Here is a 143,836-nt window from a genome sequence, read left to right on the forward strand (position 1 = left end):
ACATTTTCAGTGTCTTGATCAAAGAAACAGAAAGGTTTTGCTAAAAAACAGTCCAGAGACATTTTTTCTGCACAGCAGTAGGGGGCAATATGGGCTTTTTCCAATTTTAGGAAGTGGAGGTGGAGAAGTGTGAAAAGGCTACAATTACATTTTTCCAGGGCCTTTTTACCATTGTACATAAGGTGTGCGCACTCCTACCAGACCACAATCTTCAGAGCACTTTGTCACAGCTCATTGTACACACATTTCAATGCACGCATGACAGAAAGGTGGTACAAGCTTTTGAAGATACCCCTGACCCTTACTTAGATACCTAACACATGAAATTCCAGACCTTGAGGCAGGTTCTACCATAAATATGACTATTACAGTGCATAAGGGTGTATTTTGTGATTTGAGATGTAGATGAAGTATTGAGCGGAAGGGAACTTCCACGTGGATTCCTTTGAACATGAACTAAACTTTACTGCAGAGTTACTGTCCTTGGAGGTCTCTTGCAAACTTCTGTTGTGATAAGTACCAGAAGTGAGACCTTTCTCTGCCCTTCATGGCAACCACAGACCTTGAATCTTTATCTGTTCTTCTCAAATATTTGATCTAAAAAAGCATGACTATAAACAGAGCAGTATTTCTATTGTTTCTCTAAAAATTCCTTCTAAATCATTTAGACTTCTCTTTCTTTACCTTTTTGCAAAAAAAAAAAAAAAAAAAATCTAACTAGCTTTGCAGTTCTCTGCAAGAAGAGTCCAGGATAACTCTTGAACCCTTAACAAAACTACTCATGGGTCCACAAGAAAAACACACATACAATTCATACAAGTTTCTCATGCTAAGGCAAATAAAGGCGCTCAAATTTTATCATCAGGTTCAAGTACTTTAAGTTCTCTAAAGAAGAAAAAAGCTCTCAAATCTCATTAAAAAGTAGAGGGGTTTAGAGTATAAATGTTATTATTAGATTAAGGAAATAATGAAAAGTTTGTTGGGTTTCATAAAGGATTTCAGAAGCTATTCCTACTATCACCTCTAGTATTCACTAGGAAATGGATGCCACCTGGTTTTCTCCTAATTTCAAAGTCCCTTATGGAAATTCACAGCTGATCAACGGGTAGTTGTAACAAAAGTGAAAGCTTATACTTTATCTGTCAAGTAGGTTTTTTAAGCTTTCCCAGCAAAGGTGTGAGTTCTGAGAATAAACATACACCTTGTACTGAAAGGGTGCAAATTAACACATTTCAAGTTAATGGTTTGCAAAGTGGTTGAGAACTTGGAGGGAGGCATCCCAGTAATGCAGAGTATTTTGGTTTGTTTTTACTAAGTGACAGCGCTCTTCTTGTCTGGTTTAGCTATTTGTAGTGTATTCTTTAAAATTGCAAATGACACTGTAAGGCAATGCAGGAATCCTTTACGGGTCCAAAGGTCTGTGTTTTTTTCCTGCACTACTGACACTCCTGTATGCATCAACACATGTATTATGTATACCAATCCTTATTGAAAACAAAGGCACAAATATGGTTAAATCAACGCTAAAGGAAAATTTCATTTGACTACAGCTAGTTAAGTGTCCTTCTAGTAAAGCTATACATATATTTCTCCAACAGTTCTCCTGTTTTAATGAAGGAATTTCTGTTCTGAAGTGTAAATGTAAGGTTCTTGGAGGGGATTTTTTCAAACCTTTACTGTTCTTGCTCTTAGAAATGAACAACTTTTAATCTAATGTTGTAGGGGGAAAAAAGTTAGAATGTATTCCAACTTGATCATGTAAATAAAATTCTGTAAGGCCCCTCATATAATGAGAGTTAATTAACTGGTATGTCAATAGCCTCAGTCAATTTCTAGAGGGAAGTCTATTTCCAATCCCAGATTCATTGTTACTGAGTTCTAACTGCTTCCACCTAAAGTAATAAGGAATCTAATTAATAATGATAAGAACTTGAGGCTATTCCTGTGGAAGCTAAGGTAGTCTAATTGCTTTGGATTTTTTTTCCATTGTCTTGTTCTTTTTTTGTCTGATGTTAGCAGTAAGGAGCAGCCTCAGATAGGAGCAGCAGCAGACAGTTTAGTCAAGTGAATTGTCACAATTATAATTTGTCAAAACTGAGTATGGAAAAGGGCAACTCACTGCTCTCTTCCCAATGGGAGAGCTATACGAAGGAGTAAAAATTACAAGTTCTGCCTTCTCCTCGCGTGGAGTAGCAGAGCTTTGCTGCTCAAGCTGTCACCTAACACATCCCCTACCTGAACAAGTCTCACTTACCTTTGACACTGCAATGGGTGGTTGCCATCTACTGGTCCCGAGCAATAATGCAACACGGCTCAGTCCGCATTCGGGTTTGGTATTTTGCATTCCTGGCTGAAAAGAAAGTCCACTGTACGTATTACTTCTTCAACATTAAGACAGCACAAATAGACTATATTCGAGCTGGGAATGAACAATCTCCTTAATGTCTTTATGGATTTTTTTTTTATCTCAGGAGTAACTATGAGGACTAATTTAAAGTAAAGGTCAATGTCAGTGGTAAAAACTAGGAAAAACATGTGGGCAAATATTTTGCAATATTTAATTTTAGGTCCCAGGAGTGATATTTGGAACACAGTTATGGGCTTGGTTTCCCTGTCCCACGCTTGGAAAAGAGTCAGAAATCTCTAGATGGGATTAAAAATAACCTGTAATCTGAGAGTGGAGTGGCCAAAACCATTGCCCATAACTTTCTTTGGAGGCAGACACCAATAGTATACTTCTAAATTTGTGCAGGGATCAAGATTTTTTCTTTTTTAATTAAAAAAAAAACCACCAAACAACAAACATCAAGTTGGATGAGAGGTACTAAAGGTTAGAGAATTCATTCAGGACATAAGATGTGGGTTTGATGGCCTTCTCTACTTAAGAACGTGGAAACCCACAAATTCAGCTTGGATACTCTCACCTCCAAAATGCAAGATTTGAACTGCAGTTGCGGGCAGATCTTGATGCCTGTGCTTGCCATATAAGTAGAGATGCCTGACTGAAAACAGAGAGGAAACAAAGGCCAGGAAAGTGGAGTTCTGAAATACATCTCAAGCCCACAAGAAAAATTGGGGCAGACACACAACATACCCCAGATATCCTGTGTGAAAACAGACAAAGGAAAGAGGACTCATTGAGAGGTATCTGCCTGGGGAACAGGTGCCCCGTGGGTTTGACTCTAATGCTCTACATCCCCAGTGCATCCTAGCTCTTCTCACATCTGAGCCTTGAAAGAGTGCAGCTTTGGGCCTCCATCCCAGTGGAGTTGGCCTGGACCCACCAGCTTCTTTCATGATGTGCTCAGGGGCCAGCAGTGTGTGGTTGCCCCCAAGACAACAGTGCCTCTGGCATAACAACAGGGCTCCTTGTGCAGCAGAGCTCTGGCTGGGATTTTAAAAATGCCAATGTGAGCTGCAGCTAGCAAAACGAAAACACAGCTTGGGCTACTGGGAGTAGGATGGTGGGGTAGAAATGACATTTCTGAGGATGCAGGACAGCCCTAGGGTTCACAACAAGAATCATCACTAAAACTGAGCTTGTTATATTTAGAGTAACTGCCTCTCCCTGTCATGTCACAATAGCGGACCTGAAGTTGGGGGGTTAAGAGTGAATCTTAGACCCAATAATTTACCATGAGCTGAGTTAGTGCTCCCTGTCTGGGTCTGCAGACAGCCTGCAGCTGAGCTTGAGCCTCCCTGCTCCTGCTGATCAAGGGCTCAGCATATTCTGGTTCTGCAGCTATTAAACATTGAAAGACTTGCTTTTGTTATATAGATATGCTTTATTAAAATGTATTTGGTATCCCATGTTTCCAATTAGGCACTGAATATTATATGTTCAAGAGGAAGCTGCTAGTGCCATACTGAACTCCTTAGAAACAATGGGATCCAGGTAGAAGGAAATCTCAAAGGCTCAGGAGCAGGCTGTCCCTATGTGCCAAAAGATGAGTCAGTGGGAAAGAAAATCAGCCTGACTGAATAGGGAGGTTTTGCTGAAACTCAGGTAAAAAAAAAAAAAAAAAAAAAAAGAGAGTTTATGACCTTTGGAAGAAGGGGCAGGCAACTCAGGAAGAATACAAGGATGTCATTGCGTCATGTAGAGAGACTTTCAGAAGAGAGAGACTTTGTATGTATAGAGAGACTTTCAGAAAGGTGAAGGCTCAGCTAGAACTCAATCTAGCCACCACTGTGAAAGATAATAAAGAGTGTTGAGGATTAGAGGAAATGGCCACAAGCTGCATCAAAGAAAGTCCACATTGTTTGTCATGAAGTATTTTTTCAACCTTTTTTTGAAAACGTGGTTAAGCATTGGAATGGGCTGCAGAGGGAAGTGGTGGAGTCACCACTGCTGGTGGTGACTAAGAAACCACTGGTTTTGGCACTTAGTGCTAGGGTTTAGGTGGCACGGTGGTGTTTGGTCAAAGGTTGGACTTGATGGTCTTGGAGGTCCAACCTTAATGATTCTATGATAATAGCTGCTCTAGAAGTTACTGATGGAGTAAGATGAAACACTGATGAAATGAGAACCACAACTGAAAAGAAATAATTACAACTAGGGAAAAGTACTGATCCCACCGCTGCTTGCACAGGTCGAGTTAATCTGTCAAGGGCTATTGGTACTTTTTCTTTCAGCAACTGAAGGAAAGTATACAAATTTCTTCCTTCATTCTGTATTTCCTGGGATTATAGCTATATATATATACAATATGTGTGTGTTTGTGCGTGTGTTTGTGTATACAAACACACACAATCTGTCCTGTTTTCTTTTCCTAGCAATTTAACCTTAATAATTTATTTGCATTAGTTTGTACTCTTAAGAATGCCTTTTAAATGTTGGAATTAAGTTTCATTTATTTATTAAGTTTAATTCAAGATTAGATTTTCTTGTCCTATACAAAGTCTTTATCAAATAAATGCTATCATTACCAGAATACAAATAAACATTTTCATGAAAACTTTCTAGTAAACAAGATTAAAAATAGAACTTAAACATGCCAAAATTCTATTTAATCACTGAAATGCATTCCTACATTTCTGAGTAGATGCACAATAATACATTCACTAACACAAGATAGTTTTATTATTTTTAATATAAACTTTTACAACTGCATGCTTAGAGCTTAACCTGTAAATCTATAGTCATTCTGTTAGGTAGCATTCTATAATAAAATAGTTTTCTCTGTATAATTCATGTCAGAGACATCATAATAACATTGACCCAAATAATTCCAGTTTTCCTCAGGTGAAAAGGGGACATAGTAACTGCAGGTACTAAACTGAATTCCTTAAAAACTTCATGAAAACTGATCCCTATTTTTGAATGAAACTCTGGACCAGAAGTGACATTTAGGGCACACAGAAGGCAGCTTCCTTCCCTAGCCTGCCCCACTGCTGGCACATCTTCCTAACAACCCCAAGGACTGAAGGGCTGTTTGCCCACCTGCCTCTTTTCTTCTTCTTAATCACAAAAGTGAGGGAAGCACCAGCTTTGGTAGTGTGGCACAGCAGAGGACCTGCCCTACTACTAGGGGACTAGGAAAAGCACATGGAGAACAACAGCCAGGAAGGAAAATAGGGTAAGGCTGCTTGCAGCAGCTGGTGAAAGTTTTATGAGTTGCCTCCACCTGTTTGCTTTTCCTGGGCCAGAGTTGGGAGTGCAGGGTGGGGCTGGGTGGCTTATCCCTGCCTGGCACGGCAGCTGTAAACATGTGTGAGGCAGATCACCCTTGCACTGCTCTCCCCCTACGCAGTGGTGGGATGTGCTTCAGCTCGCAGTCAGGGCCAGCATGAGGGCAGGGTTTGCCCCTACATGCCCAAAACACTTTCTTTGTGGAGTGGCTATAAGCTGTATGATGGGCTCTGGGCCATCCATGCTTCCAGCCCTGTGAAGTTATCTCCTGGGATAAGCTTAGCCAGGGTCAAGGGGGCTCGGCCAGTGTCCAGTAACTGCCTAGCTTCTCAAAGAGCTAGGACAAGGGGGTAATTTTAATGCTGTTTAACTATAACATCACTTTGACTCTGTCAAACATAAAGGAAAAACCAATGTTTGCCTGGAAAAGTCAAGTAAGTTGTGACACTCTTTAACATCTCTGGCTGCTGATTTACGAAGCTGCAACAAACGTATTTTCCAACTAATGCTTCATTTTGTGCATTTTTACCAACAGACAAACTAATGATCTTGGGAAGATAGTGATGTGTTGAGACTAATTCCTCCCATCTGTATGCTTTGGTTAAAGCTAAAAATAGATACAAATAAAAGGAAGGATGAAATGGATTAAGCATCTTTTCTTGGCCTTATGGAGAAGTATGTGTGGGAGATGGGAACAGGTTTTCATTCCACTTGGTAAATTTTCACTTGAGATCTTGTGAAGGAAAGAACTGTGCTAAAAGGTTTGGAGGACTCTTGCTGGTCTAGAGATCATAGCTCCTTAATCACCCTTGTCAGTGATGCAGTCAGCATGATGTAACATGGATGTACAGGAATCACTCTTAAGTAGCATTGTTCTCTTGAATGAAAATTGGATGCATCTACAGATGATGTCCTCTAATTCTTAGTCCTTAGCCAAAATGAGTGGAAAGGCACCTCTTATTTACACATAAAAACTTCCTGATTTGCAATCCACTAACAGGATGCATTACAAGGGAAGAAGTTTTCCAGACAAACTGGATTTCTGTCTGGAGCCAGCTCAAGCCAGTAGGCAAAGCAAGCTGCAGGGTGTGGTCTTGTGCCTACTTTTCCTGTGCCTTTCCTGTGCCAGGGAAATGGGAATTGATTAGTCCCATTTGAAGAGCTAATCTCTGCTTCCCACTTGCAAAGCTCTTCATTCCAGGTGTCACAGAGACAGCAAAGGTATAGCTGGCTGGGTGGTGGGGTCCTTCCCCAGCAGCTCCCACAGGGAAACAAAGCAATTATCTTCCCTCTTGCCCTGCCTTTTCCATTTTCTGCTCCAGATGCTGGCTCACCCTTGGGTCCCCACCCCAGCACTGGGGGTGCAGATGCACAAACAGCTGTTGAGCCCTGATAATAGATTAGCTGAAGACAAGGGTCCTGTACTACAAGAGAGGGAGAGCTGACTCACAAAAAGAACTTGAATTTTGCAATATTTAAAAGCACATTGTTTCAGCTCAATGGATTTCTTATTTTGTTCTGTATTTGACTAACTGCCTAGGAAGAAGGGTGCATCAGAAACAAGAGAAGTACTTTAGAAGTCTGTAAAACCTGCAGATATAATTAAAGGTAAGCTCACAGAGGTATGAAAACACTGTTATTATTTATGTAATATGTGCATAACATTGGCACCTACTTTTCAGTATTACAGTGCTCAACCATTTGTTTATGTTCAGGAAGCAAGATGGAATTTCCCTTCCTCAGTCTGTGTCTGGCATTCTATACTCACTGTGCTGTGCCTTGCTGCTCTGGAGGCATGTTTGGCACAGAAGGAGGTTTGGGTTCTCTATGTGGAAATGGGGGCCAGTGGGTATGTCTTCATGCTATAATGATGAGTCAGAACAGAGGTCTGAACTAGCTCTGAGCTGATACATCTGTGCTCCAGTTTGGTATTTAAATGATGTGTCCAGTCATCTTGTTGCTTGCTGTTGGGCCCCCTCGACACTGTATAAGAACAGGAAATTCTTGTGAGTTTCAGGTGCAATTAAGATAGAAGAAAAAATTATAGCCTAGTGATTACACCAGAAGAGCAGAGATGACTGCAGATGTCCAAATGTTACCCTAAGCAAAGTCCACTTGGTGTCAAGGCTGCTGGTTCAGAGCCCTGTCAGAAGAACCTTTGGCAATTGGGAGGATCAGTATTTGATATGGCAAGAGGTAGAAGGGTGTTAATGAACCTAAGACATGAAATTATGTAAGTCAAAGTACTGTTGCAGATATTTCTTCCAGTTTATTCTTTGCACTACAGCTTTGCATTTTTGAAGATACAGAGAAGTTCTAGTTCATGCAGGTTAAGTTGGTGAAACTTTATGCAAAAAAAAATCAAAACTTCTGGATATGCTCTTAGGGGTTCTTATAATATATTTCCCTAGGAGAGAAAAAAAAAATGCATTCTTCCCACTCTTCCTTGTTCTGATATGGCTGAATTATGTCATCCTAAGTGTGCAAAAAAAACCCCTCCCTATTACTCAGAGTTCTTGTGCTTGCTTCCATTGACTAGGATATTTCTATGAACCTTTCTCCCCCTTTTAGAAATTAGAATGTTTACTCATTACTGCTTAATATATTAAATAAGTGACAATTAATTTGATGCCCAATTCTGAGGTTTCATTTTTTGTCCTGAGTATCATATTCAATCTTCAGCTCTAAGAGCCACAGACTGCCTCTATCATGGAGAGTTCCTGTAACTAAATTCTCCACTGGAAAGAAAAGTATAGTTTTATTGAGACACACAAGCTCTTTTTTTAAAGATAAGCATTGATGCCACTCTGTTGTGAATGAAGTGAATGTGAATATAAAAAACAGCTAGCACTATTTCTGGCTTTGCTCTCCACACCTATTGACATTCATTCATGTACATAAGATGATGCCATTAATGACTCTTGTTGTGTTACAGTGACAGTCTCTGGTGGCTGTGACTCTGAGGTATGTTTATGAAGTTTGTTCAGACCTCAGCCAATTATGAAGGGATGAATGACTTGGGGACCAAAGCCATCCTGCAAGAGAAACAAGTCTCCTCCACCATTATAGCATAGACTTACTTAGCAAAGCATTTCCAGGAGAGACATTTCATTCTTGGGACAAGTTCATGATGATCTGTGCTGCAGGGCTGTGCACGCTACTCACTGACACCTCCTCTAATGCATTTCTTTTAAATACCTTGCTCATGTTCTTGCAGAATTATCTTGCTAATAATGTCTACAGGAGTAAATGGCCATGTGTGCAACTGAATGGCAAGCCAGCATTTTAGAACAGTAGTATAGTCATTAAAAAATGGGATTTGTGACAAAATTTACTATAATACAATTGTGAATTTTCTGTAGGTGCTAAACTAATATGCACTAGCTCAGTATGTTATGCCAGTTGCTATCTAGTCCATAAAAAAAACAGACTATGTGGCCTTCCTTGAAGAAATTTACAGGTGCACATACAGGTAGGGGGAAACAAATGGAAATAATACCACAATTTTGAGGAATAGAGCAGACTGGCTTTTCGGCATACTTAGAGGCTGGCTGTTGTTAAATGAGTTTATGGGAATAATACTAGAGGAAGGCCTTTTTTACCAGTTTTTGTGTTAAATGGGAAATTTGAAGGATAAATAACTCAGAAGAGTTCTTCCCACATATGGGATTAAAAGCTTAAAATGTAGTTTTAAACATTAAAACTAGACAATGGATGCAATTGCATAATGTGGGTCAAATGTATCCATATCAGAAGAGAGGGTTGATACAGGCTGTGAAGATTGAGGGAATTCAGACAACAGTATCAGTACAAGGAGAAGCTGCGGAGGCTGAGCAGGTTAGTGGTCAACAGCAATAGAACAGAAGCTCAGCCCTGACTTAGCACATAAATGGCTGTGGTAGGGAAAGGCTGAGCTTGTGAAGCAATGGTGGGACAAAACTATGCAGGAATGGGAAAGTCCCACTGTGAAAAGAGTCTGCAGCTCCTAAGCCTGTTTCTCTGAGGCTCTGGCTACAGATTAGCCAAGGGGGAGCCTTGGCTCATTGGGACAGAGTTCTTACTGCAGTAAATCTGCCTATGTATTATGGTCACTGCCAGACTAAAACATGAAATACAAACAAATTCCTATAGCAATGCATCTAGCAACATGTCTAGTGACTGCAGCATTTTAGACTCATTGATTTTATTAATTAAGTCTCTTGACAAAATGGAATGCAGAACCCAGTGCATTGGGTGCCTAGATTTGGTATGCAGTGATGATGTGGGAAAGTTAACTTCAGGATGGGATCTGCTCCTGCAAATGCATGAAACATACATCCAGACCATCATACTTTACCAAGATGTAGCTCACAAGGGACATGCTAAGGATATAAAGCACCATTCCAAGGCACTGCCCTGGACACACAGCTCCAATGGCTCCTGGGCTGCAGGGCTGTCCCTCAGTGAAGGTGTAGGTAGTTAACTGCAGCTGTTGTTTCACAGAACTCAGAGGTTCACACATCCATGACTGTTCCTCCTAAGATGTAGGATTACAGCCAGACTGGGGATTAGACAGGGAATAGTTAGACTTGGGGTTTGGACTAGCAGGTCATTAAATCCCTTCCAACCCAAACAACTCAATGTTTCTCTGACTGCAAAGGCCAGCAAGCAGAAGATCTGAGATGAAGATATGGACTTCTTCCCTGCAGAACAGACCAGCTGCAGCAGAGGGCAGCCAAAGTAGGCTGCTGATCTGGGGACTCTTTCCAAGGAAGTAATGCCTGTAAACCTTGAGCAAAGGAATCAAATCTGGGTGCTCCCCCCATCCTGGGAGTGAAGGATGTCACACACTCTGTTTTAGAAGAGTGCAAGCTGCATTTTTTTTGGAGATAGTCTGCCATATCTAGTTGTTTCATTTTCATGGCAGAATACCTTCGTTTTAATTAATACAGGTTAAATATTTGCTACCCTGATAGATCCAACAGCGCAGTTTGTCAAAACTGCTAGGGGACATAAATGTCATGGCACAGCAGGATAAATTCTGTTTATGTACAGAGTTTTAGGTCCTGAAGTTAGAGAATGTAGACCTCTTCATGATTAGGCACTAGCTAAGCAGGGGTGGTTCAGGCTGCAGCTTTCAGTTTCTGTGACTGCTCCTCAGTTAAGTGCCTTACTCAAGATGTCAGAGGAAGACTCTGGAGGAAGGCAAAGGCATCCAGGCTTTCCATATCCTTGGCTACTGTTTTAAACTGTAGACTGTGTATCTTTTTAGTATTTTTCATTGAGGATACTTATTCACAGAAACCAAAGCATTACTATGTTGGAGGAGTTTATCTGAAATGTCTGGAGTGTAAGCAGAGCCCAGACAGCTGTTAATACATCCTTAGCAAGAGGAATAGCTACGAAAAACATTTTGTAATGGATTGATATCAAGTAAAACTATCTAAAGCATTAAGTAATTTTAAAGTTTCCACTCAGAACAAAGAGAGAGTGGAATTTATTGAACTATTTTAGCATGAGTCGAAAACTTGAGTGCCACTATCAAATTGTGAGATGTGTCATGGTGGAATTGTTTTATTGTTTTTTTTAAAAAAGATACTTTAGAAAATAATCAAATAATTGTATTTATCAGATCAAATCCCAAACTGATTGCACTTAAACATTTTTCTGTTTCATGATCAGGTTGGGTTTTTCTGAGAAAAAGCACACTGAGAAGCCCACTGATGTGGAAATCATTCAAGCTTATGCTTTTCAAATGCATGTTGAGTTCTTTGTGAAGATTTGATGCTTTATATAAACACTGATTGTAATTATTGTGGACAAACAGGGTCCTCAGAAGGGTAAGAGCTGGAGAGCTGGTATAATGTAGACTAGCTGCTGTAAGTGTTCAAGATGCCAAGAGCATAACAGGGTTTCCTTCAGTCCCAGCTGGTCTGCATGAAGGGAAGGGCTGGCTTGGAGGCTGTGACTTAGAGGCCTTTCCTCCTCAGTAAGCACAGGAACTGGCTTTTCAGCCCTGCAGCCTCCCTGGAGACAGCCCCAGGTGGCAGTGGGATGGGACACTGGGGATCACAGAGATTAGCCACGTGAGTGGCAGCAGGCTGCAGACATCTAAGTATTTAGCTGACTAGTATTAGACTCAAGAAATCATTTTCATTTCTTGCAGAAATGTTTCTATCTTTATCAGGAGCTGGGAACTTTTATGTTCTTAACCATGTCTATAAATACTGAAAACAGTGAGGATTTTCTCCTTTGAGACATCTCTATTTTTAAGAACACAGTTGGTAGTCACAGACATCTCATCCACACAACTGCTGTGCCAGCAGTAGCAGCAGTTCAGGTGCTATTCCTGCAGCCCTGCTCGGGGCCTGGAGTCCCTGCGACAGGCAGGGCCTGGTTCCTCCCTGCCTGCACAGCCAGGGGTGGGTCAGCAGCAGCCACTGTGCAGTGCCCACAGGACCCAGAGCCACGTTTTGTCTGAAGGTTTGGTCCGTGCATGGTATCAGTCACTGTTTGCTGCAATGGAGCATTCTCTAACCAGGCTCTTGAAGAATGGCTAAAAAGGCAAAATAAGGGATTTTCTTGTGAAATGCAGGCTTTAAAATGTCACTGACATGCAGAGATCCCTCTAATTTCTAGGGGCTGCTGAATATGCAGAATTTATGCTCATATTGATTGAGGTTATCGAGATGCAGTGCTGGTAATGCCTACCAGCACCAGAATTGTATTTACCAACAGCATCTCCCTGCTGTACCAGTGATGCCATCTTTAACTCTCTCATGAGAAGGGTATAATTGGCTCTTTGCCCCAAATCACCACACAATAACTATTAGCACAGCAGTTAATAAATTAGTAACTGCTAAGATGCATTTTTGTTTGGTGTAACACACACATGCAAACACACATCCCATGGGTGATGTGGGAACCTCAGGAGTCACCAGGGGCCACTGGGGACCCCTCAAACAGGGCTCACCTCCCTTTTGTCTCCCAGGCCCTCAGGTGGGCACCACCTCCCACTGCCACACTTCCTGAAAGGCCTAAAATCACAGGATCACAGAACTGTTAGGGTTGGAAGGGACCTCTGGAGATCACCTAGTGCAGCCCCTGCCAAGGCAGGGTCACAGGAATGTCTCCGGAGATGAAGATTTCAAGGCCTCCCTGGGGAGCCTTTTCCAGTGCTCTGCCACCCTCAATGTAAAGTTCTTCCTCATGTTGAGGTGAACTTCGAGTGTTTTAGTTCATTGCCACTGCTCCTGTCACTGGGCACCCCTTAAAGTCTGGCACCAGCCAGGCACTTAAGGCTGGAGGAGACTGAGGGAAGACTTCATTTCAGTCTTCAACATCCTCACGAGGGGAAGTGGAGGGGCAAGCAGCAATGTCTCCTCTCTGGTGACCAGGGACAGGATCCAAGGGAGTGGCTTGAAGCTGAGTCAGGGGATGTTTAGGTTACATATCAGGAAAAGGTTTTTCACCCAGAGGTTGGCTGGACACTGGAACAGGCTCCCCAGGACAGTGGACACAACACCAAGAGAGTTCAAGAAGCACTTGGACATTTTAAGGCACATAGTGTGACTCTTGGAATGTCATCCTATGCAGGGCCAGGAGTTGGACTTCTTGATTCTGATGGGTGCGTTCAAACTCAGCAAATTCTATGATTCTTATTCTGAGCACCTGCCTTTGACATATTTCTATGCATTAATGAGATTGCCCTCTGTTTTCTCTTGACTGAACAGGCCCAGTTCCCAGTGTCTTCTCATACGGGAGATGCTCCCAACCCCACATCATCTTTGTGGCCTCCGCTGGACCCTCTCCATTAGTTCCTTGTCTTTCTTGCACTGAGGAGCCCAGAGGTGGAGACAGTAAGTGAGAGTGAGCACAAATACACAGAGCCCGACACTAACGCTGTCTGGCGGCGGGAAGGGCAGGGATAGGGACGTTCCCCTGCCGCGGTGCCCGCGCTGAGGGGCGGCGGGCGGCGCATGCGCGGCGGAAGGGGCCGGGGGCCGCCGCCTCCTCCCTCCGCCTCCCCGCGGGCCGGGCCGGGGCGCGCAGGCGCGGCGGGGCCGGGGCGGGCGGGCCGAGCGGCGGCGGCGGCCGGGGGGAGCGGCCGGGGAGGTTCAGCCGCGCTCTCGCTGTCCCTGTCCCTCCGCGCCATGTTGTTGTGAGCCCCGGGCGGGCGGGAGGGGAGGCAGGAAGGAGCGGCGCCCAGCGGGAGCGGCAGGAGGAGGAGGAAGGGGCCGGCGGGCGGGCAGGCGTGTCCCAGCGGCCGCTCCGGCTCCATCGCCGCCAGCCAGCCCGTGAGTACCCCCGGGGGGTCGGCGCCGCGCTGGGAAGGCCGCAGGCAGGCGGAGTGGGCGGGTGGGCCCCCCTTCCTCCAGCCCCCTTTTGTCTGCGGGCTCGGCTGCGCGCCGAGGGAGGGGAGAGGGAGGAGGAGGAGGAGGGAGGAGAGAGGAGAGAGGAGAGAGGGAGAGGGAGGGGGCCATGTTGTGGCAGGTCACCGGGCGGCGCGGGGCCTGCGCGGCGGCCTCGCCGCCTTTGTGTCCGCCCGGGAGCGGCGCCGAGGTGGGGACAGAGGGAGCGCCGTGAGGGGCGGTGGCGCCGGGGGAGCTGGCGAGGGAGGGGCGGTATTGTGCACTCGGAGAGGCTCGGGGGGAGCCGACCCCGGCCCGGCGGGGTGTGCGGGGCCGCGTTGGTGCTCGGGGGAGCCTCGGGGGCCCGGGGCAGACGGGGGCGGACGTAGCACCGGGGCTACAATGGGCTCCGGCTCGGGGGGAGCGGAGACGGGGGCGGCGCTCGGACCCCACGGGCCATTGCGTGGTTGGGATCACACGGGCTTTGTTCGAACGTACGAAAAACTTGTGTTATTTTTTTAGTGCTCTTAAAGATAATAACCGCTTCCTGAGAGTGCAGCGAGAAGGCCGAATGCCTTTAGTAGCTGGTGGCACACAATGAAGCGCTAGGGTTTGATTCTGCTTCAAACCTGCCCGTGCAGACCACAAAAACAAAAAGTTGAGGAAAATGCCTCCTGTCCTGAGTGGATCGTGCGTACAGCGAACAGTTTGGGGTTAATCTCCGTGGCAGTTATTGTGCAAAGATTTTCGGGTTTTGTTTTGGCATTGTTTTCTTTTGTGTATTTCCTAAGGTCAGATCCTTATTTCTTTGAGAGAAAATATTTTGGGACGGTTTATATTCTTCTCGTTTACAGTTTGTAGCAAGATGGCTTAATACCAAAATGTGCAGCGTGTTTGAGATGTGATAAAGAGGTTCTTATCACCTGATTTCGGGATGCTTTTTTCTGAGCAATTAGATGTGTATGAGCAATGTGAATCAGTAAAACTTTTAATTCGCCTAATATTCCCTATATATGCTGCATGTTAACGAAATAGTTTGAGGTTTATTTTACTTTCTCTTTGTTGCATCTCCACCGAGAGATCAGGCCTTCATAGTTTCAGTGAGCTGATGGTGTAGCTCTTCAGGTATGTGGGATATGAATGCATTTGAAATATAATAACTATGCCATGTTACCGTTTTTACACATAAAGCATAGTTTTGTGTTATATTTAGTCACGTCTAGGTTTAGAACCAGATGTTAACAACAGTCGCAGTTTTGTTGAGAAGCTGAGGGAAATGTTGCCTGATTTGCTCAAAACTCTGTGTCAACACGAGTATAAATATGCTAGGGAAGTGGGAGAAGGAAACTCACATTAAAAGGGAAATGCTAATTTAGTGGTGGTGTAGTTTGGGTTAGATGGGTGGAAATGACACCAAATCACCTGACAGTTTTCTGAAGTGTTCAGGGTTGAAAATTTGGAATTTGGCCCAGCAGAATGGTTAGTAGGCAAATGCATGTGAGAAACTGCTTGATAATGCACATTCTGCAGTTTATAATGTGGATGGTGTGCATAGGAAAGTCCATGTTATTTGAATACTCTTTTTTCTGCGTTAATAACAATGGTTTGTTTTATTTTTTCCTGGAGTGTCACTTTGTAGTAAAAAATCTTCTGTGTTAGGGATGTTGGCACAGCGCTGAGGCAATTGTAGTTGTATCTGGTATCGTGATTGAGCTAATAGTGCAAGCAGCTGGCTGAAAGAGCTGGACTCGCCTGCCTTTTTATGAGAAGATGCCTCTTGTTATGACAGTTTATATTAAATCTTACAGTGGCTCGTGGAGTACACTGAAGGCTTTATGTAGCTGTTTTCCTTGGGTGTTCCTCTGCAATGCTCTCAGTGGGCCAGATGTTGCACATGTTTGGGGCAAGGGTGTTAACAGAACATCAGCTTACTGAAACTGTGAACTAGATCTGATTTTTAAACAGCACTTTCTAGTTCTTGCCCTTCTAGATATTGCCCCCTCTCCTTCATTTAGTGATATTTGAGTGTGCTCTGAATAATTAGCGTGTGTAGAAGCATTCTTCTTGATAATTTCATCTTTTTCTTTGTACACTGGTTTCCAAAATCCCCAAATTATTAGACCAAGTTTTTATACACAGAGGCAAGTAAGCCAGTAGAAGGTTTGAATTCCTGCTTGTATGTCTTCCTGCTTTTTTTTTTGAATGTGGAATGATATGAAAATCAGCTGTCTATTGCACTAAGAAGAAACATAAATTCTCTTTAATGTTAAATTCTTTGTTGAGAATCTCCTGTAAAATGAGCATTAGTACATTGTATTTTCTTTTTACAAAGTTTGATAGAAACTCTACAGAGGAAACAACATAAGACAGTAGACATGGTGTGTGAGTGCTTCTCATTGTGTGTATCAAAAGTGTAGGCATGGAAGAGAGTTATCAATCTGCTTTCTTTTCGAGTAATTCAGGTGAAAATGTTTGCCTCATTTAATTGGGATTTCCCCACCCATAACATAACTGTTGTCTTGCTTATTGCACATAAGCCAGTGCCCAGGCCTTTGTCTTGGCAATGAGGAAAGAAATCTTTCCTTTAAAAGCTCCTGAAACAAATAATACCAATTGTGTAGTGTTGCTAAGTAATGAAGTTGGAGGCACTTCACAGTCATATAGTGAAAAAGCATTTTAAATTGCATCAAAACATGTAAAGAATTCAGTTCTAGCTGCTTCAGTGTCATTTCAAACAAGTTATATAGAGTTTATACAATGGCTTGCATGCTGAAACTTTACAGCAAGATTTAGTTTGGATCTCACTCAGAGTAGCTGCTGTGGCTTTTAGAATAGTAGTCAAGAGCTGATATGTGAAATGTTTAGCTTACAAATAAAGATCTTTTCTCTAAAGATTATATTTCATTATTGCTTAACAGATACTTTTTCTAAACATGGTTATTTAAGAGCAGTTGTAGGTATGTAGAAGAAATACATCTGAGGAGGTTATGACAACCATCTTAGGAGTTAAGAAGAAAATGCCTAACTCCATAGCAAAACCATCTTAGTAAGGAGCCACACTAGATTTTTTTGTCAGTTCACTTTATATGCATCTCTTTGTGCTAAATTTGAGTGGTGATATGATCTGCTGTCCTCTGCAGGCTATGCTAAAAACACATCTGCAGCCTTTCTAGGCAGGCTTATTTTTTGACACCAAATATTTGTGTACTTTGGACTAAATAATCTGGTTTACATTTTGTAGTTGTGATTATTTTAAATTTAGTTTTTCATACAACTCCAGGATAGGTTGCCTCTTGCTTCACTGAGGTGTTGGCAAAAGTCTCAGGTACAGGTAATAGATCTGGTTGTCTGTCTTTCCATATAATGCTTTCAGTATGTAAATCCTAGTGGAAGTAAGTGGAGTCATGTCAGATCTATGTGTTCATAACTTTGCTCTTAGATTTCATCCATGTTTTTTTAGGAAGAATTTTGGGTGATGGATTGAACTAGTCATATGGTCATTTTGCATGGCTGATAGGAAAGTTTCATGTAGAATTAGATCATAAATCTCTTCAAAAAGGAAGTGAGTTTTTAAAAGCTGCATTAATTCTGTAACTCTTCACATGTGTGTATTGATTAAATACAAAGCTAGACTTGCTGGAAATGACTTTGTGTAGTTGATCTAAAAATAAGTCTAGCTTGACTCCTATATTTCAAGTATCTTCTGCTTGTCTCCTCTATGATATATATTGCTTAAATTTTAGTTCTGGCATGGTACAATGATGAGTTAATCACACAGTCTGAAGAAGTTGCAGAGTTTATGTTACTACAGTATTTTGACAATAAGCAAATACGTACTGTAACAGTGCTGATAAGACAAAGTAGGTTTAGATCTTGCATTACTCACAAAACCAAGATTGTTCAAGATTAGAAAAATACTCCTACCATATAACTGTCTATATATTATATTTTTCCTTAAAGATGTGACATTTGGTAGTCTGTAAGACTCCGTGAATATGGTAGAACTGTGTAGAGGGATTAAAGGACTGGTTTATTTTGTCTATATTTAGGATCTAAGTGTTGTAGTCTGATTAAATATCTATCCACATATGTTAGATTTTAATTGGACTTGCCATTTTCCTTTAGCGTGAAAAATAAGACATTTCTAAGAGTTGAATTTTTTTTCTCCCTTAAGAAGTACTTATCTGAGATTGTAGGTGGTATTTTGGGCTTTATTTATGTCCATTCAGATACCAAGAGGCTGATAATAGATCAGTTATGGAAGATTAGGAATGTGTGGAGATCATTAAGTGTGGGTGTTCAGGCAGAGACAGGTGTTTTTTCCTGACAAGATTTTGTCGATACCAGAGTGTTTTGCTGCTGTCATTTTTAATTGTTTTAAGCCAAGTCTTAAATGTTTCACAAGTGAGCTGTTGAATTTAATTTTAATCTGAGTCTGAAATCTTTGTTTTGTGAAGACCCCCACATGTACTGCTGTGCGGCTTAGAGACCTTTAATGTCAATTACTATGTTAGAATGTTGTGTGGCTTAACACATTTGAAAGAACAATTGAGACTGGGGTTTAAGAGTGAGATGTAGTTCCCATAGAAAAGTTAGTTTTCTCTGCTGCTTTGATACATAGTCTCCTAATTATAGAATCAGACATAGCAGTATAACAGAATTAGTGGTTTTACACATCATGAGTAATAATGTAAAAGAAACTGCTGCCTTTGTGATTGAAAATTGTATTTTGATTTTTTTAGCAAGGAAATACGTGGGCAAGCATTTATAATGTATGGAGCTCTACCATTTTAATATACTATTTTGTAAAAACCTCTGTGGTGCTTTTTTTTTGCTTGTAGAGTCGTAGTTTGGCAGTGGCATTTAAGATTTAAAGTTTAAATCAGTAAACATATTTCCCAGTAAGTATTGTTCTTGCATTGCTTGGACTTCTTTTGTTTTTTTCCAGTCCTAATTTATTAGAGCTATATATTTAAAGATATGTAGGAGAGCCTTTTTTGTTATTAAAAGTTTTTCTTTTTAGCTTTCTATGTGGAGTGAGCCTTTTTTGTGTCCTAGGCATGGATGAAGTGTCCTGGCTGGAGATCAGGGGAATGATGCATTGGTGTGGAAGCCAGTGGGGTTGGAGTAGGGGTTGCCCCACCTGAAGCAGTAGCTGCAGTAACATCAGGGCCCAGTTCAGGTGGAAACACCCCTCACACCATCCCTGTAACTCTGGTGTCAGCTGCTTCCAGTGCCCAGCTACCCCTCAGTGAAGGTTCTCCATGCCACAGTTGGAATTTCTTCCAGCAGCAGGCTGGAGGGCAGCTGTGTCTGGCAAGCCCTGCTGGCCCACAGGAGATGGGGTTCATATAAGTCATCCAGTAGGTTGTAGATTGGTTTTTCATTGAAACAGTTGCTGTGTGTTGTGTTAAATCCACATCTTTAAGAACAATATGTGTGAATTAAGGTGATTTTTCAATGCTGTAATAATACAACCTAAAACTTACCATTCATTTTGTTAAAGCAGTTATACATTTAACTGCATAAAATAATTTTGAAATGTTCAGTTGGAACGATTTTTTAACTTGCATAAGCATATCATATTTCTCTGAGTGCCTGTTTTTTATCAGAACATGATAAAATAATTAGTTTTGAATTTATGCAAAGCAATTGGTTCAGTTTGAAAAAGCATTCTCTCCTGGTAGGCTTTATGAGAAGTAATATGCATTTAGTACTGAGTCTTAGTTGTTACACTTAGAGATAAGAATGTTTTATTCAGGTGAAATAGAAATTGAATTAAGTGTAGTTTAAAATGTAACTCTCCTTTTGCATATGGTAACCAAGAAGAAAAACAAAACCCAGTTTTAAGTCTTTTGCCCTCAAATGTTTGACACAGCTTCCCAAGTTTCTTTTAAAAACTTTTGTTTGGATTTGAAGGTAGGAATTGCTTTCTCCCCCAGGATTCTGGTAGTGTGGCACAGTTTAGGTCCGCAAGGAACTTCTTGCACCTTCCCAAGTATGTAGGGACTGTACATAAAAATGTAGTAAGTATTGGAGCAAATGTAAATAAGCAAAATTTGCTGACCTTATAAGCAGGAATGCCTGTTGTGTCTTCATCTTCTTCTTCACCTGTTCTTTCTCATTCTTTGATTTCTTCTGGCATTTTGTTTCTGGCTTTCCCTTTTACTATTTTCTTCCTCTTATATTGACCTACATAGCAAAATAGAAAACCTTTTATCTGACGTCCTGCTTCATGCTGTATCACACTCTTTATTACTTGTGCAGAAGCTATAAAGAAGTTTCGTAAATCTAAAGTTTGACAATATTTTATTTGTCCATTTGGATACACTTCCTGAGAATGAAAATGATGAGTTTTTCCTCACTAGTGGAAGTTGCAGAAGTAATGGTTCTGATTTTCACTAGCATTTCTCAAGGCTGATAGGTTGTGTAGGTGAAATTATTCCCAGATAAGTAAGTGCTGAATAACAGTTGCATCTCCCTTCTGCCATCTGCTTTCCATCCCTAGTGATCAGAGCCATGCCTTTATCAGAAGCTTTGTTTAGTTCAGTTAGGTCCATCCAAACATCCAAATACTTCTGGATTCCTCTTGCCAGGTGACTGTCATGAACCTCATATGTGTTTTCTGGTAACTTGAATGGGGGATGCAGAGGAGCTACTCTTAATTTTTGAAGTGCTTCACTGGTTCTGTGCATTATGAAGATTTGGTGAAGGGGAAGCTGCTCTTTGCTGTGCATTATCCATGTGGGAATAGCAGTTTTCACCTTACTGTCATCATCATCTTACTGTTGTGCCATTTTTTTACTCATTTGCTCTCCTTCTTCAGTAGCAATATAAACCAGCAGAAATCAAGGACAGATCAGGGGACTTCTCCATTTCAATTTTTTGAGTTCTGTGTACCAGCGTTCTTTGGGATTTAGTTAAGATGAAGGTTACTGTTTTGCTCGAGGTGCTTCTGGTTTTTCTGGGTTTGGTTTTTTTTTTGGGGGGGGGTGTTTGTTTGTTGTTTTTGTTGCTGTTTTGGGGGGGTTTGTTTTTGAAAACTATAGAATTAGATGTACCAAAGAAATGGGTTTTCTAAAATCTGTATTTATGCAAACAGTGGATGGAGTTTAGCTAGGATTATGTTCTGTGTCTACTACACAGACTGCATAGGTTAAAATACTAAAAATAGAAATTTTTTGTGCATTCAAAGAAAAAATGGAAAGAAAACTAATGGAAGCAAATATAGTAGATAAATATCTTGTAATGTCTGATGTTCAAAGAATCACTGAATGGTTTGGGTTGGAAGGGACCTTAAAGATCATCCAGTTCCAACCCCCCCACCCTGCCATGGGCAGGAACACATTCCCCTAGATCAGGTTGCTCAAAGCCCCATCCAGCCTGGCCTTGAACACTTCCAAGGATAAGGCATCCACAGCTTCCCTGGGCAGCTGATGCCAGCAGTGCCTCCCCATCCTCATGATAAAAAATTTCTTCCAAATACCTGCTGTAAACCTGCCCTCTGCCAGTTTAAAGCCATTTACCCTTGCCCTATCCCTCCATGCCTTGGTCCAGCTTTCCTGTAACCCCTCTGGGTACTGGAAGGTGCACTAAAGTCTCCTCAGAGCCTTCTCTTGTCCAGGCTGAACAACCCCAGCTCTCCACCAAAACCCCAAGAACTTCTCCTTAGCATTGTGCTCCATGCAGCTTTTCAGGGGTATGTTGCAGGGTGGTAGAAGTGCTGCAGCCTTCTTTGAAGTGTCTCCTTCAGAAGCTGCTCAGAGTAAGGCCACAAGAGCAGCCATTTCAAGTCCTTGCACACACACGGGCCCAGATAGCTCAGCAGAGGAGAGACAGGAAGGATCCTTGTATGATGTACTCCAGCGAGGGTTTATTGCATCTACAGCGCCAGAGGGAGCACGGACAAAGACAACAAGGTTAAGTAGGGGGGACAGAGGGGCAGTGCAAAGGGCAGTGGCTTACAGGGGAGACTGGGCTGGCCACCAGGGGTACCACAACCAGTGAGGAAACAGGGAAAAGAGAAACCAGGGGAAGTTTGGGGAAAGGAACTGGGATGGATCAGTGTTAAGCAAGAGTCCATGGGGGAGTCCTTTCTGTCCACCCAGGTTGGGAAAACTATGTTAAGTCTCTCCAAGGCAATGCTCTGGGGATTTTCCTGAGGGGGAGGGATTCAGAGGATTCCACAGTGATTGTCTTCTGTCAAGTAAGTCCCATGAGCCTGAGGCCTTAATTGCTAATTTCAAGTTAATAGAGAATGTGGGAAAACCTTATATCCACTTTCATACTAGAAGATACCTGATACTTTCTGAATGACGCTAAGTGATACTTAGAAGTGAGTTGAAAGAGTTGCTGTTGCAAGCCGTAAGACAAACAGACCAACTTGGTTGGAGTCACTAATGGATTGTGAAGAATCCTCAAATTAGTTAAAATGCTAAAGAATCTCTGTAGGAAAATAAGAAGTTGATAAATATACTTCATTAACTGCAAGAAATTAATTCCTGGGAAGACTACCGAAACATTATGTTGGTCTTCTGAAAGCGATCTGAAATAACTTCAGAAGAACTGAACATAAGGCAGACAATGTCTTTAGTAAAGATAATTACTTGTCTACTAGGATATATAATTTTTACTGTGGTTAAAGACTGAGGAGTTACTTGTCAGTGTCCCTGATAAGGAGTTATTGAGGGATGAACTGTGGGAATTATCACTGAAGTGTCAATAGTTGGAAGGCAGTTCATGCCATTAATAAGATGCTTTAACTTTTGGTCAGCTCTGAAGTGATCAAGTAGTTGGATTAGATTATTCCTTCCAGCTGAAATATTCTAAGTTAATTCACAGTAGCATTGGAGGCCTTTGATTGCTCAGAGAAAGATCAAGTGAGTTATCCTGGAGATCCATGGTAGTATTGAGGCTTAGTGTACCTAAATTGGGAATTACCAAGACTAATGAAAGAACTCCAGGTGGCACAAACATTTAAAAGAAGAAGAGGAAATTCAAACACACCACAAGTGGATTCAACACTTGGTTGAAATGGAAAATTCTTTTGCTAAGTGTCCACTTGACACATTGGTGTCCAAATTAACCAACCACTGGCTCAGAACTAACATCATTGTCTTACAGAACATTTCAGCATAAGAGGCACAGAAACATGCCAGTTGTTATTATTCTCAGTCTGATGTGTTCATCTATATCTGCTTCAGCTGCACAATAAAAATTGAAGTGGTAGACAACGGTTACTAATGGTCAACACTTCAGAGACTTGAACTATTTTGCAGGCAGAGGGGAAGTCTCTAAACAATAATTTGCAGCATAGAAGAGAGCAGAGGCTAGAGGAGCATGCTTTGCATGAGAGGTAATAGCCAAAAACCTTTGGACACTCAGTTGAATAGTCATGCATGCAGAACTCCTCAGTACAAGATGTCAAAGCCAGCACAGTTAATTTGAGTTGGGACACCATTGGCATCTTCCATATTAAAACAGTAGTGACCATCCAGTCACTGACAAGGTTAAGTATAAACTCCTTAACCTAGAGATAATCATCCCTGATTGTCATTAATCTTTCTTTAAAATATTGAATAGTGAAAAGAGATATAAAGGATAACAAACTAAGTATGAAAGCTATTTCACTTGAGGCTTTGACATTTTTTTTCTTTCCCTCAACATCAAAAAAGCATTTCAGTCTCTGGTAGCAGAGCATTTGAGGAAGACTGCTGTGTGCTGTGGCATCGTCCTTTTGTTCACATCCCCGTGGGGCTGCAAATAGGTTAGTGATCTGTTTGTCATAAATTCACATAATTTCAGGAATGAAGAATTATCTAGGATAGAAAGGTTTAGTGATCATCAATCAGTATGTAATATTTGGATTTACAGAGAAGTTTTTTGTAAAGTCAGGATATATTTTCTAGGATGTCAGACTACTTGCAGATGTTCTTCCACATGCTGAAGCAAGCAGCTACAGCAGTGTGATACTGCCCAGGCTACTTGTCCTGTCTTTTCCTATTCAACTCCATCTACTTCCCTCCCTCATGGCAAAGGTAGTTAAACACTTCATTAGTTTAATCTGAATACTTTAGGTTGTGAATTTTAACATGACCTGGGTGTTTTTGTGTCTTGCTTTTGAAGAAGCAAGAGGTGATAGGCAAGACTGACAGAGAAAAGCTTTGGCTATTGCAGCCTTTTCCAAAAGTCCAAAGGGTAGTGGTGCTATAAACAAAAGAACATAAATTGTGTCTTTACCCAAAGTTTCAATTGAACTGCAGTTGCTGCAACTCATTTGTGTTAGAATTGACAAACATCTCAAAGTTTTGTGAGTAGCTGCTGTAACAAAGAAAAACCCTTTCTTGGAGGGGAAGAGGAGAGAACAAAGGAAAGAGTCTTACTGAGTTCAAGAGCTTTTTGGTAATTCTGTGGTCTGGAGGAGAAGCTGTATATTTGTAAGTATCCATCCTGACTTCCGTGGGGGTCTATTAGAACTAATATAGCCATGAGAAAATGTATAGATGCTATTAAACCAGCAAAATGTGCAAATACTTAACAGGATGAAATGGACAATTCCTAGCAAAATTCTGCCTTGTTTTTTTTAATAAGATTATTTTGTTTGTTGTTCAAATAAGATAAACTAATATGTTTGTGCAATACAAATTGGGAAATCATTTTTCCGTATGAGACCTCACAGTCATGTAGCCATTCCTTGAAACAATGAACATAATCTCTTCATTCAAATTGAAAACAACATAATCTGTTTCCTGACCTTACAGTGGGAATTGCATTTCCTCAATCATTAGTTCTTCCTTTTATAAATTTTACTTAAAACTGTCCCTAGAAATCTAAATATGCTTGCAGTTCAATTTTATTTCCAATCTTTTTTTGCAACTTTTACTTCAGCTTAAAAGTGTAGTTGTGAAATATAACAATTTTTAAGTGATTTCAAACAAATTTTCATCAACAGATTTTTAAGACTTTTTCAAGTGTTAATCACGTATACAACACACAAATACTTTGTTAGTTTTTCATTGTAATAGCTCAAGTTTTATCTTAGCTGATTGATGGGGGTGTTCTCCCTGTAAAGGTAAAATCCCTCTGAAGCTGTTTGGAAGATCATTTATTTCTGTTTCTGCAAGGAACAAGTTCTCTAACAACTTTTTTTAAGTATTATCTTTCCATGCTTGGGTTTGCTCTGGTTTAATTTTGAGTTTGCCATTGTCATCAATTAGTTCCAGTAGCATTTAGCTCCACCAAACTAGAAACCCAGATTATGGTTGTTGAATGTATGATTTAAGCAGCTTCTTAAACTTGCAAATAGCTAAAACTTTCCAAGCCTCACAAACTAGGAGAAGAAATCTTAGACTGGCAGGATTTTCCGTTGTGCCTAGAGGAGAGCTGAGGGGGAGGGAATTTGATTCCTGTTTTGGAAAATCTGTTCCCTGTTAAAAAATCTTGTTCAATAAGTTCCTGGAGAAATTTTTCTGTCACAGTAGTGTTGCATGAGATGGGACAAATACTGTGAGTTTTTTGAGTGAATTGTAAGGTTGGGCCTTTTTTTCTGTTAAAAAAATTAAATGTCTTGCAACTTGATTAGTGAGCTATCACCTTATTGCCTGCCTGCTTGTGACTGTCAGTCTGGATAGCAGACATGGCTGGAAAGGGGAAATATGTCTGTCTTTCCCCTTTTTGATTTGAAGTAGCTGAAAAAGAGTATTTTGTGATGCATTGCATGTGGTTTCATGTACTTGGACCAAAAGAAAAGCACTGAGAAATTTTTGGTGATATGCTTTAAAGCACTTCCCTAGATAGAGAGAGGAAAATTACAGCGCTGAATTTTGCAGATACTTGGGTTGTATTGTTAGTATTTTCCAGCATGTAGTGCATGGAATAGGCAGCTTAATGTGGACCGTCATCAGGGCAGGGAAAAGGAGAGTTATTGCAGTCACCTGACTGTGCAAGCACGTTTGTTCTGTGTGACTTCTGTTCTTTAGAGACTTTTTCTTAATCACTCCTTCCAGTCACATGTGCTGTTTCTGTATGTCTGCACAGTTTCTGACCTTTTCAGCAGCATTTCAAACTGCAGGTGATGGTTTCAGCCAGTGAGGAACTTGACCAGTTTCCCCCCACTGCATATTGTCTCATGTGATGTCAGGTGGTGAGCTGCTACCTCCTGCACATGGACTTTGTGTTAGTTGTGTCTTTATTAAATATCTTCACCAATGTCCTTGTGCTGTCCAACATACTCCTTTATAGTTCCACCTGCCTTGATGTCTCCAAATACCTGGCAAGCATTGTAGAATGTCTTCATGTGAATGACTGCCTTATCTCACTTTACCAATTTGGTTTCTTGTTGTATCAGTCTTTGTACTATGTCTTAAAGTTCTTTGAAGCAGAGTCCTTCTTACTTTAGTGCTTATTCAGTAATTAGCATAGGGAGAGCCTGGTTTGATATTACAGGAAACAAATGGCATGTGGTCAACTGTGCATTATCTTATTTACATATATATAGATAAACTTCAGTGTGTGCTTGTGCAGCAGTGGCTCTGCACAGAGTCCATTCAGGTCTGTGAGGAGTTACTGGCAGCAGCATAAACCTGAACAGTACTGCTGCTTCCAGAGGGGGTGTGGGCTGGAAGTGGCCTTGGAGCACTGCAGTGGGAGCCACAGACCTGAGCTGGTGGTGTATGGAGCCAGCTAGAGGTTTTTTGCATTCATTCCCATGTGGTCCAGGTTCTAGATGAGATTGTGAGTGAGGCCTTGTTCTAAACACGGTTATTGTGTAGTTGTGGAATTTTGTCCTAAAGTTAAAACTTGTTTTAGGCATTCTAGGAGAGTTTGTGTGACATCCAGGTGGTGGGAGCCAGAAAACCTAGCTAAAAAAGGCTGCATATAGGCCTTCAAGCCAAACTTGGCTAAAAAAGGCTGTGTATAGGCTTTCAAGCCTTTTGCATTTGCAGCAAATTTCTTGATAAGTTCTTATTAATTTCTTTGCATTATTCATGATGTCAAGAAAATAAAAATGTGAGTTAGTGTTAGTTCTTTTGCTTAATATAAGTTCTTATCTGTGGGTTTAGGATGCTGTTTGCCTTTTTTTAAATGTGATTTAAAATTGGTGGTTTTGAAAATATGAAACTGCTGTATTGCACAGAGGAGCTGCATTTAGCTTTCTGAGCTACCTTGACTTGGTACCATGACATTAAAGTCAGGGTGAAGAAGGCCCTTGTGTGTCTTTGTGAAGAGTTATGTGAAAGCTTTTTTCTCTTCAGTGTAAAGATGAGGAGAAAAGCAAAGTGGATAAATAGTGAAGGGAAGCCTGCAGCTGGGTAAATGATTTCAGGGAATACTTTTTGTGTGAAGATGAATAACCTGGAATTTAGACATCTCACCAGAGATTTTGCTCATAAAATCACTGTCTGATATTTTTTTAGATGATAATTCAAATGTGGGTTGTTTCTATTCACAATTTCTGCTTTTGCCTGCCGTACATACTGTGTCTGTTCATGTACTGATAGCAGCTTTTACATGTAACTGCTCTGAAATTTTTGGCTTCTTAAATGAAAAAGTTGAAGTATTTGGCTTTAAATCCATTGAAGCACAGATGTATCAATAGCAATCTTTGAACTAATTTTTGTTAAAAACCTTTTGTTGCTTCAATTTCAATTCTAAATAGCCTGCTTAATTTTATTGTTTACTTTTGTTTACTGTCATTGGTATAAAGTCTTTGATGTTATTTTAGACTGTTTTTTACTTCCTTTGGAGGACTATGCTAGCCAGCACTTAATGAGATATTAATGTCCAAAGCTAGGCTGCAACTCTTAGTGAATTAGAAGTGATGCTTACTGAGTTAAAAGTAGTCTCTAGTTGTGTTTTTTTAGAGTTAGCTGGTTTTTCCAGCTTTTAGGCAATTGTAGAAATCTACAGGTAGTTTAAATGCATGTTGTCCAAAGACAACATCCTTAGAAAACAGCTGAAATCATTGATAACAGCAATTTCTTTAAAGGTCCATTCACCTGCTGTAGACAGGTAAGTAAAAGACGCATGTGCTTCCCTGTAGCAAGGGAGGAACTAAAAAAATACACTGAAGGAAGTTAGTTTTACTATTCCCTGGCTCTCCTTGAAGTTATGCAGAGTTTAAAAGCGCAAAAAAATTCAAGGTGGATTTTGAAGCGGACTGACATATACTTGAAACCTTGGGCTTTTTCACTGTTGTTTTATGCTGGGGATACAGAGAAGTTGTGTGTCATGTCAGCACCTTTCTTTGCAAAAGCTAGTTAGTTGTAGTTGAATGAGGAGTCTAAAAATTCCAGGCTCTATGTTCTTTTGGGTTTTTTTTTGTAGTATCAGCTGTTCAATTAATTGTAAAAGAACTAAGTAGTTTCATCTCTGGTTGTAGCACCCACTTTGAGAAGATCAGACTGTGTTGGTATCACCTAGTTTCTTCTTGCCTGCTCAGGAGGGGGGGGGGGGGGAAGCAAAACCGAAAGGCCAACATTTAGTTCAAATGGTACTGGATCGTGAGGGAGAAGAATTCATAATGCTGGAAACTTCTGAGCAGAATTACTGGGAGAACTTCAGTTTTTCCATGTAGTGTTACTGAAAACGAAATCCTTGAGAAATTAATATTTTCTATGGCAAATGAATCTTCCATATTCTGGAGGAAACAAAATGAAAGTAAATGCTCTGATGAAGGGGATTGTTACTTATCAGTTGCTGGGGGTGGGAGGAATGTTTATGATATCAGCTCTACAATAACACAAAATCAAACTGTTTCCTGAAAATTCTGTTAGAGTGACTTCTGGAATTTCCTCAGCCCCACTTTTAATAGGTGCAGTGTCCATGTGTATGTACATACATATGAAATAATTTTCTTCATATAAATGATATTATGTATAAATGAGTTATGTTCCATGGAATTCCTTAGGATCACATTAAGATGGTGTTAAAACCCCATAATTTGTCAAACAGAAATTTAGTCTAGGTTTTTGGTTTTTGTTGGTTTGTTTTTTTGTTTGGTTTTTTTTTTCCCACTTTTCAGACATTTGTGTAGGAGAGATGCTCTGTTTCAGATTTCTTGGTAATAAACAGAAAAGTGAAGATAATTGAGATTTCTAAAGAAAACACATCTGCAGAAAGAATATTGATTCAAATGTAGAAAATTCATTTATGGAAATTTTACTTGATTCGAGGCCTGTGGTTTCCAGTGTTCCAGTTCTTGTTAACACATTTAAGACAAGCTTGTTGACTCTATTAGAATGGAAAGCTATGTTTCATTAATCATTACAAAATACAGCGAGATGAATTGTCCCTAGTTCCTGCTTGTGTGTAGATATCTCTAGAGATTATACAGTTTTCATCTTCAGAAAAGGCAAAGTTTTAAGCCTTTTTTTATAGTATATTGCCTAGAAAATACTTAAATTTTATTTAAAGTTTTTTAGTTTACTAAATAAAGCTTTTGAATGAGAGCAAATGATGAAGCAATGAAAGCTGACGTCTCAAAACAGCAGCACATCAAATTAATGTCACGCTTCTGTATAGAAGTAGCTGGATTGTTATTACTCACTGACAGAGCCTTTCTGTGTAGAACAGGATAATAATGGTTAGAAATTTGGCTCTTAAATTCCTCTAAACTTCTGTTACACCACTTGCAGCACTTGCTACTGCTACCAGAAAGGGGATGCTGACTAACCAGCTTAACAAGAAGTGTAGATATTTAAAATTAGGAAAAAAAGAGTTTAGTCATATGCATTTAAGTAATCAGAACCAATTAAATTAAGCATGTTTAGACAGAAACTGCAACTCATATTTCATTTCACAGCTTTGTTTTCAAATTTCTGAATATATTTAGTGTCTTCCTTTTTTGTTTCTGGTATATTTATGAGGGATCATAAGAGTGAGAGTTGCAGAATAATGTGTGTGGCAAAGGAAAGTGAAGAGTCTCACCAAACTACATGGGATTTGTACCTAAACTATTTCATATTGATAATTAAACCTGTGTGGAAAAAAATTCTTGTATGAAAATTAGTTCTTCAGTTTGATTTCTGAGCAGTAAAGGACCAGTCAGCCACTTTTTTTAAGAATTACATTTTCATGTATCTCATTTAAATTATCTAAAAGGTGTATGGGAAATATTATTTTAATCACTTGTTCTAATTAAATTTTTAAAATAATTTTCTGTTTACAGAAGCTCTCACTGGACAAGTTTTTATGGGCTTTTTCTTCCATTTTGTAAAATTATGTTACATTTTAATCACATTTCATTTTGCAAACTTCTATTACCCTCCCTGCTGTGCTGTACGTTTCTTAGAAACTCTTTTGAATGGATAACTACTTACACAATTAAAAAAGTGAGAAACCTGCTAAGGTTATGTAGTCTAAACTATATGCCCTGTTTATGTAGGAATATATCACTTCAGCTTTTTAAATGGTGCAAACAGTGTGACTGTTACCAATGGTTATGAAATCTGGTTTTAGTATAAACACATTAATTTATGTGAGCCTGGTAGCTCTGCCAGTATTTGGCTGTACAGATTAAAATCCTGAACTTGAGGACATTTGACAGTAGTTTAGGAAAACTTGTACAAACAGTTCTGCCAGTCTTAGGGCAAAGCTTGAACTGGTTGGGTGGGAAGGAGAATCATGACAGCCCGTGCAAAGAAGAGGCAAATTTCTTATGTGATGGAGGAGTTCATTTTTAGGGGGAGCAAGTGCAGTTATTTAGAATCCTTAGCTGGCTTTGAATGAACCATCCTGTAGTTCTGAAACAGGGGGCAAGATGTCCATCATTTTCCTCTGCTTTTCTTTGTGGACAGTGATGATATAATAATAATTTCTCTGTATCATCTGTTGGCAGAAGACTGTGCTAAGTAAAGACTATTTACTAAGTAAATCAGTATTTTCCAAGCTTGATGGTGACTTGTGACAAGGTATACTATCCAGCATACTTTGACATATCTATAATAACATATATGAATTTTTATACATGCTGCTGATAAAAACCTACAGAATTCATTTCTCCTCTGTGCAGGCTTTGAGGTTATTGATATTCCTGTTGAAAACAAGCAAGAAAAGAATATGAGTTGGCTTTTTCAGCAGGCTGGACTCTGCTTTGGCTGAGGTTATTTCCCTGCCCCTTCAATGTGCTGCAGAAACTCCACCTCAAAATCTGCTCTTTTCTGTCATTGACAGCATTCTCAGTGCTGCTAGGATTGCTTCTCAAACTACAATACAAAGCTCAAAGGAAATAAAGCACAAGAGCCTTAAGATCCAGAGTGATTGCTGAACCAAGCCAACTAAACTGAGAAATTTGATCTTGTTAGACTATTTGGATGTACTAGGAGTCATAGAGTGCAGTAGTACAGTACTGCTCAGTCTGAGAATGAGTTAAGAAGCCAAAATACTGCAGTTGAAGAATTATTCACTTCCCTGCAAAAGTTTTGGTTGGTTTTAAAGCACTCTATTTTAACACAGTGAAAATTGTTAAGTGCTCACTGGAGGAAGATGCACTTTTGAGATTGTAGCCATATAAATATATGTTAGAACTTAAAATTGGTTGCCTAAGTGCCTTATACCTTCTTTATTTGGACAGCTTAAGGAGCCTGGATGTTTTGGAGTATTTTGTGAAATTTTCAGTTGTGCTACTCTTCCGTGTGGCCCTCAGAAAACCTTGCCTCTTATCAAAACACAGCACCTGTTGACTTTGAATTACTTGGGAGCAGCAACTTTCATTAACCACTTTGGTAGTGAGTGAACCTCTGGTTCTCTGATGCTTCCAGGAGGTATGAGAAGATGCATCTACTCAAAAGCAGCTTTAATCAAACAAATGTCTTGTTTTCTTTTAGTGTTACAGAAAATTGTTGGTGCTTAGGGTACAAAACAGTTCTGTTGTGCTTCTCGTAGTTTCCTGTTCAGCTACTCAACAGCTTTTGTTGTCTGTGTGCATTGTGGGTTGGCCTCTTAATCAGTAAGGATGTTTTACGTAATTTTGGCAAAAATATGATAGAGTAGAAGTCTCATACTAGGTTTGGTGATGTGCACTTTAGGCTGCTAGTATAGTTATTCTTTCTTGTCCTTTGTTATGAATCTGTTCTAGATTTCCGTCTAATATTTGTATCAAAAATACTATTTTTATTTCGTAATTTCAAGTTGGCCACCTATTTGAAAGGTTTTTGTTGAGCTGTCTGTTTGGGAGCTTTTTAAATGTCACGTGTCTGACATGGCTTTACAATAGAGTGTTCAGCTTCATGGAGGATTGGCAGAATTGCTATGTACTGGGTGTTCAAAGTAGTTTAAGTTGATCTTAATGTTAAGTCTCTGCCATAAGCATATATATTGCATAAGATAAATGCTATGGAAGAACCACCCCTGTAGAAAGCTGGAAAGGTATTTTGCATTGAAGACATTCAGTAAAACTAAGAAAAAAGCGGAAGCATTTGCAGTGTAAACAGCAGCTTCCCTTCTTCCAGTCCCAGTGCTGTAATAGCAAGTGTTCTGTGTTGAATTTCTGGCCTAGGACACAACTTCAACTGCAAAATATGTCTTCTTTGTCACAGTGGTAAGGGTATTCACCTGAGAGGGGAGGGATGGCATTTGGCATTTCTTAATGCAGAAAAAGTGGGTTTCCTACTTTCTGGTCATCTAGTTTAACCACTTTTGATGTATAAAATAAAGTCATATTTTTCTCTTTGATACTGTATTTTTTGTTACTATTTTCCACACGCTTTTTTTCAAAGAAGAGGCTGTTCTTTGCTTTTGCAAGAAAATGGTTACAAGCTTATTTCTGGCAAGATTCAGGGTTATTTGAGAGAGTGGTTGTCTGGATGCCTGGATTTCAAAAATGGATATTACTGTAAGCAGTGTTTCGTGTGGTAGTCCTAGATGATTTCCAGTCAAGAGTCTGCCTCCTTAAGTCTGCCCTGAGTTATGGAGGGCAGAGTTTCACGTTTCTGGTTGAGTTACCATGAAGGCAGCACTGAGTGGATGCTCCTGTCCCACCTCACTCCACACCAGCTTCTCCTTGTTGCTCTTGTCAAATCTAGTGTCCTCTTCTCTGTGGTGTTTTAGTGTAGTGGCCTCTTCTCTGGGTGATCTGGTGAAATTCTCATGCATGGAAAAGGAGTGAAAAAACCTTCTGATAAAACAGTTACCTTGATGGTTACCAAGTTAATTTAGGGGGAGTGCTAAAAACTGTTGGGTGAAGGGTGGCAGGACTGTCCTCTACAGAGTCTTAACAGAGTAAAGGAACGGGTTTTGTGTCGGCCTCTAGATTTATAAAAAAATAGTTTAAATTTCAAGGAGAGAGAGGAAGTGTAAACTTTAGAAAGAGTCTACTACGACATAATTTTGTTTTTAAACAGAAATTTTGTGTTAAAATCTCCTTGCTAATGCTGCAATGAAAAATGGACTGAAATGTGCTGGTATGTTGTATCTAGAGCCTGTAGAAGAAGATGAGAATTTTCTGTTGATGTGTTAAGGGGGAAGAAATCATAAATGCTTCTGCCATTCTACCTACTTAGCAGCGGCATGTGAGGAACTCTTTTACCTAAAGACAGCTCGGTGTGTAATATCTGTTTGTGCGTAATTTGGGGGCCCTGTGGAATGATCTGCTGTGTGCTGGCAGTTTGAAGCCATTATCCAACCCTCTGCCGTGGGCAGGGACACCTTCTGTTAGACCAGGTTACTGAAAATCCCTGTTCATCCTGGCCTTGAGCATTTCCAGGGATGAGGCATTGATGTAATCAAACAAAACCAGAAAAAAAACCTTGTAAATGTTGAGCAGTATGTTCCACAGGCCTCTTTTGGACTTAGGAATTATTCTGTATAACAGGGTATGAATAAAAATAGAAAAAGGGAGTGGGTTAGTGTTGTGAATTCGTGTTTTAAAAAGTATTAAAATGTTTATTTCTGGAACCTATGAGTTAAGTTAATGCTGGTATTGAGTTAGAGAAAATAAAACTCCTTGGTAATACAGGTGATCCCAACCAAAGTTTCTCCCTTGGGGAAAGGGCATGTCTTTATACATAGAAGATCCAGCTGGGTGTCATTCTGGATGTTTTCTTCTGGTGTTGTAATGATAGGGCTGGGTTAGTGTTGAAGAAAGGCATGGAGATACTGGTGCTGCCTGTGCTTTCTCCAGTTTGTAAACGATCTGTGACACAGAAATTTGTGATATGGGACAGGCTCTTGTGGGCTGTTGTTTTTGGTGGAAAAAAAGGACTGTATTTTTTTTCTTGCTGCTCATAAGCAATAGATAACGCTAACTTAAATTTTAATTTTTTAAGAAAGAGGCCGGTGAGCAAAATTATTGCTCGTTGTGCTAAAATGTATTTACAGTTTCATAAAACTTCAGTTTCTTATAGTGGTCTTGGGACAGCTTAGAGGAAAAAAGGAGTTAGCTGTGCTCTTACCCCAATTCTTGGATTGTCTTTTCTCAGAGACAGGGAAGGAGGGGTGGTCGTGGTTTTGGACTTCACTGAATTGTGAAAAATAAGCATTTATTATTAGGTCTTGTAACACCAGAAAAACACAAACAAATAAAACCACCACCACTGAAAGTTAAAACCAACAAAAAAACCCGAACAACAAACCCCAAACAATCCACCCAAAAACCACCACAACCAAAAAAATGATGCCTCTTTCAAGCTTGGTTGTTTGTTATCTAGCAGTGATTTGGGTAGTGTTCATGGTAAATAGAATTTGGGAAGCTTTACCTGCATATTTGTTTAAAGATCATTAGATCAAAACTACATATTGAGACAGAAGTACCTAAATTAATATTGGTTTATAATTGAAACTAAAGTGCATGACCTCAGCACGAACAGTGGCCTAGCTAGGTAAGATAATCAGCTCTCTCAGCAATCTAGAAGAAATTATGTTTTCAGAAACTGTAATATTCAAATTCAGAAGGTATGAGTTTCTGATTTTTCTTTTTAAGTAATTGCTCTTCTACTGTTTATTTTCTGTGTGCATGCACAAATATTCGATTATCCCTTGGAGTGAATAAAAGTTTTGCATAAAATATGAATCTGTTTTTTAAAATTTGAAGAAAAATTTTAGCTTTTTTAAGGCTATGTTAAAGTCTGCTTTTAGTTTTTAAAAAACTAAAATCAACCTAATTAAATGTCAGCATTACTGGAATAAAGCCAGTGTGCTGATGTGCCTACCCCATAATTCAGTCTGAAACTAAATTTGCTCTTCAGTATCTCAATGAAATTGTTGGAAAGTGATTTCAGACTCCATCTTAACTAAAATATTGTTCTTCTTGAGGGAATAGTTGAGCTGTGAAATTTCTTTGTTAAAAGCACAGAGACAGTCTCAGAAGTTAATGGCTTAGAATGATTGAGGCAATAACAATAGTTTGGGAGTAAATTTTTGAGAATGGAGTATCTATTGGCCACTTTTCCACTCCTAAGAAAGAGTTGTTTGTGCCAGAATGTTGAACGCACCAGATTGTTTCTTTGTCTAGTATTTGAGCATCTATTGAAAAGTGTTAGTTATGTGTTATCAGCTGTGTGGAATAACATCAGTTTGGTTTATTGGCTGGTGTAAACAGATGGATTTACTGGTGAAAGTAACTCCTCAAGAGAGTGGTGTAGGGAGGGAAATTAATTTTACTTTGAACTTGAATAACTTTGCCTGCTGGATGTCACTACTGGGGGAGAAGAGAAGGGAAAGAAACAACTCTGAATTTCCTTATTTTATTTGTTTTTCTAAACTTATCCTGGCTTTGAAAATTCCTTATGAAAACCATTTTCTCAGAAAAGAATGAGCCCAGTGCACTGTGTCTGTGCCATGGAAAAGGAGGTGGTTTGTTGCAGCAGCAACTCTTACTTTAGCAAATATCCTTTCATATTTACAACAATTAAGAAAAAAAAAAAAAACAAACCAAACACCAAGCTGTGGAGAAGGAAAAATGTGATTTCCTGGAAGAAGACATGAGGAATTGTGATAATGCACTCAGTTATTAGATTTTAAAGCCACGCATTGCTAGTAGGTTTTGTGACCTGCCTGGTGAGCTTTTCTTTGTTTGCTGCCAGGTGTACTCAGTAACAGTGTGCAACAGTTCCTCTCCTTTCTAAAGGATTTTATATGGCCAAATCTTTAATTTCACCTCTTTCTTTGACATTCATTGCAAAGGTGCTATTGGCTACCGTTCCTATAGTGAGCATTATCTGTACAGATATGTGGAGATGAAATTGTTTAAGTCCCTTGGAATTTCTTGCATGTTATTATATTAGCAGGGTGCATTAAATTGGTCACTAACTGTATCTGGTAATGAAATCCAGACTCATGTTCAGACTGAATGGGGAATCACATTTTTTGTGTGCTATCCATATTCTGAAATCTTCAGGAGTGCTGAAAACTCTAATTTTTGTAAAGATATTTGACTAATGGATTTTTCTTTTGGTTTTCCCTCTGCAGGTTCGATCTGTGGATGAGATGAATCATGAGTTTCAAGCTCTTGCCCTAGAATCTCGGGGAATGGGAGAGGTAATTACTGAGGGCTGAAAATCCAGTTGGTGGTTTGGAAACATTGGTACAGTTTAAGAAGTCTAAATAATACAACATGAAGCAAAGGAGCTTCTCTTAAGAACAAGTTAATTGTTTCTGTCTTAGGTGAAGGGAAACTAATTACGTTAAAGAATGTTGGGATTGTTATTCACTAGTTCTGCTGTTCTCTGTCGTTCTTGTTAGATGGGTGATAGTTCTAGGGAACTGAAAGGGTAAGTTTTTGTAAGAGTGTACAATTCTGTGAAAGAGGGCATGTTTTCAGTCTCACTGTATCTAAGCTAGTGGAACTTGCTACTCCTGAGAAGCCAGGGAAACTGGGATTTGGAAAAAAGGTTTGGCTCCAGAAAAATGAACTGGCATACCCAGCAAAAATGTGTGGTAATTTACTATTTTTTCACTGGTAATTACTTCTTAAAAGATTTTAACTAGGCTGAAGAGTGCTGTTATGTAATTTAGCTGGAGGGAAGAAGGACTATTTCTTTTGACTGATTTGATTTGTTTGGGTTCTTTTAAGTCAGTGTACTTTAAGGTTGGGGGAAGGAATTTAAGAACATGCAGGATGACTTGGCTCCTTCAAAAGCAGTTCCCTGAACTGTTTAGAAGGTAATTGACTAGTATTAGAGTTATTTGCCCTGACAGGAATCTGGTAAAGAAATTCATGTTGAACTAAGATTTCAAATGTGGATCCTTTTGTCTTGCTGGGTATTTACCTAATTCAATTAATGGTTGAATCAGTGACAATATTGCAGCCTAACTTTCTTAAAATGATGGTAGGAGTCTTTATGGAAACCATAACTACTGATAAAAAATAAGTGCTGTGCTCTAGTTGCTAAGTGTTTCTGAGCTGAGACATGGCCATTCCTACTTGATTTTTTTTATTTTAATGAAGCATTCAAGCAATCACTTGGCTTTTCAGCAATTTTTGCTTCATCCAGGGTTGTCTTTGCACCATCTCCCATTTGAAAGAAATAATAGATGGAGCCCTGTTCTTAAGAAACCTGAGTAGCCACGCTGCTCCCCTCCCAGTTCTTAAGACTCCTTTTGAAAAGTAAAAGTGTTAGTGAAGTATCTGTGATAGTACCAGCAGTGTGATAGAGTGGATGGGTAAAATTCATGGTGGTATTTGGTCTTTTGACACCCACAAAGTACTGTAAAAAGATTGAAAGCTGTAAAAAGTGAAAGTGAAGGATGGCACAAATGCCTGGGAATTAAATTACAGTATATATGACTGTTCATACCAATCTTTATTTTAGGTTATCTCAGATGGAGGGATGTATTTCTGCATGATTAGGATTCTGTTGGTTTGTTCTCATGGCATTCAGTGGATCTATAAAGATGTTTTAAAAAGCCGCACACAAAGAGTCAGAGTTTTGGTACAGTACTGCAGCATCAGAAATTGATATTAAATTGTGACCCTGCACTCACCAGGTTATTTTGTCTTTTGTTTCAATGGTGTCTTACAGGTATTTTGAGGTAATACAGGTTAACATAGCTAGGTTGACATACTCAGTAACTTTCTTGATGCATTGCACAACAGTAAAGTAGCTCTGGGATACATTCCATGGCTGTTTTAATCTTCCTTTTGATTATAGCCTTCTAGAATATTAAAGGAAACGTCCTTATAAAGTAAGCTAGAATTGGTGGAGGCTCCTACATGCTATCCTCCATATGCTTTGAAAGGTGTGAAAGAGAGGTCATGTCAAGTGAACTGTTTCTAGCTATTGGGAAATTATGTTCCTAGTTTTCTCTGTCTGCCAGGATTTTTCTCTGAACTGAAATTTTTTTTTTTCTAATCCTTACTGATATTTTTCTTCACAACTAGGTATCAATACCTGGCTGTTAAATCTGTTGCAGACATCTTTCTCTAAATGTGTTTTACAATTTTAGCTTGGTTAAATTGTTACATTGGTTATTCACAGATGATGCTTCTGGCTCCAGCTCCCAAAATCTATGGTGACCTGTAAGGTCACTTTAGTATTCTGAAGAAATAAGAGCACATGGCACTGTTTCTCTCTAGGCATCTGTTTGCTATATCAGGGCAAGCCAGAATGGTCTGCAGGACTTTAGTGTGACCCACTACAGCCACACAAAACTTAGTGCCAAACAGCACAGAAAACTACATCTTCTTTTGATAATGTCTGTTGGTTTAACTTACAGGGTCAAAGCACACAGAGTTCATTTTAGGAACAAAGTATTCATTTCCAGTGTCAAAACTTCTTTCAGAGAAATTCAGCTGAGATGTTCTTTGAGCTCTATAGGAATGACTTCTGATCTTAAAGATAAATTTAAAAAATAATTTTAAAATCCTTCATTCGAGAGTCAGTAATGGAGACTGTGCAGTTTCATATCGGAGAGCTGGTTAAGAGACAGCATTAGCATAACTGCTTGTTGTTATTTGTGTGTAGTAAAGGGCTTTGTTTGTCTTTGTCTGGCAGACACCTAACAGGGATCAGCGCTGGTACTTTAAAGGACACATTTAGTGTACTTTTGGGAGAGTAGTAGTAGTAAGAAATACTACAACCTTCTCCATTATTTTTACTTATAATTGGATGTATCTTTGTAAAGTTTGTGTTTTGTTACACTAAATGCAGAAAATGTTGAGGAAAACACATGCTATCAGAGTAAAGCACAATGCTTTTAACTATCTGTATTGATATGAGATGACTTCTAGATGACGTCTTTTTCGGTAGAACTAATCAAACACATTGTTTTTCCTGTCTGTTTCGTTTTTCTGAAAAGTACCTATTTTATTTGAATTCCACAATTAAAAGAATTGACAACTGATAGGGTTGTTTATTTGACAATCCAAGAGCTAATACCTTCATTTTAAAAGAGCATAGTGTATGTCATACCCATCTGTCAAAATAAATAATAAATCTAAATCAGTGCCTCTCAGGGAGTTGCAGCATTGTTAACTTTGTAAAATTGCATTTATTTAAATATTTGAGGGACTTTGTTGTGTACAAAGTTTGTGAAAATCATTTCAGTAAATCTGTTTAATCTTGAGTAGTTTAAATTTAGCCTCTCAGTATGGATCATGCATTATGTTTTGTGTTAAAGATACTTTATATTCTTTGTCTACCAAAGTACAACTGAAAGCAGTTGAATTTATCTGTTTGAAATTTGAGAGTAAGTAGTTTAAAAAAAAAAGGCAAACCTCAAAAAACCCAAATCAAACCTTAAAAAGCCCACACAAACAAGAACAGCAGCAAAATCCCCCCCCCCCCCCGAAACAACTTGTACTTTTGCAGTGAGTATTATTGTGTCTTTCTCCCAGGGGATAGTTTTCCCTCTCATACAAATCATATGAATGAGTTTTTATATCAAAACCAGTATTGCAGTGTGTTCTGCTTTAAATTTGCTTATTTCTTAACACTGAGTTGTCTGAACATACCTGTCTGATAGTAGAATTTACTAATTTCTGGGTAAGCATACTTCAGGTAATTCTCATTTTATGGCACTTGAGATATTACTAGATCTGTTTTATTCTGACAGGGTTTTGTGAGGTGGTGACACCTTCACTTAGGTATTTCAAAGCTCTCAGCTGGACACATACTTGAAATTAGCTTAGACAGCATTTAAAATATGATTCCCAAAAGCAAGATTTTGTAGATAACATTAAATGCTTGCTTTCTGTTCTACCACTCTCTTACAAAATGAAAATTAAGTAGTATTGCAAGCCTGATACAAATAGAAAGCTAAAAAATATGTGTGTATTCCATAGGCAGATCTGGATTTTGTAATCTTCTGCTTTTAGTTGAAAAGCAGTTGTAAGATTCCATTAATCTATTTCTCTGCCTTCAGATGGCTAACTTCAGCCCTTAAATTTGACGTAAACATATATCCTGCTGCTCACAAATTATGTTTGGTTGACACTTGGTGGTGATTCTCCAATGCATTTGGAAGTGGGCATCTCTGTCAGGGCAGATCACAACAGTACAGCAGTTCTTGCAAGCATAACATTCTCCTGTCATTTTGTTGAGCTTTGGCTGTTTATCATCCTCCCACCTGAATCCTTCTCTGTTAATGAATTTCTGTAAGGAACCCAGGGATTTGAGGTTAACCAGTCAGACACCTTCATTTCTGGTAAGAGCTCTGGGCAGCACAGAAAAACAGCAATCCTTAATTTGTCCAGAGGAGCTCTTGTCACCTCTTCTTGCACTGTTAGTGCTGGGGCCTGCAAGTGGCAGTCTTATCCACCTCCTCTTGAGGCTGTTTTCACAAGTGCTTTCAGTGTCATACTAAGAAATATCTATATTATATACTGACTCCTGTTACTAGTTTCATCAAGGCTCATTACTAACCAGCTGTGAAGTTCAGAAGAGTTTTTTAGTCACTTAAGTTACAGAAGAAGCAAATTTCCAGAATGTACTCATTTATTGCAGACAGCTTCATCAGATTACGTTTGGTTTTTTTCTAATTTCACAAAATTTAAAATTCTAAATACAGCATTACATTATGCAGAATCTGATGGAATGTGCAGCTTTCTTCTTCCCTACATATTGCAAGTTGTTTTCACTTTCCTTTCTGTTGATGTACCTTGTAAAGTACCTATTCTGTCTAAGAATATCGTTTTTTAGTTACATATAGGGAAAATATGACATGCAGAGTTTGGCAGTTGTACTGTAACTGATGGGAAAAGGTACAGGAATAAACTAGTAAAATCAGAGCAAAAAGAATGCTAGTATTTGAGGAATTCTTGTTTGTGTGGTGCTTCCGTCATGTCACACTAAGTCTTTCTGCTGTTGAAGACAGTACAAGAAGTGATCCTGATCTAACATGACACCTTCTGTTTTACAAGTAGGAATGAAAAAAAACCATACATCTAAATAACAGTGTTGGTATGTGGAACTTCTCATATGAATGTCACAGATTTTTAACAGCCCTATGGTCTAAAGGAGCTGACTTGCTACCATATGTATTAGTCACTTTCTAAAATTTGGAACATGATGCATTTCCAAGTGAAGAGAACTTCACAATGAACTGCAGCTCTTTCTGGTTATCACAGTATTAGTTAACAGCCAAACTTCTGAGTCTTTGGCAGGAAGGCACTGTTAGTTAAAGCTTCTGAGAAGACTATCTTGACTTAACACAGGGATTAATTTGATTTGCTTTTTTCACAGCTGCTTCTATATTCTATATTTCCTCCTCATAACTTCAGAATTTCAATGCTGTTGGAGTTATTTTAGCAATTCCTTTTTTACAAAAAAAGAGGCAGAGCAAATTTTTACAAGGGCAGATAGGGGTAGAATGAGGGAAAGTGGTTTTAAATTAAAAGAGGAGAGATTTTTGATTAGATGTAAGGAAGTAATTCTTTACTGTGTGGGTGGTGAGGCCCTGGAACAGGCTGCGCAGAGAAGCTGTGGCTGCCCTATCCATGGAAGTGTTCGAGACCAGGTCAGATGAGGCCCTGATAACCTGCTCCAGTAAGTGGCAATCCTGCCCATGGCAGGTAAGATGGAATTAGATGATCTTTAAGATCCCTCCCAACCCAAACCATTCTGTGATTCCATGATGTAAAACTAATTACTTGCATATCCTCTTAATATCCTCCTGCTATTTTTGCCCATCTATAAGCATATTTAAGTAAAACCATCATCTTCTTTTTTAACAGCTTTTACCTGCCAAAAAGTTTTGGGAACCTGATGATTCAGCAAAAGATGGACAAAAAGGGATATTCCTTGGTGACGAGTGGAGAGAGACTGCATGGGGAACTCCTCGTAAGTGATTGTTGTATATGTACTGAAAAATCGGTCATGATTACTGAATGTTACTCAAAGCAAATTTTGTAACTGAATCTTAAATTTTATTTTCCTTTCATTTTAGTTGTGAAAATGTAAACTGCATGGTGTTTGTATTTCAATAGCACTTTTTGGAAGTTTGATTTGGAATTTTTTGTTTAATTTTTTGTCTTAATATTTCTGTTGTGATGAAATGCGAAAACATTACAAGCTGTATTTTAAAAAATACTATAGTTTTATTTATTTGTTTGTTTTTAACAGACCATTCTATGTCCCAGCCTATTATGGTACAGAGAAAGCCTGGACAGGGTTTTCATGGAAACAGTGAAGTAAATGCTGTATTGTCTCCACGATCAGAAAGTGGTGGCCTTGGAGTGAGCATGGTAGAATATGTGTTAAGTTCCTCTCCAGCTGATAAATTGGATTCCCGGTTTAGGAAAGGAGCTTTTGTAAGTAATACAGTGTGTTAAGCTTGCCTGGTTACCTGCTATGGTCTTTGTTACGTGGTTATATTTTCAGTTCTCTTTGTCTGTTTTTAATTTTTTAACTCTTTAGAAGGAAGTAGTTGCTATCTGTCTGTCTTCCTTGGTTGGAGGGGGCAGAAGAGGGAAGTGGTTTGGGAATTTTAAGTAAATAGCTGTCTTAAAGTGCTTTCCTAAAAACCTTATTTAAAGGTAGGGAAAAGACTGCAAATTGCTTAATTTATAATGTGTGATGAGCTTTATTCTAGATCTTCTATGTTTTCATGCGGGTTTGTTTTGTAACTGGATGTTTTAATTGTATAATATAAACTTTTCTCTAATTCAAAGTGTTACTGCTTTAACAGCACCGCTATAGTTAAGGTTGAGTTAGCTCTTCCATTATAAATCTTGGCATTCCTTTTCACATTTTGGCAGTTATTAATTGCATGTGGTTGAAACTTGATGATCAAGTGACCCACCAAATGCAATTTCATTGACAACAAACTGTTTGTGTTGTTTACGTGCACTGTAGTGTAGAATTAGGTCACCTTGTGGTGCTCCTATTGTGTTCTGTTCAATATTCAGAATCAAACAGATTCTTTTTCCTCAGGGCACTAGAGATGCTGAAACAGATGGACCTGAGAAAGGAGATCAGAAAGGCAAGGCTTCTCCATTTGAGGAGGACAAAAACAGAGATCTTAAACAAGGAGATGATGAGGATGTTACTAAAATAAATGGCAGAGGTTTGCCAAATGGAATGGATGCCGATTGCAAAGATTTTAAGTAAGCTTTTAACTGTTTCTCAAGAAGACAAGCATGTCTCTTAAGGGCATTATTACAGTTCTGGTTTGTGTGTCAGCTTTAAACATTACCCAGCTGCAGACTGATTCTTCCCCCCTCGAGTCCTCCCTTTCCCACCGTGCCACATGTTTCTTAGGATGTCATTAATGTGTGTGTCACTTCTCATGAGACAAATTCATCTTAACATAGTAACTATTAAAAGTAAATGGGTACCTTCTGGATGTGGTGCATTAAAGAGGGATGAAAATTTTAACCCTTTTAATATCAAACTAAATTTCTTTCTCTCTCTGCTTCTTTTTAATGCTCTTTTGCATCTGAGTGTTGTAGAGAGTAAGTCCTACAGAATTTTAACTTTCCTTCTGATTTTGCTAGTGGATACCACAGCCTAACACAACTAATCATTTCCCCATAAGTCTTTATAGAAGCCATATCTTTGACTAGTGGAGCAATGTATTTTCCTATTCATATAATTAAATGTCACCCATGGAACGGTGTTGCGGTTTGGTTGTTTTTGTAGGGAAAAATAGATTCGACCAAGCTCAAGCTTTTGAACAGTGAACTCTTATGTGACAGCACAGCCAGTCTGGTTTTTTTTCTAACACTAAACTGCATTTTAAATTGAGTATTTTTTAAGGGCTGATTCTTCTTTCTTGAATGACTGTGATGCATTTGTAAGTGTCATACAGAAGAATTAAAAAGATAGAGAACTAGAGTGCTGCTCATAAATTTATATTAATGTGATAAACATGACCAGATAGTTGTGGTTTCATTAGTTCATTACTGAACAAGTATAATAAAATGCATGTTTGAATCCCATATGTAAGTATTTCCTACCCTTTAAAAAAATGTATTTACCTGAGGCTAAAGAGAGATTCTTGAGGTCTATTTTTCAAGACATATCATTGAAAATAATACAATTCCAAGCGTACCAGAGAGCTCATGTTGGCTCCTTTCAGTTGTGTGCTGCAATATACACAATAAACAAAGTTACCTTCATTGTTACCCATAGCAAATGCAGAAGAAATTCTATCCTGCTTTTCTTTACCAGTATCTATTTCAATTTTGAAATAGGTGTTTGTGAAGTACCTTCTGTATTATTTAAAGAGAGAAGTTATTGTAAAATGCACAAATGCAAAAAAGCATCCAAAGCCAGTAAACCTCTCAGAAAAATAAAAAAATAAGGCCATCTAAATGAAATGGGCCATATAAAGTGATGGTATAGAGCCCTCCAAACTGAGGTTTATAATTGAAGTATTGACACAACTTTAACTATAGCAACAGAACAGCACCAATGTAAGGAGCAACCTGTATTAGCTAACCATAAGTATTAACAAAGAAACTTCATCCTGTCCTCCTCATTCTATTTTTATTGTACTTGTAGCATTTTTAAACTAAGTATGTACTGAAATAACTGCCTTTTTTCCTTTTGTTTTTCACTTTGTTTATGCTGTATTTCACTTGGGAAAAATAGGGAGTATTAAATGGCTTAAACTCAAGTTTTCAGCAAGACATGGTTGCTTGCTAGGATACTTAGATGGTAAGCCAGCATGTTATATGCAATCCTCATGAGGTTGCTTTTTACATTAAAAAAGCCTCTTGTCAAAAACCTCTTCCTTTCTGTGACATATTTTGTCCAGAGTAATAAATCATACTATGTTGCTGCAATAAACTCCCTAAAAGGCTGATTTCTAGCTGTACAGACTTAAGTGGTATTATCAGCCATTACATAAGTGCTAGTAGATTTCTTTGCATTAGTCATGGGCTTCAGTGAGGAACAGATACTTTGGCTCTGGAGCCCCGAAGAGGAAGCAGAACAGGTAGTACTGAGGCTGTGTCTCTGACCTAGAATTAGCAGTACAGCAGACTGGTCTGGCACTGTACTGCTGGAATAAACATAGGTTCTTCCTGCAAGATGGCATTTGGTATTTGAGCCCAGTTTTCACAAGTAAAGCCAGCTAAACTTGAAGTTCTGCAATTCCTGAGAAACAATATATAATCATAAAGTTCTGCCAACACAATAATGTTAGTGGATCATAGATTTTCTCACACTACTCTTTCCTAGAAGTTAACTTAGATTTTTGCCAGCAAAAATTGATAGTCTAAACAACCTGGGCTCCCACAGAAGGTGGGATACCACTCAAAGTTTCCTAAGTCTAACCAAATAGTGTTGGGAATCTCTTTAGGATGTTACTCTGTTGACATCTCACCTCATCAGTTTGCCTGTAGATGTTTATAGGTGTACAAAAAGTCCCCTGTAGACTGCCAGTCAGATGAGAAAGCAATTCAGCTTTTATATATAATACTGTATCTTTGATGTTGTATATTCTTTTCAGGGTTATATTAGGAACCCTTTTTCCCCACCAGTCATCACTGTAGTATAGTCTATTAAATGAGTTGTGTAGGAAATGAAATGTTTTAGTCACATGCTAAATGAAGTGATTATTAGTTCATTTTACTCAAGGTAAAAATATATTGCTTGCTTTTCAGATGTGAAAAATGGTTACTGTATTGTATGTTTGTCTTTTCCAGTTGAAATTTTGCTGTGTCTTTCTGTTCTTTGGCATGAAATGCCCTTAGCCATTTCTTTTTCTTAAATTTCTCTGCAGTACCTTTCACGTCAGTACAAAAATACAATAAAGAGACATCCCAAAATTCGCAGGTGACCACAGTTCACTCCATTTGACTCAAAACAGCCTCACAAATCAGTTTATTTTTCTCACAAATGATTTGAAGAGCTCTGTAGTCAGTCTTAAACTTACCAAAAAACCAAATAAAATTATGCTTTAGAGTTAAATGCATCCTTTATCTTGAGCCATCAGTGCATGCTGATTGAAAATGATAAAATTAGTCTGTCACTTCCCTTTGTAAAGTCTCTTGAGTTAGAGCTGCTTTGAAAGTAGAAATACTGTACTCTGTCCATGGACAGCTTTATTTAAGACTGAAGAGTCTGTCTCAAATTCCTTCTGAACAGTCGTACCCCTGGAAGTCGACAAGCCTCCCCAACAGAAGTAGCTGAACGCTTGGGCCCCAATCCCAGCACCACAGAAGGATTAGGTCCACTTCCCAATCCTACAGCCCACAAGCCTCTGGTAGAAGAATTTTCAAATCCAGAAAATCAGAATCTAGATGCCATGGAACAAGTTGGTCTGGATTCTCTACAGTTTGACTATCCTGGCAATCAGGTACAAATGGACTCTTCAGGAGCTACTGTAGGACTTTTTGACTACAATTCTCAGCAGCAGGTTAGTAATGGACTCTGGAAAATTGATCCTCTAAGTTGTTGATTGTCCTCTTGATAATCAGCCATTTCAACATTCAGTGCACTGAATATTCTTTTGTCTGTGACTTAGTCAAGGGCAAATAACTGTATAATTAATCTAGAAGAATATTGTTGCATAATTTTCTAGTTTAGTAACTTGCTATTACGGAAGCTTGGTTTGATATATTTTTTTTCCATAAGCAAATCCAAGTATATTATAGCCCTGACTTTGGAAAACTGAAATGCATCCTTTTTTCTTTTTTTTTTTTCTTCCCTATAGCTTTTCCAGAGGACTAATGCTCTGACTGTTCAGCAGTTGACAGCAGCCCAGCAGCAGCAATATGCACTGGCTGCAGCTCAGCAGCCGCACATAGGTGAGGTTTCTGCACAATACAGCAAGTGTCCCTGGCAAAAGTGGGTGTGTTGTTTTGATAGACTCCTTTCAATTTACCCAGTCTTCTCATTCAGATAGATACTGATCACTTGGCCCATTGCAATGGTTCTCATGAAAACTGCTCAGAATGACTGCCTATGACTGTACAGTCCTTAGTGGATGTTTTCTGTTGTAAATATCCCCCTTTGGACAATTGTATACAAGGAAATAAAACTTGTATTTGCTTCTGTAGCAGTTGAATGTTGGTGAGAGTAAAAGTTAAAAATGCTTACTGCTATAAGTAGTAATAGAAACACGAGCTTTATATACTAAAAACCAGTATGCAATTCTAAGATTCTATTGCAGTTTAATATTTCTAGTAATCCAGTTAAAAACCATTGCACAGTAGAATTTTGAAATCATGCTGTTGTGTTGATTAAGTTTTAATTTTTCCTTGTCAATGGCACCATTTAAACAGCTCTTTCTTCTTGCAGGTACCCTAATGAGCTAATTCTTTAGCAGGCATTTTTTCAGTGCCTTTAGTTCAGTGAGTTAGTTAAATACACCAAGTTCTTCAAGTGCTGCAACTCGACAAGGAGCCTTCATTTCAGTGACAACAATTTTATATTTCACTGTGGAGAAGCTGTTGGTGTTTAGGGGGGAGGGAGGTTGGAACACACATGGAGGCAATTCCTTGTTTAAGGAAGGGAGGTAGTTGAGGTTTACAGATTTCTACCCTCTCCACTGGGCTGTTGAGGTGTGTGCACAAACATCTTTCCTCTGTGAGAAAAAAAGGATTCTCAGGATCAGACGGGCAGGCAAAAGTAGGAAGTATCTCCAGTGACTTGTGTCCATGCTCTCCTGTAAATAAGTTTTCCCACCAGCTTGTTGTTTAGGTAGGTTGTGAGGTCTGTTTAGACCAGGATCAGTAGCCTATAGCTGGGATTGAAAAGTGACAGCTCTTCACAAATACAGGCTGAGAGCTGGAAGCATGGCAGATTGAGATGTTTGTATGAGTCCACAGGTCATGTCTTCGGCTTCTAAACTTTGGAGAAGCCTCTACTTTGTATGAAGTGTTGACTAAGTAGGCAGCTGAAATTTTTCTCTTTAAAATGCAGCCTCTTCTCATGTGCATATTAATAAAAATTTATCAAGAAATATTTGGAAGAAGGAACATAGTTTGATGTGCCTTGCTTGCTGCAACAGTTGCTGACTCAGTGTTGGATAAAGTACATGAACCCGACCGACTGGGGAAACTCTGGGTAGCGATGCTTTGTTTGCTGAGTTTCTGCAGTTGTCTCTGCAACCGTCAGTTCTGCAGTTGGAATTCCATTGCAATTCCTATATCAAATTAGGATTCTTGGGAAGTAAGATTAGCATCTCATATCTGGCTGTTTAAAGCTAGGTATCTAACTTAAACTATGTGGTTAAATTCTTTCCTAATTGTCAGTGAAGAGAGATTTTTGTCTCTAGCAGGTGGTTTACTTCATCTGGCTGATTCGCTTCACACACTACATGACTTGTCTGCTACAGATTTCCTTGCAAGATTAGTTGAACTTTCAGATAGTTAAAGTTGGGCAAGATAAATTCCACTTTGAATAATCCCTTCTGTGTAAGGATGGATGGATGCATATGAGATGAAGCTCCTTGGAGTCTTACAAAACAAAACAAAGCTGTTAGGCTTTGGCATTAGTAAGAAAGGACTGATGAGAAGACGTAGAAGTGTTGATTTCTGCACTTACATACCTAGTCTTAAGAGCTTCCAAAGTACAAATAGTTCTGATTTTAACAGATAGGCTGTGTGATTTGGGTGGTGTGAATATGATGATGCTTGCTAAGAATGTTGGCTGTAATGAAGCTCTGTTTGTTACTGCAGCAGGCGTGTTCTCCGCAGGCTTGGCCCCAGCTGCTTTTGTGCCAAACCCTTACATTATCAGCGCCGCTCCTCCAGGGACTGACCCGTACACCGCAGCTGGATTAGCTGCAGCAGCTACCCTGGCAGGTAACTGAACACTGGAAGTGTCTGTCTTGATAATGCAACCGAACAAAAAGAGAAAAAAAGTGAAATCTGTCCTGTTTATTCTCTGCAAATATAGTTCTAGGAAGGAGAGAGTTGTAAAAAATGAGTACTGCCATTTTGAAAATTCTTACTACAATAGAAAGAATTTCAGTTTGTTATATATGGATTCCAAGTTTCTCTTGCCACTGGACTTTCATATGCAAATCCTAGCTAGTGCTCAGACTTGTGCATAACATTAAAAAAAACCCCAAAAAACTCCTTTGTTTCCACATGGTGTTTCACAGGGAAGGCAGTAGAAAAAACTAAAAGACATGTATACACAATGGTGTATATGTACAATCCCGTGATACAGAGAGCTTATTCTTCTACAGGTTCTTCATCAATAGACTAGAAGAGTTAAGTGTGCCCCTTTGAAGAGCATCATGTATGTGCAGGGGAGGCACAGGCAATAGTGTTTATAAGCAAGGGCATCATACAGAAAGGAGGAATCAAAGATTATCAAAGTCTTCAGTACATCACTATCAGGAGGATAAATTTTGTTCATACTGTGATGTTCTGAAATGATCTTTTCTTCCAACCATGAAAACCGATTTTGAATGTTCTTTGGTACACAGACTCTGAATGCTTTAAGGTTTTACTTTGTCATCTGAGTCTCACAAGGGTATTCATTTTTTTATAAAGCTATGGCTTGGTGTGAATTTTTAAAATTAACTCATTTGTATTCGTGTGTCATTTTAGCTAATGTGGGATTTTTTTCTTTTTAATACTGATTTCTCTTTTGAAACTGAGAAGATGGATCAATAAGGGATGCTACAAACAGTATTTTAAACAGCTGCACTAGATGGAATAATCATGCTTTCTGGTTTTAGGTCCTGCTGTGGTTCCACCTCAGTATTATGGCGTTCCATGGGGGGTGTATCCAGCCAATTTATTCCAGCAGCAAGCTGCAGCAGCAAATACCACAGCAAATCAGCAAGCGGCTTCCCAGGCACAGCAGGGACAGCAACCGGTACGTTCAACATGAAAAGCAGAGCTGCCTTACCTTAACATCCCAGTGTGTAAGGGTCAGCTGCTGGAAAATTTTACATCATTCAGATGTTGCATTTTATTGTATAATAAATGAAGGTTAAAAACTCTCGATTTCCTTATTCATTGTCACTGTCTCACAGCATGTTAAAGTTACTTTACAGTCTCGTTTCTTAAAACAATAAGCATTTAAAGTGGTTCCTTTCTTCCAGTTGCTTTTATGTGTGTAGCTGATGCTTCCTGTGTAGTAAATTAATGTAAAGTTTAATCTAGAAAAGTGACATAAAGGGATGAAAAGATACATTCTGGTAATTTTAGGAGGATGTTGTTTCTTTTAAGCTTGGGGAAAAACAGATCTGTGTTTTCATGAATTTGCTGGAAGATTGAATGTTACACATTTTTCTGTCCCTTTGAAAAGTAGGGAAATAAAGGTGTTACCAGTAGTTTTGTTGCTTCACAGGAAGGAAGGATTGCCCAGCTTATTTTTCTGTGACATTAATTGTATTGCAGCATCACCATGTGCCATATGGTGTTTTTGTCTTAGTGATGCAAGACTAAGCAATTGTTACAAGAATCTGTTGAAAATTCAGTTTCTTTAAGTATTTCTTGAAAAGTGCTAATTTTCTATTGTTACTCTGGATACATTTTTAAACTATTGTATGAGTTTTCAGTATAAATTAATGGCAATTTTGACAAAGGAAAGCCCCGAATTTTACAAAAACTTTACATTTGAATGAATGCAAGACTTTTAAATTTTTTTCCAGCAGTATGGTTAATTTCAATGCCATTCTTAGAAATGTAACTTAAGAAGTCTGAGATACCTTTAATTCCAGGGGTTTCATTACTGTTTTTATGTTCAAGTGGATATTTCTTTCTACTGATTGTTTTTATAAGTGACCCGCATTGGTAACTGAATATATATTGTCTCTGCAGTTTCTTTTTGTTTTCTCTATAAAGTTAATACTGATTTATGCAAATAGCATATACAATTCTTTGTGGGAATATATTGTGAGTTGTATTTCTCCCTTATTTTGAACCTGAAAAAGCTGATTTTAACCAAGAGGAATAGAGTAGTTGCAAGAATTTAGATTGCTTTTCAATCAGATTCCCAGAGATTTGCTGTCAGAACATAATAAAATATGCCTGCGTTGCATGGTGATGGAGTGTTATGTGAATGTTTAAAACTTAGTGGGTGCATTATTTACAGCACTGTTGGCAGTGGAGTGTTAATTATTTAGACAAGTTACTACAAGTGCTGAAATACTCAGATTTACATCATTCAATTGCCTGGAAGTAATGTCAACAAATGTGTTTATCAAGGAAGGTCAGGTGTTCAGTTAATAAATAATGTAGGTTGTAAAATGTATCACTCTTACAGATTTTCTGCCTTCCTGTATACTCATTACCATTGATGGAACATACCTGAGTCCTGATGTCCAAAGCAGGGCAGATGTTTTATGGTCGCATGGGTCAGCAAAATGCTGTATACCTTTTATTCTTTGTATGTGTATATTCTGGAAACCAGTGAGGTGCAGGATTCCCAAAGTGAAAATCAGGGCTGAGAGGCATCAGATACTCAAAGCAACTGTTCTAGACCTTTGTTAGTACATAATAGATCGGCTTCCTTACCTTTTAAGGAAGGGGTGTTGTGTCGGCCTTTTCCAGGTCCTGCGAGCTGGAGCAACTCAGCGCCCACTCACTCCCAACCAAGGGCAGCAAGGGCAGCAGGCAGAGTCACTTGCAGCAGCTGCAGCAGCAAATCCAGCTTTGGCTTTTGGTCAGGGTCTTGCTACAGGCATGCCAGGTATGTATGTTATCAGTGGATTAAGAGACTCACAGAAAGTAAGAATATTGGTGTTATTAGGTAACAGATTAACAAAGTACTGTTCCATTTACAATAAGCTGCTTAGAATTGAGTTTTATAGTTTCATGTTATTCAATTGGTTTAAAATACTGGCACAGTATTTTTAGAGCACAAGAGGCTCCTCTAGCATTTGTTATTTGGAGCATTTTCTCTGTGTTTGCTGTTACAAATGCACAAGAAATAAAGATTTTTGCAAGGTAATTTCATATATAGTGAAGCAACTACATGCTATCTTAAGTCATTTGTTCTCTGGTTCCTTTGCAGCAGGAAGTATTAAGTTTTGCTAGAATAACTTTTTTTGGGGGGCATAATAATATCTAAAATTCAGAATCCAAAATTAAGACATTTTAAAAAAATTACTACTTGATCATATCTGAAGATCACAAAATGCTTGGAAGAACTCCAAATGTTGGAGCCTCAGATTCTTCTAGTGTGCATGGCTTCTGACTTGCTGAGAAGTGGTTCATGTGTTGTGGAGTGGCTAGGTTGAAGTTCAACCATCTAAGTGTTTGGTACAGTTACCTGAGCAAGAGCAGTTTCAATATACATGGCCATTCCTCACTATGAAAGTTAATGTTTTTGCATAGTTGAGTTAGATCATGTTGATCCATTCCTTTGACCTGTGCAAGTTCTCTCCTTGGTCGACACCACTGTGAGATGTCCTGCAGCCTGGAGTCAGAGTTGTTCGCTACACGTTCTGAGGCTGCATCGTGCACTTGGCCTCCCATGAGCACATTTTTGATTCTAGCTGCAGAGCAGACTGGCTATGATGTTTTTCCTGTTTTCTTTTATAACTGCAATTTCTATTTCTTCTCATGCAGTAGTTATCTTCAGCTTTTAGCATCTTTCTCCTAAAAATGAGGAATCAGCAAAGTACAGTCCTGGTACCTGCCACGTGGTACTTTGCACCTCACTGAAGCAGTGGATGAGGGTACAAACAATGAGGCATGTAAGAGATGTTATAACCATCTTTGCACAAGCCTCAAAGGCTTAGCTATAACTCTTTTCTTTTTTTTTTTTTTTTTTCTTTTTTTTTTTTTTTTTTTTTTTGAGAGGGGGTGTGGTGTACATTTTTTTATGGTTACTTGTTAGTTCTTTGGATCTGGAGTAGTAGCTGTCTTAAGAGTAGTTCTTAAACCCATAAACCCCGCCCAGGTGGATGATTGAAAATAATACTGAGTGGTCAGATACATAATCTCAGTAGTGCAAGAGCCTGTCCTTTGAAGAAGGTACTTGAAGACTTTTTTTCCTCTTCCACAAGTCCTAAAAGGTTTTCCATGAGGGCAGGAGCCTTTTTATTCAGTTTCTTTTGTAGGCTCCTGCTTTATCCCATCTGATGCTTCAAGCCTGGATGGCCAAAGAACTTTATTCTTCTGAAAATATTTCAGACTGTTGTATAATAGGAATTGTGTGCAACTGACTTAAGCTTTACCAACCACACTATTACAGGGAATAGAGCTCAAAATATAAAGACATTTTTTCAGTCATCATCAGATGGATTTATAGTGACTCAGGAGTGCTGGTGATGGTGATATTCCTCTTTTTAGGTTAAGAAGAATATAGAATGAGGAAATGAAATATGTGGGAATCTTGTTACTGGGTTTGGTGTCTGTATTTGAGAGAGATGCTTGGGCTCCATTTATAAGCAAAGAGAAATAGGAACTTCTACTCTTGATTTGTCTGCCTCTATTTTAGTTTCCTGATTTAGGATAAAGCGAGTTTGGCTCCAGAGATGTGTTTTTCTATTACCTTACTATAAAATTGAATCTGGATGACTAAATAATACCTAGATACCAGAATGTGATTCAGTGAATCCCAGACAGCAACCACTGAGCAACACCTGTAATAAACAAGATTTCGTGTGAAATTCATGTTTCAATGGACTATCACATTTTACAAGAATATGAAGGTCCGAATTGAGTTTCAAGCTTTTAAATACTCTTTACAGAGAGGATATTTGTAGTTTGTTTCACTGTGAACTAGCAAGTCAGAATATATTGTTTAGCTTGTCCATACTGCTGTCTTGAAATTATTTTAGCTGCTTTCTCCTTGTCACAGCCTTTGTGTTGGATGAAATTCATGTTATCCCAACTATTTAATGGCTTTATTTTGAAATTTGATGTTTCATGTGTTTCTTTGTTAGCTGTTAAGGAAGATGTATTCCTGTGTCACTTAAGGTACCTATCTCATTCTGTGTGCAGAGAGAAGGGGCCTGAAATCCAGGTTACTTTGCGCATAATGGCACTGCTAGGTCTCCTTTCAGAAATCATAGAAGGATAGAATGGTTTGGATTGGAAGGGGCCTTATAGATCATCTCGTTCTAACCCCTTGCCATGGGCAGGGAACTTTCCACTGGCCCAGGTTTCTTAGAGCCCCATCCACCCTGGTTTTGCCAGGGTGAGGTGGCAACAGCCTCTATGGGCAACTGTTCCAGTACCTCAGCACCCTCACAGTAAAGAATTTGTTTCTAATATCCAATGCAAAACTGCACTCTTTCATTTGGAAGCCGTTCCTTCCTGTTCTATCACTTCATGCTCTTGGAAAAAGTCCCCAGCCTTCCTGTAGGCCCCTCTGGGTACTGAAAGGCTGATAAAAGGTGAAACTCAAGGTTCTTTTTTAAAACCACTTAATGTGAAGTGCATTTTGCATTGAAGTTGCACAATACCATTTTAAATTCTCCTATCCTAATTGAGCAAGTCATTCAATTACAAAGATTCTTGAAAAACAGTGTTTCTGCCTTAATATATGTGTGCAAGAAAGTATCAGAGGGTATTCCCAAATTCATAGGGCAATTAGTATACATTCTGCTTATGAATAAAACCAGTTCTTATCACAGGCAACTTCTGGACTTGGCTTAATCATCCAAAGTCAGGAGTCTACTTGAGACTTCAGCTGTCTTAAGGAGTCAGTGGAGATCTTCCTTGTGCAGTTGCTGTAAAGAGACTGCAGAGCTGCTCAGCTTACCCAGAAATAGATGTCTGTAACAGCAGGTCAGCCAAATCCCACCAGAAGCTCCACTGACTGCACTGACTAGATCAGATACAACTTGGTTTTATGGAGCTCACACAGTAAAGCTGTCATGGTGCATCTGGCTTGCAGGTGGACATGTGAAGTGAGTAGTCTGGGAAAAAACACCCAAGTAAAAAGCATGTAAATCAACAATTTCTGTCCATTGGCTTAGCATTTTTTTGTTTTATTACCTAGAGGAATTTGAAGTGTGACATTGCATTGGGAAGTATGAAAAAGAAGTCAGATTTCATTGTTTCAGATATACAGTATAGGCAAAGTTACAGTGGTTATAGAAAGTATAAATGGGTTACTGGCTGGATAGTAAGTTCTGAATATGATTTGTGAGAGGATGTGCAGAGATAAGGCTGAGCATGTCTTCATCAGTACAAGCAAAAGGTTATAGGGGTTCAGGTTTTGGACAAAGAGAATTGGGGAGGGTAGAGGATGGCATTTTTAAAAGGACCAGATAATTGAGTTGGCAGTAAGGAGTGTCACAGCTGTTAAACTGTGTAGAGACAAGTGGCAAACTGGCATATATTTGGATGTCATCACTGAGGGAAGTTGCACTGCTGGATGGAGAAGGGCAATACTACGGATGAGATATATGAGCCAAGAGAGCAGATTTCATTTCCTCTCATTCTTAGGTATATTCAAGGTTTGTGTGATAAGAATCAGAAAGTTTTTCGGAGTCTGTGGTTTCTGGAGACATTTAGAAATCATTTCAGCAAAACACCATTGTTTTAAACTAGATTGTTTACTTTCACATTCCCTGCTGATACAGAGACAGTAAATATAGATGGAGCAATTGAACTCTAAAATAAAAGGTCTGATTAGGAACTGATTAGGAAACAGTATGTTTTAGTTTTCTCACTGCATGGGAACACCATAGAGAACTTGAATATGAAGGCACTGAAGTAAGGTTGATAATTGTTAATTTTGAAGGGAAATTGCACAGCCACAGTGAGAGATGGTGATGTGATGGAAGGTAATAAAAACTGAAACAGGAAGAGGAGGAATTAGAGAAGAGATCTGCCAAGTCATCACCTTATCTCTGATAACAGAGAAGCCAGGGGTTTCTAGATTTGTGCTCAGCTTTCTGGGATGAGGCACAATTTGTGGAATAGTGGAAAGGAAAGGAGAAGCTCTAAGTTTGTTCTGAGAGCTCTTCTTCAGTTACTTAATTTGATCTTGGATGGTCTCTCTGAAATTTTATTTTTGAAATCAGAGCAAAAAATTTTATACCTTTGAGGCTGCAGATTCACTTAGCAAGGTTTTAGCAATTTCACAAATAGCCAGTCCTATGTTGCTTTGTTGTGGTAGATTTCAGTAGAAAGCTGAGGCCTATTTTGGTTCAGAATGTATTTCAGAAATTGGAAACAGAAATGAACCCATCAGTTCTCATTCATATCTTGAACCTTCTGTGGCAGTATCTGGATGCTATTGACCTAGCTTATCATTACTTATTTTAAATGTACTGTCTGGGGGTGGATCACAAGTTCATATAATGTCAGGGAAGTATCAAGAGGGCTTGGACATCTTGTAATGCGAAGAGCAAGGGCAAATTGCTTCAGTTTTTTAATTTAGCAGTCATATGAGTAAATTATTTTAGAAAATCTAATATTAATTAGATAATAATGCATTAGTATTAATTGCAGTAAATTTAATTTATGCAATGTGTAAGCTATCTCCCCTGCCCCCCTCCAGGTATTTTGCATTGGAAAATAGGCTTGTTTACATTGTGGGCTTGAAGTCATATAAAAAGCTGTATGTCAGCTTCAGATGAGTGGAAGGGTGTAAACATAAAATCAGTGGGTGTTTTATGCAGTTTTACTTCAACAGTCACAGCATTATCCATAGGTTTGTGGATTTGAAGAGGGTAGGTGGGCAGAGTAAATACTGCTAAGCATTAGCCAATTCTGGGTTCTGAAAAAGTGGTTTTATAAGATACAGCAGGAACAAACAGCAGAACCAGCATGTTGTTATCAGTTCAACCTGCTACGAGTAGAAGCAGAAATTATGTAGGTACTAGTAATTAAACATTGCTAATGTGTGCAGGAACATGTGTTATTATAATGAGTTTCTGTACTGTGTCACTAATCTCATATTTTGTGTTATCTGCAGAACTACAGTAAAACAGACAATAGTTTGTCACCTTTCCCTACCTTGGGAATGTAGCAACTTTTCTTAGTAGTGGAAAGGGTAGAGCAGACCACATTTTTGTAGGTGGAAGAGGCAGTGACACCTCTAGCAAAGTATTTCTATCTAGTTCAAGTGTAAGAACCCATTTTGGTTGGTTTTAACTGGCCAAATTTTCAGACAAATTATGTGGAGGGCAACTGTCTTCTTGTGCTGTTGGTGGGAAAGAGAAGGTAGATGTCCCTGGAATGCAAGGCGAGTAGTGAGCAGTGAGAACAAACAGGTTTAGAATTAGAGCAATGATGATTTTTCATAACCAGTATAATGCATTCACTTCCAGAACTGTGAATTGAACCTAAAAATCTGGATTTTCATTGTTCCTGTCCTGTTCAGGGCTACCTGAGTCTCCTTCATATTTTCTTAGTGTGTGAGAATTTGGACCTGTGTATCCATCTTCCCTGCAGAGCACTGCAACCACCAGGCCAGAAGGCAGATGATGTTTCCAGCTCTTTTTTTGGCTAGTATCTAGGCAGAGGAGATTAGAGATGTTTTAGAAATTGAGGACGAGAAAATACGACTTGGAAGGCTGGTGATTGTGGTACTCACCTTAAATCAGAGGTCCAGTTATGTTCAGGTCCATATGTATTTCAGAGAGAAATCTGCTAGACCTAGTTCTGAGCATACCAGGCAACTGATGGGAACAGCTGACTTAGAATCTTTGTTCTGACATGTACAAAAATAGATGTGTGACTTTTGCAATCTTGTCTTTTTTCTTAATACTGTTAGTATATATTTGAACATGGGAGGAATATTGTAATTCCATTGGGTTTTGTTTCATTGCTTCATAAGAATACTCAACCTAACAACTAGAAATTGTTGTATTTTAAATCAGCACCCTTCTTAGATTATTGTAGCTTGTCTTCCATTTTTGAGGGATTCTTATTCCAATTCATCTACTTCACGATAAAGTGTCAAGAGCTTTAAAATTAATTCTCTTGCTCTAGTTCTAAATAAAGGGGTTTTTTTGCTTGGCTTTCTTTTGGATCTTTCGCTTTTCTTCATTCATATATTGTATCCTGTATTCCTTCCAACTGCTTGCTTTTCTCCTTTTTCAACTCCTCCTCCCTTTCTTCATCAATTCCAGTTCTTAACTGTCAACTGAATGAAGTGTTATGCTTGGATTACAGTCTTTTTTATTCCTGTGAAACTGGCTGGTCCAAGGTACTCCTGCACACACAGCATTCCTTTCTAATGTGTTTTTTGCAGATGGACTTTTAAGTGTGGTTAGGTAATGTGTGGAATCGCCAGACTTGCATTTAGCTTAGCCTTTTAATTGTACTCCTCTCAAGAGCTTCTCCATGTGCAAAGGAGTACAAAAGAAAAGTATTTTAAACTACTGAAAGAAATTGATTTGATAATGGTCCAAATCTGCCGGTTGTGTTGTACCTGTACCTTCTCACTATGGTGTTAGAAACTTTAACCTTGACAGTAAGTTCAACTTTAGACTACTAATTTTAGCAGTTATTTTAGTTGTAAAAAATAACTTGAAGTATTTCTAAATCTTCTTTTATCCCAGTATTTTATGATCTTTATTGCGTTTGCTTTGATGTCCAGTTGATATTCAGAGACTGTGGCAGAAATGCCGGTTTGTAGTTTGTGGTTGGAATATTTCAAGGGGAGAGGAAATGCTGGCTGTGTGAGCCTGTGTGTAGCACTGATCCTTGTCTCCTGTGTGGTGCAGGTTACCAGGTGCTGGCTCCCACTGCCTATTACGATCAGACTGGTGCCTTAGTCGTAGGCCCTGGAGCAAGAACTGGCCTTGGCGCACCGGTCAGATTGGTGGCCTCAACTCCTGTGCTAATCAGTTCTGCAGCTGCACAAGCAGGTAAATATTTAATACTGCACAGAGGTTTCTTTCACTTCTCTACTGAATCTTAACAGTAATGTTGATTAATATTTGACATCGTGTTTTTCTGTGCATCTGTGAAGTTTTCTAGTTGTGAAGGATATACTGTGCGTGCTTGCTTTTTTATTCTGTCTTCTGTTCTTTCTCACAGATGGGATTTTCCATTTTTAATTGGAATTTACAGTCTTCTTCCCATACATACACAGGCATGTTTCTGCAAATGTTACTTGTCAGATAGGGACATTTTCTCCTTCCTCTCCCCATGCATTATAACATGCACTTCTCATCAGTCCCCTAAATGGTGTCCTCTAGGTAGCATCATTTCATTGCTTCGGCCTGGCAGAAGATGGACTGCTCTGGAACCTTGCTATGCTTTTCCCATGAAACTTCTTTTCTCCTGAAAAATGTGGCAAGGAGAAAGCTATGTATAGAATGGAAAGCAAAAGAGGAGAATTCGTTTTATCAAAACTCTCTAGTTTCCTTCTTGTTTACCAGGTGTAAGGTCTAGTATTACTTTACTGAACCATTTATTGCATTTGTTAAATTAAAATCTAGAATATTAACCCTGGATTAATTAACTTAATCTGTTCAGAAAATTAGATTTTAAGTTAATCTATCAGCTTCTTTCTCTGTGCAGAGCTTGCTTCTGACAGTAGCTGAAGATGTCTTTGAATGACTCTTAGCTGCAGTTCTGCCACTGCAATTTTGGATATAAAAGTTCAGTAAACAGTAATGTCTTATATGTTTACACTGGAAATTCCCTCAATTACATTAACAGTTCTTCAGCCTTGATTAGCCTAAAACATGTGTTGTCTTCACCCTTTTTCCTTGAGTAAGATTGTATAATACTATTAAGTCTCTTAGTCCTTTAATATGTGAATTTCTGCTTGTTTTAAGAGGGCTTCAAGAAAATACAGTTTAGTTCTGAATAATCCATTTTCAGTCAGAAATGTTCAAGAGAGTAATTGTGATTGAAAACATGTGTTTTACAGCTGCAGCTGCTTCAGCTGGAGGAACAGCAAACAATCTCGCGGGAGCCACGAACGGTCTATTTCGGCCACTTGGTGCCCAGCCACAGCAACAGCAACAGCAAACAAATAGTAGCCTACAATCCAATTCATTTTATGGCAGTAACTCTTTGACCAATAACTCCCAGAGCAGTTCCCTTTTTTCACATGGTCCTGGCCAACCAGGAAGCACATCTCTTGGCTTTGGAAGTAGCAGCTCTTTAGGAGCAGCTATCGGCTCTGCACTTGGTGGATTTGGCTCATCAGGTAGGTTGTTAATATAGTGAGGACATTCTGTGAGACTTTTGTGCTAAGCAAAAAAATGTATCTGTATCAGGCATCATATATATACAAACATTTATTAAAAAAATGCAAAAATAGGTTATATAAGTTTAAAGCAAATCAGAGGGAGAAATAAAAGAAGTTTTTTAAATTCACTTGGGTTCTGTATAGAAGATGCATTTTTGAACAATATCTTGTAGTCACAGGAATCCCCAAAATACTTTTCCGTACTGATCACTGAACTGTGCCCCAGAAATTTGTTACTGTTTCTGTAAGCGGCTTTTGTTTTCAAGAAAGTCTTCATTCTGTAGTTAAAGTAACAATTGATGATAATGAAGGTATACATTCTTTTGTTTTAATAATGATATCAGAAAAATTCCTAATTTTCTTAGAGCATATGACTTTCTAAATTTGATCTAATATCAAAGTGCTTGTTTCCATAACTTTTTTAAAGAATTTATAAAGCAAAAATACCTAATAGCAAAGAATAGTCCTTGTTAGCTCTAGCAGGTTTAATCTTGGATACAGTTAAGCTAAATAGTTCTGTGCATGTTTGGGGCCTTTAATTGTTTCAGCAGATACTCCTAAATATTACCAACCTGATTGTATTTTTAAAAAAATCATTCTGTCACGTTTCTGCTCTAAAGCAGAAATTTCATATTCACAGTTCTTAAACATGCAAGGTAGGTTTTTTATATTTCAAATTCAGTTTTAGTAAAGCAAGATAAACATTTTTTAAGAAATCGCCTTTTGCTATTAATCTCTAAGTTTACAGCACTGAATTGCTTCTTATTACTAATATTATTTTAATGAAATCAGGGGAGCATGTTTGATCTTGCATATCTTGCAAATGGGTAGAAATTGGGGGAATTTTATGCACGCTAACATAATTCTTTGCAAAATTAAGGAAAACTAGCACTAAAGAAAGCAACTTTTATAAAATTACAAAATGACCTAATATATGGGGGAGAAAAAACAGAAGGAAAAGCACACCCTTCAGTGTTAGTCATGGTAGTTGTTTGGTAACTGTGTGACTAGTGACATCAAGTATGTTGCATACAAACACAGTTTTTTTTCTCAGTGTTAATTTTCATAAAATAATCAGAAAAATTATTTACTTTAACAAAACTAATGCTAGGAAGTCCAAAATCAGGTTTTTACAGTGATCCTGTCCAGTATTTGATTTTAAAGAGGAGACCCAAAACATCCCATGTTCAATTAAAAAAAAAAAAAATTGAGGCTATTCAGTAGTGTAGGTTTTCCTAATTTTTCCTTAATTTACAGCAAGTAAATTTTATTTACAAAACTGTACTATCCAATATTACATAATATAACTTGTCCTGAGCTATTTGTAAGGTTTCAGTGAATCCTTAGCGGCTGTGTTTCACTCTAGGGACAGTTCATTACAGTTGTAGATAGTCATAATAAATATATGTATTTAATACCATGCAGCTATTTAAGGCCTCTAGATAGAATAGATATAAGTTGTAAAAGTTTTTATCCTGCATTATCTGAAGAACCTCCATAGAACACAAATTTTAGTTGTGTATCTACTTAAGAAAATCATCATAGCTTTTTCTGGCACAGGAGATTAAGCCTTATTCTTGTAGCAAAGGTCAGTTACAGAGCTTTATCCAAAGCCCTCAGCACAGAGAGCACATGCTGAAATCTTGGAGCAGTATCCATGGTGATTTAATTAGCATGGTAGTTTGCACAGGGAAGCAGGAACCCTATGCTTTTGCAGTTTGAGAAGTGCTGATGAAAGGTGCTATCTAAACCTGAAATATTTTTAGTAGTATTATTAGAATAAAAGTATACTGAAAGTGCCCTTCTTCCAAGTATAAATTGTACTTGCCCTAATAGCCACTTTAAAAATGCTTCCTGATTATTTATTTATTTTTTTTAGAATTCTGGCCTGTGTGTATATATGAATTGAGTTATACAGATGAGCACTTAAACAAGTGGTATTTGTGCATATTGAGGCAAATTGAAAGTTTAATTTTTTATGTGCCATGGTTTCAGTTTCTTTGTAACTCCCATCAGTGTGTTGAAAATGTTGAATTTCAGTTAAAATATAGCCATGAAGACTGATAGATGGCAGAACACAATTTGCCCTTATGTTTTCAGTTTTTGCAGGGGGCAAAAATAGCTGCAAAAAATGTGAAGGTGAGCATGTTCTAGCTTGAATGACTGAACAAAGTAACAGCTGAAAGCAGCAAACATACCATATAAATGACTGTATGTACTCACAGTCTCTGTTCTTTTATAATAAAGTTATTCATACTCCATTTTAAAGGTTTAGGTACATGATGATAAGTCACTGCAGCTTAACAGGTAGCCAAGAATTAGATCAACTGTGGCAGCTTTCCAGATGCCGCCTTCTGGCTTGTAACAACTGTAAAGGAATTGGATTAAATAGTGAGGGGGGAAGAGGAGTAAGCTAATGCAACTTATCTTCTGGGTTTTGTGAGCTTTGCTTGTTTTGTGTGTGAAAATGCAGCTCAGCTGCTTTGTGGTAACTTGTTAAGCTGCAGTAATTTAGCTGAATAAGAAACGCTGAAAGATGGAAAAATGGCAGTCCATCATGTAGCATTGTATTAACATTGATATGGCTCACTGAGCCAGAGCCTGTAGAGCTGGTCTCAGAGCTTGAGATTTCTTTCAACTGTTGCCTTAATTTGCTCTTCTGGTTTCTTGTTCTCAATCTCCTTGCCTAGTTAGTCCAGTATCTTTTCCTTCTGGTTTCTCCTCTAGTATGTCTTCCTTCCCAGTTTCCAGGCAACATTTATCTCCTGCTTCCCTCCTAAGTATGTTTCTGTTTCTACTTGTACTGTGTGATGTTCCCATCATCAGCTTACTATTCAGTCTTTTTGCCCCACAGTCACATACACCTTCTACAGCCTAACTTTTCTTCAGATCTGCTTTCTTCTCATCCTCAGTCCCACTGAAAGTGCTTGCCACTTTTTCTTGCAGTCTCTTTGTTGGCTCCTTTGTCTTACCTTTCTCGCTTCCTTCTGGTTTCCTTTTTCTCTTTCCCCTCTCCCTAGTCTACTTCTTGTGTTTGGCTTTCGTCTCCCTGCCACTTGAAATAGAAAACTTCCTTTCCTCATTGCCTCGTGGGCCTTTCCAACACAAGGTGGAATCTTGGACAGCAGTTTCAAAGTCTGTTTTTGACATGACACACTGAAGTTCAATTGCGGGCACAACCTTAATCAGCCATCTCAGACGTGCTGTGTATGGTCAGGAGTTTAAGTTTTCTGCTATGAGTCTGTAGCAGATCTGTGCTGAACTTGGGTGAACTGTGATTTTGCAAAGATTTTTAATCCAGTTTAAGAGTGTGAAAATAAAGGTCTCCTGTTGCTAGCATATTTGGTCTGAGTGCATGAAAGCATCAACTTCTCAAAGAGGTAGCTAGATTATTTTGGTAAAGATAAAGCACCTTTCTTTCACAGTATTTCTGAAATGGCAGTGTTTAGACAAAAGTTCTATTAAAAATTTTGTCCAAGCAAGTTCCTGCCATGAAAAATATTAGCCAAGTTGTTAATGTTATGAGAAAACAAATTAGTGTCTTAAAAATGGAAAGTTTCAGGCGACCTTTATATTGTTCCATGCTGCCAGCTTTAGTAGGAAAGTACTTGAAAAGGACAAAGGTGATGGAAGTAAAAATTGTGACCTTTCCTTTTTAAGTTGAAATAGTCAATAGTAGTAATCAATTTTCCAAATTCAGCTTAAGAAAGATATTCGTTATTAAAATATCCATAATCTTCATTTGGTTCATGATTATAATAATGTTCAATGTTTAAAACAGGCACTCTAGTTTAATACTTCACTAGTATGCAGCAGATACTAGAATTTAACATTTCTAAAAGCTTTTTATTGTTCTCCTAATTTGTCCTAGACTGCTCATCGCCCTGCTGAACGCTGCTGTGCAGGATAACCAGTCCTTCACTAATACACTGTTATCCAAAGCCTCTAGTCTAATTTGACTTTCAGAAACACTGATAGCAGTAAAATCACATTTTTAATTTCTCACTTAATTTTCCTATCTCTGCTGTGCTTCTCATCTTCTTTCTTGGCCTATTCCCTCTTTATAGTATCTTTTCAAAACACTTCTTTGAGAGCCATAATTCTCATAGGGAATTTAAAGTAGTCATTTTTTTCCTACAGGTGAGGGTTTCACAAACAAGGAAGTTCAGAAACAGCTGAACATCAATATAAATTATTTTGTGAACCTTTAAACAACAAGAAATTTCCTCTAGACTTTTTCCTGAAATGAGCGTCACTGTCTGACTAATAATTTATGGTGGAAAAAAAATTATCAAATAATTTAGCGGCAATATTTTTAGAATAATTTATCCAATAAAGTGACAGTGTAATCTAATCTTATAAATTCCATATTTTTGTCCCAAAGCCTGAAGTCAGGCATTTAAAACAGAGTACTGCAATATTACTGTGAGAAGTCTAGTGTGAAATGTTGAAAGACATGGACATTGGTGAAATTATTTGCCAGTGGTATGTTTATACCCACTTAGATTTACTTAAAAGCATGTGTGGTTATCACAGTGATTGTCTTTGTCATAACGATTGCTGTAATTATTGTGATCGCATCTGTTGTTGCCCAGCTGTAGTTGGGGATAGGTTTTATTCAGTTGACACTGTGTAATTAGGGTCTTTTTATTTCTTCTTCAGTTGGCAGTTCTGCAAGTAGTAGTGCCACAAGGAGAGATTCTCTATCTACTAGCTCTGACTTGTACAAAAGATCTAGTAGCAGCCTAGCACCCATAGGGCAGCCATTTTACAATAGTCTGGGATTTTCCTCCTCTCCAAGTCCAATAGGCATGCCTCTGCCAAGCCAAACGCCAGGACATTCACTTACGCCACCGCCATCACTTTCATCACATGGATCCTCATCCAGTTTGCATTTAGGTAAAAAAAACAAAAACAAAAAACCAAAAAAACACTTTTTGTTTGTATGTGTGTATGTATTTCTATGTGTAAAATATGTGTTGCATAAGAGATGTCACATTACCTTTGCTGTTAAACAGTTTTGTAATGAAGAGGGGCCATTCCTGAAAGGTGAAGAGCACGTTCAGATGCTCATTGATTTGACAGTGGAGGGCACTCAGCTTTTAGCAGTATCGGGCCAACAACTGATTTTTCTTCCCTTGTAGAAGCCCAGTAAGAATTATTGGTCCTTTTTCTATTATGTTTCCACAGTATGACAAGCAAAGGTGCATTATTTTTGTTTCTCCTCCACTGTGTTGCCACTTTAAGGACATTTTAGATGATGTGTTTAACAGTGAAGTGACTTTCATTAATGCCCCTTGCCATGTTAAAGTAGAAAAGTGAGCAGTGCTCTCTCTCAATGTAAAATGTATTGAAAGGTGATTTTTGAATCAGTCAGCCTCATGGCCCAATTACTTTGCCAGGAAGACAGTAATTTATCACCAGACTGATGGAAGGAGATAAAAAAAAACATTTGTCAAAGAAGTAGCAAAGGCATTGTTAGTGGTGGCTCTCTGTTATCAGATGTATTTTTTAAGGAATGCTGAAAATAATTTCTCAAATTTTTTTTTGGCTAGTAAGATAACATGGGAGCTCAACCTTTCTTATAAAAAAAAGGTTAAAAAAAACAAAGGATCTAAAGAAATCCCACCACAGTATACAGTATATTTAGAAGATAATGCCTCTAACCTGAGGTTACCTAGTACCTTTTTTCTTTTCTGCTGCGAATATTTGCAGTCATTTAATTTAGATGCTAAAATCATTCAGTGGAACTAGATGTAATTCAAGATTGAGTTGTCAGTTGCTCCAGTAACTGTTCAATGCACAGTTCCATGCTTGCAATAGGCAGCATAATCCCCTATACTTCTTAGTGCAGATAAAACAGGAAACAAATATTTTAAATGCCTACCATAATACACCTTTAGTGAGAAAAGTGTGAGTGATTTGTATAACAAGGGTAAATAATTAAATATATTACATTTGCAGTACAGTATCCCCTTCAAGGTTAAGTGCTGAATACCCGAAATAAAACTGGGCAAGGGGATGTTTCAGCACGTTTTATTTTTTTTTACTTACCTTTTTTCCTTTTTCAGGTCTACAAAGTGCACCTTTGGGCTGAGACCAAGCATGGAAAGTTTCAGCCCAAATGGAGGCTTTTGAGAAAGTTCTGAACATCTGACAATGGGGTTATCATGGAAATCTTTTTCTTTCTTTCTTTTCAAAGTACTCTCACCATAGTTTTCATATTGCTGAAAACTATACTTAAACGAAATTTTGGAAGGCATTATCTAAAATTTAAACCATTCAAAGTTTTGTTTGTTTCACATTTGATAAATGTTAAAAGACTTTTTTTCAGTTCTGAGAAAATAGGCTGTGATCAGTACAGAGGATTGCCTCTATCAGCAGAAATTGTTAAATACTGACTTTGACCCATTTTGAACTGTTTGGCAGTGTCAACTAAGCCTAATAGCTTGTTAAAATCATGTACTAGATCAGTGTGTAACTGCCAGAATATACAGTTGTACTCTGAAAATTGACACAACCTTGTTGGCTTCCATGTGTCCTCTTCATCATCCAAATGAAGTGGACCTTGATTACTGATAAAAACTTTTTGCTATATTACAAAATCTGCCTGAAATTTGGAAATGGAGGACTTTTGGATATTTGCTTTCAGAAAAAATGCAGAAAAATACAGTAATCTTTTTTAGCCTTTCTGCCCTGTGCCATATTTTTGCACAGTTGCATTCAAAGTGCGCCATCTAAGAGTTTAAGGTTATTTCTGCAGTTAATTGTCTGTCTTGTTATATTGATTCTGGTGTGTTCATCAACCACTCTTGGAAGCATGTTTTGTTCTCACATACAAAAAAAAAAAAATCAAAGGTTTCTCACTAAGTGAGAACTTACACCTGAAATCAAACAGGGAGTGTACTTTAATAAGGGGTATGGTTACCATGTAGTCACTTTTCAGAGTAGAACAACATTGTAAGTTCATGTCTGCATGCAGTTTCCATTGGTATTCTGATAATGCCTGTCAAATGCAGCTCTCCCTCCACCTTCCAAACTTGTCCTGCCTGCTTGTATCAACAGGTTCAGCTAAGTTTAACTCTTGTTTTAAAATGGGCATCAAACTCGGTTGCTCCTGTTTCAGCTGCCAGAATCTAGAGCACTACACTGGGAAAGGGTGCATGGTTTTATAACCCCTTTGTCAGACACTGCTGCAATTTGTAGCTTAAAAGAACAATTTCCCTTTTACAAGAAATTTGTGATATTTTACTGTTTTTATCTCTTCTCACCAACTTCTATCCAACATCCTAAAATAGGAATGTGTTAATGACTTTGTGCTAGTGTCAGTTTTCCTGTATTTGAAGGGATTTGTCAGTTGTCTGTAACTGCTTCTTTACTGTAATCAGCTGGAGCAGTAAGGTCATGAATTTGAACTACCCTTTCACTCCCAAGTACAAGGAACTGCAAGAGGAAGTGGTTTTCCATTGTCATAAAAAATCCTTTTAGATTGGTAGTCCTTACCCTGTTTGATGGTAATTGCAACATATTAAGAATAGAAATCTGGTGTAGAGTAGAATTTCTAAAATCTGGGCTTTTGGAGGTAATTGTTTCCTGTGTGTTGGGAGCCAGGCTTGTTAGCAGTTGGGATTGCTGTTGCACCTTCAGAGATGGTCATTCTGGTTAAGAGTAAAGGCCCCTGGGCAAGGCAGTGTGGGGAGCTTTGCATTGCCTCAGCTGTGCCCCTCCTCTGTAGGGCTGCAGGGAACCAGTCATTATAAACACGTGCATTGATTCCTGAAATATACATAGATCTATGTAATTCTATTTTTCATATGAAGATGAAACTTTAAGCTTAGGATGAGCTGAAGCTACTTTTTTACAGATGAGCAAATACTTAATAGAAATTAAGTTTAAAACATTTACATACATGTATGTGTGTTACTAGAAAAAACTGCTGACACCTGTAAATAAGTTACTCTGCAGTAGACGTATTTTCTGTCTTTATTAGAAATAATTGAAAAAATACTTTGATAAATACTAACAGACTAATGCTGTCAAAATACATGTGCCTGAATCTAGTTTTTAATGTTTTTTCATGTTCTCCTTAACAATAAATGTGTTAAGGAGTCAATAATTTAACATGCTTTGTGTCCTTGAAACTTAGGCTCTGATTTAGATGATCTATATCCCCTTTATATCTCTCTGCCTTTTCCTACCTATGGATTAGCCATGGGGGGTTTAAGTTCAATTAAACTGTAAAACCATCTTAGTATTACTCAGTGCTTTGGAGGTCTTTGTTTTATGAGATCAGAAGTGGTAGGTAATTGATTATCTGAAGAACAAATGGCACACTTCATTCCCCAAGAGATTGGAATTGTGTGGCTATACTGATGTCTAATAAGTACTTGAATTTTTCAGTGCTTTATTCAGTAGAGTATCTTCCCCAAATAACTTACAAGATATAGGCTATTACTTGCCTAGTTTGGTGAAGAAAATAGGCCATTGTACTCACAATTATATCTGCATGTAATAAGTATCTAAGACAATATGCCTTTATTTTGGGAGTTTTACTGTTTTTCAAATCTGCAGAGTTGCCACTGAGCCCTAACATTGCTGTAATTGAAGGTTATGTGAAAATAAAAGCTAATTAAATTACTCTTTTTTATAATAGTATCCAGTGTTTTACAATGTTCTGCTTTCTGAGTACCACAGGTTCTTCTGGGCACAATGGATGTGCTTTCTTAGTACAGCCTTCCTATATTATTGTCCTGCTTAACGTGATTGTCCAAAATAGTCCCACAGGCTAGACAGGAGCCTCCCAGTTACAGCATAGTTGTCTTACAAGTCTTAAAAAGTGATGGTTCCCAAATTAGACTGAAAAGGGCTTACTAATTCTCAGCAGGAAATGCATATTACACATAACTAGCACATTTGTTAAAAGCTACCATATTTCTATTTTAGTTACTGGATAAATTGTTGCATTTGATTTAAAGAAATGAAGGCTCAGTTAAAAAAAAAAACGAGCTGAAACAATTCCTGATTCACATGTTCAGTTCTATGACCGTGTATGTTGACTGAGCATATGATCAAAACTGCCCTATTAGTTTCTGGCACAGAATTGAGCATGTGATCAGTGGAGTAATAGTGATCCTGCAACAGGAAGGTAGCCTGTAAGTTCCTTTCAGATGGGCTCTGGTGCCCTCTCGTGATATTAAATAGTGTTACTGCACAGCACCTACAGGGGAGCCAGGATTGCACTGGTGTGCAATGTTTACATAGTCCAGATGAGAAATACCATCATTTCAGCTGCATAACTTTTTTTTTCTGTAGAAGTCCATTCCTAGAGGAGAAATTATGGCAGACCATCACTCTGCACACTGCTTCACCTGCAGAATGTTGGGTTTCTTTTCTTTTTTCTTTTTTTTAGTACCATAGTGTTTGTCAATGGAAACTAAAAACAATAGTTACAAAAAACTTATTTTTCTGGCTGTAGAGAATTAAGAGACTTTAATTTAAGAGAAAACCTAGTAGTTTTTAAAAGGTATTGTGGGACATAAAGTATTTATTGATGTTTATCACAGAATTTTGAAGACTAATTATAAAATAAGTACTAATTATTTCTATTTTAGGGCATAGTACTATATAGTGCAATAAATGTTATGCTTGATGTGTCTTGCAGAGCACTAACATTTCAGATTCTGGTACTAGAATTTGACCTTTTGAGAAAAATAACTTCACCATCAATACATTGCCAGTCCACTGTAACACTGTTGTTGCCTGGCCTTATAAATACTTGGAACCAAATGAAGGATTGGCTAGGGCACAGTCAGCTGGATTTTTTCTTTATTTTCCTTTTCCTTTTCTTTTTTTTTTTTTCCTTTTTTAAAAATTAAGTTTATACTAGAGCACCATTCAAACAGCACGTACTGCAATTTGTTTTAAATTCAAATGTAGATATTTATTCTGTTGACTTTGATAGGGCTTTAATTACAATGTTACTTCCTAGACAGGGAGACACAATGCTTTCCTTTTCCAGTTCATAGTCAATACTTTCAGGGAGTATTTGGTTTTTTCTTTCCTTAGTTTGGTTTTAGTAGTAGAATTGAGGTTTCTATGTGGGAATTGTCTTTGAGTATTTCTGCTTGTAATATAGTAAGAGTATTTCCCTGAAAAATCATACAGCAGTTGGGAAAAATGCTTTGGATGCGTTTTATGATAATTGCTGCCTTTTGTAAAGTGGAGGGAAGAGGCATGCTGGAGAAGTTCAGAGTGACACACACTGCTTAGAGAGCAGGGTGTGAGGAGAAATGCACAGGACTGTAGAGTGACAGGAGCTGTAAGTGGAATCACTAGCAAACAGGAGCAGGACATAGACACAGGAAGGCAATTCAGTTTTTAGAAAGCGAGGAAGGATGAAGTGAGAGTGTTTGTGCAGTGAGGAAAGAACTTCATGTTTCTAAAAGGAGCTTCACTTTGATATATCTATGGTTGTTGGATAATTAAGTAGAGCATTCTTAGTTACCTGGTTGGAAATGTGACATATTTAGTGCTGAGGAGAGGTACCACATTGAAAGCTTAGGATGCTGAAGTCATCAAATAACCTGCAGGACAGGTACAGCTGGCAAGAGGCACCAGATGTGCCTCCCCAAAAATGCCCTTAACGTGCTGTAAGCTGGAAAGGTATCTCAGTAGGGACTGAAGGGTAGTTCAGATTTCATGGTCCATTTTGACACAATTGGCTAACTTCAAGACTACTAACAAGGGTATAAGCCAGTATGACTCGCGAAGTGGAAATCTGCCCACTAAGCCTAAGGCCCACCCAGTTCTAAAGTTTCTGTAAGGCTGAGTGGGTGCTCACTTTACCTACCTTGATATATTCTTCTAATGACACTTCTTTTCCTGGTGCCTTTCACATAAAAATGAGGAGGATAATGGTTTTATTTATTGCAAGATAAAGCTATCTAACTCCTCTGACCACAATGAGGTAAATACAAATAACAAGACAGCACTGTTGTTTTCTTTGGCTCCAGGGTGTATCGGTAGTTTTAGTTCACTTGCTGTTTTGCTGTTGCTTACTTCCCTCTCATGGCTGTGACTGACAGAGCTGCTTCCTTGTAGGAGGACTGACAAATGGTAGTGGTCGCTATATTTCTGCAGCCCCCGGAGCCGAAGCCAAGTATCGCAGTGCGGCGAGCACGTCCAGCCTCTTTAGCTCCAGCAGCCAGCTCTTCCCTCCTTCGCGCCTCCGCTACAGCAGGTCTGACATTATGCCTTCCGGACGCAGCCGGCTGCTGGAAGATTTCAGGAACAATCGTTTCCCTAACCTTCAGCTAAGGGACCTTGTTGGGCATATTGTTGAATTTTCCCAAGACCAGCATGGTTCTAGGTAATTATTATAAAAATAGTTAATAATATTTGACTGCTTTGATATTGTTTTATTAATATGAAACTTTTGAATGAGGTGCTTGTCATCTTAACTCAAAGCATCTTAATTGGGGCACACCCTCTTAGGCTGACCTTCTCTAAGAAATTTCATTGTAAAAGTACTATTAATTTAGCTGCCTGTAGAAGTTCTCTGTGTAGAAATAGCCTCATAACTAGACTTGTAAACTCAAGTATTAAGGTATCAAAAAGGCGTTGATTAAGAAAACAAAATATGTGGCATCTGGAATGTACAACTATTTTTTGTCAGTACATCATCAAGTACTTAGTTACTGTTATTCTTTTCATCTTTAACGCTTTTCAAATGAAAGTTTTTAATCTTAATTTTAGTAAAATGTATCCTTTTATATGCAGAGGCACTACTTTCATTTTAATAAATTTTATAAATGTTGACTGCTTTCTTTAGAGTGTTGAGGTGTCTCATTGAAACAGTGTTTGAGAGGTTTTCCTGTTGTTGATGCAAAGCATAATGTACCTTTTTTTGCACTTAGATTTATACAGCAAAAGCTGGAGCGAGCTACTCCAGCTGAGCGCCAGATGGTATTTAATGAGATCCTGCAAGCAGCCTATCAGTTGATGACTGATGTATTTGGAAACTATGTAATACAGAAGTTCTTTGAGGTAAGCATAGCACTAAGTGTATGGATGGACATGCAAATGAAGTGCTGTAAATCTGATTAAATTTAACTGGTCTTGCCATAACACTATAGCAGAATTCATCATGACTTCCACAGAACCCAAGGGTGTAACTCTGGATGGGTGTTTTCTGTTCTGTATCCGGTGGTTTTTGCCATAATGGACATGGTTTCTCCTTACACTGATGGTGCATATGTTGGTGAAACTTTGCACATTGAGGCTTCACAAACCTCTGAGCAGAACTTACAGGGACTTTCAGCAGATGAAAGGGAACATAAGTATTTGGAAAATGCTTTTTATTGGTTACTGCATCGTGGTACAGAATGGTCTGGAAAATGCACTTGCGCTCAACCAGTCTGTGTGAGCTTCATCCAGTGCTGTGTATGGGGAAACTCCCATAAAATGTACAAAGGCAGAAGAATTTTGAGTAAAGGGTATCCATCATAAGATACATCCAATATTACTACAACTAGTATTTTAAACAGATTCGTCTTCTCTTAAAAACTATGTGGTAAAAAAAAAGCTTCATCAAAGAATTACAAGATTTGGCTTGCAGAGAGAAGAGAAAAGTAATGCCTGTGTCCTGGGAAAAGTTATATGTAGGAAAGGTATCTAGTATAATGTACTTTAAATCAAGGGCCATATCAAAGACTTGTGGTGAGAAGGTGAAGCTGGAAAATGTCCAGTAAGAATAAGATACTTGCTGTAAACAAGAATGTGATTTCTAATAGTCTATAAAATAATGTGCTCATTTTTTTAACTTCTTTTTTAATAACCAGTCAAAATATCTTCTGTAAACTGTCACTGACATATGATATACAAGATTTTGATTTTGCTTAAGGGTCATCATTTGCTGTTTTTTCCATAATGTTAAGTTGGATGAACACACAGTTAATCATTGTTAGCTGAGTGTTTTCATCTTAATTCTGCAGAACACTTCTCAACAAGAGTGCATGTGGCCTTACTTGTAATAGGGGACCTCATTTTACTGTAAAGGTAGGCAGCTGAAGTTGTTGGTCAGGCTTTCTTCAGAGCTGACTACAGGTGTGGAGTTTGACAATTCTCAGCAATGCTGCAAGAATATTGCTGTGACACCAACTGGTTGTCCAGCTGGTCACTTCTGTGTCCTCTCTTACAAGATGTGATATACGCTACACAAGTTTTGAGATAGAAAATTGATTTGGATTCATACATAATAGTGACCTGTGATCAGTTTGCCAGTATAATTTATTCGAAAAAGTGGTTTATTGCACTTAAATATTCCTACAGACAGACAAATATAAACTATATTATTACTTCTGCTGTCTTTCAAGGTCATGCATTTGATAGCAGGTATGTGAACTAGTTGTGGAATATTACAAAATGTTGCATTTAGAAAAGAAAAGCTTCTGGTAAATATCCCCACCAAAATACAAAGTGAAAAATTACTCAAATGCTACAGTCATGTACATCTTGACAATATTTACTCTGACATGTAAATTCCAGCATGCTGCAGTATGTCTTCATTTGTTAACAGCATATTTATTTCCTTTTAGTTTGGAAGCCTGGATCAGAAGTTAGCCCTAGCAACACGCATCCGTGGTCACGTTCTGCCATTGGCCCTGCAGATGTACGGCTGTCGTGTCATCCAGAAAGCTCTCGAGTCAATCTCACCTGACCAGCAGGTAATTGTAAGTTAGAGCAATGCTTTTTTCATTTTATTTATTTTTATTGTATCCCTCTTTTTACTTGATTAAATTGATGATTATTCCCTTCATCATGAAATATGCTGGGGGGCTAAAGTAGGTGTTTAAATGAAAGTACCGAGGTACACAGTTAACACCATTGAATATGAAGGTTGGAGTCAGGATGAAATTAAATTTTTCCCCGTTTAAGGAAGGAGGGGTGGGGGAAATACCATCATAAAGACAAGGATAATCTTTGTTTTTCCAGAACGAAATGGTGAAAGAGCTGGATGGCCATGTTCTGAAATGTGTGAAGGATCAAAATGGAAACCATGTCGTACAAAAATGCATTGAGTGTGTTCAGCCCCAGTCGCTCCAGTTCATCATTGATGCATTCAAAGGACAGGTAGTGCCAATTGTTCATTTCCTCTTTGCAGGTTGCTTAGATTTCACAGAAGAAGATTTGAAGGTTTTTGTCCATCATTTGCATGTACAAGATAGCATTTGCCACTTTGCACTCAGCTTATTTTAAGTAGAATGAAAAAGGGAATGATGGCATGAAAAGCTGTTGGAGAGGCAATTAACATGCTGTAAAAAAATGAATTTGTTGGAGATAAGGCTCTAGAAAGACATATTTGTGTATGTATTATAAATAATAATAAATATTTATGTAATATAAATACATAAAAGGGACTTTGCATGCCCAGGCTTTGTGTTTGTGTGTTGCAATAGCACCATTTGACATTGCCTTCACAGCTCTTGGCAGGGCCATTTTTTATATAATAATAACAATGTACATGCTCTCTAGTATACATTTTTCATTAAAAATTACATTTTCCTGTCCTGTTGCACATGTGTCTTTCAGTGTTTCCCAATGAATGTCAGTCCTTAAGGAACTGCAGTGATGAAATTCACTAATCTGTTCCCTACATATGGACTAGTGTGAAGGGGGTGTAGTATTTGTTTACTTCAGATTGGGGTTTTTGTTTTGTTTCCAAAAAAGCATTATTACTGTAAGATTGATATTGTGCTGCAGGCTAGTGAATGTGCTGCAGCTAAATAACATTTTAATCCTCTGAGACAAGTGTGTACTTTTATAGTCTTGAGAAGAATTGTAAATAGAATAGTAAAAATCTTACTAACTTGGCTATATAACTAAATTTTACTTTAATGGATGGCCAAATGTATTTCCTAATAAAATGTACAATATCTTTCTCATTTTACACAACAGCAATACCTGAATTGTTGTTGTACATAGTACTAAATTGCATACAAAGGTTTCTAGGGTTTGGTCTTTTTACACCAAAAAGTGTGTATGAGGGTGTATGAGGTACATGAGATGCATTTTTTAAACTGTAAATAGAGCTCCTTGACTAAAGTGTGAGTTTATGTACTGAACATCCATCCTAAGCACCAAGTAATTGCATATAGAAAATAGTAGCTAATGTGAAATGGCAAATGAAAAATGTCACACTTGTGATATTACTTATAATTTTCTCCCGCATTTGAGTTGATGCCTAATCATACAAGATTCTGTGTTTAGTCCTGACCAGCAATGACATTTTTGGAATTACTTCCCAAATCACAAATGTAGCTTCAGGAGAAGCAAGCAGAAGGAATAAGCAAGATTTGGCTGTGTGTTTTGAGTAGTTATTTACAAACTTTGTGTCTGTAACTGGGAGCTTATTGTGTTTACTGGAACATGGAATTGGTGAAAATCAGCCACTGTTACTGAATTCCTTTTTATAGGGGTCAAAGTCTTTAAATCTGAAAAGAATGTAAAAAGGAAAGCTTGAAAGTTTAACAGCAATTACCTAAGGGTCATACTTCCAGGCTTTCCTCTGCAGCTATGTAGGCTAGAAACATTGTCATGAACACTTGGGTTCTTGTATGTTTTCTGGAGTCCTTGACACACAAAAACCTGCTTTTTCATCTTTCCTGACTTTCCTGGAAATGGAATTCTGGTCTAGGCAGACAAAACTTTTTTTTTTAGTAGTAGTTGGTATGTTCAGTTCCATTTCGAATGCAGCAATATTGCAATAGATGTGAGCTTCAGTTGGTTTAATTCAGTTTGCAATCCTGTTTTCAAGGTATTTGTGCTTTCAACTCATCCATATGGTTGTAGAGTAATCCAGCGTATTCTGGAGCACTGCACTGCTGAGCAGACTCTGCCAATCTTAGAAGAGCTGCATCAACACACAGAGCAGCTGGTGCAGGTCAGTGCATGTAGGCTCATTGTTAATGCACTTCAGAGTTTTTTCTTATCATCATTTACTCCTGTATCCTAGTTTAAATGCATTTGCCTCTTTTTAGTTTTGTAGACATTGATTTTTTTTGTTTTTCTTTCCTTCTGTAGTTTTAATGAAAATGAATGTGGAAGTTGGGAGGCAAAGAAGATGTAAAAAGCAATTTTCTTACACTTTTGACTGTAGCTTGGTGTTCAGGGGAATATTACAGCTGTTTAAAAAGTATGATCTTAAATTTGAGGACTTCTTTCTTTAAGAGGATAAAAGATACTCTGCAAAACACTGGTTTTACAAATTATTTACATTTTTCATGTAAAATATGTGGTCCATTAAGTAATTCTTGATGAAATATTTCTTGCATCACTTTGCTTCTGTAATTTTGACATTATTGTTTTTTCCTTATATCCATGCAAAGAGTAATTTCATACTGTATGCTTACATACCACAGCTGTCAGTACTCATTATTTGGTATGAACACAAAAGAAAATTTAAGTCATCTTATTTTCAGGATCAATATGGAAATTACGTTATTCAACATGTACTGGAGCATGGTCGTCCTGAAGACAAAAGCAAAATTGTTTCAGAAATAAGAGGAAAAGTTCTAGCTCTGAGTCAGCACAAATTTGCCAGGTATTGCATAACTTTCATATACTAAAAATTCATTAACCTTGTAAAGTTGTAATACTGGATTTATTTCTTGTGTTACTAAAGGGATACAATAATTTTTTTTGTTTATCTTACCTCCTGAAATTCCATATTTTTATAGAGATGAATGGTAGTGATATTTTTTTACTAGGTTTGGGGAAGGGAAGAGACAAATGTTCTGTAGCAAAACAAAGGAGGTTCTGTGGGTTTATGGGATGGCTTTTGTTCACTTTGTGCAAGTGCAGGTAACAGGTTCCAGGTTTTCATGTAAGGATGCCCAGAGCCAGGCGAAAAGCTCTGCTGGAACTTGAGTGATTTGCTGATGACGATGAGCTGGGACCTGCTGACTCTCAATCCAGCCTAGCAATTTGCAAGTAAAACAAGGCTAGCTTTAAAAAATGGTAGTTCAGTCTGACAAGGATTTTCTCTGTTAGAAAGTCTGAAAGACTGCTGTAGGAGGACTGAACTATTCTGAAATTGGAACCTACAACTCCTCCCTTTGTGCTTTTTGCTGAAATATGGATTATGTGCCTTTTGTGAAGGAAAAATACACCTGAGAATTCATTCTAGGTGATTTAGTGAGAGTAACCTTGTCATCAAAATGACATAGTAATGCACTGTGACTTTATGGGAGCATTTGTTTTAAAAACTGCTAGCAAACCAGTTTATTTAATTTTTTTTTTTTTTTTGCCTGAATAGAACTTTTCAAAACCCTCTAACTTGCTTAATTTCTAAAGCACAGTTTTAGGACTGGGATCATTTTGCTATGTTACAAGCTTTGATGGCGTCTTCTGCTTCTGAAATAAACTGGAAGGTCGGAGACTTGCTCTACAAAAGAATATTTGATGGAATCTCTGATGTAGGCATGCTCTTGGAAAGTGCATTTATTTAAAAAGCAGGAGTCTTCATACCTGGCTGGCATTCTCTGTTGGGTCTTCAAAGGGCCCACAACCAAAATAGATGTGCTAGAACACATCTGCAGCCTGAAGTCCAGTATACCTATGTAGGTTCAGTGTAAAAGTCTCTCCTACCAGATAATCAGAAAATAACCCTGTCACATGGATGAAGTAATTGTGATGTGGTGACTAACTTCCTCAGTCATTAGACTGGAAATTTGGAAATGAGAAATTGATGTGTTTGCAATATGCTCTTTACTGGCATTAAGAACTGGTAAACTTCCAGAGAAATTGATAGTAGTTACCTGAAAGAATGTTACCCCTCCAGTCCTATCGGAAATCAAGGCAACCCTGACAAAGGGAGGAAATTATGCATCTGACTCCATTGATATCAGAAGGCTAAATAATTACTTTATTATACTATATTATTCCATACTACATTACACTACATCTAAACTCAATCTGCACAAGCACTCAACTCAACTGAACAGAATCCTGTGACTGTCAGCCGACAGTCCCGACACACACGCGTGGATTCAATTGGTCAGTGAATCAAAACACTCACACCAGAATCCAATCACCAATTCCCTTCAGGTAAACAATCTTCCACAACATTCCACATGTTCCAAAACAGGAGCAGTAAATGAGATAAGAATTGGTTTTTTCTTTCTCTGAGGTTCCTTGCTGCAATTCCCAGAACTTATCCTTGGGAAGCTGTGCCTTGCTTTTCTCTGTGAGGAGAAATGCGGCCACACAGTCCCACCATGGACTTGCCTTCTTTTTCAGCAACGTGGTGGAGAAGTGCGTGACGCACGCGTCGCGCGCGGAGCGAGCCCTGCTGATCGACGAGGTGTGCTGCCAGAACGACGGCCCGCACAGTGCCTTATACACCATGATGAAGGACCAGTACGCCAACTACGTCGTGCAGAAGATGATCGACATGGCCGAGCCCGCCCAGAGGAAGATCATCATGCACAAGGTATGGGCGTGCATGCTTGCAGGGATTCGGAAATACGTCTGGGAGCTGTTCTGCCACAGCACCTTCCCCTGCAGATGTAAAACTCAACGCTTCTGTAATCTAGAGCTTGATGACATTTCCCAAGCTCCATGACATTCAGTGGAGCTTGGTAAAGGAGAAAACATTCAGGTCTCTGAGCACTGAGCTAAAAAAGGAGAGTTTCAGTAGTTGGATTTCATCTTCTGTCTTCATGCCAGGTTTTATGTGAAAATACTTCTAACAGGAAAATGTAGTATCTGTCATCACTATTAATATAACAGGAGAAATACTTGTTTTTTTATTTCCTGATTGTGGGTATAAATCCACTCTGCAGTTCCCCCAAAAAGAGATTCCCACACTTCCTAGCATTTCTACTTCCAGGCACATTTCTACTTAAGAATATCCAGACATGGAGAAGTGTGCTGTTGCCATAATGGCCAGAGGCTATTTAACACAGGGCCCAAGATATTCCTGCAGTAGCTCTGCTTCCCCCAGTCACCAACAGGGCTCTCCCACAAAGTACTGCCTCCGTTTTCCTGCAAGAGGAACATCAGTTATTTGATGAGTCAAAATCAACAGTTTTACATCTTTCCAGAAACTTCCAGCACTTTGAAATACAGGCTTCTGGTATCTTTTTGCATAATTTTTTCAAAGTGTAGTCACCTCTACTTAAAAGTGTGGATGTTAAAAAAGCCAAACGTGTTTCTTATTACAGATTCGACCTCACATCACGACTCTGCGTAAATACACCTATGGCAAACACATTCTGGCCAAGCTGGAGAAGTATTACCTGAAGAACAGTGCTGATCTGGGGCCAATTGGTGGACCACCAAATGGGATGCTGTAAAAGACAAAGAGAAACAGAAGAAAAATTAAATTGTGAATTATCAAAACCTACAACTTAACTCTAAATGTTCTGATTTTTTTAAATCTATTTATTGACTTTGTTCATCCATTTGTAAAATTTTTATTCTTGTGTATATTTTTGGGGAGTGAATTGTTAAAAAAAATCTCCAGCCCTGATCCGGAGACCTATCAGATTGGATGGCTGGCAAAGCACAGAATGCCTGTATATGATGTAATTGTATCAAAATAGCTGTCACATATTTTGTAAATTTTTACCTTGTAAAGTCACTGAAATAGTTTTTAAAGGGAAAAAGTACAGTATTCTTTTAATACACTGGCTTGCAATCTGGTAGGTCTACCCAGCATCATAGCACAACAGGTTTATAGAGTTGTATATAGAATTAATCCTTATTTTTCCCTTTTGTGTGAAGTCTTTTATACCAGATTAAAATTGATCAGCTGCATAAACATTATTTAACATGTTGAAAAGTTAAGTTGTATTTTGGTGGTTCACAACATCCTATCCAAATAACAAACAGGGCACAGCAAATTAAAGTAGAGAAGAACAAAACGATGGAAACTTTAAAAGACTAGGTTTTGGCACTTGCTGTGGATACAGGTTTTTTTAAATCATGCCCTAAGGTTTTCTCTAGCGATGTATTAAAAATAAAGTGCTGTATATACTTATATATTTAATTGTTGTACAAGGTAGAGCGATTAAAATGATGGTGGTACTTCCATTCAGCAAAGTACTCTGTTGGAAAAGGAGTGAACCTGTATTAACTTTACAGTCAGTTTTACAATGCAGGAAGAGTAGAGATATGTATTTTTTTATTTTGCATATAGAATTGTAAGGATTTGAAAGTGTTGAGCATTTATTTTGCTTTCTCACTGTAGATGCAAAAAATAGGTAATGATAAAGAGAAGGGGCCACTGAAAAGTAAACTTGATAGCTCAACATTTAAGCATGATTGATTAAATATTCAGATAGCTTTTTGCTTCCTATAAATATATGCATTGTATACGTGTAGTTAATAGGTGTAAGTTTACAGTTTGAAAACAAATCTCTTGTTTCGATGTTTATTACAAAGCCTTGCTAATTTAGTAGTGATGCTTACCTTGGTTGTACAGATGTACATTTGTAAACCTTCATGCTGTAAATGTAATTTGTTTTACTCCTTTTTGGGACAAAAATTTGCATTTTAGTGTATATTCATATCCTCATTCCCTTCTTTCCCCCGGCATATAGTGTTGTATAATGTAAATTTATTTCAGCAAATCAAGAGTGATTTTTTTAAAATTCTATCTTTATATGGTTTCAAAAATATGAACCGGCTTTCTTTTTATCTATTGTGAGAAACATTATGTTTTGTTTATAACATAGCTGTTGAATCTGTTCATATGGACACTTTGGGAAATCAATCTGTTCAAATTTTAAATCAGGATAAATAAGCATAGTAAGAAGTGGACTGAAATATTTGGTTATTACAGAAACCAATGCTTCTTCCATCTTAATAAATGTGGCATGAATTTTTTGTACAGAAGAGTACTGTATTTTTGAATAGCCTTCTCGCAGCGTAAAGCAAATATGTATGATACTGTCGATTTTTTTCTCTGGACATAAGACATTGTAACAGTAACATAAAGATGATGTACATATACAAGCGGCCTTATGTACATTTCCCAATGATCTTTTTAAGGCAGAATTGTGACCATATGTGTATAATTAAAATCCTTTTTAATCCTTTGCCTATGGAAATATTTTGGAAAAAGCTTACTTTGTATATTCAGTTTCTGAAAGATAAAGAAAGTGCTTTGTATGTTGTTGAAGTAAGTATTTTGTGTAAAATGTTCATTTGGATGGCTTAACCTAAAGTTTTGATCAACGTGGTAGTTTGGAAACAACGTCTTGAGCATTGATCAAATAAAAGGCTGTTTTGGTAGGGGTGTGATCATGAGAAAGAAAATAGTAGTGGTACAAACTTGTATGAGGAATTCTGTCATGTTACTGTTGGTACCAGGGTTACATAACTGTTATCTAGCAGACATCTGAGGCGCTGCGTTTCTAATGGTAGTGAGAACTCCTTAATAGGCAAATGGCAAAGTCTCTTCCGGCCTACTTCCAGTGCCTGCATGAAGTGAAGTAGGAGGCCTCGTTATTTTGAGTAAGCACAATTCTAATTGTCAAGTAGTTTTTGCATGGCAGTTCACAAAATTCCTCCCCAGAGGTACCAGCCCAGTCATTGGAGCCAGAGCTTTCCTGTAGTCACCCAAAGGATGACTTTGAGCCACTCCTTTGGACACATCAATTCTCAGTGACTGTCTTTACCCTGTGAACCTGTGCCGTGTGTTACAATCCACAGAGCCGGCATTCCTTCAACACCTAAAACAGTACAGCAGGCTTTTGGGGATGTCCAGGCAGAAACTGAAAATGTCTCTGTACTTTGTCCCTGCAGCACTCATGCCATGGTTGAATTTAAACAGTCCTGTAACTGTCATCCTTGGTGCTTTCAATATCTTGAGTATAATCTTCCACTTGCTCTCCTGAGATCATTTGTGCACAAATTCTATCCAGGAACATGAAAATCACTGGATTTCCTTTCAACTATTTTAAGGTTTGGGTAGAACCACTAGACTTTTTGCTCAAGTATTGCTTTTTGATATAGATTGTTTACGGACCAGTTTGATTAGGTTTGACTCCAGGTGGCTCGTATTGAATAATGTAATGTTCACGTGTATATACTGTAAAAATCAAAATGAAAATGTGTGAATAACACTGTGTGAAATATATCTGGTCTTGTGTTTTTCCTGTAGGAAAGCAGCCATATTCTTTTGTGACTTACCTGTGTCTGTGGAGCTCAGCTTTGGGAAGGTGCTCGCTCACTTGTTCTGATAGGAACTGGGCAATTATTGAAGAACCCTGGATTAGATCATTACATTTTCAGAGGGCACTTGTGAGCGGCTAAACCTTCCTATTTTATACAATGTCTTTACTGATGCCTAGTGAAAGCTACAGCCTGGTGACAGTTTCTTTTTACATCCCTGCATTCAGGATGAGTTCAGGAGCATTTAAGGGGGTTTGCTTTCAAATGAGAGAAGAAATTGTTAGCTCTCTGTGGCACCCCCGGATCCACTCTCATTTCTGTTACTTCCCAGGAGGTTTTTCAAAAGACCGTTTTTAGCTGAAAGTGTAGAGTGAAGTGGACTGACAGCACAGGAAATGAGCCTGGTGGGAAATAACTCACCTGAGGGGGCCCCTGTGGACAGAACAGTCATAATGCCCATCCCTCCATCCCTGACTTTTCCATCAGAGCATGGAGAAAATTGAGGTTTTGGGGTCATAATGCTTAGACGTTTTAAAGCGCTGATGCAAATTCAGAAACCAATTTAGTCACTGTTTTCTCTCCAAGGGACATGCATTTGGAGAGATGCTTATGGCTCACTGCAGCACAACAGTGAGGTTGGGCTCCATGGGAGTGTTTGATGCTCAGCATTCCAGTAACTGGGAAAGTGGGTTAACAGTGGGGTGATGACAACTCCCACCATGTCATTCGGGGAAGCTGAGAGAATGCAAAAGCATTTTAACAGCCAGTGACTGGTCATTGAACCAGCAGATTGCATGCAAGTCATGCATCTGGGGAGAGAACTCTGGGCAAACGACAGAGCAGCACTGCCCCTGCAGCCAGGGTGGCCACAGCACTCCAGTGAGGAATTCTGCATGGAGCGGTGCCTAAGCATCCTGTGTCCTGAGAGTGGCAGACCCTGCCCCCGTGGTGACACAGTTCTGCTGCTTGAGGAAGGAAAGGGGAGCCCCATGAGCTGTGTGGTCTGAGCTGTTGCAGCCCACGGCAGGGCAGGAGTGGCTGTTGGTTTGTTAACACAGCGGTTCACGTCATTCCACGCTGCCAGTAGCACCTGAAGTCTCATTGGTCTGTGGGCAGCACTGATGTGATGAGCTACAGGCAGTGCTTTACTCAGCCCAAACAGTTTCAGATACACAGGCACTATCTGTGCCCAAAGGATGCTGATTCAAGCACCTCTTGGCTTGGGAACGAGGAAGCTTGGTTCCTTTCAGGGATATATCCCTCTTGGGGCTCTGCTTGGTTCCTGATGTTGGGCTAGGGAGGTGTGGGAGAACTTGGCAAGTGTAGATCCTGCCACCCAGGAAGAGACAATCTGAGATGCTGCAGAGTGAGCCTGGGGTGTTTGCTCTCCTGTGCAGCAGAGCACCCCAGGTCAGCCCAACTCCAGAAGGGGTTAAAAACCAGCACTGTCATCACAGAAGAGTCACACGTGGAGAGGATGAAAGGATGTCTGTCCATCCAGCGTTGACAGTGCTCCAGAGCTGATACAGGACATGGGCCTTCCTGAGCTAGTGCGGAAAAGGCAGTAACTGCTTTGGCCAGGAGAATGAACCAGATCCCAACATCACACATTAGGTGTCAGAACACAGAGGCTGTGGGGTGGGGGAGCGACCACCCTGCACCGAGGCAGGGAGGGGTGGGGAAGACCAAGCTTAGGGATTTACCTGAGCTGCTGGTGCTCCTAGTGAGGAGGTGCACGGGCGTTTCCTGCGTTGGACGGAGCCTGCTCCCTCTGCAGGCTCGCTCTGTGGTTAGGGAACTTTGCGCCCAGCAAACGAGATGCTTGAATTAGTTTCCATTACCAGCCTCAGGGTTTTGAACCCACCTCCCTCACTTCACAAGCATTTTCCTAACCACAAGGAGCTGGGCGGGTTTACTTTCTACTCCTGAATTTGGGCTGGGCTTTTAGCACAGCTCGACCATTCATTGCATCACAAAGAGCACAAGATGGAGCATGACTCCTAAAGCATGCAGGTGGGAGTTGGAAGTTCTGCACCTGAGATCCTTGTCTCCACCTCGATTCTCCCAGACTCAATGCAAAATATATCTCGGGAGCAGCATTCCCCCATCATTATCAGACTGGAAACTTTCCAGAGGTTTTATAAAAGGCAGCTGAAATGCAGGAAGACCTATTCTAAAGACCCTCTTTCTTTCGTTAATAAGAACAAACATTGGAATAAAACGTTCAGCTTCTCACCAGTATAAGTACTGTGGGCACAGGAGGCCTTCTGTCTCTTGCTCTTCTGCTTGCACAGCGCCTACCCAACCTCAAACTCCCCAGATCTGCAAACAAGAGCCGGGGCGCATTGCAGGTGACACAGCTGGTGTGCAAGAACATCGAGTGGGCGGGGAGAAACCCCTCACATAGCTGAGCCCTAATGAGCTTCGTTTGAGCTTCAGACCTGCCTGGAGGGCTCAGATTTCCTGGCAGCCGCACAGCACCGCAGCCCTTCCTCAGCCTGGCTGCTGGATCGTTTCCCAGCCCAGCCTCGGGGAGCGAGGCAGCCCTGCCCCAGCACAGCCGTGCTCAGGTGCTGGAGGCTGGGGGAGGGCTGCCTGCTTGTCTGCTGATCACAGGGCAGGTTCACACGCTGCAGCTTCACAAACACTCGCTCTGAGGACTGGCTGCAGGTCGTACCCACAGCAGCAGAGCTGCCCCAGTACCTGAGTGCCACAGAGGAGTGTCACTCGTGGGCTCTGGGGGGCATTGGCCAAGCCTGCTGAGCTCCCTCTCCTTACAGGCGATGTTGGCTGTGCCTTCTCAGGCTGTGAGGCCACTGTCTGCTCCTGTCAAAGGGCTTCCCTCAGTGTTGGGGAAGCAGAACAGTTGCAGGTGTCAGGTCCCAAAGTAAAGGTCCCCAAAGACATACAACTGCTTACTGAGGGCTAATGGGAACTAAGAAGGGAAGTGTTACAGCAAGAGAACACACGCAGGTGGTGGCAGAAACACTGGCTAACAAGGGAGATGATGACAGCACATTTCACAGCTACATTCTCTTCTCCCAAATATAGGCACCCCATTCCCTGTCTAAACTGGAGGATCAAAAATTAAAGGTTCCCTGGTGGGAGTGAAGACTTCTCTTTCCTCCCCTATATAAACCTTATCTCCCTTTCTCTAAGACAGCTAAAATACAGGATCAGAAAGTATTTCCATTCCTCTCTGTACAGGATCAATTCAGGAGGAGAGATTTTGGGAGGCCATCCGTTCATACAGGCTGGATCTTGGAGAAGGATTCAGCCCCTTTGCCTGGGTGTGCCTAGATGCTGTTCCTTGCTCCACACCTGTGTGGGAACTGGATCCAGAGGCTGGTACAACAACCACAGCAATCACTCAGTAAGCAAGAATGAGAGGGCTGAAGCTGGGCTGAGGAGCTGAGTATGGGCAAACTCAGTGCAAATCACAAAGTCTGTTCCAACCCCTTGCATGGAGGGGTGGGATGAATGGAACAGAGTTCAACCCTATCAGAGATCCAAGCTATACACTGATCTCTTTCAAGAGAGCCATTTGGCTCTTAAAAAGCCTTTTTATATGAAAGCTCACCATCTTAAGTACTCTAAAACTCACATGATGTCTCCTGTTTCCTTGAAACATCACGTGTCTCACGAGAACTAAGAGTTTGATTATTCATCCCAGTTTGGGAGTCATACAAGTTCACATCCTGCAGGGAAGGGCTCTATCATGCAGCCCTTCCTCATGTGCCACCCCCTCCATGCAGGGAACCAAAAGTTCAGAAGTCTGATCAGGGTGTTAAAGGTGACCCAGCCCACATTTCTGTGAAGTGCTGCACAGCCCTCACTGGCCACTTGGAGAAGGGATAACCCCACAGGGCCATGCAGCTACACCCCACCAGCGAGGCTATGGGGGAAATACCATCCCAGTTTAAAACCAAATCTGTTTAAATGTGGATGCTCCCAGGCAGACTCATCCACTGGGAACAGATCCTGTTGCATACTTTGGGATCTGGTGCCATTGGAGGAACCCTTGATCATCCAAGACATCTGGGCAGGGCAGGGAAACATTCTCTAGGAGCTTGCCTCAGCCAAACCTTTTATTCCAGCAGAATGTCTTAGATGGCACTGGACACTTTAATATACACAGTTGGTCTCTTCACCTAGAACATACCAGAAATCAGTAAGCAACATTTTATAAATCAATGGTTAAAAGGAGGAGGAAGAGAAGGGAGGGAGGGAAGAGAAGACAGGACTAGGCCCAGAGGGTTTGTTTGGAGTGGGAGTGAGAACAACTTTATACTGAAGAATGGAATGGGATGAGAGGTGACGAAATAAAGCATCTACATCTACACACACACACAAACCTTCTGCAACCACAGTGCAATAAACAACCATAAGGACCTTTTGGATTACAAATAATGGGAGAAGGGATGGAGAAGGCAGAAGGAGCACCTAAATGATGCTTTTAAAAAGTACATAATATAGTAATAATAGTAATAATACATACATAGTAATAATAGTAAAAAGAACACTTTATGCATTGCAAAACCTTCATTCCAGGCCTCCCTGTGAAGTATAGCTAATTTCACCATCACCTTAAAAGAAACCAAACTAAAAAAAAGGAAACAGAATAAAATTTGAGGCAATTAAAATATCTGTGTTCACCCCCTGTTGCAAATATCTTTGTTCACCCACAGTCAGTGCTGTCAGAGTGCAGCAGGCATCAGGCACACCTTCCACACTAAGCTGAAGCCCCTGGTAAACCCACAGCTTTCTCTTGCCCACAGACATGTAGGTTAGCAGTGCAGGACCCCCCCACTGCCCAACCAGTGTTACAGCCCTTGCTCCCGTCCTTCCCTCCAGCTCCTCGCCCATGTATGTGCCCTGCTGTGCCCCTGCCCTCCTCCCTGTGCTTGTCCCCAGTGGGGCAGATGCCCCCATGGAGGTGGCTCAGCCCCAGGAAGGCGCTGGCAGGCAGACACTGGAGCACAGCTCGGTCTCTGCCTCAGCCTTGCACCTGCACCACCCCTGCAGCACCGATCCACCCGCGGTAGGGGCATCCCCGCCCCCGGGAGCTGGGGAAAGGCGCTTTGAATGAATGCATGGGAAGGGCCAGGATGAGGGATGAGACAGGATGGGTGGGATCGGTGTTGAATCAATGCTCTGGCAGCCAGGGCCGGGAGGCACTTGCACCGCCTGGAGGGGTCGGCCAGGAGTGACTGCACTCAGCCCTCAGCCAGGGCTGCCGATGCCTGCGGGAGGGGGTAAGTGCCCTTGAAATGCGAAATGAAGGGTGATAATTGCAGCGAGATGCATCCGTTTGGTTAATCAGGAAGAAAACCTGTACGTTGTGTCTATCAATTTCACCACTTAGTCACCACTGGTGGCAAGAGGAAATGGTAAAACCTGTGGCTGGCCCCAGAGCCATCGTTCCTCAAAGACTTTCAGCCAGTCTGGGGTCCAGATCACCTCAGCTTGATGAATACGTAAAAAAACAACAGTATTTTTTACCACGTTCCAAATATCTGTTCTAATCAGCTGTTACTGAATTGGAACTAAAATCTCTGATGCAGTCTAGCCCTGCTCTCACAACTGCTCTGCTGCAGCATCTGCTTCTCCCAAGACCAGCTTTTTTGCATACGTAGGAGTATTAAACCTGCTTTGGCAGAATTCCTGAAGTTGGACGTGCTTACTCAAATTCTCCATGCAGCAGAAACACCTAACTCAAGACACTTGGCTGTTTAAAGGTGACAGTCTTGAAACTTATAGTCAACATGTTTCATGTGGACTGAATACTTCCATATTTTGGCTAAAACACTTTCATTTTTTCCTTCATTTGGACTTTTTAACGAGCAGTACTGCTCTAGTTTGTGCAAAAACTGATAGCTAACTTCAAGGGTATGCTGTATATTGGGTATGGTCAGAGAGGAACAGGGACCACATTCCACGAGGAGAACTTTTATTAAAGTTTTGTGCAAGTTATTCAAGTATAACCTATCATAAGATAGAGCATAAGCCTCTATCACAAATCAGGACAATAAAGGAATACAGAGAAGATACAGGAGGCCTTTGACAAGAGATTATACCTCATTTGATCTGGAGTCCCCATCTCCCCCGGGCAAATAATGGGTCTCTGTGACACTGCCAGAGCCAGCTGTAGGATTAAAAATACACATATTTTATTGTCATTTACTGAGGTACTATAAAAGCACCAAGTATCACAGTTCCTATTTTGCAGGGTGGCAGGCAGCTGTACAGGGTCCAACTTCTCTCATGGTCAGAGGGTGTGCAACTCAGGCAATCTGCAAAACTTCTTCTCAGCACTTCCCCACTGAACACATGAAGAAAGCTCCTGTCCCCAGGGGGACCAGAGGATCAATGGAAAGCTCCCCTGGAAGAGCGGGGTGGCTGCCAGAGGGGAAGGTAACAGGTACCAAGCAGGGGGTGCTGTGGAAACAGGGTAGCTCTGTCCTCCCTGTGCTGCTTGCCTTTTCCCCAGAGTTCCTGCACTGCCTGCCTGTATGTTCCTGGGAGTCATGATACCCTTCTCTCCATGCTCATTTTCATGCCAGGGCAAATCCCATTCTGTGTTCAAATTATTTAGGGTCACAGAGGTCGAGGGATCATGCACTGCAAGCCAGCATGAGTCACCGTGAGTGAGCTGCCCTGAGCTGACTACGGGTAAGAGCATCACGGAAAGGCAGCAGAGCATCTCTCTGGGCAAGGGAAAGAACAACAAAAAAAGTGGTTATTCAGATGAGTGCTTTCAGAAATACCTGCCTAGTCCACAAGCTCTGAAAGTGGTGGGCGAAAATTGTTGAACAGTGAAAGCAGCATCCAGTACTACAGGAAAAGTCCTCATTAAGAGAGAGCGAGTCAGTCTTTTCTTGTGGGCAACACCCGTGTAACTCCAGGCTAATGGGAAACCCCTCCATAGGTTTTCATGCACCAGCCCCCAAAATCCAGCTCTGAGGCTCTCTGGAATGAGCATGCAGGATCCTACCAGGCCCTCACATGAAGCATCAAAGCAATGCAGCTGCTTTTATTACAGCTGTTTATGAAAACTATCACAAAAGTGGCATGCCACTGCCAGCTGAGCTTTTGCCAAAGGAAGGTCTGCTTAATTAGGTCAAGAATTATTTGGTTAGTGGCACAGACATATTTATACATAGTTTTCAGTGTCCACACAGAAGTTCTCACTAGCAGAACAAAGGGAAAGGGGATAGAGGACAAAAAAAAGGTCAGCAAACTCTTGGGAGAGGCAGCCAAGTTGATTCAATTAGCAACTATAAAGTCAACAATACAGCTACCCTAACACTTGGACCATTACACTTTGCATTGTTTAAGCAGAAAAAAACCCCAACCTCTGATTTTTTACAAGAAGATTTATTCTTGACCAAGTAAGCAAGGTCATCCTTTCCATCAGAGCATTACACCAGGAGAAGAAAGGAGATCAGAGCAGACATGTCCTCAGGCTAACTGCACACTCCACACCTTAGGGTGGGCCATAGGGAGTCTCCTCCGGTCTCTCACTTCCTGGGAGTGCAAGCCAGGAGGAGGTGGATTGCTCAGAGATGTCTGACTCACTGCAAAGGCGGCTGGACAGAACAGGCAAAATCAGATATCACTGTGCAAGCAAACTGGGTGCGTTCAGGTGATCCTGCTGAAGTCACAGCTGCATGTGAAAGGGTCAGAATCAATTATTTCTACATCAGTGCAAAAGGACATCCAAACCAAAATGCACAGAATTTGCCAAGGCATGCAAGGAGTTAGGAAGAGCTAGTTGTATTTGGTGCCACCAGCCTGAACAAAGAGAAATGGCCTGGTGAGCAGTGGCCCCTGTGTCTGGGGACCCAGAAGATGAGTAGCACAACGGCTGGACAACAAATGTTGCACTCTGGCAGACAAGCTCTTGGTAATCTGAGGCTGAAGATCCAGCTTGCTTCCTCTTCAGACTCGTTCTTAATGCTTGTATTCATTTACTGACTGGGCAGATTGCCCCTTTGTTACTGCATGGAGTTAGAAAATGAAGGATGTGGTGTGGGCCATGGATAATAGAGACACTGGCCTGAGGAACTTGAAAGGGGAAGAAGAAGAGAAGCTCCAGGCTAGCAGCAAATGAAACTTTGCAAATCTTCCTGGTCTACACAGTCTCCAAATAGGTCACCAGCCACACTGTCCTAACCTACTCCTGTCAGGACAATCCTTCCTCTTCCTTCTGCAGGTATTAGCTCACTGATCAAAGCTTCTTGTCAGCTCACCATTCTGGGGCACCATGCATGGGAAACCCTGATGTCAAAGGCACTGTCAGTGACAGTACTTTGCCCTTCCCAGATACCATCCCTTTTTTTTTGGGTGCATCTCCCACCTCACTCCAATAAGTTTCTAGGGCAGACTGAATCTGAATGCATTTAACTAAATATATTTAACATCCTGTTACTGCCTCATGTGTCCAGAGGCACCCTCTTTCCTCTCTGTGCTGTTCAGCTATCACCACAGAAATTCAGGGTTTCGCCTAAAGCCTTGCTTATATGTTATACCTGAGAAGTGAAACACACACAAGAGCTGTGGGTTTCCTGTTCTTACAAATCCCCTTTAGCCAACTGAGCTACCACACGGGGGAAAACCAGACTTCTTTCTCTGTCACAAAAACAACAGCAGAGAAAATGGCAACCATCACCTCGGAAGCCAGCTACATGAAGCCAAGCAGAAATAGCACATGTGAGCAGTGAGCTGTCAAGCCCAGCAGGTGGGCAGCCTGGACACTTACAGCAATCTCAATACTTGCACATACTCTAACCTCCCACTGTGTGTTAGGGAATATATTTCTCTTCTCCATCCCAGATGTCGGGCTGTAGCATACTTAAACAAGTTTGTCAGCTGATGAAATCATTGAGAAGTGATGTGTGACTCTGTCCAGCTTGATGCCACAGGTACAGTCCAGCCCTTGTTAAGGAACTCAAAGCAGAATCTAACCCTTTTTCTAACCCTATCCCACCTGGTCACAGACCATTAATGAGCCATCTAAGGACACCAGGCTATGGCACCAGGCTTCAGGAGTCATCCATCAGTCACCTGCTCTGCAGGCTGCACTGCTGCTGACGTGCAGCTTGAGGTGAGGACACAAGAGTAACAGTGGCACATCCTCACACACTACTGTGGGTGGCTCTGACACCTGGCAAGCCAGGCAGGCAGCTCCTGCTGCTGTGTGACACTCACATTCATCGGGGCAGGGGACAATGGCTTCTGCTCCAGAGCCCAGTGCAGAAGGGTGGTGGTTGCCCAACAGCAGCAGTTGCCATCCCTGCTCCCAGCTCGCCTCTGGTGGTAGCAGAAGCAGTGAGCAGGATTCCTCCCATGGCTGTGTTTCCTCTCTTCCCATGGCAGCACACAGTTCAAACCAGCTCCTTTTCCCCAAGGAAACTGAGTTCAGTTGGGCTACACTGCTGGAAGCCCTTGATCCAATTCTGGGAAATCCCCACAGCTCCACTGTACTGGGCAGAGGCAACCAGCTCCTATGATCCCCTGAGCTTCAGGCTGCCAAGAAACTCCTCTCCATACAAGTCTCATCTGGCTTTTCAGCATGGAGTTCTTTTGACTGAAACCACAATACTTAACATGCTTCAATGATCAAGCGGAGGGCACGGGAATGTCACTGAAAACACTTGGCTTCCAAACGCTGCATTGTTCTACTCTCACCCCATTCACAGATCCCGACCAGAACATCCCAATCAAGCTCTAAACCTTTTCTGGCCAATCCAACAAGAAGCACCACAGTCCTATTCGATTGAGGACACACACAGGCCCATGCTGGCATGAAACCCAGTGCCACTCAACCCCAGTAGTGCTTGCCACTGCTCTCAGGAGTGCTCTGGAAGTGTTCCCTCCCTCCACTGTGCTGCCAGGGTCCACCAGATGCAGCCTTGGCCAAAATGACCCCTGATCCATCAAAATCTGCTGAAAAGGCTGGCTGTGCCCAGCATGCATTTCCTGCAATGACCATGCAGATGGATGTCACCACCCACCCATCAAGTCTGGGTGATATTTTCAGCCTCATGCTCTGCAGGCCCAGCACCAAGCACCTCTGACCCAAGCCCTGTCCCAAAAGTCTCATGTCCAATGTTCTGGTGGCACCAGGTCCAAGACATGGCAGGAAGAAGAACCTGGTGGCCACGGCTCACAGCTCACGTGAGGGAAAGGCAGGGTGGTAGGAGCTGCATGAGTAATTTAAGAGAGAGGGAAAGAAAGCAAGGTAATTAAAGACATGATAAAATCTCAACAGTTTTAGCCACAGTGAATATCCAATTAGGGCTATAAAGCCTTTGGGGCACAGCTGTGAGAAGGGATCCTGGGTCTGGCACAGATTGACCAACACCCACCGAGAGCCTCCAGAGCAACCAAGAAACACCAGTTAAGGCTCTTTTTTGGTTACCCCTCTCCCCAGCAACTCGAGGGCAGCAGGGCCCAATGGCTGCAGCCTTAACCACATCCTTCATCCATCCAGCTGTGCCATGGCCATGCTGTGCCCATTGGCCATGTGGCCAGTGTGTGCTGCTACAGCTTCCAGCAGCTGTAAAAGTTCCTAAAAACGGCTTTTTTTTTTCTAAATAATATTTGCACACACATTCAGCTGCATTGTTTATAGCAAACATTTCAACATGTGCTGGCACAAGCAGAGAAAATAAAACAAAACAAATGAATGGACTGGAACAGGAACTCCAGCCCTGACCCCGTGGAAGGGTGATACAATTCGTCCTGCGGTGTGTTTTTGCTGGATGGTTGTTGCCTCATTTTTGCCATCCTCGGTGGGAGTGTGAAGACCAAGCCACAGCAGCACTGAAGTCGCTTTTAACTCCAGAAAAAAAAGGGCGAGTTGCAGGAGGGCGCTTCTTTCAAAGCGGCATTTTTTGCCGCAAACCTCTCGCAGCATTTTACGCTGCCAGAAATCCCGTTCCGAGCAGCAGAAAAACGTGCGCACGAAGGCACGGGCAGAGGCTACGGGGCCGGCCCCGGGGACCCGCCAGCAGGAGGGAAGACACCTCACTTCCCCAGACACGAATTTTCTGGGGGAGAAGCCCCCGCTGGAGGTGACCGGCATCTAGGAAGGTTGCCCTGGGTGTGGGGCCACCGGGGAGCGCTCCCGCCCCTCTCTCCGCAGCGGCGCCGGGGGGAGACAGCCGAGCGCCCCCGGGCTTTTCCCACAGTGAAAGGGGGGAAAAGCTTGTAACAGTTATCATTATTATTATTATTATTATTATTATTATTATTATTATTATTATTATTATTATTATTATTATTATTATTATTATTATTATTATTATTTTGAATTATTCTTTTTAGAGAGAGGGAAGGAAGCTCGGCGGGAGCAATGCCTCTGCCAGAGAGGAAATCTGGGAATGCAGTGGAAGGGAAGCGGCGGCTGCCGGGGGACCGGCCGGGGAGCGGGGCAGAGCGGCCGGGGAGGGGGCACCGGCGCAGGTAGCGCGGCAGGAAGCGGGGGCGGGCGGCGGGGCAGGGCGTGCCGGCCGGGCCGGGCTGGGGAGCCGGGCTGAGCTGAGCCGAGCCGAGCCGAGGGGAGGGGAGCGGAGCGGAGGCGGGGCCGGCCGGGGGGTGGCCGTAAGGTGAAGGTTGTTGCAGTGGGTTCATTAAAAGACAGAGTTCAACTCCTCGCTATCGCAGAGCGCTGCTGGGAGGCTGGTTCGGCTGCGTGCGAAGTAGAAAAAGGAGGGAAATAAAACAAAACAAAAAAGAAACCAGAAAAGGGAGCAAACCCGCAGCTACTTAAAACAATTCTAAGAGGAGCGGAGCAAGAGCGGCGTTGGAGACGGCGGGAAGCAGGGGCAGGCTGCGCGCTCCCGAGGCCCGGCGAGGAGGAAGGATGATAAACGTGGTGGCCCTGTGGCTGGTGGCCCTTTGCTTCCAGGCTGCTGTCCCGGTGAGCCGAGCGGAGCGGGGCGGGCGCGGCGCACGTGGGGCGGCGAGGCCCGGGTGCGGAGCGGGGCCGGGTGCGGGGCCAGGGCGGCGGGGCAGGGTGGGCCGGGCCGGGCCGGGCTGGGGGACCGCCCGGCTCCCCGCTTCGACGGGCTTCCGCAGGGGATCGCAGCGGTGCCCAGCCGTGCCGGGGTGGAGGGCTGCGGTGGCCTTTGTGCTGGCGGCGGGCCCCAGCCCGGCTGCCCCGGCAGCCTTAATTCAAACCAGACCCGCCGCGGCGGCTCCCGACCTGCCGGCGGCTCCGCCCCGGGGCGCCGCGGGGCGGGCGGGCGGCGCTCCCCGCACCCCCCCGGCCACGGGACCCCTCGGTGCGCCCGGGAGGGCCGGGGCGGGGGGGTTCGGATGCTGCCGCCGCCCCTCCGGCGTGTCGCGCCCCGGCGGCGGTGAGCGGCGGGTCCGGGGAGCGCTGGCATGTGGCCCTTTGTGGTTCGGCTGTGGCCAAGTCACGGGTGGCTCCTGAAGCTGCGGCGCTCCTGCCGTGCCCCGGCACAGCCCCGGGGAGCGCGGGTTGGTGGCTCTCCGCCGCCTTTGTGCCTGAGAGCCCCGGCCCAGGGCAGGGTGGTCCGGACTCTGCTTTCTGCCGCTGGAACAAAGGTCCCGGTGCTGCCCGGCTGGGCGCACGGCCGCGCCGGTGCTGGCGCTCCCCGGAGCGTGGTGACCCCGCGGCAGCGAGGCCCGTCCCGGCTGCCGTGTCCCGGGAGCCGCTCTCGGGGCAGCCCGGAGCCGCGGGGCGCGCTGGTCCCGCAGCAGCAGCAGCCGCCAGGTGTCATCCGCGGACAGGGCATGGCTCTGCTCCCGCTCCCGCCCCGCCAGCGAGAGCCTTTCCGCGGAAACCCGGCCCCGCAGCCCCGTGAAGTGCTGTGCTCGCCGCTTCAGGTCTGTGCTCGCAGCCTGGGCGGCGTCGAGCCCCGTGTGCGGTCGGAGGGTGCGGGGCAGGAGATCTTGTGGCCGCGCCTCGAGGGGCGCAAAGCCCCAGTCCCGTCGCTTTCTTCTGAGATGTGGGATATGCTTCTTTGCTTCCCATGTGGTCCCTCACCAGACCCGAGTGTGAACCGGTTGTGGAGCCTTCCCCTTTGGATGAGTTAGGAGAAAAAAGTGGAGCATGAGATAGTTTGAGCAGGCAGGGCCATCAAAGTAAAACTAGTGGGGTTTCTTCTTTTTGAAATGATTGATTTAAAACTTGCTTAGGGGTAAACTGCAGCACCAGTCGAATAAGGAGTGGCAGAACAAAGTGCACAGTGGGATCTGAGCTGCTCAAAATACCTCTGGTTTTGCTGTACCATTCTGTGAACTTTGCCTATAGTTCTGAGCGTGGACCCTCCTGGCCCACATGGCAGTGAGTCGTTATGAGATGGCTAAAAATTACAAACGTGAGTGTAGGCAGCACTGTTCCATGGAAGGAAGGCTCTGCTCTCAACTTCTGAGTAAGCTTCTGCTTAATGAAGTGGGGAAACTGCAGTTAATTTGCAGCCTCTGTACTCTATTTGGATAAAATTCCCCTGTGATAAATATTCTTTACTAGAAATTTACTAGAGAAGGACACGAAGTAAATGCTTGTCTGGAGTTCTTCTGTGCCTGTGAGATGCTCAGGCCTGGCTGGCCTTTCAAGGGGTTTCAAGGGTGAGCACACAGAGGAGCAGAGGTCCTGGGGCTCTCTAGGGTGACTCAGCACTGAGGCTGTTTCCCTTCTGGTGATCACATGGCTTTTTTCCCCATGTCAGAATTTCAGTGACATGGACTTATCTGCCTTTCCCACCCATCTGGAATAATTATGATTTTGCATTGAGTGTCTGAAAACCTCTTGTGTTGAAGCAGGGTGGCCTTGCACAGTACTTTGAATCTGCCAGACTGCAGTGCTATGGGCATTGCCATGGTTGTGTTGGGTTCTTGGTGGTCTGATTGTTGGGATGGATGCCACTCCTGCTGGCACATGGCTTGGCCCTTGGTTGTTGCTATGTAACTTGGCTCATCTATGTATATTGTCATTGGAATAATAAACAGGAGCAAGAAACTGTCCAAACAATAATTGTTTTCTTCCTGAGTACTCTCACATGCAGGAATGACTGGGGAGGTTCCTGGTCTCCTTCAAGGTGACACTCTATTGCTTAAAACACTCTTTATGAGAGTAATTGCCCTCTGTTATTATGATGGAGACATGGACTTCCTTGAAATTAGAAGGCTGATACATCTTACCATTTTAAGAGTTTAACCTTGTTATTCTCTAAAATAGAAACTTTTACAAGGTATAACACTGCCCAGAAGCCAACTGATCCTGCTGCAGGAGGGCAGTGGGCAATCCAGCCCCTATGGTGAGCGGAGGAGGGTTCTGATTGTTTTGTCTGGTGTAGGTGCTTGCTGGTGGTTGACAGAAGCTTACCAGAGCAGGCCAAACCTTTTTCCAAGGGTGATGTCACATCTGAACATAAACTAGTTAGAAGAAATTGGGTAGTCCAGCTTGCTTGTTAAACATGCAGGCAGTGGGTAAGGAGGAAACACTTCTTTTCTACAGTATGCACAGAACAGTGTCACAATATTCATCTAGCACTGTAAACAGAGCTGCTCCATCTGAACACTGACTTGCTGGTGGCCACCTCCCGCTGAAATGGTGACTGCTGTATCTGGTCAGCTCTGAGTAAAGCAGCAGCAAATGAGCTGGGGTTTGTATGGTGTAAGGGGGCTCTAGTGCAGTTTTGTAGTCTTTGTTTCAGGTTTCTCTCAGTTTCAAGTGGTGAGAAGAGCTAACGTTTTAATGGCAACACTCTGAAATTTCTGGAAACAAACAATCCTCTCTAACAACCTGAGACATGTTACAGCAAGTGCAAGAAATCTGTAAGCCTTCTAAAATTAAGTTAGTGCACAAACCTGAAATGTAGGCTGCTGTTTTAGCAGCAAAATCGGTCCATTTTAAGTATGTGTTTTGCATTGCCTGTACTCAGATGTCTCCAGGTGGCCTGTATACCAGCACTCTGTCCTAACCTTCTTTGAAGTGATTCCTGTGTCCAAGAACCATACTAATACCTGTGAGAGAGACATTCCACACTTGTTTCTGGCATCTGAGGAGCTGGGATTTTAGGCCCTCCTTACAGGGAGGAGGGAGCTTCTTGGGAGGGAGAAGATAGGGCCTTCTCCTGAGTAGGTACTGCCAATTACAAAATTGCAGTGCTTCAGCATTGTGGCGTTAGTGTTTTCATCCTAATAGCTTTGAGATAATAAAGAGTAGAAGACGTCTAATACAGCGCTCCTTGACAGCTGAAGATTGATGGGCTTGCTATGTTCAAATGGCACTAGTCCCTCAGAACAGCGTTCAGCTGATGCCGAAGCACCTAAATGTAGGTGTCTGTGTGTGCTGGGCGCTTAAGCCCTCATTAGAGTCAAGGCGATGTAATCAGTGGAGCCAAAGAGGGCGATTATCTGACCAGCCCCTGCACGTCTGCTGCAAGGTGAGTTGCTTTGTCAAGGCTTTATTGGCTAGATCTCAAGTTGCCTATAGAGGAGCACAACACCTTTACTCTGGTGCCTTTATCTAGAGCGATTTAGCTCAAAGTGATGGACCTTTTATCTGTGGGAATTAATCGTAATTCTCTCCATAAACAAACAGACTGGACAGAACTAACAAAGCAGTGGGGAGCATCAGCTGCTGGCTAGAACAGCAGCTCCCTTCTAGTGTAACTGTAGTTTTGCTCTGCTAAAGAATGTGGAAGAAATTAGGGATTATAGCTGGGTCCCATCTCAGCATTCTGAAGTGAGTGAAATATATATGAGCAGAAACATAAGTGGTTGTATTTGGGGGGGATGGTTATGAGCTGTTGGGTTAGCATCAGAGCACTGTAATATTTAAAGACACTGTTTATTTGTGGATTAGATGAGAGGAGCTTTTGTTACTCTGTAGACTTTGATACAGGCAGTGAACTTACAGTGGGGAAGTTGTTTTGACCAAGAGTGAAAGGACTTCTGATGTTTCTTATAGGCTCATTTCTGAGTCGAGAAGATATTCTCAGATGCAGAAGGCATGTGGTGCCTCCTTTGGAGTGCTGAGTGTTCAGCTTTGCTAACAGGTCTCTAAGTTAGGGCTGACAAGTGTGCTTCACCTGAGCTGCAGCTCTGCTGGCTACTGGTGCACCACAGCCATGAGCCTTATCTGGCCTGGCTAGAAACTTGGGACAGTGCCCTTTCTACTGTGGGGATCCTCATGGAAAAATTACTGCTCTGTGAAGCCTAACCTCAAGGTGAGATAACATTTGGACCTCCTACAAGCAACTCTTGTGGGGCAACATCTGCTAATGTGGTGGTTTCCCAAGCTCTCTGTTTCTCAAGCAGTGCTTGGCTGCAGTTGGCATTCTGGGTCTTGTGGAACCGGCATGGGTCCAATGGAGTCTGTTAGCTTGGGCTCCTTGCCATGCTCCACTGTAATGTTTGTATCTTGCTGCTGAGACCAGTCTCACCAGTGAGGCTTGCTCTGCTGGATGGGAACCAGTGTGTTAGTGGGATTTGGATGGAGTTGGCAATAAAACTTCCCGTTGAGTCACTGGAGCTGCAGTAACAACTGAGTCATGGAGGTGTTGTAAGTCATGGCTTTCCCTGCTAGGCTTCTAGTTAGAAACTCCTTGGGGTATTTTCAGTTGAAGAACTCTTGCTGCTTCACCTCTGTGTCTTACTGCTCTGCTCTCTGGCAGAACTATCTTCTCCATAGCCCATGTTTTTGCATCATGGTTCTCCTTAACGTCCACTCATTTTGTGTCTTGGTGTTCAGGCTTTTCTAATAACTGAAAGGTCTTCTGGATTGCTCTTGCAGAATGACCCCTGACTAAATCAAGGGTGCTGATGTAATGTAGGAAACTGCCTGCCAACCAGCTTAAACTACTCATGGGTATCCTGCCATGCATGAGGGCTCTGTGTTGTCATACTCCACTGTGTAGCTTTTCTACACTGCCTGTGCAGTAATATCAATGTCTTGATTGCCAGTCATAGAAGCAAAGGCTGACGGTCTTGATTTTTGGCTGTGGGCAGTCCCAGGTACACACTCCTGTCAGGCAACCTTCTGCAGAGTACAGCCAGTTCACATGAGGACTCCTCAGAGTGCACTGGCTCCATCACCTGAGCACACACAAACCATAGCTGGAGACTGGGGCTTGCTCTTTGTCTGACTCTGCCATGTGATGAGGAGCTTGTTGCCCCTTTTAAATGTAAGGAAACTTGAACTCTGTTCCACTTGGAAGGGGAGTGTGCTGAATGCTTTCTGGGCGGCACTGCAGACTGTGATTGTCCTGTGCTGTACACAGGAAAGCTCTTGCTAATTAGTTCCTAATGCTGGTGGCTGTACGCATCCTGGTCGGAGGCAGGCAGCAGCTCCAGTCCAGTCCCTTGCTCATATAGGGATTACTGGAGGAGCAGGCTGTAGATTGAAGCCAGAGGTGGGCAGGGGTGAGTGGAGCCAGTCTGCTTTCTAGAGAGCAAGTGGTGATTAATGTAACGAGTTCCAGATGAGAGCTCTTGTGGAGCTCCATGTCATAGCAGTGGTGCTGCTGTGGCTGTGCTGGTAGGAAGCCTTTGTATGAATATGATCTCTGGGGATCAGAGCCGGCAGCTACAGTGCTGTAGGAAGAGACTACCTGGCTCTTTCCTGTCCCGGAACAGGATCCTATTGTCCCATCCCATGTTGTCTTTTCCTATGCTTTGAGACCAGAAGAGAGGAGAAATACAAATATAGGTATATATTTATAGAGAGAGACATCTATGCCTGTCACATGCTACTTGTTATCCAGCTGACAGCAGAGCTTGGAGGCTGTATGCCCTGGCCCTAGCATGGTGATCTGGGAGATTTGATACCTATGCTCTGCACAACCACAGGAGCTCAGAGCAGCCTGTTGATCTACCAAAACATCAGTCTCTGCTAAAAGCATCTGCAGAGGAGAGAACTTGTTATCCCATTGACCAGCTAATAGGGATCTTCTTTAGGGACAGAGTCCAGGCTTTCTTCAGTCAGGAAGCTGATGGGTAAAGCCCAAAGTAGAGGAACCACAAAGCTTGCCTGAATTCGTATCTAACACAGATGCTAATATGTGTGTTATTCTTCACTCACTTGCTGTGCTCTGTTGCTTATGAAACTGTGACAGAGACTCTCACACCAGCAGATTTCATGGACAAATGAGATTTGTCCACCTCACTGGCTCTAGCAGCATGTGAGTGGCACCTCCATGCAGTGGAAAGTGGTGGTGAGGCTTGCATCGAAACTTGCCCAACAGCCTGCAGCTAGACAGCTTTGACTTCTAAATCTCTTTCTGTCCTAACAGAGGAATCATCTAGATCGTGACTACTTTCCCATCAGTGAACAAAGCACGGAACAAAAGAGGCTGACTCTGGCATGTCTGGGCAGTGGCAAGGAGTGCTGTGCTATCGTGCTCTCACATCGACTGACTCATGGCCTGCAGAAGAAAGCTGCTGGCTTAATCCTGCAGCAGCACCGGCTCCCTCTGAAGTGTGTTTAACCTGCAGAAAGTTCCCCGGTCTGCATCTGTAGTTGCATTGAGCTGTGAAACACTGGTGAGCTTCTTTCTACGCAAGCTGGAAGATGCAATTATGAATAATTAGAAGTTGTTACTCTGGTAGCTCAAGAGTGTTCCATGCTCAGTGTACCCTCCCCCCTATACCCAGCATGCAGCCAGAAGGGGTTAAAAAGATTCACCAAATGTTCCTACACTGGTGCTTGTAAGTAAATGTGGTGGGTTGGCCCTGGCAGGGCACCAGGTACCCACCGAAGCTGCTCTGTCACTGCCCTTCTCAGCTGGGCAGGGAGAGAAAATACAACAAAAGACTTGTGGGTCGAGATAAGGACAGGGAGAGATCCCTCACCAGTGACCATCACAGGCAAAATGGATTCGGCTTGGGGAAATGAATTTATTAGCAAACAACTCAGAGTAGGATAGCAAAAAGTAAACCCACATCTTAAAAACACCTTGTCCCCATTTTCCCCCTCCTTTATTTGGCTTAACTTTAATCCAGATTCTCCAGCTTTTCCCCCCAGGAGTTGAAGGGGGTGGGGAATGGGGGCTGTGGTTGGTTCATCACACATTGTCTCTGCTGCTCCTTCTCCTCAGGGGGAGGACTCCTCACAGTGTTCCCCTGCTCCAGTGTGGGGTCCCTTGCAAAAGGTTTGTCTCTACAAACTTCTTCAGTGTGTGTCCTTCCCATGGGCTGCAGGTCTAAATCACTGCTCCCGTCTGGATCCCTTCCATGGGGTGCAGTCCTTCAGGAACAGGCTGCTCCAGCTTGGGTCCCCCACAGGGTGACAGGTCCTGCCAGCAAACTTTGTCTGCTGTGGGCTTCTCTCTCAATGGGGGCTACAGGTCCTGCCAGGAGCTGCTTCCAGCATGGGCTTCCGTGGGGTCACAGCCTCCTTTGGGTGTCCCCTTGCTCTGTTGTGGGATCCTCCACAGGCTGCAGGTGGGTCTCTGCTCCACTGTGGACCTTCATGGGCTTCAGGGGCACAGCTGCACTAGGGGCTGCGGGGGAATATCTGATTGGGGCCTGGAGCTCCTCCTGTCCCTCCTCCTTCACTGACCTTGCGGTCTGCAGGGTTGCTACTCTAGCATATTCTCGCTCCTCTCTTCTCTGGCTGCAATTACTCCTGTGCAATAACTTTTTCCCCTTCTTGACTGTGTTATCCCAGAGGCACTGCTTGTGTCACTGATGGTCTCAGCCTTGGCCATCAGTGGGTCTGTCCTGGCTGGCTGGCACTGGCTCTGTCAGGCACAGGGGAAGTTCTGTCTTGTTAGAGAAGCCACTCCTGTAGTTCCCCTGCTACCAAAATCCTACCATGCAAACCCAGTACAGTAAAGCATGTTAGACACAAGGTGTCTTGTGACCAACTTAAATGCTAGAGCCACAATTGTGTAGGAAATCTAATTGTCTGGCCCATTCTGTAATGCACCCCCCTCAGCAGACTGCCTGCTAAGAACCTTCCTGTGCTTATTTGGGGGCATACTGCTTGGCAAGGCTCAAAACTATGCCATAAATCATTCTAATAATATGATGGTATTGGTGGTGTTCTGGTGCCTGGGGATGTTCTCTGATATTATTTAATTTACTAGTATGATGTAGCCAGTGGGTCTCTGGCTGCCGGCCCAGAATATTATGAAGTTGAGAAAACTGCAGTATCCAGTACAAGAAAGTGAAAGTTCACAATAGAGGACCACAACTCTTCTCTTGGAAACTCAGCCTATTTTGGATAATTCAGAGAGCTGAGCAAGTACAGTTGTGTGAGAAGTCTTGTGTAATCCATCAGCTGAGGGTTGTGAGGTGAATACTGCACACCTGGGACAGCATTCAGTGTTGTTGTGATGGTGCTGGTACATGCCAGTGGTTCAGCCTGTGCTTTTAGACTTGGCCCATAAAGTGGTCCTTCAGCATTTTGTGCTCTGCTTTATTCAGAGGGATAATGTGCTGGCTAGAGTTGGTAGTCACAGAGTAGACTCAAACATTTATTCATATATATGAAATATCTTCAACTTAGTGATGTTCAAACAGTGTCCTATGAGTTTGATCTGTTGTTATGTCACATCTTGGCTATGCTGATGGCACCTCTTGACAGAAACTGGTCTGAACTAGGGGGCATGCTGTGCTAGGAGTAACTTGGTAGTAAAGCATTCACCTTGCTTTGCAATTTTAGTGCTGTTTTATTGACTTGTCGTGGTGCCTGTCAGTCTGTCAGCAGTGGCATTAGTGGTCTAATGGAACAGAAGTGGCTCTTGTCTCTTCACAGTATAGGTGTGTAAAACACAGGGATGTCCAAATCACAGCTTGAAATCTTACAGTTGCCCATATGAGGCAGGAGAGCATCCTGAGTGCACAAGCATGGCAGCATCTCCCACTAAATTCTAATCTCCCCACCTGATTTGATGGCTGCTCTGAAAGAAGGCCCTGGGGAAGACAGGTCAACAAGCTGTACACCCAAAAATGACAGCAGATGAGGCTTGGATAACAGCTGAGATCAAAGGGAAGCTCTGATTTATCTCACCTTGTAACAGTCCCTCATTCACGGCTCTGCTGTGCAAATGTGGTGTGAAACAGTGTAACTGGGTGACTGGGTCAGAGTCAGTTTAATCCAGTAGGTGTTTGGGCAAGAAATGCCTAATGTCCATTAATTAGATGAGTGGAACCGTAGGTGACTGGAGCACAATTGCAGCAGCAGGGTTTTTCAAGACCGTTTCTGGTGGGAGGATTTCATTTGGTGCTTCATCACTGGAATGATACTTCAACACCCTCGTGACTCAGCATGGAAGTACACCAGTCAGATCTCATAATCTCACTGAGGTGTTGCATAATTTAACTGTGAATGGTGCAACTGCTGTCAGATCTTTGTAGCATGTGCAGGATTAGCAGTGCTTTTGTAAACCTGAGCACAGAGACCATTAGTGTCCTCGGAGGGAGTGCTGTGAGCTTGGTCTGTGCCATTTCATGTGGGTAGATCCCTGGCTGTGTGCTCCAGTGCTTGTGAGCATGAATGTTTCTCAGAGGGAATCCATGCAGTCTGACCTGTGTTCCACCTTAGAATAACTCAGTGGAATGTGGTCCAGCCTGTGCCCAAAGACCACCTGATCTGCTGCTGTTTGTTCCAAGGAGACCAGTAGCACCCACAACACTTGCATGGTGCTTTTCTTCAGGAGCTGCCAGGACTGTTGTGGAAGGAGGGGGTAATGGTGAAAGTGCCTCTTTGAGAAGACTCTTGGGATAGGGAAACAGGGTATTCCTGATCTGAGATGTGCCTCCTGCTTCAGGGGGAGATGTTTCAGTCCTTAGGGAATGGCTTAGTCATGGCAGTGTAACTGCCTCTGTTACAGGGATGACTTGTGCATTATAAACAACCTTGGCTTAGTCAACACTGAGATCCTGTGGATAAGACAATGTTGATAGCATGCCTCATAATGTAGGGGAGAGACTTGATTTCATCAGATCTAAGCTGGCAGTGGTGAGCCATAGAAACAAACATAAAAAGAACACCAAGAATCATAGAATATACTGAGTTGGAGCTCCACAAGGATCATTGAATCCACTGTGTGCTAGTGTAAGACCTGCCAAGAGGCAGGAACTGCCTTGCATTGGGTCAAACCCAAAATGTAAAGCTGCCTGCATGGTCTATGTGAGTCCAGCCACTGCAGCCACTGGCTGTCGATTGGGACTCATGAGTTCATTCCTAGCAGACTGGTGCCGGTTGCTGTGAGCCCTGCTGAGCAAGAACAGAGTCACTTAGAACTGTTTGGAGCTTAGCTGTGACCAAATCAGAAGGGTGCTGTGGAATGCCAACTCTTGGCTCATTTTGCTGCCTAAGTTTCGCTTCTGTAGCTCCCTTGCAAGTAGTCAAGGTCTTCTGTGCCAGACTGACAAGCAACAGCACCAACCAATCAGGTTTTGGGATGTCCCTGGTTCTGCCATCTGGTGTGCACATGTGAGAGAGAGATTGCATTGGTGCCTGTTCAAGCCAGGCGGCTCCTTCTGGGTGCTTCCAGTCCCCTGATTCATCAGCTCTTCAGTGGGGGTTGTGGTTGAAAGGGCTGGTGGTGATGCTGCAACTGGGAAGTTGAGTTTTAGATTTATATTGAAATGCAGCATTCCAAGGGAAAACATGTCTGGGATGCATGTATGGAAAATACAGATTGTTAGCTGTCCTGGCTTAGGTCTTGTCACTGCAGGACAGTAGCAAAAACTAAGTTCACAAGCCTTGGAGACTTCATTGTGCACCCTCTGAAGAAAATGTGGAATTTTCACAAAAGCAATCAAGGAGGCTTTGTCTTGGGTTGTTGAGGCTTGGGATGTTGTCATGATCTGAAGGAGCTGGTGTAAGTTAGAGTGTGAGCAGATCAGCTGGGAAGATAAAGCAGAGTTTGATAGCAGCAGGCCTGGCAGCTGGCAGGTGTTTCTGTCACCTGGTGAAAGATGTGAGCAAACAGAAGGTAACTTTTGTTGTCCTGTCCATATCCGGTTGCTGCAGAATACATCCTCTTATAAAACATTATCTGGGCAGTTCCACTGTAACTCTCTGTAACTAATTGGAACACCTGGTCACCTTTTTTGCTGTTGTAAGGCCAAGCATTTGTAAGTTTAAGTAGTCTTACTTAAGTTTACCAATGGCTTTAGCTGAGACTTTTGGTACTCCTGGGTTGCAAGTTCATCTTTCTGCTGAGGTTTAAACAACATCCTAGCTGCTGGGAGCCATAAGTCCTGCCCTAAGTACAGGCTTTTTAGTTTGATACACTAGGGATTTTTATCTGAAACTTGGATTTCACTAATTTAATATAGCACTGCAAGCAATTTGCTCAAATTAGAAACATGTATGCATCAGTAGTAGACTGAAAATGTTTCTGTGATCCTTCAAGAAATCTTAGAGCTTGGTCTCCTGGCTCCTTGGCATATCTCACGTTAGGTAATTGCTGGACTTCAGGGTGGAGAAGAGGGAAACTCTTGAAATAAGAACCTGAGTCTTTTCCTATCCTTGTGTCTAGACACTGAAGGCTTTTGCGTTTTCTCTTGTCTGACAATTGTTCCGGGCTGTGTGTTGGCTTCTCTTCCTCAGGTGAAGCAGAACAGTGTCTTTCTCCCTCAGAATACTGTGTAGCATAGTGATGAGGTGGTTTTTGACTTCTGGGATCACATCTGCTCAGGTCAGAGCACTTGTGCAGCTGTAGCACTGCTTGTGGTAGTTTGCTGATCACATTAAAGCTACCATGGAGCTCATTTGAAATGGGTAGTAGTTACAGCAAGCAAGTTGCACAGCATCTCTCTCTAGGAAACAGGCTTCCCTAGGCCAGAGGCCCACGTGTTCTGATGCTGCTGAGAGACATCAGCGATGCACAGGGTGCCACCACCCCAATTGGAAGACCTGAGATGCCACAGACCACATCTTGCTTTGCTATCGGCACACCTCTGATTTCTGAGCTGGGACTTCCTGAGCTGACTGGCTGAAGATGACAAGAGCAAGCTGTGCTCCTGTGGGACCAAAATCTCTGAGCTGCCTCTGCCATGCCCCCACACTGGTGGTGCTGCAGGCTTGTGCTCTGTCCTGCAGCCACGGCCTGGCCAGGAGGAACGTGAGGGGCCGGGCCGGCAGGGCCGGGCCCCTCATGCAGGGCCAGATCCCTCATGCAGGGCCGAGCCCCTCAGTGTCCTGGCACGTGGCCCACAGCCCCACACTGAGCATTTGGAGCGCACAGGGCTGCTGGGACAAGTCAGTCCCAAATGGAACAAATGGGAGCACTCACCACCTGCAGCTCTTGCCTCAAACCCAGTCCTGGGCTCCATTCAGCAGCCTCAGGGCTGTAATGCCACTGGTTGCTTCGCTGGGAGCTGGGTGGTTTCTGAGGTGCGTGGAGAAAGGAGCCTGGCTTCCCCAGCCCACTGTTGCACTTGTCAGGATCTCTGGTTCTGCAGCAAGTTTAACTGCAAGGACACTTCTCAGTGCTGATTGTTGAACAGGGTGAGTGCTGTCAAGAGATGGGGCAAGGAAAGGAATTTGCCTCCACCACAGGTCAGCTGGTTGGGAATAATTGGCAAAGAATGCTGAAGACATAAGCTCAGTGTGTTTATATGTGCTGAAGGCAGCACTGCAAAGTCCAGTCTCTTATTTAAAGTGGCTGTGGCTGCTGATGCCTTGTGTGAGGTGAGTTGCTCTTTCTCACCTGAACTCCACAGCAGGGGCTGCATGTGTGTGGGAGGAAGAGGCAGCAGGTATTTAGATCCTGTCACTTCTCATTTCTTCTGCTGGCAAGAGGGTTGCATTTATCTGTGCTGTAGTTACCAGTATGTGTGGGCAATGTGTGGGTTTGGGCTGCTGGAGTCCTCTGCTGGATAGGTTTCCATTCCATAAAGATTTTTCTGCTTGCCAGCATGCTCCCCTCTTTAGCCTTACTTTGTCAGGTTTCAGGGATGGGTGGCTCACCTCTAGCCTCTGCTGAAACCAAGCAATTCCTTGTCTGTTCCTTTCTAAACAAGCAGATGAAGTGGCTGTTGCTGTAAGAATGACTCTTCGCTGCTGGTTTTGCTACACTAGGAAGTAGGAAGTGCTGGTGACTTTCAGTCAGAGGGTTTTAAGACAAGCTAGGTTTGCCTAGTCTTGACTTAGGCAACTCAGTGCTCATCTCTCAAGCCAGCTTAAGTAGATTGAAATTAATTTCCCAGGATGGATGGCCTCAGTGAGGTGCACCTACTTTGCACAACCCTTTGAGCTTATATATTGGCTGTGGCTTTCTTTTGCTAGCTCAAGCAACAAATGCCTGAACTATCAAGTATGTTAAAGAGCTGCAGGGAAGGATCTTTAAAGAAAAGTGGTTTATAACATAAAACTGAACTGGCTGCTTCTCTTGAGATTAGCTGCAGGGAAATGAGCTTTCTCATTAGACTGCATCTTCAAAGCACCGACTGCCTTGAACGTGGGAGACAAAAGGGACCCCCACTTTTGGCCGTATTGTGACAGCCTGTCAGTGATACAGAGTTAAGCTGTGTGCCTGTTGTGTGCCACGTCTGTGCATGTGTTGGTCTGTGGTGAAATTCAGTCTTTGGCCTGGGCTGCATTGCTTCACTGGAAGGAGCAGGTTGGTGTGGGTGAAAGCAGTGTGTAGTAACTTCCTTGTTTCATACATAGTCCAGGTGAAAAAGCAGGAGCACAGGCTGTAACTCACTCTCTATTGCTGAGGAACTGAGCAGGCTTCTGGTGGAGCTGGCTGAGAGGTACTTGAGAGGCAGCTGAGCTCTTCTGCATCAGAGCTGGCACGGTGCTCTGTGCACTGCTGGCACAGAGGGCTCCCATGCACAGCTGCTGTGCTGTCCCTGCTGCCATGGGCATGGCCATGAGCTTCCCCTGCTGAGGAATCCATGGCCCTCTGGGACTCCAGCTACTCCAGCTTTGCTCAGCCCTCTCTGATGAAGGATGTTCAGTGTACTCTTTATCAGGAATAAATGGCAATTGCACTGGGCCTCCTGTAAAGTTCAGGTGGCCCAGGATGAAAGCAGAACTGCTCTGGTTTGAGCAACACATCTGTGTAGCCTTTGCTACCGTGTATTCAGCCTCCCAGGAGGACTGGGAGAACTCAGAAGCACTGCTGTCAGACCTTGGAACAAACATGATCCACGAGCAGACACTGCAGAACCCTCCCTACAGCCCCTGTCCCTGCTCATTTTTGTATGAACCTGTGTGGCCCTCTGAGTCAGGCTCTGATTTGCGTGTTGCCTGCAGTCTGGTGATGTGCATTTCCATAATGCATGGCAGGCTGGGGAATGAGTGTCAGCAGCCCAGAGTGCAGGCTGTGAGCCTGTGTGAATGCTTAAGCAGCCCTGGCTGCCACGCTCTGCCCTGTGCCAACACAAACACTTGGGCATTCATGCACTGAGTAGGATTGGGAAACTGGTCCTGCCGGAAAATTCTTTGCATGATATTTTATCCTCTTCTTAATTTTTTTTCTTTTTTCTTTGGATTTGTTGGGTTGGGTTTTTTTTTTTAGGGGCGGGAGGTTTGTTTTGGGTTTTTTTTTTTTCCTTTGCTTTTTCTTTTTCCTTTTGTTTAGTTTAACAGGAGCAGTTCCCTGATCTGGTTCACCATGAAAGTGCACAAACAGACGTGCAGGGGATGGTCCAGGAAGCATGAAGTGACATGCTCTTGTGGGAGGTGGGAGTTAAAAGGGCCCTGCTGTACAGTGTGAAACTTAACCTGGTGGCGACAGGCTGGTTCGTTTTTGCTCTTGGCATGTTGATTACTGTGTTTCTGCCCTACTTAATTAAAAAAGTTGCTGTCACTCTAAGGAGAAAATGTAAAGCTGATTGGGCAATAGTGTGGAGCCTCTAGAAGCACTGGCTGCTCTGCCTGTGGAGCAGCTGGATGCTCTTCCTTGGTCACTGCCTCTTGTGCAGGGGATCAGAGTATGCTCCTACAGCTGGAAGAAAAGTAGGATCACAGCCTAGTGAACAGTGGGCAGTCTACTGTCTGTTTTTTTCTCCCCATAGTGGAATAGATCTTAAGAGCTCTCATCCTGTTTTGAGCAGCTATTGGAAGGTGTTTTGCTGCCTTTGAGAGCTGAGTGCCAAGAGGAAACTACTGTGTAATGATCAGGGAGTTCAAACATAACTCCCTCAAAGATAGTTCCTCTCTCAAGTCACCAGGCAAAAATAGAAGAGGACACCAGTAAGAATGCAATTAACCAAGATTTTCCATATTTCTTTGCACTAATAATGGTCTGATAGACAAGCAGCCAGATTAACTGGCTTGCTTACCTCTTTCTGCTAAAATGGTGCTTGCCTTGCTGAGCAAAAGAGCTCCCTTTGCTTTCCACTTGCTGCTCTGTGGAAGGAGCACCCTCTGAGCTATTCTCCAGCCTTGCTGCATGTGGCACAGATTGATGGATGGAAGGGTGGGGATGCTGAAGCTTGTTGATACACATCAAAAGGTTGTTGAGGGCTCGGGAACACCAACATCTGAAACAGGGAAGGCACTAGGAAGTGAGAAGTGCTGGTGACTTGGTTTGTAGAATCATAGAAGGGTTTGGGTTGGAAGGGACCGTAAAGTTCCAACACTCCTTTTGTCACAGCAGTCCTTGATTGGAACACTAGCCAGGGATAAAATACTGCTTAAATCTAGGCTGTCCAGCCTTTGAACTGTGTGTGGGGTGGTTGGTAGCTGTCCTTGGCCTGTGCTGTTAGTCTGCATCTTTGGCTCCTCTAGGAAGAGAAATACTTCATTAACCTATGTGATTACCAGGGAGCACCAGGGTTTATTTTGAGCAGTGAAGTAGCAGGAGAAACAACTGCAAGAGAATTTAGGTGAGGTGGTGCCACACTGCTGCTGAGTTCTGGAGTAACAGGCTTGCATGCAAGCTTCAATCTTGACTTACCATATAAAAGCATCAGCTCTCTTTCTGCTATTCCAGAATTTATGGCGGACTGTTAAAGAGAAGGTCTGCATGGCCAACTTAATTCCAGAGTCTGTATGTATGTAAAAGAAGGGGGACAGGTGAGGACTGCTGCTGGTGGGTTTTATATGATTGGGGTTTTTTTTGATTGTTGGGTGGTTTTCTTTTTAATTTCTTTTTCCACCTTAACCATTGAAGCTGTCTCCTGACCATGAACATCTGGGATTGGAGTTAATTGTGCATGGGCTATTAACTGCAGAATATCAAGGCTTAACAAAGCTAAAGTTTCCTTCAGCAGGTGGTTTTGTCTTCCCCCCACACTAATACCAATATTAGGTTGAGGTTAGAGCTCTTCGTGCTGCTCTGCCTCAGATGGCATTTCTGCTCTTCAATGTATAGGAAAAGGTGAAAGACAAACCTTTCTGTTTGAGTTTATTTAAGAATTAATTGTTCCAATCCTTTTGAAAGTATTCTTCTAGATGCTCTATTGTAGCCAATTTACAGGACAAATGTTTGTCTTGCTCTTGAATATCTCTTAAACAAGAGCAAACTATTGGTTTTCCTTCCCATGCAGTTGCAATACTCTCACAGGATGGTTAGGGAGCTGTTTGAGGTGGGAGAGCTCAATACAGTTCATTCTTTTTCAGCTGAGTAAGAAGGATTTATTAGGGGAAATAAATGTGCAAATTTAACAGCTTTATTCAGATAATGGAGGATTTCAAGTGTTTTTGACACTGCAGATCACTAACTGGATTAAGAAGAGTTGGATACAAATCATCCTTAATCTAGTTAAGGGCTTGTAGCAGCTTGTGGCAAAGCTAGTGGTTTTGCTTACCTCAAAGAGCAATTTGAGAAAAGCTCTTTCCTTTTGCATGTATCAAATTAAATAAATGTGGTTCCCAGTTGGGGCAGGGTTAGATCAACTAATCAACTACAAATCTCCCCCTCATCATGAGAGAGTGCTTCAGATCTCTGCTGTAGCAGGAGGGAGCTCTGTAGCAGCTGATGGGATAAGCCCAGAAGGACCCATGCTTTGAGACTCTGACCAAGATGAAGACTGAAGAATAGTTAAAAATGATACTTTAAAAAAGAAAAAAAGTCTGGATTATGTCGGCCTTCTGGATCCAATAATATTGCTAATGAGTTGTGAAAGCCTGGCCCATTGTTGATTAAATTGAAGATGCCACTAAGCAGCTTTCTGGTTGTCCCAGCAGAACTGAATAACTATTGTTCTGCAACAATGCAGTGCTCAGCAAGAGCAGAAGCTAACAGTCACCCCAGGGTTTCCCCTAAACAGGCTGCTTTGATCCTTGTGGAAGAGGGTCTTCCACTGGTTAATGAGAACTGGTTAAATTATATCAAAAATACAGTTAAAAATTTTAGCCCTCACATGCAACTGAATTCAGTGACAGCAAATCAAAAGGACTGGACAAGTATTTCCAACCAGTTGTCTGAACTGCTAATAAAACCATACAAGCTTGTAAAATGGTAAAAAAGCAACATATTGTAAGTGCTCAATAAGAATGTAATGACTTTTTGACTAGAGTACATGAGATACCATCCAAGATCCACTCTCTAAAAGGTAAAGTAAGCTTGTTTTAAGCTGGAATTATTTTCAGCTCTTTTGTATGATAGCATAACCCAGTGTTCTGTACCCCTAATCCTCTTGGCTAATCAAAACCTTTCCCATTGGTGTAAGTCAGCTTTAGTAAAAGGTCATTGAAAAACCTTGACCATGAGGTGTTTGTTCTTTGAACAGCACAGTCTGTCTTCCTGATGCAAACCCAAATTAGTTCAGTCCCTTCCAATGCTGTCCTGAGTTAGTGTTTTCTAACCTTGCTGTGTCTGAAATCCTTCAGCAGCAGATCATCATAGAAGCATGGCCTTTCTGCAGTACTTGTGTTTTGTGGGGAGGTTACCATCTTTTATGCCCATTGTAGCTGTAATTTATGGAGCAAGAAATGTAGTCCTTATATAACCATACAGTTACATAAATTGGGCAAATGTTCCTTAATGCTCGTGTGTCATGAAATTGGATGATGTCACGAAATTACAGCACTTTGTGGGTATTCTGACTGCTATCCACATGTGCATAATCCTGTACTTCCCTTGAGTATTTGGGCCAAAGAAAGTCCCTCTCAGATCCCAAGCCTCAAGCTGCCTGATTAAAGGGAGGTGCCACAATGCCCAGAGGAGCAGCTGGGACGAGGGGACAAGACCCCTGGGGACATGTAACTTCACCAAGTTCTCATATAAAACTGTGGAAAGCAGGCTTTGCTGGTCCTGATTCATGTTTTCTATTATTCTTAAGTGCAGCAGCCAGCCTCAGGGGTTGGTGGGTCATGTTTGGAGAATGAGTGCTGAGCAGCTGCTGGACAGCTCTGCCCTGGAACACCTCGGGTGTCCCTTGGTTTAGGCTGAGCTGCCCTGAGCTTCTCTCCTCTGAGGAGGCCCTCACTATCCCTGCTCAGATACAGGAATCAAACTAGGACTCAAATGGGTACATAACAAAGGCTGTGGAGAAGCAGAGCTTGCAGCAGCCTGGGAAGAGGCTCGGAGCTCAGGTGTGTGGGGAGGTGTTAAGGGTAGGGTGGCTGGACACACTCCTTAAGAGCAAAGGAAATGTGGCACAGCTGAACAAGCCACACCTATTCAACCCCTCAAGGCAAAGGGGTGCAGGGTCAATAGTCAAGATCAAGAGTTGCCATTTTATTTCTTGGCAGTCTGTGATCCTTTCAGGAGGATTGTTGAGGTCTGCAGGCAATCAGTCTGTCCAGGTGTTGGAAATCTATATGAGCTACCCCTGAATATTCAGATTTGGGGGGAAGGCAGCCTTGATCCTAGCTGAATGTGTATGGTGATACAATCTTAAACTGTATTGGCAGTGCCTTACTTCAATAAAAAGCTGGAGAGTTTGCTTTCTAGCTGCTTCCAGGAAGTTTTCCCACTGGGAGGAGAATGCAACCCCCACCTTTAGCAGCACATTCCCCTTTTGCACTCAGCCAGGCTGAGTGAAAGAACAAAGGGTTGTGCTTGCCACTGCTGGTGTGAGAAGTGAGAGAGAAAAATGGTCTCCAACCCCCCATCAACAAAACCAGTGCCATTTCTAAGGCCTCACTTATCTTCTGACAGTACTGGGAAGGGTACATGAGGGAGCTGAGTTGGGCAGCCTGGCAGTTCTTTCTTTATTCTTTATGCACCAACAGTTCGTACTCTTTAATATTTGAAGTGAGATCAGCCCGTGTGAGTCACCACCCTTGGACACAAGAAGGAAAACACATGGGAAGCACTTATCTGACCTACTTTCTGTGTAAGGGTGCAAAAGCTCAGTGCAAACAAGCAGGGACAAATCTAAAAGTCAAAATTACCTCATGTCTTGCCGTTAAGCAAGAGATCGAAGGGCAATTCACTCTAGAAATATGCCTGCAGAAGCTTAAGGAATAGTACTTTGGGGTTTATTTTTAGTAGGGAAGAAAAGAGCTAAAAAAATGTATGTCTGTATGAGGGAGTTTTATTCCTAGTTTTTTTGTTATTAAAAAAAAATCATAGCTACAATAATTGCCTTATTAAGATCTTGGGGCTGAATAGGCTGGTGGCAACTTAGTTACTTGTCTTCAGAGAGGTAGAATCTAATGGGCTAGTTAACCACCTTGGAAACTAGTTCTGTGGAAATGTGGGGAATGGATAAAGTATTAAGGATGGAAGAGAAAAATGGATAGACCTGGTATCTTAAGAATAACAAGGAGATAGGACCAATAAACACATCCATTGTGGGTAATAAAGTGACAACTAAAGAGCTGGATTGTTTTGACAATACATAATGGTGCTGGCTAACTTCTCCCTGGGATGAGGATGAATGTTATATTCATTTTAAAGTGACACTGTGTTAATGCAAGCTAGAGAGATACAGTGGGCCTGGTGGCAAGAATATGTGTCCTTTTTTTACATAATAAAATGAGACTTTGCACTTCTTGGGATCATAGGGATCCCACAGCTTGGATGAGTCAATGTGACATCTAAACTTGCAGATGGCAGTGCTGGAAAGGGGTGACAAAGGTGACTTTAAGATGGGCTAGAAGTCAAAATTTGTGGAAACGGGGAATGTAGTTGGGTGTCAGAAAGATGAAATTTGGAAGAAGTGACTTAGAGGGTTTTGGTTTGAAATCTGAGAAGGGAAAATGACTGGTTAGGTAATGGTAGCCCTGCAGAAATAAACCTGAGGCTCGTCATGAGCTGAGAGTCAGGCATGTTGTAGTGATAGGAGCAGTAAGTGTATACAGCACAGGCCAATGAGATGCATGAAATAATCATTCTGTAATTAGTAAACTAGTAAACACTGAAAGAGTGTTGTCTTCTTTGGAGATCCTGAGTAGCTTTGAGTGTTGTATGCTCTGACAAACAAGTGCCATAGAACAGGGATTTGGCCTCTTGTTTCAGCAACTGAAATTCAGTGCTGGGTAGTGCACTCCTTGGAGTGTAAATGGAGAAAGTTCAGGGCTTATTCTCCAACAGTGAAGGCTGGCTTCTATCTCTGGACTTATTTTGAGTGCCCACACATAGTAAAAAGGAACTTGGATTCTCCTTCTAGCTAGCTCAGACCAAAGCTAAGTGCTTTGGTTTCAGATATGTGAACAGTATTTGAGTCATAAAGGGAAAGAAGACAAACTATTTTGCCTTCCCTTCTGCTCCTTAGAATTAATGCAGTGATTTGCAGATGGAGTGGTTGGTAGATAGGGAAGGCACAGTCAGCGCCTGAAACATGCTGGGAAGGACTGGGCATTGCCTGCTCCCAGGATGCAACACTGAATGGATTCCTTGCTTTCTTCTTTGCCAAAGCAACTGCAGCCTGGAAGCAGTGCAGAGAAAGGAGACAGCAAGACTGACCTTTCCATCACTAGAGCTCCTCTTCTGGGGAGGGGAGCTGGAATGAGGGAAGAAGAAAAAATGCAGTCTGAACAAAAATTTTGTGTGACCTCTAGGAACCCCTAGAAGACTCTGTGCAAGCAACCTGATCACTTCAATCTCATCACTGACACATCTTTTTGCTCTTCTCTTTAAAGCAAACTACAAATCTGGACCTTCCCCCTGAAGACCTTGATTCATCTGGTGATGAGGAAGACGCGTTCTCAGGTTCAGGTGCAGGTGAGTTATTAGCAGTTGGGCTGGTAGTGCTTGATCCTTCTAGGATGTGGCACTTGAGATCTCAGTAAGCACCCAAGGGAAGGGGGTAGAGAGAGGAATCCACTCACCCACCTACCCCAGAATATGAGAGCTGGGAACAGAGAAAGAGCCTAATCTATTAATCTTGTATTCCTTGAGATTCTAGCAAGTAGTAGAAAATGAGCTGTAGGAGACTTGAGAGGGAGCAGAAGCAGAGGTAGACTCCATGTGACTGCTACTGTGAGATGTGTGAAGAATGTTATGAAACTGGAGTGATTCTTCACTCATGGGGAAGAGAGATCATAACAAGGCCCTTTATGAGCAGGTAGGAGATAATGTTTGAAGGTGTGTAAACCCCAGCCTACCAACATGTATCAAGTACAAACTTTATCTGTCATCAGATGTGCATGTTCCCATGGGCCATAGGTATTTATAAGTGATAAGGGGGATTTAGGGTAGGGGGAAGAGTCTATAAAAATGATTGTTAGACTGCATGAGAGAGACCCTTGGTGTTCAGTACTGAAGTTGAGGGGATGCTAGTGAGAAAAGAGCAAGCTATTGAAAGCTGAAGCATGCTATGCTTCTCCTTCCTTCCAGCCACAAGTTTGTATTTTAGATTATACTCTGAAGAAATTAAGACCCTGAAATCCGTTCCAAATGCAGTTGAGACTGAAGGTGTGACTGCTCTGAATCAAAAGTGTTTATGGAAAAAGACTCAGATATCTACACTGAGGAGTCAGTGTACTCAAAGCAGATTTCCCTTGTCAACCTCACTACAAACAGGCACTTTTGGCTTGGGGAGAAGCAGATGACTAACAAAGTATTGCTGAATACCACATTGGTCTGTCCCTTCCTTATTCCACTGAAAAGGATGAGGAATTAAAAACTGAACATTGGTTATTATGAAAATTGACTGTGAAGGTTAAGCATCCTCCTTAGACCAGTGTCCTGAAGATACTATAATAGGCCTCTAAACTGGCCAAGGGTAATATTTTTTGTTTGTTTGTTTTGCAGGTCCCCTGACTGATCAGTCTCACACTTGGAAAATCCCAGGAGAATCAACTAATTCCTCAGTAGTGGCAGCACCAGTGGATTTCAGTGAGCAGCCATTTCATGGGATTGAGAGCAGAACTGAAAAGGAAGCAGTATCTCCTTCTGCAACCAGTAATCCAGTGACAGAGAAACCAGTTGTAGCTGTGAAGGACGAATTATCCATCCTGGGCTCACCTGATGGGAAACCAGCAAGCCATGTAGTCACAACAACAGTGAGAAGTCCTACTGCTCACTTCCCTTCCGTGGTTCATGTGACTCCTTCAGAAGCCTCTGCTGTGGTCCATGAGCTTGAGCCTGAAATCCCCAGCTCTGATGTGCCAGACACCAAGGATGTCCCTGAGCCCCACTCTACTGTCCACGGTGAGGGAGAGGTGGCTGCCACCCCCGCGGCCACAGCTCCGGAGGATGTCGCTCCTACACATGAGGAGGTTTCTGAAGTTGGCTCTGGAGACCCGGTGAGGACTAACAGTTCTGACACCCTTTGCAGGGACATGTAGTCTTTAAGTAGCATGTACTAAGTTTGTTTGGTGGGAATGGGTGTTAATTAGTCAAAACCAGTGATTGGTTTATGTTGGTAGACAGGCATGATGAGAAACATGAATAACCTGCCCTGTATGTCCCAACAGGGAGACTTCATCTTGACTAAAGACGAGGAATTTCTCCCCACCCAGAACTCAGAAGTATTGGCTGACTCTGAGAGGAATGCCAAAGCAGCAGGAGCCTCGGGAATTATGGACAGAAAAGAAGTTCTTGGAGGTACCAAATATTTTGGATTTCTAGTTGGTAAAAGCAGATTCCTGGAGTCTCCTGGAAGAAGCTGCAGTTGTGCAAATACATCTCTGAGCAAGGATGCCAACCTTTTATGTTAGACCTCTGAAATGAGGGTGATGATTCTGTCATGTCAAAACCCTAACAGGGGCAAATATTAGTCTGCTAATAGCAGCTAGCAGTGGCTGCTTTATCTGCAACTTTGTTTAAACCTCTTCCTCCACTCCTCTGAAAAGTTACAGTAAAATTTCTCTGTTGCTGCCTCAGTCAAATTACCAGGGTTGAGCACCATAGCCTTGTGTGCTGTGCAGCATAGCCCAGTGGGAGATCCATGTCCCTGGGACTGGCTGCTGTATTTGAGCAGGTGCTTGGTTTGGGAGGGGACAGAAGGACACATTAATTTAAGTCATTAAGCCAGGGATAGGTAGGGAGCAATCTGAAACTTAAAATCATAGTAGCACTATCTGGTATGGCATTTAGAGTAATCTGTGTCTTTTTCTCCCCTTCCAGGTGTTATTGCTGGAGGACTTGTAGGCTTGGTGTTTGCAGTGTTTCTAGTTGCATTTATGCTGTACAGAATGAAGAAAAAAGATGAAGGCAGCTATTCACTGGATGAACCAAAACAGTCTAATGGAGGATACCAAAAACCACACAAACAAGAGGAATTCTATGCATAAACACTGATCTTCAGGACACTTCTTATTCCATCTTTCTTGGACTCTTCTCTCCCTGCACGTGGACCTCCTAGTGTGCTTTGCATTAAACTTAAGCCATATGATCATTGGGTTATTTGCCCTTACCACTTTGCCATTGGAAATTTTTTAACTACAAAGTAGATCTGGATTCATTGAACATTCCCTGCTTTCTTGCACAACTTGGTTTTTTTGTTGTGGTTTTTTTTCGTTTTTTTTTAACAGAATTGGAGCTGCAAGTTCCTAAACTCACCTTGGTTTATCTAAAGACTGCTGGGACAGGCGGTGGGGAGAAGATAAGGGAGCACTGTATGTATAAAACTCTTGATATTTAGGGAAAGGGCTAGCAAGAATAACCAATTACCAGTGCTCACACTCTGTATAGCAGGGGTCCTTCCTATTTAACTCATAGATGTGTTTCGAGTGTAACAAGTGGCTGTGCTGGGCAGACATTTGGTACACTGCTGTCCTCTAGCTCTTTCTGACAGCTGTATTTGGAGCACTTAATGCCTATGAAACATCAAGCTGAACTTGATCTCTGCCAAAAGGAGGTGTGAGGGGCAGGGTAAACAAATGACTGTCACATGGTTTAAAATAACTTATATTTTGGAAGCATTATCCCATACTCAGAACCAGTTCCTAAGCAGCTGGTACGTACACTAGCAAAAAACAAACCCCAAGAACCCCAAAACTGAGCGGAGAGCTAATTTTGCCAATAGTGTTGGGTTGTCCCACTACATGCTCCGCTCTCTCTCTCTCTCTCTGTCTCTCTCTCTCAAGGCTTAGGTAAGAAGTAGATTTTTTCCAAGCAGTCTCATCTCAGACATTCCCTTTCCTAGGTGCTGAGTGGAGGTTGGCTGTCCTGCTGCCTGATCTCACCCCGGGCAGTAGCAGGTGACCGGGGCCGTGTTGTAGCACCTCTGGTCACCGCGGCTGTTTCGGAATGTGCTCTGCCCTCTGTGCCACAGGGTGCCGTGGCACACAGGGCTGGGAGGTGGGGAGCAGCACCTCATGGCTGCAGCTAAGAAGTAGAGAAGCATCTGAAATGAGCCTGGGGAAGGCTTGAGTGTAGGTGGCCTTAAACAGATACAACAGTTGGTGTGCTTGACTCTCACTACTCCGGAACGGCTCCTTGGAAGCTGTTCCTGCACTTTGGAGAGAAGCCACTCCAGGGATGTCAGTCTAGTAAGGGCAGAAAAGCACCCCCTGAGCACAGTCTGGATGCCTGAAGCTGTGTGTGGTCAGTGTGCTGTCAGATGTCAGGCACTGGGGCCTCACTGGGGGTCTGGAGTTCTCCAGAGCATCTCAAACCGTGCAAACACAAGTGTGGTGTTCTGTACAAGCCTTACTTCTGCTCTGCCTTTGGGTAACTTCTTGCCACTTCAGTTCCTTGTCACTCAGTGCAGAAGGTATGGGGTGGGTGGAGGAGTGTTTACAACTGATGTAAATATTTGTACTGTTGAGCTAGAGGGAATGATCAGAGTACATTGGACAATATTGCAACAGTTGGTACAAATGTTGCACGTTAACAGACAAACTTAAAAACCTGTGTAATTTAAATGAAGTATAAAACACTCCTGAGCTGCCATGCAGCTAAAATTGGTGCCTTCGCTGCAAACACAAGAAAAAAACCCCAAAATACCTTGATTCCAAACTCTTCTTTATGCACGTGGAGAACTTGTGCATATGTGTAGCTGGCTGGTTTTTTAAGTAAAACTGCAACAACCATTATGTTTTTTTGTTAGGGTTGTTCTGTTTTCAGTTGTTTTGTTATTTTGGGTTTGTTTTGTTTTTTTTTTTTACCGAATGAATTTTTATAGGTTAATGCAATGACCAGATGGTGTTAATTTCAGCTGTAATTCTTTGCTTTGTATAGGAATGTAGAAATGTTTGATAGGTCTATCTATGAAAAGGTTCTTGTAAAGCACAGGAAGATAAAGTAGTAAAATTCAGTTGTACCTCACAACCTTGTTAGGGGGAAAGGAAAAAAACTGTATATTTTGGTAGTCTTAACTGACAGTTTGTGAAACAAACATGACATTCTGGGTTATTTAAGTGGTACAAATGAAATATGAGTTCTGACAGAAGATGCAACATTGGGTTATCTGTATGCCATGTAAAGGTATACTGCAATAAATGGCATTTTGGCAAGAATGTGTCTGACACGGTCTGTCTGTGAACATTGTTGTGTATAATACATCAAAAAGTATGGTGTTGTTTTTAAGACCACCTAGGTCTTTAAGGAATTTGGGTTACAGAACTGTGAATTCTGGGGCTAGAAACACAGAGATTCAGTTCAGCGCTTGAAGGGTCAAAGTGTGGCCTGCCTTCTCTCTCACCCTGCCCTGAGTGTCCTGGTTGCAGTGAGCTGCTCTGGCTGGAGGCACTGGTGTGGGATACAAATGGGCTTCAGTGGAGAGCAGAATGAAATGGCTTTGTTAGAGCCCTGCAACATTTCATGCTGGTTCTGATTTCGGGACCTCTCCTTGTGCAGAATGTCACCATCCCCAAAATGGTGATAAAAGTTTCAAGTCTTCCACAGGGCTTCCTCCACCTCCTCATCTTCTGCCCTCAGGAGTTTGAGAGCACTGAGGACTGTAGGAGGGCAGCCCCAAGCCTTCCCTAAAACCTGCTTTCCAAGATGAATTGGAGATTGTACCCCCAAGGAAGGAGAACAGAGCAGGCCTGTCCTCAGCATTCTGCTGTGCAACATCAATTACTCTGGGGTGCTATGGCTTGTGTGGGAGGAGATGGAGCATCACAGAAGTAGAGTAAAATTATTCCCCTCACAAAACAGGGAAATCAGGAGCTGCTGTCTGTCTGGGTGGGTCTTACTGCAGCTTTGCAATTACTTACTTTTGTAAAGGTTTTGAACTGCAAGAAACTTATTTTTTGTTCTGTAAACTGGCCACTGTATTTTTAGTGTGCTTACACTGGAACCATGGGGGCCTATGTTTACAGAAAAAACCTAAACATTTGGAAGAATCTTGGAAATCAGAAAGTTTTGAATCCAGGCAAAAGGGGTGAATTTAGAAGACGTGTTTCCATAGTTAAATACAGCTGAAAAGTGCTTTTTAACTTCATGCCAACTTTGCCAGTCCTTAAACTGGCTAGACTTGTGTAAGATCAGAGTTGGCTGGTTTGCATTGCAGGGCCTTACCAGCTGTGAATTCACTTCCTTAGGGGCTACCAAGACTTTTGCTTCCCCTTTTCTAGTCAGTGATAATATCTGAAGTTAAAGCAGCAGGGAGGGAATAAAATGAAGTGCTAAGGGAAGTAAGAAATTCCTGTGTGAAAATCCTTGCAAGTGCAACACTTACCTGATCCTCAGTGTGCACTTCAGAGAAATTTTGTTGTACCAAGAGAGAATTATTTACAGGAAGGCTGATCTGCCTCCTGCGTTGGCACAGGTTGGCCTGGGTTTTCCTGAGTCACATTTCTGTTCACTGTGCTTCCTGACTTTCTTCTTCATGCTGGAGCAATTATCACATTTGCTCTTGTTCACAAGTGAGATGCAAAGAATGTGCCTGGCAGAAAAATTTGACCCCTTCTTTGTTCTGGAAAAATGAGCTGGAGGGTGTAAATGCACTGAGTGTCAAAGAAGGCAAACTATGAGAGAAGGAGGACTTTTCACAATTCTCACTTTGTCAGGTTGTATTAGAGCCTATAAAGGAAGCTAAAGCAAATCTAAAAGGCTGTGTAATCTTGTAATTGAAATAGAGAACAGGAGAAAAAAGAGGGCCACTCTACAGGGGTGCTGAGAAGAAAAACTATGTCAGGCATTTCATAAATGCCTTATCTGAGTCTTCATCAGGCCTAGTGTGTATGTTGATGAAAATGAGTAGTGGAATGAAGGTGCAGAGTGAAATTTGCTCCATTTGAGAGCTGCAAAACAAAAAAACCCCAAGCTTTTAAATATGCAAGAGGTGAGGTAGAGGCTCAAAACCAAATAGTTACTTAACATTCTGGGGCAGTGTTTAGGTCATAAAACTGCAAGCCTGATGGACAGAATTTTTAATAAGTTTGTCAAGTTAGAGGACAGCAATTTTACTGCAGAAAACGAAACGCAGTGTCTTCACTAAGGAAAGAGGAAAGGAAAAGGTGCAGCCTCAGCAGTATGCAGGGTCTTACAAAAGGATCTGATGGATAGAGAAATTAAAAGGTAGGATCATCATATACAGCACAAAATAGATTCACCAAAAGTAGATTGTGCCTGACTAATCTGATATCTTACTTTTTGATTGCAGGTTTTTTCAGTCAAAAGCAATCTTTTCTAATTGGACTTCACTAAAGCAAGTTATCAGTGCCACACAGAAAATGAATAATCAAAAGGAGGAAGCTAGGGATTAGTGGAAGAATTGTAAAGTGGTGAGAAGTCAGCTAAGGAACAGCAGACTATGCAAGGCAGAGAGTTAGTAGGGAGAAAAGACCTCATTTTGGGGACATCTTTCTAAATACTGTCTGACATAGAAGGAAATACACAGAATTACATTTGCTGTTGGGAATTTGGGCACCCTAGACAGTTTAGAGTATGAAGGATACATTAATATTCTGACAAGTAACATTTAGGGTCAACTTCAACATGACAAGGTCAGGCATGAAGGGGATAACAAAAGGAATTTCTGCTCTAACCTGGGAATAAAAGGGGAAGAAAAGGCTAGGTGAATTAGTCAATCTTAGAATAATTATGTGTGATGTAGCTGTAAGGAAGGAAAAAATAATACAGGATGTATTAGCTGGCAAATACTTCCAGCAAGTAGAGGGAATTGTTGGCATCATGGGCATCATTACAGAAAGAACTGGTGAGCCCTTTGCTTACCATCATCTACATGGTCTAGGGTTAACTCATGGTGGGAAGGAACAGAGGAAAAACATTAAGATTATGTGGGAGAACAGAGTCTTTTCCCACAGCAAACTCATGGTATTTGGTTTGCCCAGCTCAGGAAAACACAGACTGACAGGTTGTACAGTTGCTGCATGCTTGTCATGGTAAAGGACAGTACCAGGGATGGGGATGAACAATTTAGGCAAAAGAATAATATGGGAACAAGAAGAAAAGAAAAAAATAAATTGGCAAGTACAAACATTAAAAAAATTAAACTTGGAGAATCATTCCATTAATGGTGAGGGGGAAAGATCCAAATGTACTGAATACAAAGCTGGATACTCAGGAAAATTACAGTATAAAATGTTCCTGAGACAGTGGGATGTCTTTCAGCCAGTAGTCTGTGCAAAGAACACAGAGCCCATTAAAAACCCTTCCTCTTTCTTACCCAGTTGTTTTTGGTTTGTTTTTTTTTTTGGTTGGTTGGTTGGTTTGGTTTGTTTTTTTTTTAATTTACTCTTAATTTATTACTCTCCTCCTTTAGCATGGAAAAGCAGATGGGCAGCGTTCTGGAGCATTCTTTGAGATGATAACAAAAGATGATTTGGACCCATGTACTCTGCTGTGTGCACACACACATGCGTACATGTACATGTGATTATGCATCTGCACGGACACACAGCTATGTGCTAATGAAAAATTAAAATAGGAACAAGGGAAGGGGAATCACTGAATCACTAAACTTTAAAAAGTCAGAAAATATTAGGTGCTTTTAAAAGTAAAAAATGCTACTTTAAAATGGCATAGAGCAATGGATAAATAGGTGTGATTTAAAAATAAATATTAGGATTTGGACAGATCCTAGACCCCAGAGCACAGCTGTTCCAGTTTAACCAAAGCCACGTGACACTGTTGTATAAAAATGTCCTCAGCATAAACCTCTACTTGTCTGAGCCAACCATCAAAGCATTCCTGGCCCTTGAGAACCTGTGTGGGAGAGAGTGGTATGCTTAACATGTGCCACAAGGCCAGGGGTCCCCAAACTGTGGTACCCCTCTGACATGCAATGCATTTGAAAATAGCGTGCAGAGAAAAACAATCACAAACCCCCAAGCCTCAAAAAATCCACCACCAAAACCTATCTCACCTGCCTTACCTCTGGAAGCCATAGGCAGGAGTCAGCAGGATTCCTCCTGTACACAGAGCTGGGGCTGCTGAGGTGACTGAGGTGAGGGCAGGGACACAGAGGAAAGGAGTGGGGCAGCCTGGAAGAAACACATGCTGATGCCACCAGTGCATTTCTCCCTCTAAACAAAGCCTGAGAACCTGTGCCTTAGGAGACTGGACAGCTGTTTCCTTCATGTGGCAAACCAGGTTGCATCTCCTCCTGAATGGACAGGGTTTGAGCGCCAGCAGAAACTCAGCAGGAGCAGAGAAATGCAGGTTGTGCATAAGATTCCTCTCTCTTCTGGCACCTGACTCCCATCAGATTTGGAAGTAGTACATGCTGAGAGCAAGGGGCTGCTTCTCTGGATGCCCCCTTAGCATGAGCACATGCTGTTCATGAGCCTGCTGCTGTGCTTAGGGATGTGCTGGGTGCCAGTGTGGGACACACACACACACACTGCCTTACATAAAACCTTAGCTGAGGAAAGCTTAAAAGTGTTGAAGCTTAGGATGTCTGTGCAGAACAAAATCAAACCAATCAGAATTGAAGCTGAAACAATTTCATAAAGCCATTAAAGAACATGGTTGTATTTTAACAACCCCCACAACCAGACTAGAATCCCTCAAAATAAAGCAAAAAAAAAAAGAAAGAGTTGGCATGTATCTAAACAAGGGAGCAGATGGCCCACCTAATTATCCATCCATACCTGGAGAAGATCTGAAAAGCTGACTGCTGGCAATCAGAAGTCATGTCAGTCATGGTCAGAGGCCTTCAAAGCCCATGTGAATGGACATCAGGGCCTGGCCAGCCCTTCAGGGACTGGCACAAAGAGAGTGGGACTGTACATGCAGCCACATGCAGCACACAGCCCTGATGTCATTCCTCATTCAGAACATGCAGGCCTCAAGTTGCCTTTATGAATAGCTTGATGAAACAGTTGAGTGTTCAGTCTTCATAACACAGAGCAATGGTTCAAGAACTTCTAGGAGTTTTATTATTCTCAGGGTGGCACAGAGAAAAATATGAATATGGCTGTTTTGGAGCAATATTACCTACCTTTTGTTCAGACTGAAAATATGGTATTATTATTATTATTATTATTATTGCTATTAGTGTACTACTGGAGGAAAAGAGAGTTTGCAAATGCTCTTGAAAGTGCTGTTTGAGTCTGCTCTTCCTGCTCAAATAGTGCAGTTAATGTTTGATAGCAGCTGCCTGAGAACACAAGCCTTTGAACTGTTTATTGTTCTTGGGAGGTGGTTTGTCTTTTTTGTAATACATATATATATATATACACACACACACTGGAGCCTGGCTGCAAGTTTCTCAGGCATGACATAAATGATTAGAGCTCTGCTCAGAAGTGTTGTCAGTTTTAAGGATTCTTTTCAGATGTTACCATCTCTACTTCCGACCCGAAGCCGCTGTGCGCTCGCGCCGCTCCAAGGAGTGGTTGTGTGGTTACTGCACAGTGAGGATTAGTCACATATTAACCACAGCTGTAAAAACACATCTATGGGAAAATCACAGCCAAACACTGAGCCCTTTGAGGCTGCTGCTCCTTTCCAAAGAGGTGGGTTTCTGTTCCATTGTGCAACAGACTGCTCACTGGCATGTTCATTTTGCTATTGAGGTGCACTGTAGCTTTTCCTCTGGCACTCCCCTACCTTCTCCACTCCCATGGGCCATGGTGGACAGAGGTCTTGCAGGTAGAGCCAAGTCAGCCAGTGTCTCCAAACCAGCAGGTCCAGGCAGGGGAACTCACACTGTTCGAGTGATAAACCACTTGATTCCAGTGCAACCTGAGGCAAAGCAGGTGATGTCAAAAGATGACTTAGGGTTAGAAGCTTTTGGTCTGAGAGGAACAAGGGCACTCTTGCTCATTGCCAAGATGACAACTAAATGCTGTGGCAAGTTGCCTTGCTTTTTGCTCAACAGGATGTCCCCATTCGTCACTGTTGTCCTTCTCTCAACATGTCCCACTCTGCATAGTTCTTAGCAAAGTACAGATCCTGCATTCAGTTTCCAAGTCCTGCTCTTCACACCTTCTCAGAGGTAGTAAAGCTGGAGAGCTTAGAGAAAAAGGAGAAAAAGGACAGCAGCATACCCCTAGGAACATGTGACTTGTTAGAGCCGCTCTGCATTGAGCTTTGGCCTCTGAATACTGCTGGTATTGACACAAGTCAATGTTTCCAGGACAGCATCCCAGATCATCACCACCAGCCATGTATTCTGTTATCCCCCCACTGCTGTTGGATTCCATGCAAAGTGTGACAAACCCTCTTAAAGGGAATATTTTTTGAGGGGAACAAAAAGGCAGTGCAAATGAGAAATATGCAATTAGGAATGCTTTCTCCAAAGCTGCTTTGGGCAAAGAAAGAAAAGCAGCACTCATGGAGAACATGTAATTACCATGTCCTCTGCCCCACCCTTGACTTCTCAAGAGAAAATTTCTGTGTTTACTGATTTGCTTAAGGCCTGTGTCACATGTCCCATTGCAAGTCAGCAACCAACAAGTCCCTTTCACATAAAGAAGTGAGGTTCCTTTAGATTCCTATTGAGTATATCAAGGAGAACTGGGCAATGAGAACAAGGCAGTCCAGCTCCCTGGTGTTTCTGAAGGTGATGTCCCTGTGTTTGGGAACTGGAGCTGGGAATCCTCAGCCAGTTTCTGTAATTCCATTAGGATTTCTGAAGCCATATCCTCGTCCTGGCTCCTGCTTGGAAAGGGAATTTAGGCTGGGCTAAGAACTTACAAAATAACATACTGTGAGGAGTTGTATTATTCTGGGAAAGGGTGTGTTTTCTATGCATTGAGCTCATTTCCCTCCTTACCAAGCCCCACTGCCTCTGATGCCTGCTCCAGCTTGTGTTCCTGCTGCCCCAGTAGCACATTTCAGACCATGCCTCCCCTTCCCTACCTACAGGAATAGAAGGTTACCTGGGGTTCCTCACATTTTCTCTGCATGAGGCAGCATAAACTCCAACTTTGCCTTGAGCATGGAGGAATTAATATTGATCTAGGAAACATCTTACAGAAAAAAAAAAGATCTGAAATTATTCCATGCAGAGGGTTCCTACACTGATCCCCAGTTTCATAAATGGGAAAATAAATCCTGCACTACACAATCCCTTGGCCAGTTAGGGCACTTTGCATGTTATTTCAGCACTGCCTCTTGAGAAGTTTGCTTGTCTTCCCATCAATCCTCCAGCTCCTTTCCCTTGCATTCATCCACGTTAAACAAGGTATGAGCAATGAGAAACACCATGGTGCAGTCTTCACACAGCACTGCTGGCATTTCCCCTCCAGGGGCAGCTGCACAACCTTCTGTGCCATGGTTCTTCTTCAGGTACACAAGGACTCAAGGGGGGCTGAAAAGTATGCTGAAGTTTCAAGAATAAGTGTTTAAACTTTTTCCTGTCCCCCTGCCTTCCCTCACCCACTTTAATACTAACGACAATATTGGACCCAAATATTCTCTTGTTTATTACAGAGAAAAAATACATGTTTTCAGAAGTTCTTGCACTACATAGTAAAGAAAGGCAACTGAAGGCTGGTCCCTGCAGTCTGGAGATGGTGGCAGAGCTGAGGGTCTCTAAATCCCATGTGCCTCTTGTCCCTGCAAGAGGAAGAGCAGGGTCACATTCTGAGGGCTGGGCTGCTCTTTGCACTTCCAGCATGGGGACAGACTGCCCATGAGCAAGAGAAGCTGCTGTCAAAACCTGCAAGAAAGGGTTCTCCATGTATGGAAACAAAAAGAGGAAATAGAAAGAAAATGTTGGCCTGCCATCCAACAGGAAAGCTGAATTAGTCACCAATAGCACTGGAAAGACAGAGGTTCTCAACACTTTCTTCATTCCTGTCTTTACCAGCGCTGCTGGACCCTCAAGCCTTCAGAACAAAAATCCAGGCTGAGGCAAGCACAGACCCACAGCTGGTGAAGGAAGAACTGGTCTGTGAACAATTACAGGAGCTTGGCCTCTGCACATGGATGGACTCTGGCAACATCCACTGGAGGGTGTCCAGAGACCTGGCTGATGTCAGGGTTGAGGTGACTGTAATCTTTGAGAAGTCATGAAGATTGAAGGACATCCCAAAAGACTGGGAGAAGATTATGGTCACCCTCATCTTCAAGAAAGGCTTAAAGAAGGACCCAGGAAATTAGAGGCCCATCAGTCTTACTTCAGTCCCTGGGAAAGTTATGGAGGGAATCCTCCTGGGGCCTATCGCAAGTCAGATGAAAGATGATTGGGCAAAGCCAGCACAGATTCACCACAGGCAAATCGTGCTTGACAAACCTGATTGCCTTCTACAATAAAGTAACCTGCTTGGTTGATGTGGGGGGAGCAGTGGACATTGTTTACCTAGATTCCTCAGAGGCTTTTGATAGAGTTCCCACAGCCTCCTCCTAGAGAAGCTGATGTGTTACAGTCTAGACAAGCCATGGGAATAATCTCCCCAGGGAAGTGGTGAGTTCCTCAGCACTGGACACTTCCAAGATTTGGCTCAACAGGGTAGAGAGACATCTTGCCTAGACCAGGCTTTTGCCAAGAAAGGTTGGACCAGATGAACCTTGAGGTCCCTCCCAACCTGATATTCTGTGATTCTCTGACACACAACTAATCCACTTTGGATCTTGTATGTGGTAATGCTGTTCTCCACCAAGGTCATCAACTGTGTTTTAATTATCTTTCTCTATTAAGGGAAAAAAATGTTGCCTTAAAAGTAGTGATTGAAAAGTTAGTAGAGAGAAGGCTGGAAAGTTTTTACAATCCTACAGCAAAAGTCTGTATTGATACACATAATTGATAGAATAAATTTGTTTTATAGAATCTGTGCTCAATCCTAAATCCTTTTTTTTCTGAAGCAAAAAAGGCTGTGAGTGCCTATTTCTACAAGGATTATTCTTCGGTTATCAGTCCCACATCTGAGGTCAGGGTGAAACCAGCAGCTGGGTTTTGGTGGAGTTATCTTCCTGCCCTGCCTCCTGCCAGCAACACTGCTGAGGTGCTTGGTCATTCCTAGGGATGGGTGGCTTTGACCAGAATGAGGCATCTCTCAGGTGCCCCATCCTGTGTGAAATGAAAGTTTGTGAGGGGCTTGAAAATCATATTTATGTTTACAAAGAAGTTCAGCTAAACCCTGACTGGTGCTGACATGAGACACATAGATAACAAGGAAGATCATATAAATACACAGATGAAGGTATAACCAGGACAAAAGTTTCATGGAACTTACTAAACCTGAACCAAATGTCATTTTCTTTTCTTGAGAAATGACTAAATATCAATTGTGATAGGCCATAATCAAGAGAAAGAAATGCAACATTTCTTTCTGAGAGATCAGTCATACTCTGCTTGCAGTGCTTTTCCTTTGGCTTCTTTGGTTGGAGCCTTGTGCTGTTTCGTGTACCCAGTGAGCATCACCTGTGGTGTGAGGTCGGACCCCATTCAGACATAGCTGATGTTCACTTGTTGGGAAACATCACATACCACCAGCATCTGCCAGTACATGATGATTTTGTTGCTAAAAAGTGAAGTAGTTTTACAATAACGTTTGCAAAACAAAGTGTATCTGACTAAAAGAAAAAGAAAAAAACAGTAACTGAAGTTCAGGATGGAGCTCCTCCTCTGGAGCAGCTTCCCAGGGCCACCAGGCAGGAGAGTTCATAAAGATGTGAGCAGCTGGTGGTGGTGAATCAGCAACAGGCAGGAAGGAATCTGCTGAGGGGGCAGGAGCAGGACCTCATGCCAGCAGCCACTGTGGTTGGTGGAATTTCCTGTCTGTCTGTCTGTCCTGTGGTCAATGTCACTGTGTGGCTTTTGAAATCCGGAGAGCTCAGGCTGAAGGAGCCTGGCCTGTGCAGGTTCTCATGTTCCCATTGTTCTTGCATGGTTTTGCTTATGCAAGGGAGGAAGGCCAAAGGGCTACCCAAAATCCTTCAGGAGCAAGAATCATGGTGAAATACAACCCCAGCTCTGAATGTCTGAATTGCTGAAACCTGGGCTTTTCTTTGCTTCCCAGAGAACAGAACTCAGGAGGCAAAAGCTGGCTGATGGAGCTTCATGTGTGCCTGCCTTCCTGATGGAAAGCCAGTCCAGGGGAAAAAGCCAGCTGGACTGTAAGCATGTCAAAATAAGCAGCAGGGAGAAGGCCCTGGGGAGATCTTAGAGCACCTTCCAGTACCAAAAAGGGCTTCAAGAGAGCTGAAGAGAGACCTTTTACAAGGGTGTGGAGTAATTGGACAAGGGGGAATGGCTTTACACTGAGAGAGAGTAGGTTTACGTTATATGTTAAGAAGAAATTCTTTCCTGTGAGGATGGTGAAACACTGGAACAGGTTGTGCAGAGAAGCTGTGGATGCCCCATCCATAAAAGTGTTCAAGGCCAGGCTGGATGGGGCTTTGAGCAACCTGAGGTAGTGGAAGATAGTGGAAGGTGTCCCTGCCCATGACAGGAGAGTATCTGTATGTAACTAGATATCTTTAAAGCCCCTTCCAACCCAAACCATTCTGTGATTCTATGTGCAAAATAGATTTACACGCAATCAAATTTCAGCAGCAATCAGTTGCAGGACATCTGTAACCATTTCAGGATTCTGGTACATTTAGCAGCTCTTCCATGCACTCCTGGCTGCTGACATCAGATGAATACTGTGTGTGCTTGTTAGGTACAGGAGCCCTTTGAGAGGTCCTCCTACACTGACCAAGATTAGAAGTATGGTAAAATGGATCAAATTAACATGATTAAGCAATACTCCTTTCCTAGGGAAGAGACCCTGACATTTATGATAAACCGGTGTTGATGAGCTGAGTCAGGTACAACACCTACACAAAACCTGCACTCACAGGACTGTTAGCACAGCAGGAAGCCGTTGCAAAGGTCTTTATTTTCCACGGATTTCACAGAAATAGGAAAAGAAAGCAGAGTCCATTAGTGGCTGACTGAGGGAGAGGCTGCCGAGTTCAGCCAGTGTTAGATAACTGAATGAAGAGAGAAAGGGCTTTGTAAGGAACGCTTCGAGCACGGGAAACGACCAATTAGTCCCGCTGCTCACAGGGTGACTTGTTTTTTCCTGTCAGTGCTCAGAAGACTCCTAACAGGGAGTGACAGGAGCGATTTGTAAAGGTCAGCGAGAACCTGCGGGCACGTTTGTCCGCAGCAGCAGCAGCAGCAGCAGCAGCAGCAGCAGCAGCAGCAGCAGCAGCAGCACCTCGCTGCAGGCAGAGGGGCAGTGCCGGCCCCAGGTGGCTGCTGCAGTCCCGTGTTTGGCACCCGGAGGTGACATGGCCTGTGACAGCAGTGAGCGGGAGTGATGTGTTTGTGGCAGCTTACGGCAGCACACGGAGCTCCTGCAGTCTCCAGATGGCTCTTGAGCATCCTTCTGGAAAGCAGGAGTTTGACAAGGGAGTGCAATTCCTGGGGAACCCACGTGGGAAACTCATCTCTCATCTCATCTGGCAGATGTGGTAACCCTCATTTTAGCTGATAAATGAAAAGTTTAATGTTGAATTCTGGGGCTAAAATATTGACATCGTGCAATTCAAACTAGTATGACCAGGCTAGAGATGGTAATTTTTTTCACTTGCACAGGGCTCAGAATTCAATGGCATACATTGTGAATTACCTGAAGTGTAATCTGACTCTTCATAGTTTTTGCTAGAAAATTAAATAAACTACATTAATACCTGCTTTGCCACCAGTGTACAATGTATTTGCTATGTGAGATGTCATCCATAATAGCACTGTGTAAGTTCAGTAAGGCCATCTTTTTTTCGGGAAAGAATTATGCAGGTAATGACAGATAAGACATCTCCAATCTTTCAGCCCTAGCAATTCCTGAGTCCTAAAAATGGTTACACCTAAGAACTAATAGAGACACACTCAAGGCTTCAAGTGTCTATCACTTGCCTCAGGAGCAATGCAGATGGTTAATCACTTTCCAGGCCACAGGTAAATAAATCCTGTGGAAAAGGTTTTAAGCAGAGTAGTGTTTCATTCCTAGTTTGCAAAGCACTTCCTAAGAGCCAGGCAAAAAGCTTTACAGTGCTCAGTCACCATAGGAACCTGCCCTTGGGCTTTGGCTGTGCAGGGGTTGCCTAGAAAACCCACACTCCCATTCACACCGTGGCTGGAGCTGTCCAAGACATCCAGGTGTTTAGTGAAGAATAAATAGCAAAGTGATGGTCTTTGTGGGCTTTATTTCTTCCTGAAAATGTATCAAGTTTATCTAGTCCTCTTGAAGAAACCCTTGTGGTCCTTGACCATGGCAGGATGCAGATTAACTTTCTCATTCTCCAGGATGTTGACAGGATCACTTAGGAAAATTTAAAAAAAAATTGTCTATGATTCTCTATGGTGAAAGCATGAGTGGCTGTGTGGGTGTTACATTTCAAAATTATTTTTGTTTTGTCAGGTTTTTCTCGACCTTGTACTCTGAGTGTGCTCTGTCCCCTGAGCCATCTGCCTGTGTATTTTTTCTGACTTTCTTACATTTGCAGATGCAGTTCTTAAGCTTTTATAGGCCATGTTTGCACAGCTTGACACTCTGCTTGCCACAGCCATGAAGTTCCTGAGTTGAAAATTAATGAGATAAATCATTACATAAATTAAATAAAATTGTCGACTCTTTTTTTCTATCCATGCTATTTAGGAGCATATGCTACAACTATCTAGAAGGCATCAGGATTTAGAGAACTAAACTGGGATGAATCAATTCTTCCCAGGTACATCTATACTGGTCCATAAAATGAGGCTGGAGTGGGGGTTCAGCCACAGGCACACATGACAAGCATGTCCAGCTGTTAACATGGACCCCACCACTCCTGGCTGGTACTGCCTAGCACTGCTCCAACAGTACCCTGAACCAGCCAGGGAACACCACAGGATGATGATTTTTCCCTGTGGTTGGTTCTGCCTCTGCCAGAGTGCATGGGGCAGGAACAGAGCTCAGCCATGTGCATGGGAGCTGCACTGGGCTGCTCTGCCCCAGAGCAAGCAAATGGTCCCTGGCTGATTTTATTTATTAATGAAGATTGAAGAGAGAGGCAAAACCTGGGTACACTCTGTTAAGTGATTTTAAAATTGAAGTAACTTGTAAATGTGCATCATGGTTTAAGCTGGAAATTGAGTCCCATGGAGCTGCTCCCTTCCCCCATCCTGAGACAGGGAGAGACAAAAGGTAGAAATTCTGAGCTGAGCTGAGGACAATTTACTAGAAACAGCAATGGGATAAGAAAACAAGCAGTGACAGCAACAGCAACAATATTAATAACAAAAGTATACAAAAAGAGGGCAATTTACCTACAGAAAATATTCTCACTGACCTGAGCCCATGCTACACAGCTCCTGAGACAGGAAAAAAATTGTCACCCAGACCCTCTGCATGCACCTTTTCCTTCCTGATTGCAAGCCATCTCCCCTTCTCATTGGAAGTGAGAATTCCATAGTTCTACCCCCTTCAGTGATGTGAGTGGTGCAGAATAATAACCCAGAGGTGCCCACACAGCTCCAGGCTCCACCCTCCTCATGGCCTTGGCCAAAACTAGGACAATGTGCAATTGGGGATTTAAAAAATATTAAGTGTAAATTATTTCCAGCCTACAGACATGATGAAGAAACTGGGGTGAGCACACTTGTTCCATGCCTTAGCAGAGAACAAGCACACCAGGGATAAATGCTGGGAACACAAAGCCCCAGAGCCATCCTTTCATTCAGTGCCTGGATTCATGAAAGCTGAGTCCGTGCTAGAGCAGGTCAGGGAGCACTGCAGTGTCCTGTCCCTTGCTGTGATGATGGGGCAGCAGCTGGAGGGTGGCACAGGCTCCCACTGGAGTCCCCACTGCCCCTCCTTCCCCTGGGAGCCAGGACACATCCATCCTGGCCCAGGAGCTCAGGAGCATTGCCAGCTACCTGAAGCCAGAGTGATCAAGGAAGCATTGAGTGAATTTTGAAAGCAAAGATAGATTTTCTTTTTTCAAAAAGGCAGTCCACTGACTTCTATGGTGGCTGTTGAGGGGCTTTTTATTTGTACTTTGCTGTAGCAGCCAGACTGCTAAACACATGCTGGGCTTGCTTATCTGCCCTTGTATCTTCCATAATAAATGCAAGGCTCACCTTTACAGCAGCATTGTTTAGAAGGGGTTTTTCTTTCACAAAACTCAGTTAAACATCTTTCAATAAGCATCTTTCAACAAATGGAAGTTTTCCCCTCAATATGTGCAAGTAGAAAAAGATGTGCCTTCAATCTGTGATGTGCCAGCAGATAGATGGATGTTCAGCAGGTGGGAAGGCTCAGAACTTCAGAAAAGAGTGACAACAAGCCTGAGGGGTGAAATGTTTGCCCAGACACTTTTACCACTTTTACTTACACCTGTAAGGCAGCAAAGAGGAAAGAATTTTTTAATTTATTTATTTATTTTTAATGCAGTTCCATCCTTCCACAATTCAGAGGGATTTGAACTTCCAGAGTTCAAGAAGAGTTTGGACAACTCTCTCAGGCCATGGAGTGATTCTTGTGTTGGTCCTGTGCAGGGCCAGGAGCTGGACTAGATAATCCTTGTGGCTCCTTTTCAGCTCAGATTATTCTGTGATTCTAATTCCATCTCTGCAGCACCAGCTTGGGGCATGTCCCAGTGAGGCAGAGTTTTCTGGGACCACTGCTCCACCCCTCCTCATGCTGGGATCTCAGCCATGAGGATGGGTGGTGCCCCAGGGCAGGAGCTGGCTCCCCAGCAGAGTTTCTGTGGTCCAAGGAGTGAGCAACAAGAAGATTTGGGCAGGCAAGGGCCCTGTGAGCTCTGCATGAGCAGCTGTGGGATTTGGGACAGAAGGGGATAAATACACAGGAGATTGGTCCAGCCTGGGCTTCCAAACCACCATGCAGAAGAAAGGAGGGAGATGGCAGACCTGAGATCACATTTTATGCTATTTCCTGTGCCAAACCATGAATCTTTGTCTAATCCCAGTGGGGTTCAGGGCCCTGGGGTGCCTGTGCTGCAGCCAGGCCATTTTGCAAAAACACAGCCCAAAGGGCTCCCAGAGTGGATGTCAGCAACCATTCAGCCTTGGCGGAACTTTTTTCCCAGGAAGTTGCAAAACCTGCCTGGGAAGACAGGCGAGTAACCAGGCTCCAGGCAGCCCAAGTGCTTCCTTCAAAGCCTTCTGGAACTAATCCATGAGTGTTGTCACACATGGGATTTTATGAAGTGCTCATCTCCATCCCTGAGCCTTCTCCTTTTGCAGTCTCTGGTGAGATTGCACTGAGGGTATGGTATTACCCAGGAGTGAGTCACACACACCCTCTGCGTAAAATTTTGTGGCCTGTGACCTGTTATTATATGGCCCAGACCTTCCAGCAGCCTGGAGAAGCCTCACAGTTCCATGGAGGGCTCCTTGCCTCAGCACTGGAAGCAGAACTGGGAGATCTTTGTCCTTCTCCTCCTCTTCCTCCTTTCATCCAACACACTGAGCAAATAACAGCCTATTATTTATTATTTATTGCTAACCTGCTGTCTGTCTGGGTTAGTGGGATAATCAGCTGCTGATGGGCTTGGTCAGTGACCTTCAGTCAGCACAGGTTTGCAGAGTGGTGGTTTTTAGGACCTCAGAGAGTAAAGGTGCAAGGTGTATCATTAATAGTGCTCTGACAATGTTTAGACTGCTTTATTTTATATATTGTGTAACAGATATGAAGGATACTGCATTTTATTGTATGTGTGAAGGCAGGATTGAGGCAGGACTTCCAAGGTCACTGTCACATTTCCCATCAAGAAATCTCTACCGCGCTGCTGCATTGTTTCTAGCTGTGAATAGAGACTGACACAGAGATCATTTTGACCATTAACAAACAGCACCTCTTTTGGAAATGCAGCCAAGTGCTGAACTGAGAAAGCAAACATCAGCAGTGTGTAATCAGGCTCCCAGCAGTTCAGGAGAGGAAGTAATAAATAACTTGCCTACCTAGAACTGCAGGAGGAACCCAGCAGGTTGCGTGCAAGGACCCATCTGGGCACTAGGAGGGAAGTTCAAATGGGTTCTCCTGGTGCAAAAAATAGGCTTGGGTGCTCCTATAGACACAGCACCTGGGCAAAATTTTCATGGCTTTTTCCTAAACTTTCCCTTTGGCAAAACAATGCACTGTCATGATTTGTCACTTTGTTACTGACACAGAAAAACCATTACCAGCCAAATATGCCTGAGCATTCTGCAAAGCCAGGGTTACTTGGGTAAGTTTTGCTGAAATCAAGCAGGTATTTTCCAATCAAGCAGGTATTTTCCCAGGAATTGTGCACCAAGAAGAGCAGTGCAGAGCCCAGGTGTGGAAGGAGCCACGTGATGCCTGTGCCTGCTTGCCTTTGAGTGCAGGGAGAGGCTGGGATCTCCTGCAGGAGCACAGGTGACAGACCTGGAGATCAGACTCTGAGTTCAGAACAAATCTACTTTTGGATAGTTTTGCTTCTTTCTGGAAGTCTCACACCCCAGGACTGGGGATCTGGACTACATTTCTTAAAAAGACTTCACTGCCTACAGGGGTAGGAGCTCAGTGATGGGAGCTTGCCATTCTCAAATGCACATTCCAACTTTATAGCATATAAATGTGCCTCCATTGAATTCTCAGTTGTTCTTCCTTACTGCCTTAACTTTAGTAATATATTTATTGCTTATAATAATACTGAATCTGTAACATGACTGAATGTTACATGACTGTTTTATTTCTAACTTTAAATAATTGCAAAACATTTTTAATAAAGTATATATTACATTCCCATGTACTATATACACTATGCTTACCTTTAAAGTGTGTTTTATTGTGTTAGTATACACATTTTTTCATTGGAAGTTTTATCGTGGCAAATTATTAAAGGTGCTGCAAATCATAGAATCACTATGTAGAATCACTTTATTTAATACCTGTTAGGACTTAGTCTTCAGAGATTATGCAGTACATTTGTGAAATAATTATCAAATATTGGCTTGCTCTTATTCCTTTTAACTTCAATGGAAGTATGACTGACCACAGTATAGTCATGTGTCAATATGTTTCATTGATAAAAAACATTATGTTCAAAATTCCTTCCTTATTTGTAGCTAGGAGCTCAGTTTTTGTATTGTTTACAGAGCTGCAAAGCAGTGTAGTGTCAGAGTGACTCATGAATGGAAGTTAAATAGATTACAGTGGGTGATAATGCAGCCTGAAAAGGCTGGGTAAATATAACCCCCAGAAGGGAAATTTACTATATTTTTTCCATGAAAGATCAGCTGAACTTTGTGTTTATCACTCAGGAACGTAACAAGTTCTGGCTAGCTCCTGTGGATTAGAAACTTTTCACCTTGCAATTTTGATGCTTTATTTCCAAGCTCCCTGGGATTATTTAATTTAAATTTTGACTCTCTATTATAGTTTCTTCAGGTAGAACAAGATCAGATGTTTTGTTTCAGTGTTCTGAAGTTTTGCTTTTGGGTTTTTTTCATGAAGAAATCACACAATGAAAGTGTAGCTCCAAAGTATTCTTTCTCAGAGCTGCACGGCGCTTCACATCTGCCCTGACTTGCACAACCTTCTCTCTGCATTGAACAACCATCTTTAATGAGGGAGCTGTTAAAATGTGCTCTGTTCTCTACTGAGACATGTGGGCAAGGAAAGAAAAGATTTTCAATTGCTGTTAAAAAAACTCTTGCTTCCTCTGACTGTCTTTTTTTTATCTTTTAAATTTCATATAATAAATTACTTTGGCTGCTTTTAGGAAAACAGCTCACATACCCATTCCCTGTCATTTTATTTCCATACATCCCTAGACTGCCTGATAACAAACATCTTCTGTAGGGAGGGAGCAAAAGAAACAAGTTGATTCCTGCACCATGGCCACTTTTGGCCAGAGTATATCCAACCACATTTATTTTCCTGCATGTGCTGTGGTGCTCTGTGTGTTTATTCAGGGAGTGGTATGTCATCCACAGAAACACCCTTCCCAGGGAAAAGTTTTCACTCTTCAGGGGAAAATGACACTTGGATTATCTATGTGCACCTGTGAAAGCTGTTGCATTTATTCTCCTTTTCTGTTGAAGTCAGTCTTGAGTAACACCACTTGAACCCACTGTGAATGCAGGGGTGAAGAATCTTAACTTGAAAGCGTGGAAGAGGTTGGAAAATTGGTGCTATTTACAACTTGCCAGACATTATGTGCAAGAAAATATAAAAAGCAAAAGAAACCTCATAATGGATGAATAATTACATTTGTCCTTCCTGTACAGTTAACTGCAAATAATAAAGTTGTCTGTGTAATCACAGCTGGTAAAATGCTACTGTTTGTCCTTCCTCATGTGTTACAATGGGCTTTACAAGAATACAGATGCAAAGGCCACAATTCACATTCCAAGGGGCTTTCCTCCCCTTTTTGGGGGAAATAAACCAATGAAAGGTACTCCAGGGTCTTTGTGGTATAACAGAGCACACTTTATATGGAGGCATGGCTTTTGTCTTCAGGTGTCAATTTTTGAATCAGAGTTCCAGAGAATTATTGCAAAAAGCACTTGGTAACAAGCACTGGAGATTTCAGCCTGAACCCTGCAAAGAGCAGGGCCAGCTTCAGAGCTAGACAAGATTGTCTACAGGATTTTTCCAGACAGGTTTTCAAAAGTCTCTAAGGATAGAGGCTCCACAGAATCTTCACATTTCCCAGCTTTTAAGTTCTGAAGACAAAAAAATCCTGAGATTACTCCAGAGTAATATTTGGAAAAATATGTCATTAATTAACTCTCATGTGTACTGCATATTATCTCTGCCATAATGTCTAGTTTTTTACAGAAATGTGTTGAATTACAATCTGTTGGTGCTCATAAAGGTAAATGCATGACAAAACGTGAAGATGTGTGATGTGTGGTTGAGATAAGCTGGGAGAACAGGGGGCACCTGTGAACTTCACCCCCACCCAGCAGATGGGTGATCTTTTGCAGGAGAGATCTCTGTTTCTTCTTCCTTTCCTCTCTGCTGAGCAAGGTTAGATTTAGATCTTACCTCAGTGCAGGTTCTGTATGGCTTTAATGACACTGGGTTCTCAGCACAATTATAAAAAGGGTTTATTTTTTGTGCATTAAAAATCAGCAGGAAAGGGAATAATCTCTGCTGCTAGATGATAATTTAATACTGGGGATAATACTGGTATATTGATGAAAAACAATCCAAATGTAAATGGCATTATGGCAGCACTAAGAAAAGAAATGCTGGATGGGAATTCAGATTTATAATTATTTATTGTAGCAATGCAAGCAGATATCTACACTTAATTATTCCGTGGTCAAGAGAATAGTTTCAGCCAGAAAGGTTAAGGGAAGATCATTTGAGCCAAACAGGCTGATGGTGCATTCACCTGAGGGGAAGAGAATAGGGGTGCAGCTGAACAAAGCCATTTACCTGTGAAATAAGTTTCCCTGTTCCCTGAAGAGGAAAACTTCCCTCATCACTGCGCAAGAGGCAGGCACAGCACTCTTTGGAGATCTTGGGAAAAGCAGAAAAGTGCTGCCACCTCAGCATTCCCATGAAGAGTGCATCTTTAATCCATATATACATATATATATATATAAAAATGGAAGTATATATTTGCATATATATTTGTATGCACTGTAACCAGACTTCACAGCCTCCCTTTCACAGGAGTCCACTAAGAGTTGGAAATAATCTTGATATCTTCCATGATAACAAAAAATTCCATTTGTTCCCAGATGCCAATCCGCTGCAAACACTTCTCACAATCTCTGAGTACTCCAAACCTTTTTGGTACTTAAAGTACATTTTGGTGCTTAAAGTACATTCCAACCACTGCAAGTTATCCTCAAATATGCAAATGTTTACATTTATGGAAACTTAAGTTTCTGCTTTTTCTTTCTTCCTATCTTGGTCTCACAACGACCGAATTCTTGTGCGGTTTTTGATAGCGCTCATTAACATCAGCAGTTTTATTTTGAGCCCATGGCTAGAAATCCTGTGATAAATCCTACACTGATCCCTTCTGTGTTTTGACATGGGCAAGAAGTGTCAGGTGAAGCTCAGCCCACCCGCCTGAGCTGGGCAGGACAGTGGTGGTTGTGCGTGGTTATTCATAGCGTGGGGTGCAGCTTCAGTGGGCAGCTTTTTAATAATGTAAGCCAAAAGTGAAAGGGTAATGTTTACCAAACCTGTTTCAAAGTGGCTGATTAATCAAATAAATGGGTGTTTATTGAGGCTGTTGCTAGGTACTTACTGTTATTGAGATAATTGTGTGACTCAGCTAAGCCAGACAAAGAACTCCACTGTTGCTCTAAAGTACCGACTGGCCAAGTTTGCATCTTACACCAGGGTAAGGGCAGAGACTTTGCTCTTTCTGCTTAGTTTTTTTCAAAAACCTAATCACTTAGTTTATTTATCTGACATATCATCCCCTTTTACAGCCAGCTTAAAATGCCTTCTTCCCATAAACCCCAGAAACACTGACCCTTCTGCAGAACCCCTTCATTTCCATTACTGACACCAAGGTGTGGACAGGCCTTTCTCTTGTGCATTTTCTATATTATATTATATTATATCAAATTATATTAATTACATAATATTATATATTATATTAAACACATAATATTATCTATTATATTAATTATATAATATTATATTAATATTTCTTGTATTCACGCCTTTTTCTGCTAAACATCTGTGTAAACCATAAAGTCATCACCATTCAAAGCACTTGTTTACTAAATAACTGAGTACTTGATTAGACAGGCTATTAATGGAGATTTAATGATAGAAATTGCATATTACAACTCATGGCTTATGTTTTTCATCTAAAAAAAATGGAAGCTGTTTTTGAGACAGCTACTAATGGGTATAATGATAGAAAACTCCCCTTGCTTCTCAGAAGAAAGCTTGGAGTACATGAAGTCTGAGGTACAGGAAGAGATTTATGTCTGCTGATTGGGGGGAACACTAAGAACTTAGACCTGCCCTCCAACTAAATTTTCACTATATCTTGCTTTTATTCTTTTAACGTAATAGGCCTTTTCTCATTCCAAAGAAGCGTGTCAGTGTTCTGCTGATGGTAGTTTGCATACCTCAGTGAGTAGTAAAGGGTATTTGAAATCACAGGGACATGTTTACTTCAAGACATCAGTCCAAATTTGGAGCAAGGTTACCAGCAGTGGTGTTACAATCAGATTTACACTGATATATCTGAGAGGAGAATTTAACCCTGGACAGTCATATTCTGTAGCAGATTTGCTGGGTTTTTTTAATCTTCACCAAGATAAATTATATATTATAAAGAAGCAGTATTTTACTTGCTCAAGGTTGTATTTTGATTAGAAAATCTTCTGATGTATGTTAGAGAGATCACTACATTTTAGCAACAAACACTTCAACTTCCTGGAAATGCTCAATACTTATTTAAAATGTTCCACTAACATTTTCTTTACTGTACCATCTAGGCATAACTGAGAAATTTAGGTCTGGAGGTTTATGGATTAAGGTCTGAACCAGGCTTTGAACCAGGAAGCGGGCTCTGTTTGAACCCCCGCTTTTGATTTCTCAAATTAATGTTTTACTAGAAGAGTTTTCACTGGAGGAAGAGAACAATCCTGCAGCTGATCTAACACTTCTTACTCTCCCAAATATGCTCTTGAAAAAAAATATAAGGCCTGTGATGGCTTTCTTTCCTTTCACTGGTCATGAGCATAAATCACATTGAGCCTGTACTGGAGTCTGGAGCCAGCCTCCCAGATATGACAATTTATTAATGGTCTTTGTGGATATCCAGAGGGGGAAAGTCCCCATAGCAAGCCAGTGTACAGAGGCAGGTTAATGAGAGATTAGTGAGTGTTAAAGGAAAGTAAGTGAAGGGTGGAGCAGAAATCCCCTCCAAGTTCTGCACATGGCCCAGGGGAAATTAGTAATAGCATTGCCCCAACTCTCTCTGCCAGCTCCCTCCAGCTTCTCAGACATCACCTCTGTCACACTGGTACAAACAAAAACCAGTGTTTTTTCTCACATCATCACCCCACTTGTGAAGGTGGGGTGGCACTGCCATCCCAACAGGTGGCACAGGATTGTCTCTGCTGGGATTGTTGCTGCCAGCAAGGCAGGAAGCACAGTGGGAAAAGTGAAGAAGGTCTGGATGCAAGGTTCAGTCATTTTCTGAGTTTCTCCACAGGGCAGAAGCTGTTAGCAGAAGCCAGCTTTTTCTCCAGAAGCATGTGTCAAGTGGCCACCAGTGGAAGATGATAATGGTGTTAAGTCAAAAAGATACTTCCAATACAAGAAAAGGTTAAGAGGCAGCAGCTCTTCCTTGGCTGTCCCTTAACCTGCCTCAGAACTGGGAAGCTCATCTCCCTGCTGAGAGGGCAGCAAGAGCCTTTCCAGGGTCCCTTTTTCCACATCCCTGCTGTGGGGAACAGCAACCATGAGCTCCTTAGTCTTTCAATCTTTTGAGGCTTGGAAAAAAATGGCATACTTTAAATGGCATACTTTACATAATTTAAAGCTGTTTCCTCTTTTAAATTTCCAAAGTAACCTTTGGTTTTGGGGTTATTTTTTTCTTCTTTAATTTTCTTCTGTTTGCAAGCAGACAGAATGAAAAAAAATAATGTCTTCATTATTTTTTTTTTAAATGAAAAGTTTCAGTTCTCCCAGCTAAATGCTTTCTTTTGGCAAATGCCTTCTATATGGCCCAGCCAGACCTTGCTTACAGACTGCAAATCCTCAAGGGATTAATTCTACTAGAAGACACAATTCCTTTCATTCCTTTTACATTACCCATTCCTTGGACAATGCTAAACAGAGCTGGGAATGCTACTCCACACCCTTGGTCCTTCCAGTCTGACATTTTCCCAAGGGGGAAGCAGCCTGTTGGAAGTGGCACTGCCACCTTCAACCTGAGCAAGCACAACTGGCTGGGCTGCTGAAATGGTTTTGGATTTGGGTTGCCTTGCAGCAGCCTCATTATGCCACACCTAGGTCATGTGCAATATGAACTGTCTTGATGAAGGACAAATGGTTTATTTTTGTTTTAACCATGTAATTGGTTTATGTATTTGCACAATTTCAAGCAGTGGGTGGGAAGGAGGGAATGTATGAAGGGAAAGCTGTGTCTGAACTTTGCTGCTGCTGACTGAGTTGTTTGTTGAATCTATTCACCAGTGTGATAGATGAGTAATGCGATGATTGACTCTCACAATTAATGGACAAATATCATGTATATAGGTTATGAAAAGTTTATAGATTTATAGCTATGTTTTACCCCCTCGCGTGGTTATGGAGGGACAGCTGGAGTTGGGACATCTGGGAGGGCAGGCTTGTCACTATGGCAACATCTGACCTCCAATCAGGATTTGAGGAAGAGATCTCCACCACTGGACAGTGAAGAAGATGTTGATGAACAGAACTTTGGGAAGGGTTAAAGGGTTAAAAAGGGAAAATATTCCATTGTGAGGGGGCTGAGCACATGGCGGGGAAAATCTTTTGCTCATGGTGCTGTAACCTTTTTTCTTTATTCAGTCTTCTGTTGTATTTCAGATAAGGTTTAATAAACCTTCCTAAACTATGAAAAGTGAGTAGCTATTTCTCACACCAGAAATTACAGGAGTCAGATGAAAACAAAAGCCCAAATAGCTGACATTTGGTGCCATCTGATGCATAAGGTGAAGCTGGGAAGGTGCTTCCCTAGTTTTCTGTCAAGGTGGGTATGTATTCGAATTGTTTGGATAATATTTGGATCATTAAGCATCTCACCTGG

At 41.7% G+C, this 143,836-nt stretch overlaps 3 protein-coding genes across 10 annotated transcripts in view; 2 read left to right on the top strand and 1 right to left on the bottom strand.

Moving 5' to 3' along the window:
• Nucleotides 1-519, bottom strand: part of LOC118685398 (b(0,+)-type amino acid transporter 1-like) — a 10,155-nt gene extending 9,636 nt beyond the window's left edge. Inside the window, exon 1 of the mRNA XM_036380904.1 lies at nt 478-519. The gene's annotated coding sequence lies outside the window, so the exon portion shown is untranslated. The remainder of the gene's footprint in view (nt 1-477) is intronic.
• A 13,209-nt stretch (nt 520-13,728) lies between these two features.
• PUM2 (pumilio RNA binding family member 2) lies at nt 13,729-82,512 on the top strand. 8 transcript variants are annotated; one of them, XM_036379529.2, is made up of 21 exons: nt 13,729-13,908; nt 36,367-36,435; nt 42,071-42,176; nt 42,459-42,646; nt 43,269-43,441; nt 46,431-46,701; nt 46,999-47,092; nt 48,968-49,093; nt 49,981-50,120; nt 51,803-51,941; nt 58,888-59,031; nt 60,045-60,326; nt 65,031-65,267; nt 71,469-71,736; nt 72,284-72,413; nt 73,964-74,098; nt 74,361-74,498; nt 76,183-76,308; nt 76,847-76,968; nt 78,666-78,858; nt 79,592-82,512. In XM_036379529.2, exons 2-21 carry the CDS (start codon nt 36,385-36,387, stop codon nt 79,721-79,723), a joined length of 3,195 nt encoding a protein of 1,064 aa, XP_036235422.1. In that variant the 5' UTR covers nt 13,729-13,908; nt 36,367-36,384; the 3' UTR covers nt 79,724-82,512. The 8 variants fall into 8 exon arrangements, with proteins under 8 accessions (XP_036235422.1, XP_036235423.1, XP_054370179.1 ...); XM_036379530.2 differs by having other exon boundaries at nt 48,971-49,093; XM_054514204.1 differs by having other exon boundaries at nt 48,986-49,093.
• An 11,116-nt stretch (nt 82,513-93,628) lies between these two features.
• Nucleotides 93,629-120,243, top strand: SDC1 (syndecan 1). The gene is made up of 6 exons (XM_036381370.1): nt 93,629-93,644; nt 94,218-94,473; nt 115,477-115,558; nt 116,591-117,084; nt 117,256-117,385; nt 117,908-120,243. Exons 2-6 carry the CDS (start codon nt 94,417-94,419, stop codon nt 118,072-118,074), a joined length of 930 nt encoding a protein of 309 aa, XP_036237263.1. The 5' UTR covers nt 93,629-93,644; nt 94,218-94,416; the 3' UTR covers nt 118,075-120,243.
• The last annotated feature ends 23,593 nt before the right edge of the window (nt 120,244-143,836 follow it).

The sequence above is a fragment of the Molothrus ater genome, chromosome 3, assembly GCF_012460135.2.
Source record: "Molothrus ater isolate BHLD 08-10-18 breed brown headed cowbird chromosome 3, BPBGC_Mater_1.1, whole genome shotgun sequence".
Taxonomy (NCBI): domain Eukaryota; kingdom Metazoa; phylum Chordata; class Aves; order Passeriformes; family Icteridae; genus Molothrus; species Molothrus ater.

Coding starts and splice junctions, on each gene's coding strand:
- SDC1 (XM_036381370.1), top strand. CDS start 94,417: ATGATAAACGTGGTGGCCCTGTGGCTGGTGGCCCTTTGCTTCCAGGCT. Junction 94,474..115,476: donor GCTTCCAGGCTGCTGTCCCG/GTGAGCCGAGCG, acceptor TTCTCTTTAAAG/CAAACTACAAATCTGGACCT. Junction 115,559..116,590: donor GTTCTCAGGTTCAGGTGCAG/GTGAGTTATTAG, acceptor TTTGTTTTGCAG/GTCCCCTGACTGATCAGTCT.
- PUM2 (XM_036379529.2), top strand. CDS start 36,385: ATGAATCATGAGTTTCAAGCTCTTGCCCTAGAATCTCGGGGAATGGGA. Junction 46,702..46,998: donor ACTACAATTCTCAGCAGCAG/GTTAGTAATGGA, acceptor TCTTCCCTATAG/CTTTTCCAGAGGACTAATGC. Junction 47,093..48,967: donor AGCTCAGCAGCCGCACATAG/GTGAGGTTTCTG, acceptor TTGTTACTGCAG/CAGGCGTGTTCTCCGCAGGC.